At 39.5% G+C, this 144,179-nt stretch overlaps 2 protein-coding genes across 3 annotated transcripts; one reads left to right on the top strand and one right to left on the bottom strand.

Moving 5' to 3' along the window:
* Nucleotides 1-4,326: 4,326 nt before the first annotated feature.
* Nucleotides 4,327-77,125, bottom strand: PRRX1 (paired related homeobox 1). 2 transcript variants are annotated; one of them, XM_055323900.1, is made up of 5 exons: nucleotides 75,629-77,125; nucleotides 21,638-21,813; nucleotides 17,237-17,418; nucleotides 13,406-13,477; nucleotides 7,609-7,730 (listed from the first exon to the last, which is right to left on the bottom strand). In XM_055323900.1, exons 1-4 carry the CDS (start codon nucleotides 75,867-75,869, stop codon nucleotides 13,423-13,425), a joined length of 654 nt encoding a protein of 217 aa, XP_055179875.1. In that variant the 5' UTR covers nucleotides 75,870-77,125; the 3' UTR covers nucleotides 7,609-7,730; nucleotides 13,406-13,422. The 2 variants fall into 2 exon arrangements, with proteins under 2 accessions (XP_055179874.1, XP_055179875.1); XM_055323899.1 differs by lacking the exon at nucleotides 13,406-13,477 and having other exon boundaries at nucleotides 4,327-7,730; nucleotides 75,629-77,120.
* A 43,672-nt stretch (nucleotides 77,126-120,797) lies between these two features.
* LOC129508986 (40S ribosomal protein S3a-like) lies at nucleotides 120,798-121,634 on the top strand. Its single transcript, XM_055324330.1, has one exon. The coding sequence runs from the start codon at nucleotides 120,798-120,800 to the stop codon at nucleotides 121,590-121,592; it is 795 nt and encodes a 264-aa protein (XP_055180305.1). The 3' UTR covers nucleotides 121,593-121,634.
* The last annotated feature ends 22,545 nt before the right edge of the window (nucleotides 121,635-144,179 follow it).

The raw sequence follows: 144,179 nt of genomic DNA on the forward strand, positions 1-144,179 counted from the left end.
TGTACCCCTCTACCTGCAGGACACAGCGTCTGGGTCATGGGCATCAACAAAACAAATCAGGACAATAGAGTCCTCTCCCAGGATTTTTGTAACAGGAGCTTGTTCCTCTGATCTTTTTTTCTAAAGTGAGATGGTGGAGGTATGCATCAGTCAGTAACCACTTTCCCTGCTACCTGGAGAAAACTTGCCTGTAGAGAGGAGAGGCAGACAGAGAGTTCTCGTGATGTCAAGTCTCAGTTCTATGGTTCTAGTGCCTGTGATTTTCAGAACCATTCTAATTCTTCTAGAATTAGAAGAATTCTAATTCTTTTCATTCTTTGACCTACCCCCATCCACATAAAAAATCCCCTAATTAAACCATTTCAGCCTAATTTAAGTTGAGTTTCTGCCACTTGCAACTGAAATGTACCTGACAGTATAGAAACTAATACGTAAACATAAAGCATTGCTTCTTATAGGCCTTGAACTCTAGAACCAGATTACCTGAGGTACTGTGTAGAACAGGGAGGATCTCTACCCAACGCCAAATGTCCAAGACTCCCAGGGGTCAGACAATAACAAACTCTGGAAAATACAAGATTTCCCCCTTTTCAAGTGGTATTCGGAGTTTGAGACACAGTGCTTAAAAGAAGCTAGAGAAATGACCAGGAATCTTTCTCAGCCCCTTCTCAAACTTCTCTGCTTTCCCTTCTCCCCTCAAGCCTGATGCAAAGTTTCCAGGTCCCATCCACTGTAAAGCACCTTATTGAGTTGCTGCTGAGGAGAGGGGGCAGGTTAACTTTGTTCAAAACTCTTCTGTCAGCATGTCCCAAGGGAGAAGACTAACTAAAACCTTTAAACCAAGGCCTTAGGGGTGAGCAGAGCTCTCAGCCCTGTTTCTACAAGAAAAAAAAACAAAAAACAAAGTAGGGCCAGGATGGATCCACATTCAAGAATTATGTCTCAATAAGATTTCTGGCATGGATTTCTGTCTAGTGGGATCTCCAGAAAGACAGCCAAGTCAGATCTTAAAAGAGTTATATGGTGCTCATCCACTGGGCAGTGCCTGGGCAGTACAAATGAAAGTCCACATGTTTATGTCCATACATTTCTGTTATAAATCAAGCTAACTATTCAACAAATTATATTCTACACTCTTATCTTACTGAATGTACTTTCATAATGACCTAGAAATTCAAGTTTACATGTAGAACTCTCAAACTTTTGGAGTTCCTTTCCAGAATATGGCAGTGTGGGAATGGTCAGACCCTGGAACCCCAGCCTGTGGCCTGCCCACTTCCCTTTTCACATCAGCCTATCCTGGCACCAAAAGTAGGTCAACATATGCAAAGGTGGCAACTGCATTGTGTATATCCAAGATCCATCTACACACCCTGATCCCCACAAACAGGTCTCAGGAAGAGAGGCCCATGGGGGCTTTGAAAAATGGGCTCCAGATTATTGGAACAGAGAATTCTAAATCCCAAGTGTCTGAAAGATGGCCTACAATGAGGAGTGCAGGTTCCAGGTGAACACATCCTTTGGCCCTGCAAACTTGTTACCCAGAGGAGGACATAGTCAGAAGAGTGCTAGAGGGCTCCAGGGCAGGGTGTATGGACCTTGTCAGGTCTAGGAGCCTCATTCCAGGGTCTAGCATCCTGGGAGCTGTTCTAACTCCAGCAAAGCAACTTCTTTGGGTTCAGTGGGCAATCCTGGTGGGTTTTAAATAAAAGGGGATCCCTGGGTGGCGCAGCGATTTAGCGCCTGCCTTTGGCCCAGGGCGCGATCCTGGAGACCCGGGATCGAATCCCACGTCGGGCTCCCGGTGCATGGAGCCTGCTTCTCCCTCTGCCTGTGTCTCTGCCTCTCTCTCTCTCTCTCTCTGTGTGACTATCATAAATAAATAAAAATAATAAATAAATAAATAAATAAATAAATAAATAAATAAATAAATAAAAGTCCTTGTGGGATGCCTGGGTGGCTCAATAGCTGAGTGTCTGCCTTCTGCTCAGGATGTGATCCCAGGACCTGGGATTGAGTTCCGCATTGGGCTCCCTGTGGGGAGCAGCCTGCTTCTCCCTCTGCCTATGTCTCTGCCTCTCTGTGTGTGTCTCTCATGAATAAATAAATCTTAAAAAATAAAAAATAAAAGCCCTTGTAATTTGAGCCAGTTGGTAGGTCTCTGTCACCTGCAGCTGAAAGAATCCTCTTTAATAAACTTTCAATGCTGAAGTGTCTCAAACAAGTGGTCTATAAGCCACTGCTTCCATTTCCATTTTTTAAAGCACTCATTCTTATCATGACTTGTCAAAGTGTACCTTCTTCCTCCAGTACTGTAGTAAACTGTACTTGAAAAAAATCACACATCCAATGGCCTCTCCTACACCCCCAATTAAGCTGTCTACTCTACAGCATTGAGTATATTAAAAATTCCCTTCTCCTTGAAAACTCCTCTTCTCTTAACTCTGGGATAATAAACAAGCTGATCTTCCTCCCTGGGCTGAAACTACAGTGGACCCTCTAAACAACATGGAGTTAGACACACCGCCCCCGGTGCAGTCAAAAATCCATGTAAAACTTTCAAATCCCCCAAAACGTGACCAGAGCCTTATCAATGACATAAGAAGTCTACTGAGACAAATTTTGCATGTGTATTATATGCTGTATCTTTACAATAAAGTAAGCTAGAAAAAGGAAAATGTTATTAAGAAAATCATAAGGGGGTGCTTGGGTGGCTTAGTTGATTAAGCATCTGCTTTCAGCTCAGGTCCTGATCTCAGGGGCCTGAGATTGAGCCCTGTGTTGGGCTCCCTGCTCAGCAGGCAGTTTGCGTCTCCTTCTGCCTCTGCCACCCCCTTCCCGCTGCTTGTGCTCTCCCTCTTTCAAATAAATAAAGTATTTTTTTAAAAAAAGAAAGAATAAGGAAGAGAAAATATATTTACAGTACTGTACTGTAAAAAAATCCACATATTAGTAAACCTCCATGGTTCACGGGTCCACTATACTTCCAATGGAAGCACAATGATGCTCTCTCCTCTTGAGGAACTCATTCATCCTTGTTCCTCAAGGTAGGAACACCTTATCACCTCCCTATAGATGAGTCCCAAAGTTCTATGTCTGACCTCAACCTTGGTTTCAAGCTGAGATTTCATATTTTGACTTACATTTCGGTTTTCAAATTCAGTAACGCACCTAAAACTGCAATAACTGTCTTTTGTCACTGGGTCTCCCTGCTTCTGTTTATTTCTGTCAGTTTTGTCTGTGATTCATTCTCCTCGTTCCCAGATTTCAAACCAGGATTATCTAAGACTCATTCTCTTTTTCCTGCCATAAAGTCCTGTTGATTCTTTCTTTATGAGATGTTTCCTATTCAACCTTTGCTTTTTGTCCCTCTTCTAACTGTTCTGCTTCTAGTTCCCGTTCTGCTCTGGCTTACCTTCCTTCTTTTACCACAATAATCCTGCTAAAGTAGTATTTTTTGCATGACCTTTTTTTTTTCTGCTCAATAACTTTCAATGGATTTCTCTGGCCTGAGCAAAATTCCAAACTCCTATGTCCTGACACACCATACTCTGCAAGATGAAGGCTCAATGTCAATTTCCAGTGTTTTCTTCCACATGGCTTCAAAATAAACTCTCCAACCCATCTGGGCCTATATTGCTATGGTCCCTGAACACAAATTCTGCCTTCATCCCTTCTCTGCTCTCTGACTTGAAAGGCCAGCACCTCCTCTTCTCCCAGTCCTAGCTGATGAAACAGTCCAGTTCTTCTGTGAAACCTCTCCCACTTCAGCTCCATGTTTCTTTCTTCCTCTCTGGACTCTCATCTACCCTATTTGTTTGACACATTCATTCATTGTCTTGAGCTGTTGCATACATTGGTTCATCATAGAGTTCTCTTATAAATCAGATCTTAATCTGTATGAAAACAGAATCCATATCTCCCAGTTTGGTTTTCTATTTCCTCCCCCATACACCCAGTGCTAAATACAATAGGTACGTAATTTAACTCTCTTTTTTATTCTAAAATAAAGCTCTGTGCTTTATATTTGGTCTATTTTGCCATATATAGCTGGTATTGTGGATGTTAAAGATGTGGGTAAAAAAATAACTAAATTCTCATAAAAGTTCCACTTCATGTGTACCCGTTATACCAATAAATGCCCCCTCTACCTCCCATTGTCTGCTTTTGAGGCATGGATTACTTTCCTTTTTAGAAAATACTATCCCACTCCAATAAAAGTTCTATTCACAAATCCCTCTTACTTTCACTCTTTTCTGCATGTACTCTTAGGTCCTAGCAGATCTATTTTTGAAGTTCAAAGAGAAAAGAATCAGCAGACTCAAATGTGTATAACAAAAGACCGCATAGTAGTATCCTTCTTTTTATTGAAAAGGAATCATTTCTATTCTAACGCAAACAATGTATATTTTACATCATAAAGCAAGATATAATTTACATATTACATTTCTTATGAGATCTTTATACCCTAAGTGTCATTCCCTTTTTTATTCAATTACCTCTTATGGTTTGACTTAACCTGCAAGTATCCTACAAATCAGCATCTTATTTGGGGAGGGATTGGGGTGACAGACAGTTTGCATGTATTCATCTGCATCTGGGTATAGTGAAGGTGAGGTATAGGGGATATGCCTTGGAACTTTGTTGGCCTGAGGCCCTCTGTTGAGACTTGGCATAGAAGCCAAAAGTCTACTCCTCTAAATCATATATCAAACTTCTACTTTAAAAAAATCAATAATAAATGAACAATACTGAGTGCTTGTCTCATGTGTATATTTGATCAGGTGCTTAGATAATAAATGTTTGTGGTGTTGTTTAGCAATGAAAATTCCTATGGCTGACCAGCGCTGGCTACTCTCTCATTTTCCCAGACATTGCTTCCCATGCATCTGTGGCAAAATTGCCCAGTTTCCTGTAGTGCTTAGGTTTTGGGTTCAGTCTTTTCTGTTCACTACTGAAAACGGATGCCAGGATGAAAGCTTCAAATGATTTTGTTTTATATGACCTTCTATTCCTTTCCTCCATCTCTGAAAATTCCTCCTTCCTAGCAACATCTTGTCATGTATGATTTCTGTTCCCTGCACCATAACCCAAACTCACTTTTAGCTATTCTCCTGGAAGTCCAAACTCCAAAAGTTCACCAATTCCTTAGATTGCACTCATTCATGATGTTCATGAAGAACATTTTAATCTATTAGACTACACTGTTCCTTTGAATCTGGATAATCCACAGCAGCTAGTAGGACAAAAGAATTAGTCAAAGGACTCCTTAGGAAGCAAGTAATATGTGGTGTTCAGCCAGCCTACATGAAACATTGGTAAGAAATATTTTAATAGTATGTTAAAAGAAGAGAGAATCAGTGGATGAAAGCAAAATGCATAAGATGGGCTTTCTTCTTGTTATTAAGAGAAGTACAGATTCAACATTTAAAATACATTTTCAGAATGGTGGCTGTTTGGCTGAAAAAATACCACCGTTAGCTCAACTTGATAGGCCAAGGGGGGGAACACAGGTGTGCTGAAAGTGCATCTTAAACTCAACAGTCCTTGCCTGTCACTCAGAGTTGGCATATTTGGCCAAAATCAATCTAAAGCTTTTTAATTACTGATAGTTAAGTTCTTAGAACCAACCTGGACAGGATAAAAATATGTCAAAAATAGTCTGTTCTGTGTATCTTAAATTATTCTTTGGTCAAGTGATGTGATTTTTGAGAAGTCTGTAAATATAAACCTATTTCTCATTTCCAAATACAAGGCTATAAGTATTTACAGCAAGGTAACATTTCCTTGCTAGAAAACAAGGCCTCCAGGTACCGTATCCTTCCATTAATGTTGTATTCTTTTATAGTCCCTTTCCTCCCATGGCTACAAAGTGCTGCACAAACAGAGAATACAGGTAAAGAATGAAGAAGCAAATGAATAGAGCCTCACAACACCCCTGTGAGGTAGGTAAGTATTGTTAAACCCATTTTACAAAAAGGTAAACTGAGGCACAGCATGGTGGTGTGGTTTGGTCTAGTCCACCTGACAAGTTACAAAAGCACAGCTGGAGACAAAAAGAAAGAAACAAAGACAGGTCAGTCCTGGCTCACAGCCCTAGGTACTACACTTTATTTCAAAATATTAGAAGAATAGCCCACAGTTGCCTTTTAAATTTTTGGAATTTAGACAAGACTTTAAGTATTCCATTTAAACACGTGTCTTTCAGATTTCTGTTAAGTGGAGAAGGGGCAGATGACGACATGGTTTTCCCTCCTCTAAGTGTAATTCCTATAATGTGTCACGATATATTCCCATTCCACCAGAGCTCAGTCTCCAAACTCAAGAACATTTTTACAGCCTCAGATAGGTTCCAATTTATTTAAAGTCCAAATGTGAAAATGAGACCTGTTCTCAAATAGATGCCCTATTAATTGCTCTGTGGCCTTAATGAGAATTTTGTGTTGAGAAAGAAAGGAAACAAAATCCCTAAAAACATCTCATCACTAGAGATTAAGGGCAGTGGTGATGGTGTGAAATTTGCTTTTTGTAGTGTCTGAGAAACTGCAAACTCAAGCTTGCAAGAATATTTTATATATATATATATAAAATATATAAATATATACAGTATATATATAAGTGTGCATCTGACTATCCTTAAGGCACTAAAGAGATGTAGGCCATGCCTTTCACAACTCAGTCTTTGTTTTCCTAAAGAAATTTCTCTCCCTCTCTCAAGTGAAATATATTTCTTCTGTCAAATAGCCCGTGACAGCAAATCATTCAAAAACAACAAATATCTTTAACTTAAGATGGCAGATTGGTTGGATGGGGGTGAGGGGTGGTGGTGATGGTCATATTATCATCTACAGCTTAGAGCTTAAATCTATAGTTTATATGAAGAGCTTAGATCTACAGCTTAGAGTTTAGAATTAGCCAGACACAGCCAATCCCATTGGATTAGACAACCCAGTCACCAGATGTTGTACACAATTGCTTTTTTTAACAGTAGCTGATGGAAAAACCTTACCATGACCAACAGACATGGAGACAGTGAGACAGGAAATCATGTCTGGCACAGATTCTTCAGAAAGACTTTGGCTTTTCAGAAGTTCCTAGAGCTTCTATATGGAGAATTGGGAAGAAGGATTGGGCAAGGCACTGAGGTTCAAACAGGTCACTGAGAGACATTAGACAATTATTCTGAATATATATATATATATATATATATATATATATATATATATATGGTTTCTTTGGCTGCTGTAGGTTTTTTAAAACCCATACGATCATGGGGGTGGGTGGGCTGAACCTAACTGAAGAAGCTTGGAGTACATTAAAGCAAAGCGCATGAATAGAAGAAAAAAACAAAATTAACACACAGAAACAACTGGTGGTGGTATCCCAGAGGGAGGAGAAACATTGGTTAACTAATTTTCATTTTGCTCCTCTCCTGCTTTTCTCTGCCATGGTCCCAATATTTTTAGTTCAGGTTTTTTGTTTGTTTGTTTTTGTTTATTTATTTTTTTCCAGCAGATGAAGAAATGACAGAGCAGGATAGGTGTCTTATGGTTTTTGATTTCTTCTTAGGCCTGTTTAATTATTTTTTTCCTCAGTTGACTGTTGGCACCTGGTTCCTCTGTAAACTATATTCCTTGGCCTTCAGTCTCAGGTTGGCAATGCTGTTGGCCATGTTGATGCCCTGTGCAGGGCTATTGTTGGCACATGTGGCAGAATAAGTAGCCATGGCGCTGTAGGGACAAAGGAGAAAGCAGGGAGAATAACAGGCATTAGTTTCACAAAGCTGCAAGTCTGTGCCCCAGATGGATGCAACTCTCAGCACGGGGCAGGTAGGGGCAGGTGGGTTGGATGGATGACCTCTGAGGTCCCTTTTAGCCCCAGATCTCCACTGGTCTAAGGCACTTGGGAAAAGATGGCAGTGCTTGGAAGGACAGGGGAAAGCACGGGAGAGTGATACAGGGCGGGCAGAGGTGTTTGCTGTGTTGGACACAGTGAATAATAATTTATTTCTAGGGTGAGAGAAGAAAGCTGCTTATGTTGAATAGCAGGATGTTTCATCAGCCGACCAACTGAAACACTATTTAATCTCTCTTCCTGCCTCCATCACCAGCCTGTGGGAGCAGTGAGCAAGAGAAGCAGGAATTTGAAAAGGAAACGGCATTTTGCCCTCTTCACACTAAATAGCTGACTTTAAGTCTAACACATTTTAGGTGATCAATGGATACCATACTAAATAGGGTACTTGAGAACCAGTTGAGCAACTCATTCTTGATTCAATGGTTGGTAGCACTAAGTACTGCCAAATCCAGAGCTTCCTATCCCGACTGGCCTTGAGTTTATAGATTCTTCTCAAAAGTACTTGAGCAGCTCAAGATGCCTTTTGGGTTCACTTATTTGGGAAATGTTTAAATCCCTTAGATAAACTAACAAACGCTCCAGCCAGTTTCAGGATTTTAGACCTCAGAGGTAACCGTTTCTTTTTGTCCTTACTCCTGAGAAAAAATCTAAAGTTGTTTTTCATTGTCAGAGATTGTAATTAAGACCTAGAAATGCGGCCAGACAGAAATGGGCATTTGGGGATTTTCTGTTAATCAAATCCATGAATTTCTTTTAAAGGAAAAAGTAATAGTCTCTTAGACTTGGATGCAAATTATTCATTACTGTCTACTAAACAGTTAAAAGGGAACTCATTTTAATTAAATGAAAATGTTTCTAGTTGTTTCTAAGATTAGCAAAATCCCTTTCAACTGAGGCCTGAAATGAGATAGACTTCTAAATGGAATGACATGTGCTCCGCTGTTGCCTGCATTCCAGTGCAATTTTACCAGCCACACAGGAGTTTGTGGTTCTGGGGATCAAGTGACAGACTAGAAAGAGAGAAAACTAAAGCTATTCTACAAATAGAGAGCCTGTGTCATGAATCCTTATTTGGGAGACCACAGAGTGGAGACTTATAGTCAAGACTCACAATAGCCTATTTCAGCTCAGTTACTAGCAATTAACCCAGGAAAATTAGGTTAATGAAATGTAATTAGTCCCAGATCACTAGGTCTTTCCAGAAATACACATCCTTAATTTAAAACCTTATAGCACTGGTGTGAGTGTGCGTGTGTGTGTCTTAAGGCAGAAGGAGGAAGAAGGGTTCCAAGAGAATCCTATGTTCTTCCATTTTATTTTTGCCCGCTTCACTCTTACCCATTTCTGGATAGATGTTCTTAACCATCTATGCAAAGTTAGGTTCTCATAGAGCACCCTGTGATTTTCCATTTAGAACTTATTTCAATTCCTCGACTAAAGGTCATAGATCAGACACCACACCTGACCCTGTTCACCACCATATCCACAGGTAGAGCTAACATCGTATCTGGCACGTATTTGACATTCAAGAAAGCATTTATTGAATAGATAACTGAGAAATATCTAGTATGATTAAATGGGTTCCTGCTCAGTGTCATTGATCTCTGTCATCCTGTTGTGAGTAATGATTTTTTAAAAAATGTTTTATCAATATGCTTTCATCCTTAGGAAGTAGTCCTTTGTATTAATTTTGGTCTCTTAACAGAATGAGCAAAATCAAAGGGCTAGGACAAAAGCAGGGGCTGATGACTACATATTCTTGACCCATCAAAATATCTTTTGGTAGTAAAAAATGAACAAATATTAGTGCAAATTAGATTTATACAACGCACTAATCACTTCTACCACTGTCTACCAAAAGAGGAAGAAAAAGAGTCCCCAGTTAAGGTAAGTTTTAATTAGGAGTGAGATAAAGGATCAGAACAATCTTTTAAAATGGGACAAGGTTTTTGTCCGTTTGTTTTGTTCTGCTTTTGGTAATATATATAAAAAAGTCATTTATTTTCAAAACCCATATACATATCATCATTTAATTCCTATATGAATTACTTGCTTCCATTCAAGAAGCTATCAGAAATATATGCAAACCTATAAATCCTACACTGAAGAAATTGCTAGGATATACTGAAATCTAAGATCTCAATAAAATCAAAGATGTAAATAGTTAAGAAAAGAGACATTTGGATTTAGGAAATGTTCCTAAGTTATAGATTATGAAATAAACCAAATCAGCTTTTCTCAACCAGTTTTCATGAGAGAATTAAGTTCTGAATATGGTACATAGTACCATTTAAAATGCGTAAGAGAGAAGCTGAAATGGTGAGTTCTCTGTATTATTTGTTAAACACTGGGAGTAAAATTGAATAGCTTCTGGAAACAGAAGGCTAAAACTTTATGAGAGAGCATAAAGAAAAAAAATTATCTGACGGTAAACTAGAGTGTCATGGAGTACTCTTTTAAGTACTTGACCTAATTTTCCAAGGGGTCAAGTCTTTGAGACTTTAAACAAGCCAAATCTACTTAATAGAGATTCCTCGTTTTTTTGATAGTCAAAAATGTAGTCCATTTTAGTCCATAGTAGACAAAGGGGAATGTAACCTTGGGGTATTATTTTCATTTACTGAAGACAGTATCGCTGTTTTCTAGAAATGTCTACTCTAATTGTGACTTCAATATTATCTATTATACAGACTTTTTTTGCTATAGTTACCTCATAGTTTACTAACTTCATCTGATATTCTAGTCTGAAGACTTCATATGGTAACACGTCTCTTGGAGATCCTGAGATTCTCCCTTTAGTGCAGAACAGATATCTCTTCCCAAATGAGATAAATGTTGATCCATTTTCCATCTCAAACCCAAATCAATGTAAATTAGTTATATACTGCACAGAAAATTGGATTTTCACTGGGACACTCTCCCTTAAATCGTAGCCTGAGTTTCTAGAGTTGAGAAAGAATCCTTGTCCAATTGTACTGTGGTGCCATCATAAGAACACCACTGCATTAGCGACACTGTGACAATGCCTTATAGGTAGCACTCAAGTTAATGGGATATAAAGATCAAAAAAGCAGCTGATCTTAATGAGTGAGTTTTGCAATTCCCTAGGAGCTTATTAAATGATAACATTTTCACCTGATAAATGTTTAAGAAAGTTATACATTTCCAAAAATGGATCTAACTTACTCCAGCACATTGCACAGCGATAAGAAGTAGGATAAAAGAACAGAGCCAGTCTTACTTCATAGCCTCTTAACCAATGTTTACAATATATAACCCTGCAAGTAGAGACCATAGGGATATTTTGTGCACATACTAAAGAATTATGAGTCTGTGCTCCTTCTGGTAGTTGGACACGGTTCTAGTTTCTCAGCTTGCACTAAAAAAGCCATAGAGGCATGCAGTGAGCAGTCCTTTGACATACCAGTGACAAGCAAGACTTGTGACAGGTCAGAGAAGGCAGAATTAATGAGTGGGTACTCTAGAGCAGCTTAGTCATGCTTTAAAAACAGCATGAAAAGTTGGAGAGGACCCATTTCCTAAAGTGACAACAGATGCAAGAGAGCCTTGACTGGCTGCCAATGCGAAAGATTGTTTGTGACCACCTGTTTTCCATGGCACCAAAGCGTAGGAAGGTCTGTGTTAGGAAAAGAGAGAGAACCTTGAAACATTTTCTCACAAGATGAAACCAAGGAGGATTGATTAGCTGTTTTCGGCCAATTTTCTAGGGCCATTCAGAATGCAAAATGACCACTCATTCCTACACAGGATTAAGCTTACCAAGATCAGAAAGTGAAATAGAAACTAAGTGATTTGTATCAATTAAGCACAGGATAACGCCAAGAGCCTGCTTACCAACACTAAGAGATCCTGCCCATTGGTCATGCCTTCTGAGAACCACCTGCTCCTCTAACAGGAGGCAGACACGAGATGAGTTCAGGGACTGGGTTTATTGGATTTGGCAAAAGCATCATTTCTCTTGAGTTTTTAAGAATGTCTGTGTCCGAGAAACTGCACTGCCAAATAAAGTGCATTGAGGAATTGGAGATGGAAAAGAAAAGCTTGTATCCCATCTGTTGATTCAGCAGCTCTGCACGGGGACTTGTACAGAGCTGACACATTTAAGTAAGCTTGAAATTTTTCCATCTTCCTTATTTGGAGATTCTTAACAGATGGAGCTTAGCCACAGACAGCAGAATGTTAACCACCGGCAGGGTTCGAGTTCCATTTGCACTGGGGACAAATCATTTTTGATCATTTCAACCTACCCGGAAGGTTGTCGGGAGGAGGACATGTTCAGATGACTGCCAAACACCAAGGAAGCATGGAAAATTCTATATACGGTATGAATTTAAAGCCAAGAAACTTACGGGCATCTGCCGCTCTGTTTTCGAATCACCCGTGGTGTATGTCCCACAAATCACAAAACAATCGAGGAACACTCGGGAAAAATAATGCCTGCCTCAGTTTTCAACTCTAACTTTGTTTTCTCTTTGGCCCTCTTGGACAAATGATGACAAGCTGTTGAAAATTTCCCCCCAAAGACAAATCTGTCAGCCCGAGAGTCTGTGTCATCCTGAGATCCTACGGTTTCACCAGCTTGGGATTTTTCCAAAGGCTGTTAAGGCTTTTGCGACTCTGTCTGTGATATGTAGAGGTTGGAGACCATCTTTCTGGCTTGTTCTTTTGTCCCTGTGAGAACAGAGGTATATCTGCTTCATCTAAGACAACCCCATCTCAGTTTTCCTCTGCACATTTACTTGTAAAGAGAGACTCCATAAATCCTTTTGGAAGTGATCTTTCATGAAGTAAATAAGTATTTCTGACTACTGTTTTTCAAATGCAGAAGTCGATTTTCCAAATGCAGTTTGGCTTTTAAAGTAGATCCACTTGGACCACATTCCAGTTTACACTGTGATCCTTCTGCTATATTTAACTTTTCTTTCTAGAAATGTTTTTATACATGGAGACTTGCATCTTTCTTTTTTCTCTAGGACTTTTCTTTCTTTCTTTTTTTTTTTTTTGAAATGCACATTGACTGCCTGGAATCAAATGCCCCTGTGAGATATGTAGTAGGGGAACATTGCTAATTCAACCTTAGATGCAAGACTACATAAGAGATTGATGATCCAACCGGCCTGGGGAGCAGCAGGAGCCAGGACAAGAACACAGTTCTTCTGACCCCTGCCCTATGTCCTACAGTCATGTAATCCTGAGTGTCAGTAGCGTCAGCATCACAGGGAAGCAACTTAAAAATGCAGACCCCAAGTCCTGCTCCAGACTTACAGAATGAGTCTGCATTGCAACACAATCCCAAGTGATTCACATGCTCAGTAATCTCTGAGGAGTCCCGCTCTACCTAGGCTATCATACTACCCTTAACTTTATGGGCACATATGCTTGTAGATCCGATTTCCCAGAGTATTCCCCACTTGAGGATTTCACTACTGGCATCACTAAAACTGCAAGACCCTCTTTCTTGAACACACTTCATTCCCACTTAAACCCTACCCCCAGCAGCCACCCTCTTCCCCCTCTGACAAGTTACCTTTTCAGTGTCTTCCGTTAGAATCCGTTATGAAGCCCCTCGTGTAAACAACATCTTGGGAGGGACGAGGATCTATTTTTGAAAGCGTGAAAGGGAGAAATGAGCCAAATGCGTTCAGTGGATGTCAGGCAGAACCGTGACCACGATCAAATGGGGGAGGAGGAGAAGGATGGGGAGGGGAGCTGTGGACAAAGACAGCTGGCCGCTCTTTTGCCTGTCACTAGTTTTCTTTGAGGCCCAGTCCTCCCTCTGGAATTGGCACTGCAGACCAACAGTGCAGATCCAGGCCATTTCCTAGCTCCCATAGGAAAGGATGTCTCTAGGGAGAGGCTTCTTAACTACTTCATCTAGAATAACAGTTAAAAGCCTGGGATTTGGTTGATCACCACTCCCCAAGAGGCAAAGCACCACAAGATCCGTGAGTCTTAATACCTCTGGTGCTGTGCATGTTCTCCTTTGTCTATGGAAAACAGTTGAGCTAAGCAATGGGCATATGTGCCAGAAACGAGCTTCCCTCAACTGGCTATGGGTAGATGAAGAGGGTACCTGCCAGGACAGTAGTGTCTGTGAGAGAATGTTTACTCCTCCTGGTGACTCAGTTGCCTGCCTGACGTCATCACCTACAAGATGCTCAAGGGAACAGACGAGGCCATGTCATGCTATAAACAGGATGAACCATATGTCCTCAGTTACGCCTGTTGTTCTGGTGTCATTATTAATAGCACCCCCCTTTCACTCTTAAACGTGTTCCAGCTTGAATGATAAATTATACAGCCACCACTCTGGATATAAAAGACACCCAGCAAAAAATGTGTTGGCTAATATCCCATCTCATAATTCTGACCATATGCAAACAATTGCTTTGAGTCTTGGTTTCCTCCTCTCCTCTTCCAGGGGAGAGCTGTGGAAGTCAGCAAACTGTCCTCTCTGGCAAAACTGTTTGCTCACTGTCCCTGGGCTGTATGACCAAGCCACATCAGTCATCCCAGGGGGTGAAACACCCCAGAAGGTGACTCTTAGCCACAGGCGTGCTTCACTGATCTGAGATAGACAATGAATCCAAAGGGCATGTTTACATAGGTTCCAAGTCTTACACTTTTTACTATGTTCAATGGAATGCAAGTTTAATTTGAATGAAAATATGGTGATGTGGCCTAATTGCTCAACAGAAACAAGGATCACGAGCACTGGGTCTTATTCTGCTTGCTGAAGGCTTAGTGTTCAGTTTCTTCTTTGAAACCAGAGCAAGGACAGAGCTAGCACACAGGAGCGTTCCAAGGATTAACCAAAAGAAATGCCTTTTAATGAATGTCACATGTGAGATAACTAACTTGACATCAATGTACCAAAAGAAATAGCCAATTATTTTTTTTTTATAACACAGAAGGTCTATCATTTCCTTTGCTTTTCATCACTTGTTTCTCTTTTATGTTTCCTAAACAAGACATGTTTCCTACCAAGCTTCAAAATGTGAAACCGTAATGTATTCTGGTTCTAAACATAGCAGAAAAATCTCCGGGTAACAGAAGAGCTTGCCACTTTTAGAAATTAACCAAAATATAAACACTTCAGTAAACATTGGGTCAAAAACATTGATATTGATTAAATTACTGCTTTAAACCATCATTCTTCTACTTCTATCTGGAGATTAATTTATTCCTCATACAGAATATGAACAATCAGATTCTATGAGACTTTTAATTATTTTTTTTACAAACTCTGTATCTAAGAGAAAAAATTATATAAAAGTATACCATGAAATGCATAAAAAGCACTAGTTTATATGACTTTTAAATGAAAACAGCAGAATACAAAATATGTACACTAAAGCTACACTATATAAAATACTGAACTCTAATTGCAAAAATAAACAAACTAGTTATGTCAAGATGGTGGCATTATGAATTTTTTTAAAAGTATCTAGTATTTCTACATAATCTTTCAAAATAAAATAGAACATTTCCAAAAAAGGCACACATAAACTGCATGTTAATAATTACAGTTAGATGCACACATACAAAATATGTGTGATGCAGGCACCAGGGCTTCACCTTTCGCTGAGATGCAGGCAGTCTGATCCAATATTAATTCAGGGAGGATTTCAGCCCTACACACACTGTACTGCCACACACTGTACTGCCCTCAGGCTCCCACTGGTAAGGACTATGTGGCAGCCATCTGGATGGTTTAGAGCTGGTGTGAAAAGTTCCTAATTGGGACCCAGGCAGGAAAAGGTGCAATACTTCCTGGTCATGACCAAATTCAAACCAGAGACCTTGAAACATCAAGCTTTGAACCACATCCATTTCCCAAGCCATTTAGTGAGTCTGTGAGCTACCAATATTTATCGAGAAACAGAGCAGTCTTCTACGTATTGAAAATATTAAAGAATATGTGATTTCACAATGGTCTCCAAAATGTGTTTTTGGAAAGTCCTATGGGAAAAGAGTCTAAATTTTAAATTAGATATTTAGATAGGACTGATCTTTTGAAATCAGCGAGGCTTACTATATCTGAGAGCTATAGAAATTTCCAATTTCTCAGGCATGGGGTCTCTAAGTACCAAAACCAATGTAATTCAGGCTAATTTCACAATGGGGGATTTAAAAGAAAAAATCCAAGTACATTCATGGCATTTCTTTCAAGGAATTGATTTGGAACAGAAAGAACATTTAGGTGAGGCCTTATCTTTGATTAAAACCATCAATTTCTGTAAAATATTTGCATTTCACAAATGTGGTATTTCACATTAGGAGTTCAGCTTTAGCTGGAAGATAATCTCCTATAATTAGTTTTAGACCTTTCCTTGAAGCATTAATTAACTTTAGCAATAAAAAAGGCAAATAAAAGCATAATAAATGAATCTGTGAATACTTCCTCCACTGTGATTGGTCAGAGAGAGCAACCAGCCTTGACCTGGTTTCTAAGAGTAATCAGGTTTAGGTTCAAAGAAAGGCACTTTTGAACAATGAGGATGCTTTAGGCACTTGGGTCTCAGCTTCCCCTGGACATTAACTTGTATTATCTGAACATCATAATAAATGGAGATTAAAAGCCTCTCCAAGATATTGAAATAGTACTCTGTTATTTGCTTCTTTAAAATTCTTCACCTTTTAATATAAAAATTTTGTGTAAATTATACATTGCTTTTATATTTTAAATGCCCCGCACAAACTGACCCCAAAGAACTTCAGATGCATAGGTAAGAATTTACAATAGAACAGGAAGGTATTTTTGGATCATAAGACATCCCCACCTGCTAATAATGGACTGTGGCCATGAGCGTGATCAGAATAGTCGTGGATTTCCCTTCCTTCCCTCTCTGTCTCTGTCTTTCTCCTTCCCTCTTCCCTTCCTTTATCTCTCCTTCCTTTTCTTCTTTTAATTCAAAATCAGTTTTACTGTAAAGTTTGCCTTCAAGCCTACACTTGGAGCCTTACAAGTTAAATTTCTACTTGAGCATGACGAAACACACCTATTTTAAATTTGGAAATGGAGTCAAGTTTTGTTCCTGAATAGTTGCAAGAGGGACTTGGGACATAGCTTAATGATCTTTTCTTTTAGATTCTTCCTCATCTTTGAAACCTTTGCAAGAGTTCCTGAGTCCAAGAGAAGATTGCTGATGGCCTGCCCTCTATCTTCTGCCCCAAACCCTGCTCCTGGGGCAACTAGTGATCTCCTGTGAAAATCTGGGGGTGTCAGCAAGTTGAATGTCTCTGAAGAGGTTAACCCAGTAAGAAATGTCAGCCAGCCGCACCAGCAGCTTTGAATGTGACCGACCGCTGAGAAACGTGTGGAAGTGGAGCAAGGGGGGGTGGGCCAGTCATTCACCTGTACGGAGAGGCCGTCCCCCAGGAGAGATAATCGGTGGGTCGTGGAGCAGGACGAGGTACGATGGGCTGCTCCACAGCAGTCACGTCCCCTGAGTAGGATTTGAGGAGGGAAGCGTTTTTATTGGCCAGCATGGCTCTCTCATTCCTGCGGAATTTGGCTCTTCGGTTCTGAAACCACACCTGGAAGAGTGTCAGGAGGGCAGCAGGGCACAAGGAGGAAGAGGAAGACAAAGATGAAGAGGTTACACAAATAAGGAACAATGCCCTGGCCAACGTTACCGTATAACCCCTCCCCAAGGAAGATGCAGGTACAGAATTCTTCCCACAACAATACAAAGATGCCACAGTCCTTCCCTGCTGGGCCACAGTAGTGAGTTATTCTATCAGCAAAGAAGACTATGAAACAGAACCCAGAGGGACTTCCATAATCATGCCTCCAGAGATGAGATCCACCACTAACCCAAAGAGCAGCAAAATATGGGTTATGATCCTGTTGTTTTGTCATCAAGGAAAAGAGAGAAACCTTATTAGACTTCTGCCATGGATACCATGACTTAAAATTTTTTTGTTTGTTTGTTTTTCAAAATTCTTCAAAAGGTGAAAATATCATCTACTTTCAAAAAACTTATCACACATTGAAATTGAAAATTCCTCATCTCACAAATGGTGCCTGCAGCAAGAACTGACAAAGCAAGTGGCTCATTTGAAAGGTGCAAGGAGCACCAGGGGAAGAGCAAAGAGATAACAGGGAAGAGCAGCTAGAGACCGTGTCAGCTATAGCTCATAACACATACAGCATTTATCAAGTGCTACTAGGGCCAGGAACTCCCATAAGCACATTGCATACATTATTACTTCTACTTGTCATGGCCATTCCATACATTAGGTTTTATTTGTTCTATTTCAGAGTTGAAGAAACAAGGTTTGATGAGATTAAGTAATCTCATGGAAGTTCACTCAAATAATAAATGGCTGAGTTTCTGTGCTCAAGGATATCTGACTCATGGTCATACAAGTCTTCCAAAATGCCATGGAATTTTATACAATCGTTTACTCATTCAAGAAATCTTTATGGGGTCCCTGTCCTGTTCCAGACTGTGCTAATTGCCAGGAATAGAGAGATGAGACTTAGTCTTTCTTCATAAGCAGCTCACAGTCTATTAAAAGAAGACAGACATGTAAGTTTGAAAAACTACAGAACAAGTCTTTTAGGTACAATTACAGAAATTCATAACAAGGCATGGGAGAAAGGAATTGTATGGTTTGGAGTTGGGGATAGTTGAAGGACTCCTGGGAGCAACATTGGTATAAAACACCATGAGGCTGGTACCCCTTGGAGTTGAGTCCATGGAAGGGCCCAGGCAGAAAACAGGAAAGGAGAGTTTGGACCTCGATTTCACGCTTCACACATGCCCAGCTCTTTTGTTTCTCACATGTCCCTGGCATTACTATTACATTTATCATATTAAATGCAAAGGGATCATGTTCACACCTGCTGTATATCATCCACTGGCTCTCCATCATTTACAGGATAAAGTCAAAACTTCTTACCATAGAACACAGGCTGTTCAGGAATTAGTTCTGGTCCACCAACCCAGCCACATTCTGCATCACTTGGACCTCATGCACTGGCCCTCCATCACTTCAGCTCCTCCCGTGGGCTCGAGACTACCAGATGTATTCAGTTATTCCCCCCTTTCGTACTCACACCGAATGTTCCCTCTGCCTGTGGTAGTCTCCCACTCCCCCCGCTCTTCGCTCAGGTGTTCAAAGACTTGCTTGTCAATATTGGACTTTAATATTGCCTTCTCTGTAAAGAGTTGTAGTGGAAAGAATGTGACTTTAAAGTCTAACAGAGTTGGATTGAAATACTGGCCCCACTACTCAAAAAATTTGTCATTGAATAGTTATTTAATGCCTCTGATCCTTTGTCTCCTAACCACATGGAGAAAATAATACTCACAGGGCTGTCATGAGAGTTGGCACAGAATGGGTGCTTAATATATGTGTATTTTCTCCCCTTTTCCCTGGGCATATTCCTGCCTCTGGTCTATCGCCAATTCTCATATATTCCTTTAGTGTAGGAATCATCTTACTATATCATAACAGTATGGCAGGCGCATCCATCTTCTCTGCCTCCAGTCTACAATACCCTTAAGGAGAGGGCCAGTGTCTTACTCACCCCCAGTAAATCAGAACAGTTCCAAGAGTCTAATAGATGCTTGATAGATGTTTGGGGGTGAGGGGCAAGAAAGGAGAGGAAAAAGAAAGAGAGGGAAAAAAGTGAACTTTGCAAAAATGGTAAGATATGGCCTCCATCCAAGAGGATTCTAGTTGGGGAAGTTGGCTCAGATACAACTCAATATAATAGGTGTCCTGTTGTGATAAATGCTATAAAGAAGGACAGGGCCAGAAGAGAGCAGTGCAGAATAGGGGAAGGTGAACTTCATGGAGGAGGAATAGAGTTGTGGAGGGAGAACTCTGTCCTGCCCACATACAAAATGTCCACAGGTCCGAGGGATTAGAACATAGCAGGGTGAGAAACGAGGAGAAAGTAGTTTCCACATATAAGAAAGCATTTGTTTATTTTTGTAATGTAGGGTAAGATCAGCTCACAAACTGCTCTTTCACATTAAAAAAAAAAAAATTCCAGCACTGCCTAGTCCAGGTATCTGTATTTACAATTCAAATCATCAGGGTAAAAGTGGTGCTTCTAGGTACTGTGGGTTATTGGTCTAAAATTACTCATTGCACTGCAGCAGGCCAGACTTGGGGCATAGAAGATATGGGGGGTTTGAAGGGAGAGGAAGGGATTTAAGAGTGGAAATCCAGAGCATGTTTGGAGAGCTGTGGTTAGCAGCATGGGAGAAGAGGATGTGGGAAGGCAAACCTCAGGGTTTTGCTTTGGATGGCGGAATCCAGACAGCAAAACTGAGTCTTGTCCCTGCAGATCCTGTGGGTCATTCTCACCTGAGCCGTGAGGGATTGCCAAACAGTGCTGAGTGCCTCACGCTTTCTCCTAACCCATGTGGGTTAGGAGTCTAGGCAACTTTCCTTTTTGTTGCTGACCTCTTGTTTTCCCCTACAGAGCACTTCTAGGTGAAGTCATTGCTTCCCTATGGGCAGAACTCCCACAGACTTTCTCAACAGGCTGAAGGGATCTTCAGGCCCCTCTCCATCAACTCAACAAGTGTCCCTTATTGTATGCCCCATCTCATGGCACAGACATGGTTCCCACCCCAATGCCCATGGGGTCTAGCGTAGGTCCCTGTTGGCCAAGAGATTTGTCAGTTGCAGAAAGAAGTCCCTCAAGTCCAGACTGAGCACAAATATACAAAAAAATAATTTCATCAAGAAGACAAGACAGATTGGCCTAATCCACCCCTCCCCTATCAGAATGGCAGCCTACCACCAGCTCTATAGAAGACAATGAATCTCTCTCTCTACTTTCAGCAGGGAAAGGAAGGCACTTCTTGAGGAAGTACTGAGCCAAGAGACTCTTACTTATCCAAAGTCTCTCTAGTGCTTAAAAGGGTGAACTTTGCATATCTGCAATCAAATCCCAGCTGAGCTGCTTGCTGGCTATGTGACACTGGGCAGAACACTGGAAACTCATTGGGCCTCAGTTTCCACATCTGCAAGATGAAGAATACCATCCACTTCACTGAACTGGCATGATGATTAAACAGACTACCTCATGTAGAGCTCTTGGCATATAAGGGTTCAAGTAGCGCTAGTTAATTCTATGATTATCATCATTATAACTCATCCCAGGTTTTATTGTTTCTAGATGTCTGTATTGAAGTTGATGTGTCATGGCATGAATGTTGGAAAGAAAGGCTGTTCTCTTTCTTCTCTGTCCTATATGCCCTTGCCCTTCTTCACTTCACAGAAACACAAAACCATCTACTGGAAGGAGGTCTTCACGCAGTTGCCAAATGTGAGGTCTTTGATGTACTCATTTCCATTCCCACCCGCGTCCACAATTATATGCATTTATAATAAATTTCTTGCAGGTTTGTACACTCCCAAAGTCAGGGAAGGAAAACTGAGGTGGGAGCAGAGAATTCATCTCTGTGGCCATCCTAAAGGTCAAATCGAAAGCTGGGGTGGAAGATGCAGAGTCAAATGCTCAGAAGGACAATGTCTGCACCAGGAATCTGCAAGGGCAGGTAGCTATGACGGGGGAGACTCGTAGCAGGGCCTATTCTGCCCACCTAAGGGCTTAGAGTTGATTTTTAAAAATACTATGCTGTCCAAAGAAACCCAGTTAGGGTCTGATTCTGTCCTCATGCTCCCTCTTTGTCATCTTTCTTAGTAGGAGCACCTGCCTGAAACCAATGATTGGTGGTTGTGAGCAGTCTGCAGAGACACACCCCTGATATGGTACTTGGGTTACCTGCACTCTGGCCTCGGTGAGGTTCACCCGGCGGGCAAGGTCCTCTCGCACGAAGGCGTCTGGGTAGTGTGTTCGCTCAAAGACGCGCTCCAGAGCCTGCAGCTGGCTGCTGTTGAAGGTTGTCCTATTCCTCCGCTGCTTTCTCTTCTTCTTCTCCTCAGAGTTCAGCTGATCATCTGGAGCAAGAGAAATTGATGCTAAGGAGTGAAAGTCATGTCAGGGGTCCCCGTTTACACTCATTTGCTGAACATCTACAGTAAGAGGTCGTTTCTTTTGCTCACATTCTTAATAAAGTGTTAGAGCAAATGTCACTTTCAGTGTTCAGATGGGGGCATTGGTGCTTTTTGACATCACAGGCCAAGGACCCCCCCATCTCCGGCTGCTGCTTCTAAATCTGGGAGCAGGTCTGAGTTGATAGAGAGACATTTCTTGCATGCCTCTTGAGGCTTTTTGCAAAGATGGCTAAAGGAAATTTTTACTCCTAACCACGTTCTCTGGAAGAAGAAGGGGAAGATGAGTAAATTGCTTTGGACCTTATTTGTTTTATGTTATATTATGTTCATTTGTAGTTTCATAAGCAAAGAAACCAACTATTTCCTGGTTCCTTCTCCTCAACATACCCACATAAACACAAAGGCAGAGTTAGAGAGGAAAAAATGTGTTCAAACTGATTAGAGGGACTCCTATTTTATCACGCATTTCCCTGGAAACACCAAGTCATTCCTAGCTACATTTGCTCAAGGCTCCATGCTCTTGCTAAAGCATGCTTCAGAGGCCCCAGCCTAGATCAGGGATGGTGCTCCGACACCATCAGCCCAAGCCAGCACTGGCCTGGGACTTGCCCTGTGAGAACACAAGTACAGGGAACAGTACTGAAAGGTCTCTGAAACACTTTTACCCAGAACCTTTGGAGAATCATGAACCCAAGTTTTCACCTGTGAAGTTCCCCCCCTTGCTTTCCTCTCAGTTCCCCCAAAGACACCTTGGCAAGCTGCTCATCCAGCCTGCCCACAGAAGTAAGAGGGTAGCATGCTCTAGTCCTGCTGCCCGTGTCAGTGTTGGTAGGAATGATGGTGGTGTGAAGCTGAGAAGAACACCAACTGTGCTACCACCCACATCAAACCATCCCCATGAGGTCTCAGCCACTACAGAGACCATGCAGTGCCCAGAGATTTAGAGCAGGGAGGTGCCGAGGCCCAAGACACATGCTCTACCTGATGAACTGAACTTCTACTTCCGATGGCCCTCCCTTCAGACTCTATGCTCAAAGCAAAACAGGGGAAATGAGAGTGAGGATGGGGGAAAGCAGGGCTTGGTCTCTTGCTCCACATTCAATAGAGAGTAGGTCTCAGCCATTTTTTTCAAACACGTGAGGCATTCTGATCCTCTCTAACTATAAATGCAAAACACACTCAAGAAAGCAACTGGGGGTGCCTTGGTGCTCAGTTGGTTAAGCATCCGACTCTTGATTTCAGCTTGGGTCTTGATCTTAGTTCAAGCCCCACATTGGGCTCCATGCAAGGCGTAGAGCCTACTTAAAAAAAAAAGCAACTAGCATGAATGATGATGTCCTAAGGAAAAGTAATACCTACCTGAGCTGTAATATTATTCTTATCACAAATTGAGGGCATGTTCCAAATTTGGGTGGGGATTCAAAGTGTAGCTTAAATCCAGGAGCTCATGGCCCAGATCTCTTAGTGCCTGACAATGAGGCCTCTAAGTGGTTTTGATCAGAGACTCCTTCTTTATGAGTACTGCCTTTCCAGAATAGAAGCTTAGAATGGACATTTCCTCTGGATATTTAAAATACCCAGATATAGTAAGTGCTTGTTGAATGTGAAACTTTTCTTGTCATTTTTGTTGAAAAATCCCATATGATTCCAATTCCATTCCTCCAGCTAAGAAAGTGCTGACACTCATTCTTTCAGTTTTAGAGTTGTGTTCACAGTTGATCATCTCAACCAGGATCATTGCTTTGAAGAAGTCACTATGACACTTTTAGTAAGAATGTCAGGTCTGTGGCATCCTGAGAATGGAGCCAATTTAATTATCATGATTTCTGGGATCTATCAAAGCCTGGAATATTCCAGCCAATACCCTGGTTATTCCACTATTCACCTATCAGCAAAATTCATTTACAATTACATCCACACTAGAATTCAAACACCTGGGGTCAAACAACACTCAGCAGTTGCCTTACGTCTGAGTTCTCCTTCCAATTTAAATATTTGGAGGCTTTCATGTTGTTCTCACTCCCTTTCCCAAATCTTTTTGTCTAGGGTTCTATCCGCCTTGTACCTGAGGTCTCTCTAGGTCATCCAGGCCTTTTTGATAGCACTACAACCTGCATTTTATGCACCTATTAAACAGAGAAGGACTCTGGAAAAAAATCCGTAGATTCCATACCTGCCCAGGACTGAGACCAATTAGAACCTAGGCTATTATGTTTATTCATATAAAGGAAACACTTTATTAAACCAATCCTATGATTTGTTTTCTTCCCTCAAGAAAAGTCTTTCTCAGGTATAACCACAAATTCCAAAGCCTTTATGCTGTTTTATGAGCCTTTTCTTATTGTACGGCCAAACTGTGATCAAGAACAAGAGTGTTTTATGTTTTGTTCTCAGTACTACAACCTGCTACACAGTCTCTTGGTTCTTTGAAATCTTCCACCGTTCACTCAGATCCCACCAACTGTCCACTATAAACCACCAGCTCCCCTGACGTGGGAGTAAGGGAAATGGAGAATTATAGTTTATGACACAGAATAAATAGCTATGATGACCTGAAACGAGGCCAGCAAAAGTTTCCCAGTGACTGTTCTTGTTGTTTTTAAGAAATGAAAACACCAGTCCAGATCATGTTGAAGGTGAGAAAAGACACACAAATAACAGGGGTTCAAGGAGTCTGGATCTGGCAAATGTCCTCCAAAGTGCAAGTATAATGGAAGGAGACAATGAGCGGGCAACCGAGACAGTTTGAGCGGCAGCCCTTGGGCTCGGCTGTCTTTGCTTGCTAACCACAAATTGTGCACTCTCTGTTTTCCTCCAAGAACACAGAAGACGGGACCCAACACAGTCTCCTGGGCTGCATGAGAGGAGACATAAACATTGCAGAGGTTTACAAATGTGGGGCATATGAAGGGCCTGTGATAAGCACTTTTAGCAGATTCTAGAGTCTGGTTGAATAGAGGGGAGAGAATTCAGTGTGTTTTTATTATTGCAGGCGGGTCATCTTTTTTGTAAAATCAGTTACGGAGAAGGCTGATTTTAACACATGCTGTCCAAGAATACTGATATCCAATTGGACATCAGGAAGCATCTCCTACTTTGGAATTCTGAAGTGGGTAGGAGTCACCAAGCTGCAAAATAACCAGAAGATGTGGATGTATTTTTATCAAAATTGTAATATTTCTAATCCAAGGTGTTTATGGATTTTATGAATGATTATGTATCTTTATGTAGTCATGGATGATTGAGTAAATTGCAAGTATATAGTTACGGCCATGATTTCTAATAAAAACCAGCAAAATGGCCTTGTGAACACAGGTGTATTTTCACTTGGAATCATGAGTCATAAAACACTGGCATCAAATGAAGCCAGAGAAATTGTCTAATTCCACCCTCTTGTTTTATAGATGAGGTAAATTAAACCTCAAAGAATGAAGTGACTTCTCCCCAAATCACAATACCAGCTATGCCTGAGCCAGAGCTAGAAGCCAGCACTCCTAATTCCACTCCAGTCTCAAGTGCAAATGACAATAGTCATGCTGTATGAAGCATCAGAGATACAAATAAAAAACAACTACCCCAGGGCAATTTTATGGGAAATACAAGTTTTTCCAAACGAGCTATATAAAGAGGGTCTAAGATGGAGGGTCTGTGTTTATCACATGCTGTCATTCCTACCAGTATAGTCTTTTAAAAAATGTAAACATTCTCATCTAGAATAGCTACTTTGATCCAGATGTTCTTGAATTTTCTTTTTCAGTGGCCTCCATAAGTCTCTGCTTCATCAATTAAATATGTGCAGGGTGATTTTTGCACAGTAGCAAACCCCATCTTCCATCTTTTCTCCACATCACCATATTAGTCCTTCGCTTTCTTTCATTTTAGGACACAGTTCATAATCTCTGTTTTCTGTGACACATCCCAACTGTTACCTCCTCTAAGACTTTGCTAATAACTTCTATCCATATTGATCTTTTAGTCTCTTGATCCCCACATATGTTTTAGTGTATAATCAAATACTTTAAAAAATTATGGTTCAGTTCTATCTGTGCAAATGTTTGTCACCTCAGTGGACTCATCTATTCCTATAGAAAAGATTTAGTTCTTTGAAATCTTCCACCGTTCACTCAGATCCCACCAACTGTCCACTACAAACCACCAGCTCCCCTGATGGGTCTCTTGATATATTACATGACAATAAAATCTTGAAAGAGTCATGGTAGTACTGTGGCATAGGAGCAGTCCTAGAAAATTAGAACTTTGGTGATTCATCTGAAGTTTTAAGGGGCTGAATAATTTCTGAATTCCAATTATTCTTTCTAATAGTCCACAGTAAATAATTAGGTTAACAGTATCTTTTGTGTCTGGAAAACTTTACTTGTAGAAGAAAGAACTTTCACCGTTTCTTTTTCAAATATGTTAGTACTCAGATTTACAGATGGGAGGAGCTGTGTGGTTCTGATTCCCTTGTAAATGCAGGAATTGGTCCTTCATTTTTATTCCTCAGTAGAAAAGCAGCTCCAAGATGAAGGAATAGTTTAAACAAGCAGAAACACAGGTGAGAAAGAGATGCTACAGAGAATGGTGTCTGTGATGGATTGGGATATTAGGACACATGTGAGCACTGCTCCAGGAAAAGAAGCCTAAATCCTAGGTGGGATGACCCTTGCGCATTCAAATACAAGTTAAGGGGAACAATAGCTCTGTCCTTGGCTCTGGGCTGGAATTCACTATGGACTCCACATCTGGCTGCCAAAACTGCACTGAAGGGTGGGTGGAGAAGACAATATGAGGAGGGCCATTCTCAAATGGCAGGACCAGGCAGCACACGAGACCCCCTACTCACTGCAGCTTTGCACTCGCCAGACAGGCTCCAGTTAACTCCCAAAGACCCCAACCCTCTTCTGCTCTGCATCTGGTGGGAGAAGCCTTGGAGATTCCAAATAGGTCAGCCAAATATAATTTAAAGGTACAGAAGAACATATTTTAGGAATAAAATCTGAAGAAAAATGTGTTTCGTATGCCTGAGTCACATCAATTTGGAAAGAAATCTGATGCAAGAAGATAAAACGCCAGCTTCAGTAGCAGAGACCAACCACCACATCAAAGCTTGCCTTCTTCCTTTTGGTTGAAAACATGGCAGGCAAGCGGATCTAAAGAGCAGCCCGCTGATCATTTTATGGGCATTGAAGAATGTTTTCAAAGGGACTTACATTGCACAACAACTACTTACTTTAATGGGATTTGTGTGGTTCGGGCCCTGCAACCTTTGGAAAATTGAAGGGAAGTATAATTGCAAAAGCCACTAAAAACTGTTTAGCTTTTACTGCAAGGCCTATGAAAAGCAGCAAGATACAACTGTGGCATGCATTTGAGTTTCTTTGGTTACACTAAGCTCCAATTGCAATTAGGACAGCATCCTTTTAATATGTTCCCTGATAAATGGCACATGGGTCATTTCACTGGCAACACTGTTGCCATGTAGACTGAGCCTAGCGCATCACAATGATGAAAGCCAAGTTTAACAGCACATCCGCACCTTCTCAACAGCATACCTGGGATCCTCCAGCACTGAAGCCCAGCAACTGTCAAGACTGACCAGGTCTCTGCCAAACAGACGCCCGGCTATGCAGCTACATCCACCTCCAGGTACATCGGCACACTGCAGCTGCCAGACCTTCAACTTCACACGATGGTTCTTGATGTGCATATTTTTTCTTTACTGTCAACTTGGCAAGTAACACTACTTATTCTTAGTTGAGTATCAGACCTAAACCTTAGAAAAAGCATGAAAATACCTCAAATGTAATTTTAGGGACATACATCTTTTGGAGAATGAAATGCTCTTATGAGGTATTATTATTTGTAATAGTTTTGACCCAAAAGCTGAGCCGGTAGAGGCTACAGCAGCTACAGCAGCTTTCTGTAGAGGTAGTTCAGTGTTGACCTCTCTCATGATAGCTGACTCTTCATTGAAAGACAGAACACCGAAGAGCCTGAGGTTTCCTCATGGGACTTGTACTACTTTTGACTCTTCGTCTGGCATAGTTCCTTGCACCTCTCTAGGACAGATACTTTCCCAGAGAGCCAAAACTCTGAATCACCTTATCTTAACTTTAACTCTCTTGAGACATATTTTTGAAAAGATTCCTAATCAGAACCCCCATGGAGACCCAATATAAAGTGAGCATCTTCATGCAGTTCCATGCTGGAACCCTCACTCTCTTTTGGAACTATATGCATAATTTCCCCCATGCTGGTATCTTCCAGGTGACTCTGAGTCTATTTTCGACTATAACCTTGGGGTACAAAGTTTATGTGTGCATTTGATGCTCAATAATACAAATTAGTGATCAGATGTAAAATATTCATATATTGGAATTATTATTATAGGAATTCAATTGCTGAACAAATACCTTCTCTTTGATGAAAAATAAAATAAAATTTTGGCTTCAAATATGTAACCTACTCCCAATTTCCCTGTGGATGAATCACTTATTTACCTATTTTTCAATTCATTTCTAGATGTAAAAAAAAAAAAAAAAAAAAAAAACAGAAAATGAGAATGTTCCCATCAGACCCAACTGAACTGCCACTGGGAAGTAGGCATAGTGGAGGAGGGAGTAGAAGATGAAATGGCTTGGAAATCACGATGACCTGTGCTCTCCCACAGGCCCTGCTACCTACTGGCTGTGTGGCCCTAGATAAGGCGCCTTCCTTCTCTGAGACTCCGTTTACAAAACAGTAAGACAGAAGTAAGATTACTTATTTCCTAGGGTCATTTGACAATGTAATGAACACATCGTAGGCATATAGTCTGGCACATAGTAGGCATTTGGTAAGTGTTGGATTTCACACCCACCACTGCTTTCAGTTTCTCTTCAGAGACAGACTGCTCAAAACCACTGCTGTTATTTCTTTTTTTTTCCTGCTGTTTTGCTGTTTGTTGGTATTTAATCAGTAAGATTTCTATCACAGTATAACTATAGAGAAAGTGAGAGAACCACTCTCATGTGTGATATGACTTCATTAGTACTATGGAGTGCAGGATTGAAACCTCAGGAGCTTGACAAATGAATAAAAGCTTTAAAAGTCAAGATCTGAGACACGGTGGTTGATCCAAAATTGTGCCATGAAAGTCAGGCACAGATGTTTGTCTGAAAAGTCCCATTTGGGACATTTTTTGCTCCTAGTCAACCCCTGGCTTTCTAACAAGACAATTTTCCTTTCTCAATTCACATTTTGAGGAAACATTCAGAAAGCAGGCAGATTCTACACTCACAGACAGGTAAAGACGCTGGCACCTTTAACAAGTAACCTCACTAGAAATGAATTAAAAAAAAAAAAAAGGACAAGAAAAAGGAAGAAGGCCAAGGGCTAAAGTCAGGCTATGAAAATTCAGTGATTTCCCAGTCTGTGTGCCTTGGGTTGACTAATTCAGTTGCCACATGTCTAAAAACACAAAACTTAGGTCATGTTACTCAATATTTATTCAGTGACTTTTTTTTCTAAATGTCTGAGCACGTTGGTAAATGCCAAAGGGATAAAAAGAAAACCAAGAAAGGCAAAGTTCTGGGAAAAGAGTGAGTTCTGACTGAGATTTTAAAAGCTTTCTAAATTTGCCATATTCCAGGTGTGTGGTCCCTGTGAAAGTACTGGTATTTGAGTAGGATTACAAACAGAGCTCTAGATGAGCCATAAGCTCCTGCCTTCTGCTGGTGGCATTTTTCCTTTGTAGTGGGACTGTTGTCATTTTGTAAGAGACACAACATCAATCTTGACATTAGCAGCAGAAATTGGTATCTTCATGGGAGGTATGCACTCTAAATTGTCTTTTTAAAAAAAATTTTTTTTGTAATAAACTTTAATGTTCTAAAGAAAAATCTGGGGGAAAAAAAGGTTTTAAAAAAAAGCACAACTGAAAGCAGAGAGCAATGAAAGAGATGTACATCATTAATGAGGAAGCTCAGCTCCTGGAAGGACAGCAATGAAGAACATGACTCTTAGTTGGGTAAAAGACAAAAGAGGCTATCCTGAGGCATTTAAGTACTCAAGAAGAGAGGCATGACCTCACTTCCTTACCTTTTTCATCTCAAGTTATTTTTTCTCTTTTTTTTTTTCATTTTTTTTTTCATCTCAAGTTTTAGCTGTAGGACAGGAAGCTTACAACACAGAAAGCCACAAGGAACAGAATTTTCATTGCAATAAGAGGCAGAGTCAAGATAATTCTGTAACAACACCATATAGAGTAAAAGAGGGGGCCTGAAGAGAAAGGTAAAGCCCCTCTGAGATGTTGCTCTAGTCATTGACAACAGACCTATACAAAGACTCAAATATGTTAAAATAGTCAACATAAGAAGCTTGATATTTTTAAATGATGTTTAAGTGAAAGGAAATTAAAATTCTCTCTTTTTTAAGGTTTATATATTTATTTCAGAGACGGCACACACATCAATGGGAGGAGGGACAGAGGGAGAGAGAGAGAGAGAGAGAGAATCTCAAGCAGACTCCCCATTGAGTGTGGATTCCAATGCTGGGTTCAATCCCAGGACCATAAGATCAAGACTTGAGCTAAAACCAAGAGTTGGACACTTACCCGACTGTGCTACCCAGGCACCCATAAAATTCTTCTTTAGGAGTAAGAAAAGCCAAATGTAAACAGTGATCTAAAGCTTAATATGTTTTGGAAGAATATGCCACACTATAACATCTTTTCATTTCAATCCTGTCAAAGATGTAAGATATAAACAATACATCCTTTAAAAATCGCAACAATTATGCATACACATTTCCTTCTATTGTGTTTTAAATTCTTTTTTTTTAAATTTTTATTTATTTATGATAGTCACACAGAGAGAGAGAGAGAGAGGCAGAGACACAGGCAGAGGGAGAAGCAGGCTCCATGCACCGGGAGCCCGACGTGGGATTCAATCCTGGGTCTCCACGATCGCGCCCTGGGCCAAAGGCAGGTGCTAAACTGCTGCGCCACCCAGGGATCCCTGTGTTTTAAATTCTATTATAGAACAATTATATAAAGGGCTTTGGATCAACTATCAGGAGGCCTAGATTCTAACTCAGCATGATTGCTGGTCACATCTATGATGTTAAGGCCTCAGTGTCCTCACTGGCAAAATTACAGGTTGGACTAGGTGACTAAGATCTCTTTCAAATCCAGCATTGTGGACTTTTAGGATTGTTTTATTTGTTTATTTATTTTTTGTATGTAGCCCAATAGAAAACTTTCAATAATTGCTTAAGGCAATATCTGAGTCTTGTCCTTTTGTTATTATTGTTGTGTTTTTTGTTTTGTTTTGTCTTTTAGAACACCTTTGGCTAGATGATATATTGGATGAGAACTATACTGTAATTACCCATGCCTGGAGAAAACCCAGGTGACTGACTTCTTCCACCATACTCAGAGCACTCTACAGAGATCAGTCTCAAGTTGCAATATGACTCTTTAGTTTAAAGAAATTAGTTCACCTGTCAGCACAAATGAGAGAAAGAGGAAACCTGAATGTTTCTAAGAGACTTTAAATTTAGCAAACAGAAATGAGATTGCTATTTCTTTTCTTTCTTCTAATAGTTTTGACTCCCTAACCTTGGGTTAGCTGACAGTAGCCATACTGAAAATAGTGTTTTTATCAACCAGCTTAGGCTACTCCCCAAAGGGTCATCACTAACAATGATCACACTCCTGACCTATCACCTTATTCATTCATTTGAATAAATATTTATTGAGCATATGCTACATACATGCCGGGCAAACACTCTGAGATATACAGGGAAATATTATGTAGTCTGACTTCAAGAACTCTATAACCAGTTTGAGGAAAGCAGTCACACAAAGTAAAGTTACAGCAATAAAAAGATATTCCAGTAGGGGGGCAGACATCAGAGCCTGTAACAGGCAAGGGGGGAGGGCAGAGATCACAGAATGGGTGGTAGGTCAAAACACAGTCTGCAGAGGCTTTCTCTGTCCTATTGAAGTCCAGCATCCCTCTCTCAGCCACATTGTGACATGTCACTCCATTCACCCAACTCTGGTTGCATTACAGATGGTGGTGACATTTTCCTTGTCCTTTGTTTTGCTCTTTGGCTTTGATTTTTTGTAAAAATGCCTAGGCCTTTACTGTTTCCATGGACTCTTTTTTTTTTAAAGGTGTTTATTTTTTTTTATTTTTAAGATTTTATTTATTTATTCATGAGACACAGAGAGAGAGTGAGAGAGAGAGAGAGAGAGAGAGAGAGGCAGAGAGAGAAAGAGAGAATCAGGCTCCATTCAGGGAGCCTGATATGGGACTTGATCCTGGAACTCTGGGATCACACCCTGAGCTGAACGCAGATGCTCAACTGCTGAGTCACCCAGGTGTCCCTCCACTGACTCTTTATATCAATGGCTTCTTGTCCTCCTCCAAGCCTCAGTTTACTTGTCAGCAGTTTACAGGACCTTCTCTGATCACCAACTGGAAGCAGCCTTGCCCTCATTATTCTCTTCCAGCATCTGAACCATTTGCCTTCTAACAGCATTTCTGACCAAATGTAATTATTCCTGCTGTTTGCCTCACTAGAATATGAGCTCCATAAGGAATCTTATGTGACTTGTTAACTATATGTCTCAGCACCCAGCATTAGTGCCTAGTACATTTTAGGTACTTTTCTTGGAATGACAGAAAATTTGTTAATGGTGCTTGGTGAAAATGCCTATTTAAGGGTCACCTGGGCAGCTCAGTTGGTTAAGAATCTGCTTTCAACTCAGGTCATGATCCTGAGATCCTGTGATTGAGCCCTGCACCAAGCTCTTTGATTGATAGGAAGCCTGTTTTTCCCACTCTCTGCCCTTCCCCCTGTTCATGCTTGCTTTCTCTCAAATAAATAAATAAAATCTAAAGCAAAAGAAAAAAGAAAATGCCTATTTGGCATAACCTGGTCAACTCACATTCAGCCACCAAACCTGACAGCCTTTTCTAGGATGAGTTTCTGGAAAATCTTGGCACACAAATTTTCCTGAAATGAAGGTTTACTGCATTGTTTACAATGCATGTAAATTCCAGGAGATGTGTTATCAGGCTTTTCATTCACTTTCTCTGTAGAGGACTTTTCATCAGTAATTATCTCCCCAAATAAGAAGGCAAGCCTCGAAGGCAGTTGAGCCAATCCTGTAAGGCAGAGTCCCTACATCTCAGCAGCACCAATAAATGTTGGGCTTTGATAATGATGACACATATGGAATTACTGACCACTTTAGACATGCCCTGGTGTGGTCATTTCTTTGTGCCAAAAATTATGTTTAGCTTCAGGTTATATTTTCTTCTAATTCGTCATTTCTAGTCACTGTGTTTTCTGTTCCCTTTCATTGGCAAAAGAGCTGGGGCAAAAACCTAGCTGCTTCATTCTCCACCGTACAGCAACATGACCACTTGCCAACCACACCTAAACCTTAATTATATGGTGATTTCCTCTCCAAGGATGTGTGACTGTTTTAACGAGTAAGGAAGCCGATGCACTAAGGTCACATGAGCAGAAAAAAAAAGGTTTTGGGCAAAATACTCAAAGACCCAAGTGGAATAATCTTATTCCACTGAATCGTGTCCCTTGTTGTTGAACAGCCCTAAAGAACTCCTTGTCAATAGGTGATTCTGTCCGCCTGGAGTGGAAACCTATGAGTAATCTATGTGTCACTATGACTCATGTCATGGCCACCACTTCCAATTCCCCATCATCTGAAAGTTGGCAGGAAGAGTTCATACTGCTCAACAGGCAGAAGCCAGGATGCAGGAAAGACCTAATAACAAATTTTATTGATTAAAAGGAAAGATAACCAAGGGTGCCTTGGTGGCTCAGTCCCTTGAGCTTCTGACTCTTGATCTCAGCTCAGGTCTAATCTCAAAGATGTTGTTCAACCCCCTAGTTGGGCTCCACACTAGACTTGGAGCCTACTTAAAAAAAAAAAAAAAAAAAAAAAAAAAAAACAGAAAAGGAGGATAACCAAGGTTAAGGACAATGGTTTCCTAGTCACTACCCAAATTATTCTAGTCCTTGGCATCTGTTTCTAATGTACTTTCAGAGCCAGTGCAGACATTCTTCCTTCTACCTCCTGGAGTCTTTTTATTTATTTATTAATTTTCAGATTTCCCTCATTTTTAAATTTTTTCCAAATTTGTAAAATATTTTCATTAAAGGACTTTGATAGCAATATGCTGAAGCAAGAGGAAGGACACACAGGAGCAGGCTGGTGTGTCATTCCAGGACAGAGCCACTCCCCAAACACTGATAGAACTTCCGTTTGCCTGCTTTCTTAGTCTCTATTCCTCTGCAATTCCAATTCAAATGGTATAGAGTTCAGTGACCTGATTAACTTACTGGGAAGCTAACACTTTTAAAATAAAGTATCTTGGGCAGCCCCGGTAGCTCAGTGGTTTAGCGCCACCTTCAGCCCAGGGTGTGATCATGGAGACCCGGGATTGAGTCCCACATCCGGCTCCCTGCATGGAGCCTGCTTCTTGCTCTGCCTGTGTCTCTGCCTCTCTCTCTCTCTGTGTGTCTCTCATGAATAAATAAATAAAATCTTTAAAAAAAATAAATAAAAGAAAGTATCTTAGGAATAAACCGGAAGATTTTATGAACTCAGGGGACCCCTATAAAAACATAAACTGATCAGGTGGGAGAAGAGATTTTGGAAAATCAGATTTTATAAATAAAATGTTTGCCATAAATTGGTTAAAGGAAATTAAATGTGTGATAGTGGATTTAGGCAGAAGTGGGGAGGGACATCCTAAACTACAGATTACATTTTTTTTATCTAATCAAAGGAGTTATTTACAAGGAAATCTGCCCCTTTTTGGCTACTCAGCATGTTTTGCAGACTCTTGTTGGGTTCCTTCTTCACTTTATCCATTTGGTTATTTCTAAAATCTTCCAGGGATAGTGATCACACCTCCTTTGATAGTAATTTTCTTCCTCTATTACAGATCTGTTAGTTGGTGGGTGATATATTAGGATTATGATTTTCCCTCCTGGAGACTTCAGCTTTAGAACCAGTCCCAGCTCTTCCCAAGGCCCAGGGACCCTAGCTTTGTCAGCCACTGCAGATGAGTGGTCATGTAATATTAGATAGTTAACTTCTTGATTGGAGACAGCCCTCCCCCTTTTTTAAATAGCAAATCTTTTCTCTAATTAGTCATAGCCCCAGACCAGATTTATACAATAGTGACTTTATACTTTCCCCACATGTTCCACAATTCAATATTTTAAGAAGTTTTTTCATAGAATTGTATCATTAAGACAACTTTATATAATGGGGGGTAGCTCCAGTGGATTAGAAATCAGACAATGTGGGTTTTCATCCTGTCTGTCCCTAAAAAGTCACATGATCTGCCCCCCTCCAGTCATGTAATCTTAAGAATGTAACTTTGCCTGGGGTGCCTGGGTATGCATTCTGTTAAACATGAGACTCTTGGTTTCAGCTCAGGTCATGATCTCAGGGTTGGGAGATTGAGCCCTGAGTTGAACCCTGAATCAGGCTCTACACTCAGCATGGAGTCTGCCTGAAATTCTCTCTCCCTCTCCCATTCTTGCTCATGTGCTCTCTCTCTCTCTCTCTCTCTCTCTCAAATAAATAAATAAACCTTAAAAAAAAGGTAACTCTGCCAAACGGGTTTCCATTTCTATTGCTGTCAAATAGGGCATTGCATTAGACTTAAATATCTCTTCTTACAAAGTCCTCTTCAAATACTTGATGAATGGATAAATCTGTACTCTTGTAGAGTAAATAACAATATATTTATTTATGAATTATCTCCATTTTTATAATCTATTAATTTAACAATGGATTGACTAGAGTTTATATAACTCCATGAATACAGATTTCTATAGTCAAATGTGTAATTTTCTTAATGTTTTAAGTTACATTACTGATTATTTTTGTGAATATCAGAGTTATTTGAACATCATATGGATGCTTATTTTTATTTTCAGTAATTTTTAAAGAAAATGATCCGATTTGGCAGTTATATAAACAACTGAGAAGACAGCAAGATTGAAAAACAGTTTTGCCAAGTTGTAGAATTTTAAAATAATTTTATACCTAAAGATGGAGGACATATTTCTCATAAAATGTATGTGTGCGTGTGTGTGTACATGGTATGTGTGGGTGTCTGCATGGGTGTATGTGTGACTCAGCTCAGAGAATCCTGGGTTGAACTATAACAGTGCTATAAACATGAGAACTAGAAGCAGATCCAATTGCTCACAGTGTAAAGGACAAACCTGTGGCATTGTGAAAGATCTTACTCATTTGGGCTTTCTGTAGAGCCCACTAAAACTGCTGAGAGCTATCACCATTACCTAGTCTCATGCCAACTATATCTGGTAACTCGCTTTGACATATCAGTTTCTAGGTAGAAGCTCCAAGACAATGGCTCATGTGATATCAGTGCCAGCTGGAGCCAGCTGCAAGCAAAAATCTCCACAGTATTTTAAATAGATATTTCAGATGTTTAAAATTTAAATAAAACAAGGCAGAGTGTGTAACGTTCCAAGTGAAGTCAATTGCCAAGTTGTGTTGGTTGGTACAACCACGTACTGTATCAATGGAGTCATAAATTGCTGCATAATGCAGACACGTAGGAGGAGGGAAAGGTGACAAAAAAATAAAAAGAGTGGGAGTGCATTAAAGGTGAATCCCCAAGGATACTCTTCCATTAAACTCTGAGAGCTTACAAAGTGACACCATCCCACTCCAACCCAAGTAGTATGTGAGCCTTTGGAGCCATATGCAATATATGTTTCAAAGTCTAGACCAAAGCTACTAGGTAAGTTTTATTGGTCCCTCTAGAAAGCAGTTTTTTTGACAGGACTGGAAAAATAATGTTACAAAGGATCCAGTAACAACAGAATCTAGGCCTGTTAGTTAGATTCCAAGTTGATGCCTCTTCCAAAAGGAAAGCATCCAGAAAAACAATATATTCCCTAGACTAGGTGAGCAAGTCCAATGTTTAGAATTAGGAAAAGTTTGGTATATAACTCAATTATATCAGGGTTAAGATCTGTTGATGCAAATCTGTTTACCATTTTATTTGCTTCAACAAATACAACCATAAAGGTAAGTTTCTCCAAGATCATCCCTTGTGGGAGCTTAAAACAAAAAATAGGAAGATATATGTCCCTGGCTTTCCAAAGCCTATGCTGCCTCTAAAGGTTCATTTAAGAATACAGTACAGCTGAAAAGGCAAGTTTGCATACATCCAGTCCCTGTACAATGACCGTGGTGACCGATGACCAATGAATCAATTACATCTTGTGCACCCTACATAACCTTTGGAGATGATGAATATTTGGAGTGTGTTTTTGTGGTCTCAAGCCAAAAGTTAACCGCAGCCTAGAGATCATTGAACCTCAGGAAAATAACTAGAAATCTATGTTCCCCACTCTATTTTCAATGTATTTGGAGAGAACAGAATTCCATTAGAGAGAGACAATGTAATTGTGTTCATAACTTCTGAGTTGAAAGGTTGCATTTATATGATTCCTTTCTTCCAAAGATCATAAAATACCTCACAGATGCTATTTCATTTATATTTCAAATCTCTTTATGGTATAAGAAAAGAATGCAATACAGTTTTAACAAAAAAAAAAAACACTAACAATTTAATAGTGGTTAGGAAAACTAAGCAAAGTAACCTTTATCTAATTTCATATATAGGGGAAACCAAATCTAATAACATTTAAAATAAGTGTGTCTTAAAGGATTGTAAGTGAGGTTCAGATAAGATGACTTTTCTAAAAATACTAGACATATATGAAAGGCATTATCGTTGTAAACTTTGTGAAGGCAGAGACAATATTTTGTACCTCTTTCACATACTTTCTAGGATCTAACACTGGATGAATACTAAGTGCTTAATAAACATTCCTTGATAACAATTAGAGTACTTATTGTTTGCCAGGAACCATTGTTAGGTGCATTACATGTAATATTTCATATTTCATTCCCCTAAGAGGTCATGTTATAGCTATCCTCATGCTACAGATGAAGAGGCTGAGGTTGAGAGAGGATGAGCAACCTGACCAAAGACATGTAGCAAAGGCTCCCTGACTCCTGGCATTTTGACTACAAAGCCCAACTTCTGAAACTCTTTACTCCTCTTGCTTTTCATAGAACCAGAGATCCCAAAAGGATGTAGAGGTTATTAAATCTGTTTCTTAAACTATTAAAAAGTGGAAGAACTTTTAATGAGTGGATAGGAATTTGAGAGTGTGTGTTGGGTATCATTTTAATCCAGAAATTGAAATAGATAAAGAGACCAATTTCTTGACATGATTGGGTTGCAATTGTATGATTTTTATAAGAGGTGTTTCATTCAGAGAAATGCTTCTAAGCATTTGATTTGGCAACAAATTGAGAATTGAAGTTACAGTCCGCAAACTATTTCTATTCTTCTGCTGATCATCTAGTTACAGATCCCTACCCGAATCGTGGGAGCATAAATCCGATTATGCACGAGGCCAATGGGAACAAGATAATTGCATAGATCTAGTACCCATCCATTACATGCGGCATCATAAATCACTGAACTGCCACAACCTCAGCTTTCTGGAATCCCCAAGTTGTTTGAATCACTCTACGACTGCCATTTATGGAAGAACCATATTATACTGTCTTTGCCTTAAGGGCTATCGAAATAAAATGTAAAATTTGAGTGTTTACCCTTCAGAGGGTGCTCATGTGATAGAATACTGGCAACATGAGAAAACAAATCAAAATTTGGTATCTTTTGATGTGAACATGGGCAAGCACCTCAATCTAAGGATCTGGTTAAGAAATTAGGAAACTAAGTGGGTAATTCTCTTTTTAGTCCTTTTGTGATGAACATTACATTTGTTAGCAGAAATGTGGGTCTGCTTTTCCCTCACACACACCTCACACACATGCCAACTCCGTAGGGGGGAGTCTGACAAATGTGTAATTCTTGAACAAAGTAAGCAAAGCATTTGGCCTGAGTAGAGACAGAATGATCAGATGGCCACAGATTAAAAGTTCATGCCCAAGGCTTATTTGAGCCTTTAAACCCTGGAATTGAAATTAAATTGCATTGATGAATCCATTCAGATTCCTTATCTAGTGTTTTCTTTCTATTCAACACAATGTATGTTTACTGCTCCCCTACTGGCTGGTGGGTATGAAAGGTCAGTGGCCTCCACCTCCATAAGGAGCTCGCGGTTTAGTGAGAAAAACAGATATATAAACAAATAAGTTCTTTAAATGGACTAACTAAAATAATGGAGGCATATATTGTCAAGTTGTGGCACAATGGATGGCTCAACTGTATCTTACTATGTGAGAAAAGAGTCACAGAAAAGAAGAAGCATTTGCACTGAGTTTTGAAGGAAAAATACACATTTTGACCAAGGGGGAAAGTCTGGAATGGATGGAGCAGAGCGATAAAAGCAGTATGACTCATTCCTAATAGTGGATTGTCACCTCATTCATTCCTCACTACAGCACCATGTAGAAGGATGTCATTGTCCTAATTTTAGAGGTTCACAGAAGTTGATGTCTCAAGAATGTAGGGCTGGTAAGTGATATGATCTTGACTGTCCCGTGTTGCCACAGCTGAGCATTTGGGAGCTCTGGGGAGAGAGGAGACAGCCGAAGCTGCTGGGGAAGCAGGGCCAGATGGTGGCGGGCCTCTTACATTGTGCCTTTGGACTTCATTTTTTAGTGCAAGGGAGTCAGTAATGGATTTTTCAGCAGGGGAGTGGGTGACAGGAATCTTTTTGCCTTTCAGACAGCATCCTGGTAATTGCATGAAGCTTGGTTTTGACTGGGTATGAGACAAACTTCAGCATTGTATAGATTTGGAAGGTCAGCACAAATAATGTGGACCATCCTGTTATTTTTTGTGGTCAGGATGCTTGATGCTTCTCTGATTCTTAAGCTTCCACCATCATATTTGTCCATGATCTTCCACTATCTCCCCGACCTGGGCCTGTTTTTAACTCTTCTGCTCAACTTTCTTTCTACCTATGAAGTACCTATGTATGTAATTACTAAGGATACAAAGTACAAATTCAAGACATGAAGAAGTATAACTTTGTAGCACATGGGAGTGCTCTAAAGGTCTTTCCAAATAGTCCAAATATATATCTGAAAATTCCATGCACCTCTATGTCAGAAACCTGCAGAACACAACCCACTAAAGACTCTATCCCTGGTGGAAGTGTCTCCTACCTTCCAACCTTCCACCTGAGACCTGGTGAACTTTCCAGGATCCTGAGGAGCCTCACTTGAAGCCACTGATTCATCAAAAAGGAGTATTTCCAAAACCACAGTATCAGATACTACAAAAATTGGCCTTAGGGTATTTTTAAATTGCTAACTCCACTGGTGCATTTAAAATATAATTGCATATATATGAAAGCTCTAGAAACACATCCATTTGTACTTTGAGGCAAACTGGTATTTTTCATTGTATTTTTGTGCTGCTTTGCTTCATTTTTAAACATAGTAATCCCCATTCAAATCTAAGCAAGGCTGTCTCCTTTAGAGCCCACAGGAACCTTCTTTCTCTCTTCTTTGCCACTCTGAAGCCCCTTTTACTATAATTTTCCTTCCGGTCTTGTGATGAACAGACTCCCTGAGATTCCCTTCCCCATGGCCATGCTCATAATAACAGTTTTCTGCAAACTGACCATAGTCTCCTCCTTGCCATTTATCTGGAGGAGCTGTGTGCAAGCCAGAGCTCCAGAAATGGAACAGAGAAAGAAGCAGGATACACTGAAGAACTCAAAGAATCTTTCTCATTTCAAGGAACCAAACATTTACCTCTCTGTAAGAGTTTTGTGGAAGAATAAAAATTAAAAGTGAAAAAAAAAAAACACAAAACCTTATTAATGTTTGCCGGGGGAACAGAAAAGCTTTCTCCACAAGAAAAGTCCTTTCTGTACTGAAATTGGCAGCCAGACGGCCTGAACATTTATCTCCTGCACAGAAAGTGCTCTGTCAGGCAAGCTGTGACTAACAATACGCTGAAAAACACGCCACAGACTTCCACTGTATTTTATTTGGCAGAGAGGAATTATTCCTCGGCACAAAGTATTTGCAACTGGCATTGGTTAAACAAGAAATTACAACCTTTAAAAGCCCTATTTATCATTAGCTGCAAAAGTGCAGACTTCACCGTCAATTACTCTGACAAAAGATTACAGACCATCAACACCGCACACAGGAGAACAACAGTCTTGGGGGCCAGTGGGCCTCTCAGAAGGGATGATTAGAAAGTTAACGGCCAGGAGCCCCTTCTCCAGGGACCCCCGCTCCCCAACCCTTCCTTGCCCACCCTGCTCCCCTCTGCAGGCTAACTCTCCTGCCTCTAGCACTCACTCTCCCTTCACATCTGCCAGCAGAAGCTGGTAGACCAGCAAGCTTTCCCCAGAAAGATGCCATAGTTACAGAAGTTGGTGCTTAAGAATCATTGGCCAAGTCAGGTCGGCAGCGACTTTGCTCCAATTCTGTTCTGAATGTGTTCTGTTGATAAAAATGGAAATTACAAGTTTGATTTTTGAAAGCTAAAGCAATAATATGGTGTTATTCCTCTCAGCTGCTTCATTTGGAGGCTCAATGGACGGAAAAATAGTGGATTTTAATAAGCCAAAGGCCTCCAATGTGACGCTAAAAAAACCCTCCTAAACACTGAATGGTGCTATGTATTCTTGGAAGAAGGTTTTTTTGCATTTCACTGAGGCATCAGCCCATCTTTAAATGATTTCATCCCCTAGGAACAGAAAAACAAAGAGAAGCTTTGTTCTCCAGACCTTAAAATTAAAGAAAAAATTATTCTCAAGTACTTATATAAGTGGCAAGAGATCTTTCCTTTTTAAAAAGATTTTATTTATTTATTTTAGCGGTGGGGGGGAGTGGGGCAGAAGGGGAGAGAGGATCTCACACAGATTCTGTGCTGAGCACAGAGCCCAATGGCTCAATGGAGGACTCAATCCCAGGACCCTGACATGACTTGAGTCGTAATCAAGAGTCGGTCACTTAATCAACTGAATCATCCAGGTGCCCCTAAGTGGCAGGAAATACATGTTTATATCCTTACTTGGCTTTAACTTTCCAAAGTGTGAGGGCATTACCAGCGTTACTATCATCGTGCTGCCAGTTGAATTAGTTTAAATCATCCTGGAGTTTTTCTCAGAGGCTTACAGCTTAATATTATTATTCTCTTCCATATCTTGTCTTTATTGGCTATATCAATATTTCATGAGTATGAAATAAAATAACAATATACGTAAACGACTTACAGTTTGGTACAGAGTGCTCAATAAATGATGTTGGAGATGTTTATACAGATGAGGAGGGGAGAATATGCTGTATGAAAAGTTGTTTATAAAGGCTTTTAATGATATTAAAGAACACTTGTGAATATACGTATAATGTATACATGTATCCATATACATGAATACAAGTTACAGATATGTCATATTCTTAACTATATAAAACCAGAATCAAAAAAAAAAAAAAAAACAGAAGGAAATAAAACCAAAGGTGAAGAGTATTCACTTCTGAGCAATGCAATCATGGAAAGTAACTGAGAGTCTAAGAGAGTAAATGATTTGCCCAGTGCCACAGCCAAACCTGAGACCTAGCTTAGCTTATTTTACTTCTGGGCCTGTGTGCTTTTTTCTCCTTGCTGCTTGCTGCCTCCTGGACTGATGAGTGTGTGTGTGTGTGTTTGTGTGTGCGTGCACTAACACGTGTGCACTCACACACACTTGCCTGTTCACATTCCATATCTTTTCCAGTTGATGTGTGTTTAAGGAGTGGGTCTATTCATATATGAAGCTCCTCATCTCTCCAATAAGAGCATGTTCCTCCACATTTGGTGTGCTCTGTGCATAAAAACTATCACAAGGCTATTGCTTGTGGGTGACCTCCTTTAAAAATCACAGGAGTTTGGATAGCTTTATTTAGTTCTATTAGGTTCAAAGAATGTGCCAGGCAGATTCTCAGTCCAAAAATAATCTCCTTTTATTGGTGCTCTAAATTAACTCATGGAGGAGTGGGCTGAGCTAAATTAAAGCTTTCATACGGGGGAAACCCAGGGATTTTTACTGAGTGGTAAAAGTTTTCTCTCTCTGTGAGAACTTTACTGTTTCCTTCCTCTAAGAGAGGCTGTGCTTAGATGCAAAGAAAGTAGCTCAAAGCAGATCTTGGAGAATTCATTTTATTTGACAAAGACTCTTAGTTTAAGCCCCTGGTGTGGGACATTTAAAATTTTATAGGTTTTCCTAGCTTTTAAAGTAATTTGCATGTAAATAAAGATAGTAATCTCTTGCACAAATGGCAAAATGTGTTCTTTGCCCTTTTTAAACTGGAAAATTGGATTCGTAAGAGTCATTAGGGGCAGTATTTTTACTTATAAAGAATTTCAAATGGCTTGACAAATCTTAACCACATCCCTTCTGGACTGCCAGCTGCACCTTGTGTTATCTTTTCATAACTAGGAATACCGTGGTTCATTCCTCTCTGGGAACTGCACACTAGGGGACGGGCAACCAAAGGCTTAAAATATGATATTGAGATTCAAGGTCGCCTCTTTTCTCTAATATGGACATGTCACTGCTGGTCATGGCTAATGATGCATTTACCCCCACTTCTCCATTGTGGAACTAACACCCACTGAGTTTCTAAATAGCCACAGACAGGCATGCCAGGCTTGTCTTACTGCCATATGGCCCTGGGACTTTTCATGTGTCACTCTCTCCTCTGCTTCTGCCTACCTTGTACTGTGAATGAGTGACCAGTCCAGGTGTGAGGTGTTGATCTTCTCTGTCTTTCTTTTGCACTGGATTTTGGACATGCACACCACTGCCAACGAAGCAAACTAAAATGCCAAAGCCTTCTATGCTAAAGTCTAGAGGACAGTATGTCTACATTTTGTCCTCCATGCTGCACATCTAGAAGGTCCCAGAAAAATTATCCTAAGCGAGTCTAAGCCTGTGCTGGGTTCAGCTGAGGTTTGTGACAGTCCTAGAGAATAGAGAGTAAAAGAGTATACCCAGAGAAAGAAGTGAGAAGGGAAGATGGGGTCAGGATAGTTGAGGGGAAAGATGCAAGTTCATACCTCTGATGGATGTCTTGGGTGTTTTGTTTGGTTGGATTTTTTATGGAATTCTTGTTGACCAGAGAAACGAGTTTGAGGTGATGTGAACTAACAGAAACTACCATTGGTTGGGAGCTGATATGTCCAAGTGAAAAGAACTCAGGCACAACTGGCAGCTTCTGGTCCTGACTCAGAAACACTCTCCTCTACCTAACTGTGGCTGTGACTCTCATGCATTTACACATTCCCAGTATGAAAGAGTGACCTTTCCACTCAAGAACACTATATGTCCATATATGGACAGATGAGACTAGCATCAAATGAGACAGACAGATGAGACTAGCCTATAAAGGCTTTGCCAAAAGAAGGGAGAGGATGGGGGCATGAAAGCATAGGTATGTAATATTGATATAGCATCTCATTCCGAGTGGTTACAACCATTGCTATGGGAAGCCATCAGTGGAACACAGCAGGCATTGAACAGGAGCTCACTTTCCAGTTCCAGTTCTGCAACTAGCTAGCTGATCTTGTGTAAATAACCTCAGTTTCCTTGTTCTGCAAATAAAAGGTTTGGAAGGACACCCTCTCTGGCCCCTTCTCAGCTCTGCCAGTCCATCAGGTGCAATTAATGCAGTTAGCCATTCTAATATCAGAAATCTTATAAATCAGGCCTCCAAAGACATCCCAGTGGGTGAACTAGACCCTTCTATTGCAGGTTCTTATAACCGCATGCCAGGTCAGAGCACTTCAGCCTCTTTCCCAATGCAACGGATTCTCAGGCTCTGCCAGTTTCTTCATTTATTGCATGAAGAGCCTAAAGGACAAATTAGAAGAGCTGATGCCTTTAGCTACCCTTTAATTCCTATACCTGTTGTTACTCCAACCACAAAAAAAATCTTAGATGTTATTCTACTTTAATTTTTATCTATAGAAACACTTGAACCATAGCCATTATTCATTAGACCCCAGTCGCTGAGCATTTTGTTACTACAGGAAAAGGAAAAAAGAAAATCAGTTAAGTTTTATTTATAGTCTGCTCTCATTGTGAAATAGTAGAAGTCCCTGAGTCAATAAAAAGATGTGCTTGTTTCTAAAAGTATAAATATGCTTTCTTAAAACACTGGTGAATATTATGGGCACATTTCCCAGATTTGAAGTACTATTACAATCCTCTTATTTTCCCCATAAATATGCTCACACTTCTTAGCTCATGTGACTGGCTTTTGAAAGAGAAAATGAGTTACATTAAAAATATATCTCTTAGAGGGCATATGCATTATACATGCACACAAGCATATATACACACACAACCTCCATATAAACTTCAAAAAAAATAATTTGTACCCTACAAAGAGAACAGCTGTTCTGTGAGATGATATACTCCCTATCTGTGAAGATCTTTAAGCAAGCCTGGATTATCTGCCAGTAGTACAGAGAAGGAATTTCCAGATCCCAGAACAGATTTGATTTGACAACTTATAAATTCTCTCAGTTTTGAATTCAGAGACTCTCTGAAGTTACTATTTTTTCCCCAATTTCGTTTAAAATCTGATCTAACCTTTCTCCTGTGTCTCATGCATTGGCCTCCACTATAATAAATCCAAGTGAGAAACTGAAACTCTGTGGTACTGAAATTTGGATTTTAGACACTTGCACATGAAAACCACAGTCCTTCACGGTAGTAGCCTTCCTCCAAGAAAACTGCTAAGTGCTTCAGAAAACTAAAATTGTATTTGCCTCATGGAATCTCTGTGTGGTGGATGATACTATTCCCACTTTTCTCAAGCAGAAAACATAAAAATTAAGAATCAAATAAGACTGAATTATAACTCCCAATCATTTTACTTCGTGGGCAAAAACGCACCTGAGTTCTACACTATATAGAAGCATTGCTTTGCCATTACATCTTGCCTTCAGTATGGTCAGATTTCTGAGAGAAAACATTTTCCTTGATCACTCATCTCACCTTGAAATTTAATCCAATTCGAGATTTGAGTTTCTAAACAGTTTAATTCAGTCTCTAAGAAATTGCAAGTAATAAATTGACCCACCAACCTTATTACCTTACCCATCTTCCATCATACTATCCATTCTATTGAACTTCGTACTTCAAAAAGTTTTCCTTTTAAGAGTCTGGCTGAGCAAGTTTTACCCAGCAACAAACATTTTCAGATTATTTATGATGGTGATTGTTGAGTTTAGTGGGTGTGGGGGATGGGAGATGTAGGGGATCGCAGCCCAGCAAGAAAGTCAACTGTTATTCTTTCCTGGTCCCTTCATAAGTAAGGCAGCACTGCCATATCAAATATCCTGTTTCCTGAAAGCCTGCCTCTGAGATTGGTATGTGCAGGAAATTACATCATTGCAGAATTCGGTCACACTGACCCTAAGTGCACCCATATTCCAGCATTTGCCCTCTGACCCCACGTCCTTAATCACATTTGCATGCTGTCTCCACTCTTTATAGTAATATTTAGAACCTTTCTACAGCATATTCTATTTTGCAAGTCATTTATCAATGCTAATTCATCTCTTCTCACCTTCATTCCTCTGAGGCAGAGCCCTGTGATTAGTAATAATAACAAAACCATGGTATTTGGCTTTTCTGTAGCTTCTGTCTCCTGAGAACTCTACATATATTAACAACACGCACATCGGTCTCCCAGAATGGCTCAGGTCACAGGAGGAGTAGGGAAGAATGCTGTGACTAGCCAAAGTGGAATAAATTGAAGGTTGGGTTGGAACTGAATCAAGATGCCGGTGTTAATATGCCCGACTATTTAGGAAAAGTTCCAGGATCAGTTAATGATGAAAAGCAATAAGGCTGTCAAAATTTGCCTGGAATATATATAGGATTAGGCCAGCTCCTAAAATTTCCCAAGGTACCTCAGGGTCAAGGGCTTTGTGCAGAAGGTAAGCCTTCTTGATGATATAAAAATTTCAAAAGCCCCAGATGCAGAAAAATGTAAGAGAGGTAAGTGTATGGGGTGTGTGTGTGTGTGTGTGTGTGTGTGTGTGTGTGTGTGAGAGAGAGAGAGAGAGAGAGAGAGAGGGAGAGAGAGAGAGAGAGAGATAGGGAGAGAGGGAAGGAGGGAGTGGGAATTAAGGGTTTTTTTCACTTATTTCCACAAAAATTCTTTTTTGGACCCACTTCAATCCTCATTACTTGATGTAGATTATCATTTCTTATCTTGAAAAAAATGATTCTACATCTAGGACAAATCTATTAAGTAATAAGAGAATGCTAGTGGTCTGAAATAAAATGTTTTAGTTTTTCATTAAATATATGTAATACAGCAACTTCATAATAAGGTAGGGTTACAATGCTTATTATAATACAAGGTTATACTCAATAATAACGCAAGGTTTTCCTTTAATTACCTTCTAAAGAGTTAGCTATATCCCAAGATACAGTTCAACAGTGACTCCAGGAAGGATATTCCAATGCATTTACTAACCCTCACTTATTAAGATTGTTAAGGCTCATCTCTGGAGTTAAATGCTTCAAAATAGTAATTTAATCAAAAGTGTTAAAACTATGGAAAAATAAGAAATTAATTCTTAACCCATAAGGATTAATGTTAGCTATTGGAAGGATTTTCTGATTATGGACAATTATTAATATAAACACATATTCTTTCCTGGAAATACATAGAAATATTTTTTCTAGAGATGTGCTTCCTGAATTGTTCCTACTCCAATTTTTAACTGCCAAGATAAAGATAACTACTGTATCATATAATCTACTCCTCTCTGCAGTATCTCTTTCCATTTAATACTGCATTTATTTGATTATATAGCTAATCTAGAGTCCAGATTCTAGACCCATCAACCAACTCTTAAATTTCCCGGAGAACAAAGGATTTTAAACCCCTCGAAGTGCTTAACATAGTACCACGTAAACACAGATGTACAATAAACATTTCTTGAATAAATGTTGCAATAAGGTAGGCTCAAGTGTTGTACTGAGGCACTGTGCCCCCCATTGCAACAGAAGGTCCCACAGTCTCTTGAAACCTACTGCTAGAACACTGTGAGTCACCGAGGGCACAAGGGTTAAAGTTTTCCCACTTTATGTTAAACCCTTGGGACTATGCTCCTTTACTTTATTTATTTTCAATACTATACTTGTCATTCACAGGAGAACAGGGGAGGGACAAGAGGGGGAAGGGAGAAGGAGGGAGGGGAAAGTAGGGAGTTGGATGCAGAATGCAGAAGGGGGAGAAATAGAAGAAAGGAGAGGGAAAAGGAAAGGGAGAGAAGGAGGAAAGAGGAAAGCTGAGGAAAATATAATTCAATGTACCTGAAATAAAAACAAAAACATGAAAAAGAAAAAAAGTGAGAGGAAGGACAAGAGGAAGAAAGGAAGGAAAGGAGGGAGGAAATTTCTTCTCAGTGATGTCAGAATCCATTTGAGTGGCAACTCAATAAAAACAAGTTGGTTCTCACTATTTATGTTTGACCTGATTAAATCCATCAGCAATCTCTAAGAGACAGTACTTTATATTTCACTCCTTGATTGATAAACATTTTAACCCAATCTTTGCTTGCTGGCTGACACTCAACCCATCTGCTTAATTTCACTATTCATTCAACAAACACTTTTTGAGCAACAATTTTCCAGGTGTGGATTAGCCCTGAAGAAACAATGGTGAATAAAATATGTCTCTCACTTGAAAGGCTTACCTGCTTTCTCCACAGCCACCCAAAACCCAAATTAGTGCTATTATCCATTCCCAAATTTTGTCAAGCAAACACCTTTTCATCACATTATCTTCACTAGACTCATTTTGTCTACCTAGACAAAAACTTCTCCCTGCAATCAAGCCTTTTCTAAAGGACTTCCTCTGAGCATTTTATGCAGCCCTTTGTTCTGCTGCCAAAGGCACTACTCTACTCACATCAAGTCAACTTACTCTTCTCTCTCCAGGCTCTTATATTTTCTGAAATTTCCATCTGTTTGAATAGTTTCTAAATTTTATTTTATTCGTACTCTTCCTGGAAGCATAATTCTAGGATCTCTTTGGAACATAATCTAGCTAGCTCATGTATATCTATCCTGACTCATAAAAATATTTGAATAGTTAAAGCTCAATTTATATTATAATTACTCTTATCGAACAAATTCTCATATCTGAGGGGTAGTGGGGAAGTCAAGTTTTGCCAAACATGTATTCTCTCCCATTTTCAAAACCAAAAACTAGTCTACTAATAGTAACTACTGATTGTGCTTTCAAATACAATTGTTTTTTAAAAAGATTTTATGTATGTATTTGAGAGAGAGCATGAGAGAGAGACAGAGAGTGCACATGAGTAGGGGGAGCAGCAGAGGGAGAGGGAAAAGGAAACTCCTCCCTGAGCAAAGAGTCCTAAATGGGGCTTGATCCCAGGACCCTGGGATCATGACCTAAGCCAAAGGCAGATGCTTAACCGACTGAGCCACCCAGGCATCCCTCTAATATAATTATGAATAAATACTAAGAACCAACTAACTTTTCTCATACATACCACACACACTTGAACTGTTCATGGTGGCAAAATTGACTATTATAATAATCTCCCTCCCCTGATCTATTCTAAGTGATGGACATCTATTCATCTTTCACTTTCAAGCTCAAAGTTTATATCTTCCATGAAGGTTTTCCTTGGCCATTGGATGACAACTCCATCCTTTTTAATCCTTTTTTATCATGCCCTGATTGTGACTCCACTCTAGAACCCAAAACATACTGCTGACTTAGGATTCACATGTCTGCTTCTTTTAAACTATGAGCTTATAGGGGTCAGGGACCAGACCTTACATGACCCAGTATTTCTAGTGTTGTGAATGGAAAAATTATAGATGCTCTGCAATTGAATGAATGGAAGGGAAGAGAGGAGGGAACATCTTATATATAACGAAACATTTTAAAAAGATGGAGCTAGAGACTTTTTGGTAGCTCCTGAATTTTCCAAGTGGAATATTGTCTGGAATCTCATGAGAAAAGTGTTTCATAACAGATGATGAATGCCAACCTCATCTTTCTCAGTCAAAAGATAACCAAATCCTTAAAAAGTTTTCCTTTTTTGATATAGTTGTCTGTCAAACACACACTCAATCTGTTCTCCAAATCTCCATCCACATGCTTCCCCTTTCATATGACATGATCCAATCTCAGCGCCCCAAGCTCCCCACACTTCACCCCATATCGCCACCTGGTGTCCTAAAGCAAGAAAAATACCTAAGAATTTTTTTTTTTTTTTAATTTAAGCTGATAAATATCAGGACCCTGGACTATATACTGAATGTTAAAAGAAACAAAAACAAAAACAAAACAAAACAAAAAAAACCTTCCATGTCCCTCTTGGCATAGACTTCTGGTCACAAACATAAAGATTAAGTGCACAAACCTCCCTCAAAGTACAGCCTTGTTTCCACTCTTATCTTCATAAAAAAATATAAATGCTGTTCATCTTTTCAGCTCCATGGACTTCCTTCTCCCCATAGATTCCACATTTTACAACTTCTACCAAGTACACTATATTTTGTCATTTGGATTAAGTAAATTCAAAATTGTCTGGCTATGGTACAACTTAGCCTGTGACAGCCAAGAATTATCATCATTCATTCTTGCATTCATTCAGCTCTTTGAGTCCCTACTATATTCTAAGAACTGTACAAGGCTCCACAACATCACTTTAAATTCAAATTGATGGAATAAACAATCTTAAAGTTTTTATTGTTGTTGTTTGTAGAGTACAAACATATTTTATTATTAGGTGCCTTGAAATACTGAAAATTAGTAAAGACTTCCTTTATTGCCCCCAAGGAATTTGGAAATATGAAATTGGATACAAGTTGATTAGGAAAAAATATGTCCTGATGGATTCAGTACAACTCCAAATTAATAATTCATGTCTCAAATGTCTACTTTTAGCTCAGATTATCTTTCATCTCGTTTTAACTGTGCAGTTGGTCGTTAATGTACATTAATGATAATTTTACTGTCATGGAACTAGGAACCAAAAGATGTATAGCTAAAGAATAATACAATTTACTTGAACTTGTGTCACCACAAAATCATCAAATGTGTTTCATTAGTGAAATCAGCAATGAAAGTAAAGTATAGGAAGCAAAAAATGCCTCAATCAGAGATTCCCAGTCAACAATTTTCAGGATTAAGACAAAGTTTTCAAGACTCCAAAATAAAATGGGCAAGAGGAATAAGACCAACATAATGAGTTTCTTCTTGAGTTAAATGCACCCATTTTTTAAAGATTACAGTCATTTTGTTATTTGGGGGCCATAATGTCCTTTCTTTTCTAAAACAATATACACAGAAACTGGTAGGAAGTTTATTTAATATCCTTACTTGGCTAAATAAATAAGGATACCTAGATTTTTTAAAATAAAATTTTACTGGGTAAAAAAATATTTTTAAAGACTGGATAACTCCGAGCATAAATTTGAAATTAATTTTGAAGGGCTAAAAGTTGGAACCCTTGTAACATACCCGACTTTATGTTATTGTTAGATCAAATTTAAAAATCTAATTGCTTTTTCAAAGGGATTGTTAAATAAAAGCAATTTTTAAGAAAAATAGAAAAAATATCAGATATCTTAATTTTGCCACAAGTATAGGCCAATTCCAGAGATACTTAACGCTATGTAACATCACATTTTCCTGATCCACACTGTACCTTGAGTGCTAGTGTTTTCTCAAGTTATTTTATATGGCTTTCTGGTTCAAAGTTAGTAGGGGTTCAAGGTTTTACTTTCCAAGATTTCTTGGTTAATAGGTAAAATAATAATAACAACACAAAGTTTTAGAGAGGTGTGACAACAGACTTAAAAGTCACTCCGCAAATACATGAAGGTATAGCATAGATACTCTGACTTCTGCATGACAGTGAACGCCACATTGCTTCTCAACATGTTGCTTAGCTTTAAGCAAAATCTATTTCTCTCCCACCTCTTCTCTTTCACCCTCTTTCTCTCCCCCTTTCTCTCACCACAAAACTTTCTGGGTTGAGTAAAAGTATTTGGTCACTTGCTCTTTGACCCCAGAGTCTCCTGAGACTATATATTCATTTTAAGAATGAGTCCCTTTAGTTACCTAAAGTGTCCTCAGACTAAATTGTTTCCAGATGTTTGCGAATATTTCAAGGAAATATCCACACAGTTTTTATGGCTGAGTGATAAAGGACTCCACAGTGTCTGTTCAATTGTAAAATAAGAACCAAGTACTTATAAAATAACTTCCATTCGGTAAGTATTTGCTACATCCAGGCACAGTGATAACCATGTTCAATACAATATCCCACTGAATGATCACAGCAACCCCATATAGGAGGCAGTGTGATCCTCATTTCAGAGAAAAGAAAGGTGAGGCTTAAGAGAAACTGCACAGAACAAGCAAGTGAAGGAGATGACTTGCTCCAGAGTCCAGCCCTGGGGGTCTCACTGCTCCCTCAGAGCAAAACTCCAGTAGCTTAGAACAGAAAAGGACAGAAAGAATTCATGAAAGTCATAGGGTATTGCTGAGCATCCAAAGAAATTTCCTGGTGCACCTGGGTGGCTCAGTAGGTTAAGCATCTGCCTTTGGCTCAGGTCAGAATCCCAGGGTTCTAGAACCAAGTCTGTCCTGGGGTCCTGGGATTGAGCTCTGAATTGAGGGGCCTGCTCAGCTCTCCCTCTGCCTCTCCCCCCTCATACTCTCTCTCTCACCCTCGCTCACTCTCTCTCTCAAATAAATAAATAAAATAGTTTTTTTTTTAAAGAAATTTCCTGTAAGACACTGCAGAAGAAAGTTTGTAGGTCAAGAGTTCTTGTTCAGTTGTCAGTACCTCCAACAGAATTGTTCAGCAAATATAACTTCAGTAGATGGCAAATGTATGATGCCAAAAGTTTCTCATTATTTAAGAACCAGCTTTCACATATGGGGTTTAAAAGTTGCCTGTTTAGTGTTTATATTGTTCTTCACTCAATATTTTGAGTTGTAAAAACCAAAGCACAATTTTAAACGGTCAAGGTGACCCTTTTTTAAAAAAAGCCCTTAATAGCATAGAAATCTTGCTTTCTGTTTAATTTTGTGCTACTCTTAAAACAGGCTGTCATTAGTAGGAAAACTTAAATGACTTGGATTTGGGATGGAGACGGGGAAGTGGCCAATCAATTCTTGATTATCCTAATTAATGGAAAGAAGCAAAGTACAACCATTTACAAGGTACCTGATGAATGTTAGCTCCATTTCCCAAAACAAAAGGTGGTGCAAAAGCCTATATTTATGCTTAGAAAATTATATGGTCTCCTTGCTTTCATTTACCTAGGAGTTATACACTTCCAACAAGTTTTACCTAAGTTGAATTTCCAGATGACCTTGGATTCTCCAAGTGTAGCCTCTCTCTCTCTCTCTCTCTCTCTCTCTGATAATGAAGTAACTCGTGAGTCTTAGAAACATCAACTGCAGATTTTAAAGAGAATCCACCAAGTGGGAAATCCATATGCAGGCAATTAAGAGGTGAATCTGTTTGTTCTGGAAATGCCTCCCAAGGCATTGAGTGCACAAGCTGCTGCAGCAGCCTGTCTCCTACCGATGTTAAATGTCATCTATTCATGCCACCTCTTCCTCTGCTCTCATCAAACAGCTACCCCCCTAAGGCTAGAATTTGAATGAGTGTCAGAAATTGCTGACCTTGGCAAATCACATTTTCCTTAGTCCTACTCCCTGAGGCACCACAGAACTCTAAGACTTTTGACCTTGCTGAAAATCATGGGATTATTTGAATGAGGAATTCTTTTCTCCACCTCTGTTCCTTCCCCTTCTGCTTCCCCCAGTCCAAGGCCACCATATATCCTTTTAAAGAAAAACTGGAGTATGAAAAGCCTTAGACTTTTGCTCCCCTAAGCCAGCCTGTTTTCCAAACTGCCATCTTCCACTAGGCAGATGATGATTTTTAAAAAAATCTCTGGAACTCAAACAGCAACTTGTTTTTGGTACTCTTGACTATAAAAATCTATCAGGCTTTTTTTTCTTTCTTTTTTTTTTTTTTTGTAATGTTTCAGATCATTTTTAAATGAGTTTAAAAAAAAAGTAAATGAGTTTAATGCTGGTGAAAGGTATCAGATTGACAGCCTGGAGGCAGAGTTTTTAACTATCACGGAGAGGAGTGTCAACTACTGGCAAGGCAACTCCCAGGCCTCGCCCTTCTGCTGGGAGGGGTTCTTGTGGGATTGAACAGGTATGCACACATCCATTTGAAATGTCCTTGCTTAGTGTTTATATTGTTCTTAACTCACAATACTCTGATTGGCAAAAAAAAAAAAAATCTAATAAACTTAAGTCCTGTTCAATGTCGCATCTTCCGTGAAATCTTTCCTCACGTGTCCCTGCCAGGTGTGAAAAATCTGCCCTCTGAATCCCTAGCAGAGAATCACCCAGTTGATATACTAAAGCGTTAGAGTAGTACTGCTTAGATCCGGGACCATAAGCATTCCTTTTTCCACGCTATACCCCCAAGATTCCATGATAATAAAAATAAGCAGACATTTTATAGACAGGTGATAGAGTCCAAGAGTGTTGCACGTAGGCAGAAATAAAAGCAGACTTGAAATCTAGATTTTTCTGATTCCAAATTCTTTATTCTTCATTGATTGAAACAAATATTTCTGTAAACTTCCTAGTCTGAGTGAAAGTACAGTAATTCTCAAATCATCTTCCCTCTAAATGTGTCTTGCAGATTGCCTTCATAAACCCCCTGGCGGGGAGTCAGGCTTTTGAGGGCTGCTGAGTTGTTCTTAGTCAGCTGCTCATCCAGACTTGAATCATCCTTTGACAGCACTTCCCACGCCTGAGCTGACTCTGACCAGCCTCCCCAGACCACAGGCCTTCCTCACCTCGCACTGTCCTGTGTGTCCCTTGGTATCAGGAGGTGTGCAAGGCTGCTGGTTTCAGCCACATCTGGTGTAAACTGGTCTATCCTGACTCGATTTTCTCTGCTTTAATTTTTTTCCCAGAACATTGATGAAGATATTAGTGGAAGCTCAGAAGAGATAAGCCTAATAAAACCTCAAATAAACCCAATTATAAAGCCAATATTTCAGCCTCAGGAAAAATATTGATTCCATACCCTGTGAGAAGAAACTAAGAAACTGATTGCCTCTGAGTTCTAGTGTGGAAGTCGGGGGGCCTGCTGTCTTATTCCAAGGTCCAGTTTCTATGAAGACCAGTTTTTCTGCTCAAATACTGAGTTTTCCTGCATGGTCTGCTTAATCAATTGCATAATTATAAGTTTATGCTGACTATAACTTGTCATTTGCCAAATTACTTGAAACCGCATGAGAAGTGTTGGCAGACAGAACACTCTGGAAGATAAGCCAGAAGACATTTCTCAATTCTCAGGGTGCTACAAGCTGCAGAATGCTTAAACTACTTGGGATTCAAAATCTTCTTTAAAAGCAAGATGGATCTATTCAAAATTTCTCCTGATAGTTTTCCAACAGTGGTGTCTTACAGGTTTGAAATTTCTCCTCTAGGTCAGAGAAAGTTCCATCTGTGAGGAACGACCAGGAAAAGATCTCATTCAGGCCCCGTGACACAAAATGTCTGCCCTGAGAAACAGGCGTGCGGAATGAAAGATAAGAAGGGGGTGGCACTGCTGTTGAGATTTTGAGCTGGTTCCCCCCACCCCCTTTCCAGCCAGGCTTGAGGTCTATTGAATAATAGGGAAAAGAGGAGGAGCTGTTTGCAAGATTGATGATTTCAGGATTGGACAGGTTAAAATTACATGGAGGTGAGCCATGTGAGAGCCAGTATTAGACTCATCTCACCAATTAGATGACTGGCTCTGTTTCTTTAGTATCCTCAGTGCTTGGCACAGTGTTGAACACCATAAAAATTTGTTAGATGAATGACTGGTGGTAGGTAAAATGCTCTGACTGCAGCTCATTGGAACTGTGATTACTATTCCATTGTTTGGAGTAAAGACCTGACTGATTTCTGACCTTTGGCGGCATTAACGCAGACACGCTAAAGGGGAGGAACTCTGACCTAGGAAATACAAATCACTTCTTGAGGCATTTCAGCTACACAAGCCTTCACATCTCTGAATTGTAGTTGTTAGCAATGTTGCCTTCTGATGTTTTGCTAAATTACAAAGAGGTTGCTTTTGCAGAACTTAAAACAGAACCCTTCCTTTCTGGGAAAATTATAGACAGTACCTGAATTACAGGCTCTAACTTTTCAAATAACAAACTCAAGAAAAAAATTGCTCCCATTTCACACCCCGCTGCACCCAACCACTCCTTCTCCTTGTCAACTGCTTCCAGGGAGCCCATCACGGAAAGGCTTGCAAGTTTGAGAGAAAACCTGGGTATGGAAACGCAGAAAAGACAAGGCTAAGAAAAGTAAGTGCCCTGGGTGAATCTTCTAGGCAAGGCATCTACAAAGCCAGCTGGCTCATCAGCCTACTTAGCCCTATAGCAAGCCCAGTCTGGGTGCCCACCACCACTGCTCAGTGCCTCACCCATAAGGTTATTCAAAATAACATAACCCCTCACCTGGCCCATCACAAGAACCTTTTAACCACATCTCCTTTCTCTTCCAATTTATATATATTCTCAATATAGCAAATCATCCTTTTAACTACATAAGTCAGATCCCCAGTTTAAATCTCTCCCATGGCTACCCACTGCCATCATTCTAGGCTGTAAGCCCAACTCCTCACTATGATCTACAAAGTCCCTATTATCTGACCCCTTCATAGTCTCTGACCTCATCCACCAACTTCCATCACTTGCTATCTTCCAGCCACACTGTACTTCATTCTGTTCCTTGGAGTTCCCAAGTTTGTTATTGCCTAGTGGCCCTCACACTAGTTCACTTCGGCTGCCTGATTTTGCTTGGTAGGTAAAATACTCCAATAGCCGTTACGCTGATGTCCACATCATTAGCACCTCCTTTTCATTCCTATCTCTGCTCAAATAAGCCTGGTTAATTTCCTTTATCAGACTTATCATTATTTATAATTAAATTATTTATGTAGTTGTTTGTTTATTTACTTGTTTATTGCCTCTCTTTCTCTGGAAAAAGTAAGTTTAATGAGAAGGAGCAAGTTGTGTTTTTCACTGCTGGATCCCCAGCACCTAGAATAGTGACTGGGGCACAGCCAGTACTCCATACAGATTTGCTGGATGTATGAGAAAGTGAGTGAGAGAAAGAGTAGAGTGGGAGTTTGTTTTGCAATCATAATGGACTTAAACAAAGCCTCCAACTTCGTTTTATCAGCAAATCCCAGAGGATGGGGCCTTGGAGTGCCCAAGGCTTATTGTGTGTTTGCCCCGATGATGACAATTCAGCACCTTATTTCCCATTCATCTATTGCTCTATGTGTTTATTTTCCTCACTGGGAACTCCAAAGAAGAGGGGTGAATGGGATCACAGAGACACCAAGACCTCAGTGGCATTCTTAAAGAAGCCATGTAATGTGCCTATGCCATGAAGGGTGACATGAAAGCACACAGGAGGAGGACCAAATTCAGACACTGGTAGCCAGGGGTGGGTGTTGCAGAAGGCTGCCCAGAGATTAAATTCATTTGGTTCTAAATTTTGCCCAGCACTGGTCCTACACCAATAAAGAGGCAAGACATCCCACTAAGCCACTTCCTTCCAGAAACAACACACTGGCTGCCTCCATCGTCACTATATTTCAATCTGTCTCATACATTTACCAATCTTTTGGAGGCTTCCAGGGAACCTTTATAACATTGCATCTGGAAAATGAATTTCCAGCCCCAAACAACCAAATCAGACTGTCTGAATCTTTCAAATAAAATCCTATTCTTAACGTAAAAACCAACCAAACACAACTCATTCCCATAGAAGGGGAAATTTACCCAGAAATTTTAGATTTGGGGTTTTTTCCCCTCTCAATATTCTAATCCAGTATTAGAACTGACACAATTTAGAAGCTTTGTACCACCTGTGAGGTAAGGTAAGGAAGATCTGCATATACCTGATTTAATCTTCAACAGACTTGTCAAAAATACATTGCTATTCTTCCAGTTTCTCAGAGAGGCTTGGTGGCATGTTCAAGGTCAAAACCATGATCAAAGTTAATTCTTCACCTTCAGAAAAGCTCTCTGGCTCACCTAGTTTCTTCTTTAGTACTATCTTCCAATTCATTCTTTCATTCAAGTTCACTGAGCCCCGTAATTAATCTCAATTTTGCAGTTCAACTGGTACTAAAGTATCCAGTGCCATCAGGGGGTTTTCTTTACAAAGATATAATTTCCTGATGGATTATTTGCATTTTTCCATTTGCAATCCCAATACCCAGTCCAGGACTATAGTTACTGGAGTTCTGTGTTCCACTGAATAAATGTGGCAGAAAAGCCATTCAGCTCAGCCACCTCCTTCCAATTTTCTAGCCACTGGAAGGTAAATGAGAGGATAATGGAATACAGAGTTCCAGAGGGGTCAAGACTAGTTCTGGTTTCATCAAGACCAACTTTGAGGCTTCAGGCAAGTCGCTAAGCCTCCTTGGAGTCTCAAAGCCCTATTTGTAAATTGAGGGTGACAATATCTACCATTCAACATTATTGCGAGAATTTAAACAACATAAGTAGTATAAATCATCCAGCACATTACCTGGTCATGTTGGGTGCTCAATAAATCTTAATTTTTTTCCTCTAGGTAAGATTGAGGAAAATTTAATTTCCTTCCCTTTCTCCCTTCTCCCATTGAAAGACCCAAAGGCGCTAGATAAAGTAGGGTCATTTCTGAGCAGCAGGGGCCAAACACAAAGAAATATGGAGACTAATCCCCATTCCCTTTGGTAACCCAGAAACCTTCTTTGTTATTTGATTGATTTATTTTATATCCTTATGGGATAATAGAAATAAAACCACATTTTACAGTTACATTATAGAAGTCAATATCACATCCGGGATTATCTTTCTATGGAAGCATTATGCCTGCTACTCAGAAAATTGTATTTACACCCAGAAACCCAGCTGTCTGGTAACTGCTCCTCCAAAAGGAAAACTCATTGAGAAGGTAAGTCAGCCAGGATAACTTTCAGGACAATCACAACCAAGGCCAGCATCTGCAAGTCTGAAATATGGGATGTTATGACACTTGGTGAATTACTTCTGACGTACTTAATTATGCAACAACAAGATTTGCAGGAGCATAACCACATAGTTCCCCTGGGTATGCTGCCAGTGTGCTCCACAAATGATTAAATATAAAATAAACAACAGCTAACTGTGAATTATGAAGTTGTAATTCCACCAAGGGGGTTTCAGTGATGTCATAAACCACTAGAGCAAAGTTCATGTCACCAAAGGATCCCAGATGGGCTTAGAGGCCTGTTACTCAGCAGTGGTCTCTGCTGCAGATACGGTTCCAGAAAAGCCTTCCCCTCTTAGTTTGTGGCCCTTCTCATCTCTGTAAGGGCCTTCCATTTCTATTCTTTGTCTTTGAGCTTTCTAAAGTCACAATAACCCTGCTTTACCAAATGATGTTTAATGAGTTAAATCGTCTGTCATTTAAGATGTTATTTCTATCCCCACCCCATACACACACTCTTTGGACAACAATCTATGAATTTCATATACATCATTACGGGAAAAAAAAACATGATATTTAATAGAAAATCCATTTAGGACAAAAGCCTTGGAGTATACCATAAAAGGAGATATTTCAGATATACCTTGAGTATGTGCCAAGCTTAGTACCCCACTTAAGGAATAAATTTGTCTTTAAACATGGCAAAGTTGGAAAAGTTATGTTGAAATTTCAAATACAACTTTCTGACAGCCAGTATCTGAAAAAGTATATTAAAACTTGGTGTCCCCACCCAAAAGCTCCTGAATTAAAATTCTGGAAGTGGAGTCCAGCAACTTGTGCTTTTACAACCCTCTAGGTGATTCTGATGCATGTTAATGTTTGAGGACCACTGGTCTATAATTAATGCAACCCAAGCTTGAGTCTGAACTTTGCTTCCACTTGGTAATGCAGGACCTTATCCACCTACCCCTTATCCATTCTACCCCATGAGTTTCTGCAGGCCCTGGGGGTGGGGGTGGCCTTCCCGCATGACGATGAATAGTCTATGTGTCACCATGTGACATCCAACAATGTTTTTCCTCTGTAGTATGAGTTTATGAAGTTATGCAGAACCTTATAAACATGTTTCAGTCAGGGTTTTGTTTAGAAAACACTGAGATGCATCCTACTCATTGAATGGTTTTGAATAAAATTCTATATGCTGGCAAAAAAACCCAAACAACTTTGCCTTTTCAAACATGTAGAAAATAAGTAGGCAAAATTGCATAAGTAAAAAAAAAAAACTGTGCTTTACCAACCATTAGACAGTAAGGAAGGACTTAGTAAAAAAAAAGAAATGCAAAATATTGAACTATAACTTCTACATGTGGTATACCTTCATTTGAAAACATTACTTAAAACTAAAGTTAAATTGCAAATATTAGCATCTGTGTGATAGATTGCCCTCTCTTTGGCACATGTTTTTTCTTCCAGAATAAGAGCTAACAGTCACTGAAAATTAGTCATAGTTAGGATTTTTGCAACCTTCAATAATTGTCTTACATTGTTTTTTTCCTTTAAAAAAAAATACAAAGCACTTAAAACAGTGCCAGGCACCTAGTGAGCGCTCCATACATTCTTTACTCAGTAACTGCTTATTAAATCATTTACAATATGAAAAGCATCATCAGTGCTCTGAAGTATAAAATATCTGCCTCTCTGCCCTTGTCTTCAAAACTGTATTCACCTGGTTGCAGAGATCAGACTAATGCTTATTTGGGGGAGAGGGTTTTTTTTTTTTTTTAAGATTTTATTTATTTATTCATGAGAGACACAGAAAGAGAGAGGCAGAGACATAGGCAGAGGCAGAAGAGGCTCTCGGTGGGGAGCCTAATGTGGACTTGATCCCAGGACCCTCAGGATCAAGATGTGAGCCAAAGGCAGATGCTCAACCGCTGAGCCATTCAAGTGCCCCATCAGGGGAGAGTTTAACAACAATGGACCACAAAGGACACAGTGGATGGCACACAAAAATACATCATTCAATGCCAATCACTCTAAAAGAACATGGTCTGCATCTATGTTTGCAAACGACGGTATATGAAAATCGTGTGCAATAAAAATGCACATGTTTGGGAGATTCTGATTCACTAGGTATAAGTGGGGTCCTGGAATCTGTATTTCAAGACATTTCAGTTCATTCTGATGAAGATGAACGAGGCATCACACTTTAAGATATACAGGATTCGACTGTAAGCCCGGTAGAGAAAGAATCAGATGAGTCATTATTTCTCTTTATCTCTTTCCCCTCAGTTGTTAGAAATGAACTGCACATGGGAGACCCGTAGAAGGAGGAAAGGAATAAAGTAAGTAAACAAGAACTAAAGGAACGTTTTCCTACATGAGGAAGGATTCCGTAGTCTCTAAAGGAGAACAGTAATCCAGCCATCTACACCCCCAGAGATTATACAATCCTGTAAAGTACACACAGCATTTTTATCAAACACACAAACACTTTTCCATATGTCAGAACTGAAGTTGCTGACAGATCTGTGTTCCTAATCTCCAACAGCCCCTGAGCATGCTTAGGAGATGTTTTGATTCTCTTTTGCATAAGGCGCATGGTAAACTGCTTCTTTAGACCAGCACAGAATCATGCAACAAATTTGTCCAATTGCCTCACCCACGGTGACCTATTTTCTCCACATGTACCACAGGTGACGCTCATCTGCTATCAAAGAATGCCAAGGAGATTTAATCGTCAATTGCTTGGCAACAAAATAAAGAGTCTCGGATGCTTTATGATATAGAAATGCAGTCTGTATGTCTTCTAGGTTTATCAGATTTCAAAGCAATACATATGAAAGCAGGTCACATATCAAACTGGGAGACAGAATGTTTATCTTACTCAACTGGTTAGGAGACCCAAGTTCACACAAGAATGGCAACTTTATGTATGACCACAGTTAGCATGGTAAGTATTATTCATATATAAAAAATTAAATAGACCTCAAAGAAATCTCAGAGGAGCGGTAAGGCAGTGCTATGTCAGAGACACTACGCTACGTAGAAAATTCAACATGGTTGGTGTCCAGGAAACTTAGTGGCTGTGTGAGGTCTGGGATAAGAAATCTTGACACCTGATGTCCTAAACATATGTCATCTATTCGCCATTAAATTCAGTGTCTAAATTGAAGAAGGGCATTTGTCTTCTTCAGTCATTGCACAGTCCGTAGTAATGGATGGAGCAAGTGGAAATATGAAAGGTTGATGCCATCTCAAAGTTTAAAAAGATTCAGATTATTGGTTCATGCTAACAAGGAGAAGGGTGGCCTGAAGGAGATGACCACAGTCAGGAACTTCTGAGCCAGATTCCCAGCTCTGCCAGGCACTCATGGGGTGACTTATGCACGTCACTAAAAATCATAAGGCATCAGTTCCTGACTGTAGATCAAAAACATCTGTCTACTTAGTCACTTGGTAAATGACATGCTGTAAGAGCGTGACTTTTGGAGTATGGGAATATTCCTAGTTTTAGTGACATTAAATGGCCTCCAACATTGACTGGGAAACCACATTGGATACATAGCCAAGGCTGGCATAAGTGACATTTGTCAGAGATGTTATGGAAGTGGTAGCAGGAAAAGAACAAACATTTCATTTGAGTGTCTTCAATGGGGGCAAGTAGGGTATTAGAGCCTTTGTTCACATTATCTCTTATTCCAAGCAAAAGATATTAATGTGCCAGTTTTTTTTAGGTGAGAAAATGGAGACCCAGAGATTTATCTAAAGTTAACTAGTAAGTTGTAGAATCATAACTTAGCATAGAATTGTCTAAATACACAGCAAATGCTTTGAAACCCCTGATACTCTTAAATCTAAATTAAAGATTTTTGCTTTTTGCAGGCTGGCATAAATTTTTTGAAACATATTCTTAGCTTTAAATTTTTGCTTGATAACATAATTTAGAAAAGTTTCCACTTGATTCCTATGGAATATTAATAAATTTTGCCCCAAATTCCTTAAGTATTTTAAATAAGGCAGTATCTTTTTTGTCCTGCTGTGTTCCCACAAGGAAGACAGGTACAGCAGGTATATGTCCACTTTACAACAAAGACAAAGAGCCAAAGGAAATAAAAAAGATTTGGGCAGCATGGTAATGTGTTGTGAAGTGGCATGCTGGTCTCCCTATTCTTAATTCAGCATTGTTTCATTAGACTATAATGTACTCATAAGAATTTGGTTAACATTAAAGATGATGGGATAGAATGAAAAATAGATAAATAAAATGCAATCAGGAGAGAAATATTCAAGTCACTTAACAGTAGCTCCCTAAAAATCTCTAAGCCTGTTTTCTTCTCTGTAAGATGAAAATATTTATGCTATCCCTACCTATTTCTTCGAACTGGTTTTATAAACTATAATAGCACTGGTATATGTTCTTACAGTTTGTGAAGCAGTTTCATATTTTATGTCACTTTATTCATATTATTAATTCTTTAAGACAAATAAGACATTAATTTATATAAGTAATCAGGGGAAAGAGTTAAATCCACCAGGAGTCTGAGTATATATAGTAATTCAGTTAAAATGATTGACTTTAAGGCCTACCCAGATACAGCTGGAATTTCCTGGCTGTTCAAGGTAGCTCTGATTCTCCAAACCAAAAAAAAAAAAAAAAATCCAACACAGGGCAGAAAAAAAGATATCCTTACCACCTGAGGAAGGAGAATGTTGGGGTAAAGAGGGGTAAAAGGGCATAAATTTAAACAGTGTTTCATATATTCTGAGTCAAAATGATCACACTCAGAAAAATCTCTTCTTCCCTAAGGGCAGCTAAGAACAGATTCCTAACAGTCAAGTGTGCAGTGATATTATGTTCTGTTTCTCTTGTCAGAAGGGATTCAGCCTTTGAAATATGTGTAGCAAAACTGCAGATTTCAGTTTCATGATTAATGAACTAAATTACGTTTTATTTCTTAAATGTGTTGAGGATTCATCCTGTGGTCTTCCCTCAAACTTGAGTAGAGCTGCTGAACAGCACATCTGGTTATAGGCAAAGAGCTCTCTGGGTGGTTCTTCTTTTTTCCCTCAGAAATCGACAATGTGGGGAACTGCAGAAACTTTTATTGGGCAAGTGTGGTTTTTTAATCCTTGAAAATTATGATTACTCTCTCTGTTCCCCCTTTCCCATGAGAGGAAGATTAGTTATTTAGATATATCTAATTCATAAGTCAAAAATTTTGTTCTACATGATTTTACATCATTTGATAATACTTTCCTTAAAGAAAATATTTACATTCATCAGGCAAATATTTTAACATCAGTTTGCCTGGGAATAATTTTTAAATACACTTCATAATAACAATTTATATTTTCTCTGCAATTATCACTTTAAATAGGGCTGTGGTACCATAGATTTTCACATATAGATAAATGCATTACTTTTTTTTTTATAAGTGCTTTTCTTATCAAAATATACTACTGTGTCCCGGAATATGTCACTATCATACCTGATCATTGTTCTACAAGGTACAGAGCAGTACATGTCGCTTTCATCCTCCTTTTTTTTTTTTTTACAAAAGCATTGTATGAGTTTTAAAGCATTTTTTATAAAAGAAAAAACACTTAAAAAACAAAAAGTCAAGGTTGAGAGATCTGTAATAACAGAAAACGTACAGTCCCTTAAGACATTTTCTCCCCAACAGTTTTGTGGAGCTCTTCCCTGCTCAACCATGTAAAAACTAATTTTTTGAGCAGTAGTAGTTCTCCAACTGTGGTCTTGGAATGTCCTTTAAGTATTATGCAGGCTTTTCCAATTTCAAAAAGAGACATGTGCTCATGTCTAGGGAAGGTTACCAGCTAGAACAAGCAGAAAAGAAAAAGAAACTGTTTACTCTGAAGGAGTAGGACCCACTGGAACCTGAGAACTCTGGGAAACGGCTGTGACGTCAAAGCTCCCACAATCCTTGGGGAGCTGTTATTTATTGTTTGTGTGTGTTTCATTTTTCTGATGAAAGCAAATGGGGTACATGTTCACATATTTTCTTAATTTGGGGTGAAACGCAATCTTTGAAAATATGATTAAAAATTCCTCCATTGATTTAAAAATCAGTAACGAAGAATGTTAATATAAAAACTGTGTAAAAAATAAATAAAAAGGAAATATTTTAACACCAAATCATGAACTGTGTCTAGTTCAGGGTGGTGAAATATAGGTGACTTTACTTTCTCATTTATACTTTTTAATGTAAAATAATATGTTTTTTAAAATAAGCATGTATTGTACTTTGGCATTATGCTATTATTTTTTTTAAAAAATTACTCGCAGCTAGAAATTGCAAAAACAGCAGAACCACACTATGCAAAAAGAAAAAAAAATCTATGTAAGTTGCTTACTGCTGCTTTACTATATACTGTGGAATATGCCTCTCCCCTGCTCACCTCCCCCCACCAAATCTCTAATATTAAGAAAATCTTTAAGGTAAATTAACAACCATAATACATTTTAAAAATAATTAAGCAATACTTGTAAAAAGTGCTGATTATTTCATTGTAAGCATCTATTGAAAGGGGTTTGTTTGGTCTAAAATGAAGCTGTCAAGAAAGGTGTCATAAGGGGTGAGATAGGAGCAGAACCATGAAAGGTAGCATAAGTGGGTTTGCAAAAAGAGTTACAGAGCAAGGACATTTCCTATCAGAAGTCAGAAAAGAAGACTAGAGGACATGGGGAAATGTCCTAGCCTAACTAGCATGCTAGGGAAATGTAGGAGAACAGTTCTGATTTGTGTGTGAATGGGCAGGTTACTGGGACATGAATGGAAATATAGACTATAAAAGGTGGTTAAAAACAAACAAAACAAAACAAAACAAAACAAAAAAAACAACCAAACAGGACAAATAATTTGGTCCTTTTGTATAATAAAATAAGACAAAAACAGAGAGAGAGAGAGAGGCAAATCATAAAAGACTCTTAATGGAACAAACTGAGGATTGCTGGAGGGGAGGTGGGTGGGGGATGGGGTAACTGGGTGATGGGCATTAAGGAGGGCACTTGAAGTAATGAGCACTGGGAATTGCAACTGAGGAATTATTAAATTCTACCTCCAAAACTAATAATACTGTACATATTAACTGAATTTAAATTTAAAAAATTTTAAAAAGAATAAAAAGCAATTGTGAGTTCTAATGGAGAGAGCCATGATGTTTTTAAAAATGTGTTTGTCAGGCAGCCCTGGTGGTGCAGCGGTTTAGTGCCGCCTGCAGCCCAGGGTGTGATCCTGGAGACCTGGGATCGAGTCCCACGTCGGGGTCCCTGCATGGAGCCTGCTTCTCCCTCTGCCTCTCTCTCTGTATCTCTCATGAATAAGTAAATTTAAAAAAAATCTTTAAAAAAATGTGTTTGTCAAAGAATGCATTAGCATGCTTTTTATTATTCATTCAGCAAAAATTTCTTTAGGATCTATTACATCCCCCTGTGCACCACCTACAGATAGGAAGACAAGTGTGGATTCAGGGAGACCCAGTTAGTTAGGAGGCTGGTACAGCACTGCAGGTGAGATATCACAGATTTTTAAGGGAAGATGGATTCAGGTGATTGTAGAAGGTAAACTTGTTGAGATTTGAATGTAGACTGGACAGAGGAGGAAAGGAAGGAGTCAGGGTGAGTCTGAAATTTCTGAGTTTTGCATCCCCATGTTGTGATACAGAAAAACAGGAAAAGCTGTAAGAGGATCAGATTGGGGAAAGAGAGCTCATTAGTGCCCTGTTTCACTATTTCTGAGTTTGAAGCATTTAACTGTGACGTTCACATGGGAATGCTGAATAGGTCGCTGCATATATGGACCTGCAGTTCCAAGGGGGGGCCTTGAAGCTGTAACCTGGGAGTCTTCACTATGCAGATGGTTGCTGAAATGGTGAGCCTGGAGGACATCTCCTAGGCAAACGGTAAAAAGTAGGAAGAGGAGTGGAGAGAGAGCCTAGTTGGATTAGAAAGGGGATCCACTAAAGATGGGGAGATCGTTCTATCACTTAAGCATTCACTGAGCCCAGGCAACAGGCTAGCAGTTATCCCAGTGGTACTGGACTACCGTGATCCAGACGGGTGCTTAGGGAAGTCGCCCCGGTGGAAAATGAAGTCACAGTGTACACAATTATGGAGCATCACCTCCCAGGCTGGATTAATGACAACATGTCAACGCCCAGGTATAAAGAATTAGATCCAATGTCTACTTCCACTGGAACTTTCAACTTATAGGTATTTATGAGTTACCTGAAAGAGAAATAGAACAGTTACCAGTTCCCCAAAACCTCTACTCCCAAGGAGTGGGCTAAAATGAATTATCAGAGAGGAAAAAAATACATGAAAATGGTTGGTTATGCTATACACCTTTGAGCTCAACAGCTTTCTCCTTTTCTAGATTCTAGAAAATAGCATTTAGGAGGCTTCCGTGGCATCTAAGTACCAGTTTTCTCTGTAGACACATATCTTGGACAGCCATTGGGGCAAAGAAGACAAGCAAGGCTGACAAGAGCAGGAGGCTGGACACTGATTCCCTGACCACCCACCAGGCCCAGGCCAATTCCTCCAAGCCCCTTGCACACTAGCATGGACGTATGTGGATACATACAATGGAAACTTGAGAAAATGGGGTTGTCTATATATAACTGAAGTGCTGGCCAGGCCTTTCACTTTGCCCCTGAGTCAAGCTGATTAAACTTAGCATATCCTGGCTCCAATTTTGATTGAGTTGGGCCCCTTGGCCTTTATGTTGTATATCTGAATCCTCTTTGAAAAGATTTGGCCTCCCCATATATATTTAGAGTACTGGGAGAGTGCCCATCTGTTTTTATGCTTATTTATAACTACACCACCTTCCAGCACTGTGAGGTCCTTTAAAATATAATGACATGACTGATGATGAGAAATTAAGTGAATGGGGTGAATGTTCTTACGCTCAGACAAACGTTTGTGGGAATGCAATTTCCCTTGCAGCGCAGGCCTGGCACTTCTGTTTCTCATGAACACCCCGAGCTCAGATTATCTTGGAAGGTGTGTATTAACCATCATTTCTACTGAGAAGACAGAGTATTCATTCTGCCAGTTTGTTGCTCCCACTGTTGCCTTGCCTTGTGGACCTCGAAATTCAGGGTGTGGGTAGGGAGAGAAGCAGAAAATCCTAAGATTTACAGAAGGGGGTTAAGAATCTGCCTCATATAAATCTTCCTCATGTAAATCACTTGAAACTCTTGCCCAAAAAGCAGGAGACGAGTGGAAGCCAGGAGTTAGATCTGGGGACACACACAAGACTTGGGGCAGTTATTGTCCTGCTTTGAGGGAAAGAAGGGATTCCCCTAGCCCCTGGGCCTAACTCTGGGACGGCCAGTGCTTGCCCTCTTCGAAGACTGGGAAAGTGGGGGGTCTGTGGCAGCTTTGCAGCAGCTCCCCAACACGCCAGCGACCCAGGGTCATCTAGTTCCACTTGGGAGCCCTGGGAGAGCGCCCCTCTCCCCTCCTGCTCACCTTGGAATCCTGACCACCTTCATTTCAAAGGCAAGAAGGGCGGGACGCCTACCAGCTCTCTCCGTGTTTCTGCGAAAATGCATGTCTATAGCATATACTTCTGCAGTCCCTGGGGTGTCTTCATGACATTGATATGTCCTATCTTTTGCTACCTGTGTAGAAGGGTCTTCCAGCGTGTCCCTCTCCTGCTGAGTCCAAGGTTTTCTGAAGGCAGAGCAGGTCCCGCCCCGGCTTAGAAAGAACGCGCCCCCTTTCGGCAGGAGAAGGCAAGGCTCGAGGGTACATTGCACCCCGCGAAGAGCTGCGCCTCACGGGCCTGGGACCTGCGAGCACCGGAGCGGAGCCGAGGTGCGGTGGGGCTGTTTGCATCTCTGCTCCAGCCGGGATGGAGGACGCTAAAATCTAAGATACTGCCGAGCTCTGTTTTAAAAGTTAACGTTGTATTTGTCACTCAACTTCTGTATTACCACTCCCCTGCTCCATCTCCTCCCTCCCTCCCCTATCCCCCCAAAGTGGTGCGATTCCACAAAAGCCAGCTCCCCAGGCCGGGTGAGATCTCCATTTCTGCATAGAAGTTTCCGTAGTCTCTTCTCTCCCGTCCGCCTGCCCGTTAAGAAAACTTCCAATCGCTTGCAAAAAGCTCCAAGCAGACAAAATAGGAACCAGAGGACCTGTCCTTGTTCTTTCTAATAACTCGAATCTTGGGGATCCGAATTAATACACATTTTTCAAATTCATTCCTCATTTATAATGGCAAAAATAAGCCTCAAAGTGCTTGGGAATTAGAGCTCTGTCATTACTGGGGCAGCAAAGGGACTGGCACATCCATTACCCGAGGACTGAATTCTGGTCATGACTTTGTTCCTATATTTGAGAACTGCAGGAGCAGCAGAATCGTTAAGATTCTGATTGTCCTTAGACTCTTCTGAGACGTCACTTGTGTGTGCGATTGATTTGTTTTGACGACTTTTCTTTATTTTCTTTCATAAAATTTCCTCCACCAACCACTGTTTGTGCCTTTCGTCCCCATCCAGCCCTTAAATTGACTACTACCCCTGTACTCAGCTTCACAGATATTTTTTCAAGAAAAGTGGTTCCAGGACAAGTAAAATGTGATTTTTTTTTCAGTCAAAACCTAAAATCCATAGTTCATAATTTTCTGTACAACTACTTCCTTAAGGCTGCCTCACTAAATTGACAAAATACCACACCAAGAATCTACTAATATTCGGACCAAGGTGAAGACATCTTACTCAAAAACTTCTCCAGGTAGAAAACAAACGCTCTGACCCCAAACACCAATGACTGTCTCTCCTCAGAATTCTTGACAACGTATCTCCGCATTTATTGATTTAATTAAAAAAAAAAAAACAGCACTTAGAGAAAAAGAGGTGGTGGCAGTTTGTCAATATTGTTATTACTGTTTGAAATTTGTTTTAACTGAGTGTTGTTAGCCTGTTCATCAAACTATTTGAATTTATAAGAATCAAAATTCTTGTGGATGAATATTAATGCTGTTGACACACATATCCTCTTTGTATTGTTGCAAAGGGAGTTAAAGGACACCAACCTATGGGGGTGGGGTGGTACTGGGCCCTGCATCAAATTAAAACAGAAGTCCAAGCAGAGCACCTAATCAGATTACAATGGGGTGGACTTACAGGTAGTTCTGTAAATGTTTGGACATGAAGTGGACACAGGAAGTTAGCCTCTTATCCAAGTATTTCCTGTAAATGTCTAATCTGTAGCTCAGAGAAATACTCAAAGCATCCTCTTGATTGACCTTACAAATTGACTTAAATAGAGGTTGCTGAGCCCCCAAGTTTACTCTCTCTTCCGGGTGAAGTTCTTCCCCACAAAACTCTTCCACCTTCTGCAAAAAAAAAAAAAAAAAAAAAAAAAAAAAGAAAAAGAAAGAAAGAAAGAAAAGCAAAATGCAAGCCTTATCTCCTTCTCTATAAGTACTACTTCCCCTCTCCCCATTAAAAAAGAAAAGAAAAGAAAACTTCCTTTGGCTTCTACTAACTCCATCTCTCAAAGAATAAAAAGCAAATACCTATTCTCAGAACTATTGAAAGCTGGCACCACCAGGAACAGGAGGCACGCAGGAATCGCCCGCACACACAGGCGCACACAGACTTGCAACATCCCTGTACTGGAGTCCTCTGGGTGCCCCTATGGAGGAGCAGAGATCTCCTTGAGCGAGGGGCCTGCGTGGGTACTGAAGGAGGGAGTAGGCAAACAGGGTATTATAGGAGAGGAATTGTAAAAGAAACACATCTTCCAAAAAAAATCAAATGGACCTCTAATTGAAAATCCACAGATACCATTTAAAAGTGAAAAAGGGTCTCGGAGGTGGTTGCTGGATGGAAGCGGGGTTCAAAACTCCGATCAGAGTGGATCAGAGCCAGTGGGGTAGGAAGGTATCCTTGGTTCTGAAGTCGCTGGGGTTTTTTCACAGGGGAGGGGTGTGGGTGACATCTTGTTGGTTTGGAGATGACTTATTCACTCCTTATTCACTCCTGCTGTAAAATCTAAAATGACGCCCCTGGGAAGATGAAGGAAGTGCAGCGTCCTGGGTGATCCACGGCTGCCCGCTTGGCGCTCCTACATTCTGACCTAAGCATGTGGAGGGACCGCCAAAGTCATTGTGCCAAAATGCACGGCTGCAAGACACCTAAGGTGCGGCAGAGGTACCAGAATCTTGGAAAGAGCTCCATCAGGGAAATGAACGGTGGAGGCAGGGGCTCACCGTCTTACGGAGTTGGGGGATCTGGAGCCCCAGCGAGGATTGGCTGCCTGGGGCCTCGGACTACACAGGCCCAGATCCCTGACCTTCACACTCCAAGCTGCCCTACTCTCTCAGGCGGTGGGGGGAGTTACCAGACTGTCAGTTTTTCCAAAATATTAAGAGGAGGCCATCCAGTGCCCTGCTCCTGCTTGTAGGATAAACAAGATTTACCACCTCTTCTCTGAACTTGACTTGCGACCGTGGGGACTCAGTGACCTACCTTGATCCTGGATTTCACTGCCTCCTATAAAGAGAAAAAATTTCCAGGCTACCCTTAAAATGATATATTTCATTGGCTCCCCTTTGAATCAAGATAATTGAGGCCCAAAATCAGAGTACCGGCTCCAGGGCCCCCAGGGTGGTGCCGGCAAAAGTTTCTGGAGCCCTAGATGTTACAAATGCTGAAACTCCAGGGAAATTTATATTCTGAGGCATGTTCCAACTAGGGAGCACCCTAGAGAATGCTCCCGCTCCCCCTGGGCTTACCACTGGTGGGGGGGCAGGGGGGTTGGGGGAGGTGGGGGATTTGGTGGAGCTGGGCTGGGGGAGTGTGGCAGGAGGATTGGGCAGGCGTTTCTATCCCGCCGCGTTTACACCTCTCCCTTTGTGACAAATCGATTTCCCGCGCCGCTGTTCTGCATTTGCATCCCGCCGAGGCCCGGGGCCCAGCTGCGCCAAGCGCACACTTACCACCGGCTTCGGAGTGTGTGCGTGTGTGCACGCGTGTCTAATTGACTTTCCGTCTACCTTTTTATGACTACATGTGTTTCCAACAAAAGGTCTTATTAGGACAATCTGGTTTCACTAATTTAGAGGTTGGGAACGTGGAAGGCAGGCGCTTTTTTTTTTTTAAGAGTTTGCAGAAGTTCGGATTAAGAAATGACAGCGGGATGCACCGTCCTCCTAAGAGTAGGTCTGCCTATTTTTATGACCTGTTCCTCTTTCCTCTCCCTGGCTTCCCCTGTTCTACCCCCCTTTGCACTCCACACTCCTCCATTAGCCACCGGATTCCTTACTGTTAAAGAACCGTTTCTTTAAACACTTAAGACATCTGAACCCAGAAGTCTGAGACATTTGCTGGGCTGGGAAAATCAGAAAAAGGGAAAAGAAATCATTCTACAGAGAGGAAAGTGCAATGAACATCAACCAAGGGGGAATAGTATTGTGGCACGGAGTGAGGGAGATAAGAGAGAAGCTCTCACTTTGGACTCAACTTAGTTCCTCCATGCTAAGGTCAGCCCAGGTGGTAAGTGAAAATTTGCAATATTAGTGCAAACGGAACCTGTTTTACTAATTTCAGATGAAAAGAAAATTTAGGAAGGACATGTTTCTATAGAGCTGGAAGAGTAAACCCTGTCTTTTACATGTTTCCATGCCTCTGAAGGAGATTATGCTTTCCCACTCTGTGGTAGACTTCCCGAAGGCTGCGAAGGGCACTTGATTCTCATGTGGTTTTCTGTCTTTTAGGCTCAGAGCCTTGCTTTGACTCCTCTCTTCCCTGATTCAGTCTGAGCCTCACTATCCACTGCACACTGGAAGCCCAGCAGGGCCCACCGGTCCTGACTCAACGAGTTCACAACAGCGTCCTCGGCAACTCCTGATGGGGGACCCGAGGACTAAGGACACGGGTCCTCCTAGACAGTATCGCCCCACTTACCAGACCTTCCTATTCTCATCTCAGAGATGAGTGAGGGGGTTGAGGAAACTTTGCTTCTAAAAGCAACAACTATTTGTTAGAAGAATAGGCCGCAGCCATCTCAAGAAAGCAAGGCCTTATCCTGTTTCTCTGCTACTTTCAGAAACCCCAGTGTCAGTCACTTTGTCCCCATCAGCTGGGTCTGCATTTCTGCTACCTCCCTCTGAACTGTCTGTGGACCATCCCTCCTTAAGCATCCATTTCCTGGCTGGCATCCTAACCTCAATTTCCTTCCGGGGCCCACTCCCCATTAGGCCTCCTTGCTCCTGGAAACTCGGAGGTGTGTGTCCTCAAGAATATAGTGGCAGGTTCCTGGAGGTTTCACCCCCTTCCCTCAGGATGCACAGTTCCCAACATCGCTGCTGCCCTTTTTATGTCCTCGGCAGACCCCAGGCGGGGTGCGCAGCGCGATCTTGGCCATGCCAGGCCTGGTCTCACAGGAGCCAACCTGGACAGCTTCCCCACCACCGCAGACCACCTCCGCCTCAGCTTTGAGGGGCTTCCCAGCTGGCCTCCAAGCCCAGTCTTCTTGTTCCCACTAGAAACCCACCAAGAACCCGAGCTCCCTTCTCAGAGGCATCTCCTCAGAGCCAAAGGGCAGGAACGGTGGGCATCCCTCCAGCCTCGGACTATCCCGCGCCCGGCGTGGCCAGCACAGCCCCGGGCTTGCTGAGGCCACCGGCCCTGGGCCTGCTTTTCACCTCCCTCTGCTTGTTTTAGGGGTAAAGCACCAGTGGCTGGTCTCTCTTGCCCGACCCTCATCTTTTACGTGATCCTGTTTTCTGTTGTGAGTTCATCCTCCCGCTCCGAATAGTGATAAATGTTGGGGTGAATAACTAACCGTGGCGAAAGAAGACCAGCAGAAGGTGCAGAATCAGTGAAGCTGGGTGATAGGCACTTGGAGATTCGGGATACTATGCTCCCTATGCTTTGCATATTTAAACTGTCCCTAGTTGAACGTTGAAAAACAATCGTTATTTCACCGTGCAGTTTCTTGGAGTTCAAAGTATCTACACAAGCAATTAACTCACACTGGGGACAGTGCAGCAAGAGCAACCCTCCTCTCTCCCTCCCTCCCTCTCCAGGCACCGATATCTTCAACAAGGAAGCCTCTGCATCCTTGCCCACCCGTTACCCAGGACTTGGGGACATCGGGTCTTCATTCCTCAGAGCTGGCCACCTCTCTCTAGAGACAGACCAGGCCGGATTATATTCAGTCTAAATTCCCTATAGCCCTCCGCCACTGAGAATACTAGAGGGGATCGAGCCCAGTTCGATTTTAGCTAAAAAACACTGAGGGGATTCTAGGCTTGGACTAAGGAAGCTGGGCAAGGGGCAGGCGGCCTGCCAAAGAGAGGGGGGCTGTCCTTGCCCCCTGCTTCACTGTGGCATGCGGGACTCCTACCACTTTGCCAGGCCTTGCTTCCAGCTGTTTTGGGTCCTGTTTGCTTTGTCTATTTCCTGAGAGTCTGATACTGGCAGGGTTTATTTATTTATTTATTTCAATGATGGCATGGCAGTGGGTCTCTTGTTTTCACAGATTCCAAATTCGGGGACAAAATAAGTCAACAAATAATGAAATGTGAAAGAATTTGCCTCGTTTAAAAAAACTTCCAGCCAAGTTCAGACTCTTGAAATCTCAGGGAGGAAACATCACGCCCCAGTGTCACCTGTGGTGATTCAGGTGACAGGTCTGTTCCAGACTCCAGAACGGACAGATACACTTGGAGTCACATTTTAAGGCACGGTTAATAACACCAGGCCAGATTTCCATGGGGGCGCGATTGGCCATCGGGAAGGACGGCAAAGGGAGACTGCGTGGACTTTTCTGGAGGTGTTAGGGCCGATAGGGAGAGCTCCTTGAATGTGACACCAGGCTCGGCTGGCTCTGGGGCCCGCGCTGCTCCTGCGCATCTCTCCTGTGCGGGACCGAGCGGGGCGGGAGCTCGGGTTTCACCCCAAAGGACACTCCCTTTGCTTCGCCCCCGAGTCTCCCCGAAGCAGAGGCCTTTGATTCTGCCGGGGGGGGGGGGTGTCTCAAAGCCTTGTGCAGGCGAAGGGCGGCAAGAGCAGAGAACAGAGCGCAGCGCGGCCCTGGGAACCCACGCGGGGTACGGAGCCCAAGCCGCGCGGGTCTCGAGGCTGCGCGCTGCGCCCTCCGCCGCTCCGCCCCGCCTACCCCCGAACCCACGCTCGAGGCCCGGGAGAAGCCCTCCCGGCCCACCTCGGCATCTAATCCGCTGCCTTCCCAACGGGGCAGGCTCCCCGACTGTGCACCCCTCGGGGACCCCTTCCCAGCCAGCCCGCTTGCCCCGCGTGCTGGAAGACCTAGCAGCCGTGCTCGCTCGGGACCGAAGGGCAGCCCGGTCGGCTTCAGCGAGGTTCCGCGGCGGGCAGTCCCCAGCCGCCACCTCCGGGCCTCCGGGCCTCCCTGCAGCGCCCGCCCGGGCTGCCCCCTCGGCAGATCCCTCCTTGCATCATCCAGCCTCTCTGTCTGTGACTGGCCCTTCCCCGGGCTACTGCCACCACCTCTCCTCGCCCCCGACTGTCTCCCCTGGACTGGGTGGGACCCCGGTCCCGGACACACACTCCCGCGGGGATGAGTCCCTCACTCACTGTCTTGCTGGGGGGTGTCGCTGCCGCTGGTGAGTCCCGGCGACTCCAGGAGGCTTCGGCCGGCCTCGCCCACGCTCTCGTCCGCCTGCGCCGCCACCATGTCCCCGGCTTCCTCCAGGTCTAGCAGGTGACTGACGGAGAAGTTCTTTTTCGCCTGCAGGGTGTCGAGGTTGCCGGGGCTGTCCAAGCGGCCGCCCAGCGCCGGTTGCCGCTCCAGAACGTGCCCGTAGCTGGAGGTCATGGTCTCCCCCTCCGATCCCACCCACCCCCCTCTTCCCGCTCGAATCAACACCAAACGCTGTGGGCGCGAGGGGGGAGAGGAGCCGAGTGGGGAAGAGAGAGGGGGGAGTGGAGAGAGAGAGAGGGAGAGAGAGAGGGAGAGGGAGAGAGGGAGAGAGGGAGAGAGAGAGAGAGAGAGAGAGAGAGAGAGAGAGAGACAGAAGGAGGGGAAGGACAAAAAAATTGGAAAGGGGGGGACCCCCTTCTGCAGAGCAGAGCGTTCTACACCAACAGCCTTCGACAGCCTCGGCTGCTTTCCTGAGGCCAAGTCCGGCGCGATCCAAGGAGATAATCCACACCAAAAAATAAAATTAAAAAGTCACCCTATGTTCAAGTCAGGAGAAAAAAAATTCCTTCCAGCTATCCAAAAGCGTCCACACGCACACACTAAAAATAATAATAAGGGGGAGAAAGGAAAGGGGAGGCCAGCAGGGCGGGGGAGTTAGACACACAGAAGAAGAGAGAAGAAGGGGTGGGAGAGAAGAATCAAAGTGGTTTTTTTTTTTCAAGGTTAAAAAAGTTATTCCCAGGCAAGAGTTCAAGCACCAACAGAAGAAGGCTTGTTCCAGCTTTAAAACATCTTCAAGAAAACGTGTTCCCCCTCTCTGCACTCCTGTGGATTCTCAGGAGTGACTAAAGTTTCAGGAGGAGAGGGTGATGTCTTGCAGATGTATTGGAGAGCAGGATTCTCACTTTACTTTTCGTAAGAAGAAGAAGAAGAAGAAGAAGAAAAAAAAAGGGCTTCAAGAGTCCGAAAGAGGGTGGTGGTGGGTTTCCCCCCTTTCCCTTCTCTCTCTCCCCCTCTTCTTGCTGAGCTCCTTTTTCCTTCTCAGTTGGATCAAGAAGCTCTCTGGCACTTCAAAAGGCACAAACTGGCATGCAGAGGAGGCTTTGTAGGGAATACAAGAAAATTGGAGACCCCTGGGAGGGCAGATCTCGACTTAATAGGAGCCTGTAATTACGTGGCAAAGCCTTTGTGCGGTGCCTGACGTTTTACAGACCCCCTTTCTCCATCACAATCTCCTTCTTCCTCCTTTCCCTCGGACCAAAAAACAGTCTGATTAAGAAAACCCCCTTTGCCAACATCTGAGCCAAAGAGAAAGAGAGAGGGAGGGAGCGAGTGAGGGAGGAGGGAGCAAAAAGGGAGGGAAGAGAAAGGGAGAGAGCCCCTTTGGATTTTTTAAGTAAAGGTCTAATTATCATTCCCCTGCAATAGTATCACGGGGAGAAAAGACAAACTGAAACCCACAGTCACTTCAAACGGGCGATTATTTTGCTTGGGCATTAACTCCTCCAGATTTGTTTAAGATCCTGTTGGAAAATCTCATTTGCATGTTTTGGTAACAGCTGTGGGGAAACTTGTTGGAAAAAATCCACAACTATCTCAATCAAATTTTCTTCTCTTTCGGCTTTTTTTTTTTTTTTTCTTCTCCCAAGCGTTTCCTGCAGTTCTAACAGTTTTGGGGGGTGGGGGTGGGGGAGTGTCTGAGAGAGAACGAAGGAGAGAGCAAGCAAATTAAGGCTACATTTGGCTCCGTAGAGACAGCCTATTAAATAATGTAATAAAATAACAGGAGCGATAATAATGAGAGGCTCTCCCACGCTTCTTCCGCGAACCAAAGGCAGGTTAGGGGAGATCTAGAAGGCGCAGAATCGATTCGAGTCTCTCGCGCCGCTAGGAATCCCGGGGCCAGGGCAGTGGGAAATTTACATATTTATTTAGCTGGAGGAAAGGACTCTAGGAGTGTAGCATAATTGCTCCCTCCTCCCCCCCCCCCCACCCTGGCCAATTTCGTAACCTCTTTGGAGCGGCCAAGGTCGCTTCCCCAGGCGACAACGCTAAACCAGAGGGTCGCGTTGCCCAGATGCGCAGGAGGCAGGGGCATTCCTGGGGCGAGTGGCCGGGCTAGGGTCCTGCGCAGTTCAGGGTCCTACCCGGGTGCCTGGGCGGGAGGGGGAGGGCGCGTAGGAGGAAAGACAGGAAGGAATAGAGGAACCCCTAAGTCTACGGATAATGCTCTGCCATCCGTCTGCTGAGTCCTAACTTGACAAGGAACAGAGAGGTGCTGAGGGATTTTTTCATGACCTGTTGGAATTTGGTAACAGCTTTAATAGTCTCATTAGAAATGAGTTACTATATGACGAGTAAGTAAAATATTAAGTGCTTATTTGTGGCATTTTATGGTCTCCAAACATAAATACACACACATATACATACTTTCCCACTGGCTTGATTACTAGACTTTTTTTTCCTTTTTTTTTTTCCTTTTTTTTTTTTTTTCCGTCCTGTAGCCGAGAGGCTCGACTGGAGAGAAAGAAGGGTCCGAATGTGTGTAAATGGTTTCTGGGCTCCAAACGGCCATAGTTAGCCCAGAACTCCCAGCCCTGATCTGGGAAAAGAACATTTGATGCCATCAAAGGGCTGCAGATTGAAACCAGATGTGCTCGCCTCGGTTCTTTCCATGCATTTAATTAAGGAGCCGGGATGGAGGAGACTTTTTCATCATTAGTCCACCCACTCCCCCCTTCCTATTTCCATCCCCTCGCCCTCCACCCCCCACCCCCCGCAGCCCCCCTCCCGTCCTCTCGCACCCCTGACCGGGAGCCCAAAGCCCCGCCAGCGCCGCGCGGTGCGCCGCGCCCGTAGCTCCGTCTCCGCAGCGGTCGGGGCTCTAAGCAGCTAACATCTGTCCGCGTCTGGGCCGGTGCAAGCCGCGCTGCAGGGCTAGCGGGACGCTGGTGGGAGGCGGACGCGCACCCGGGTGGGCCCGCACCGCGTGCGAGCGCCAGGGCGGATGCCTTCCGCGGGGATTGCCGACGCCGCAGCCTCCGCTAGCCTCCGCTGGGTGCCACACGTGGCAGTGCCACCAGCTCGCTCGAATGGACGCGACTGACAGAGAGGTCTTCCCCCAGACGTCCTGCTGGATGAGCCTGGGTGAGAGGGCCGCGGGGCCCTCCCGTCCGCGCTCACCTAGCGAGGCACTGCTGGGTTTGTCCCCGCAGCCCCGGTCAGCCTCCTCCAGCCTCCCGGAGCCGCTCAGACCTGGAACAGGCCCTAGCCTCTCGCTTCTTCTCCGTCCCCATCTACAGTTGAATTTAACGTTTCTTCTCGACACTGACCGAACTGCCCTTTGTGACAAAGGTCTGGTGGGTAAGAGGCCGGGGTCTGACACGCCCGGGGGCATGGAGACCCAGCGATCTCCGTCAGCGGAGGAAGACCGTCCTTGGGAGAGAAAGTTGCCTTGCCCCTGATGCGCCGTCAGTCTGGTTAGTGACCCAGAGGGAGCGACAGGGAAGAGAGATCAGAGATGGGCCCTTGGAAACATAGTCGGACGTCTCCACTTACATTCCGCCGTGTTCTCGGGAGGAATCAGGCACTCCCTTAACATCACCCACTTGTCATTCGTGTAATAATATCGACCAATCCTACCAATACCAACAAGGATGCTAACGGTTTCAACAAAAACATCAGACACATTTGCTTAACATTTGTCGACCAAATATGTATATGTGTGTATATATATTATATAAAATTTTCTACGCACGCTTCCCCAAAATATCTCCGGGACCGAGAGCTCGGATACCGCCAACTGTGTGGGGCTAGTTCAGCCCCTGGCAGCGCAGCTCCCGCGGCTGCTCCAGAGGCCCGAGCCTGGGAGTCCTGCTCCAGCAGTTGGGGTGGCTGTTGAGGACCTTGGGGAGGGAGCGGCGGGCAGATGCCTTGCAAGCCCAGGAGCTGGAACTTAGGGTCAGCTAATAGAGTGTCCAGGGCAAGAGATTGGCCCCTGGTGGGACAATCATGAGGCAGGCGGCAGGGCCCCCTTCTGCGGACCCGGAGCGCTTTTTCTGGAATCCTACGGAGGCTGCAGGAGAGCGAGAGGCTCGCCGGGTCCTTCAGCGCTCCGCAAGGCGTCCCCGTAAGCCTCTGCTGCTTCGGCCAAGGCCCAGAGCACCCCCAGCCTCAGCCCCAAAGCACCGCTTGGGGGTGGGGGTGGGCGTGGGGGCGGCGGGGTGGACTGGAGGAACGCGCTGGGAGGGTCCTCAAGCAAATCCCAAAGACATAGGCCCTGCAGGGTTTTTTTTTTTTTTTCTTGCTTAGACCTTTTTAGATTTTTTTTCTTGTCCTTTTTTTCTTCCCTCTATTAACAATTAGTAGTGGATTGGATCCACACTTGATTATGTTTACACAACATTTGTAATTTTCTGAGATTCTGGATTTGCTGGATTGTAATTAAAAGCCATCGGGATAACCCTACAGGGAGACTCAAGACCGATTGGAGAGCGGGATTCATCCAGTAAATGGTGAAAAGGATAGTTTCTTGCTGCCAGCTGGCCAGGCGGAAAAAGGCTCTCTGGGGCCCTCTGAGCCAGCGCGGTGCTCTACTTGGGGCGCACAGAGGCGGGCGGGAGAGGCCTTCTCAGAGCACCCTACGTCTTCAGGGCCTGGCCTCTCCTTGCTGTCGGGGCGCCAGGTCTCTCTCGCTAGAAGGGTGGAGGGGAGGGGATCAAAGTTCTCTCGGCTCAGGTTGCAGGAACCAGGAGGGCCAAGCACCTCTAGAATTCAAGAAGGACCATCTGGCAGAAAGATGTCAAGAGAAGGGAAGCTGTGGCTGGGAGCATATGCTCATCTCCGCAAGCAGGCAGCAGGCCTGGCCTGGGAACTTAGAAGGCCCCAGAGAACAGAACGCTGTGGCCTGTTTAGTTCCTTAATCACTACTTTGCTTTCCCCATGTGATTTCCTTTTGGGAAGAGTTGGAAGGAGAGCATTTCTAACTCAAAATCTCTGAACATGTGTAGATCTTTCCTTGGCTTTCACTTTGACTTCCATCCATCAATCAATATTTATTAAAAATCTGAAGCTCTGGGTGATGTAACACAACCAGAACTCTCTTCCTCATGATCCTTCCAGCATCTGAGAGTGCCTTTCCAACCCTTCTTTCTGCCCTACCCTTTTAAAAAATAATTCCTGTTTTTGGATTCCTCCAGGAGTAAGTGGGAGCAAAGCTGGGACTCGAAAGGAAACTTGCCAAGAGATCAGACCAAGGTAGGAAGGAGGTTTGGTTTCCAGCCATGTGCCCTTGGGTGGTCCTATTCATAGTTAGGTTTGGTATTGATTACTGTCCAGGGTTTCCCTGGCACTGGAAGCTGGCAAAACTCTGCCCCATCTGGCTAGCAGAATGTCCCCCACCCTAAGCAGCTTCCCCTCTGAGGTGGAAACCAGGAGTTGTACTCCCTGACATGTTAATAAGCTGACATGATAATCACATGTGACAGGTCACAGGTTCCATGACACATAAACAAGACAATACCACCCTCAGGCAAATAATATGCGTTGGGGGTAGAAATGCTTTTCTGCTCATGGTTGACAATCTAATATATATTCACTAATGATGAAACAGGGGAAAAGAGAGAGGAATGCAAGATAGTTTCTGCAGGGTTGCCACATTTTAATGTTTCTGAGGAGACTCTATGCCAGACCTGAAAGAAACCCTCCTTTGCCCTTCCAATTCCAGTTCTTGTAATCATAAGTGGCATTTTAGGAACATTCCTCCCATGCATGGGTGAATGTTCTCCATTGACCCCCACCTCCATCCAATAGCCCTATTGAGTTATTTTGAAATTTTGCAACAATGAAAGAGAGTAGGACTATAAAAACACATTTCCAAGTAGTACGCTGGTAATGTGCCCATCCTATGATAGGCTGGGAGGCCCAATGTACTCGGTTGGGAACTAGTGCAGTTTCACAGGGGCAATCTGCTCCTCAAACCACTGGACACTAACTATGCATACACCACTGCGCCAGCTTTAGCAAAAGACATCTGTAATCTGCACATTGGCAAATGCAATGAATACTCTTAGACCTTATTTTGCTAAATGCTTCAGCTGTTATTGAAAGTATCAAACATTCTCTTTTTGAAATTTCTTCTCCTGGTCCTCTATTGCTCTGAGCACTTCTTGGTCTTCATAGAATATTCTTTTTCTTCACTTTTTTATATATTGGTATTCTCCAGAGTTCTTTCATTCTCCCTATCCTTTCCAATAAACAGGTATTACTCTAAGATCGCATAGATTTTCATGTGTTAACCACCACTTGTTTGGCAACGAGTCTAGTATCTAAATCTTAAGCTTTGTCACCTACTGACAAAGCGAGCAAGGCAGTTACCTCTCTAAGCCTCAGTTTGCTCATCTTTCCAATGGGGCTCATCATGGCCCCTGACAACATATATTTGTGAGAATTAAATGAGAATGTATGTAAGCTGTTTAACACAGGGTTCAGCATATAGTAAGCTGTGAAAGAGAAAATAGCTTTCTTCTTGCTGACATTCATTCATTCATCAAAGACCCTTAAACTCAACGTGTCCAAAGCTGAACTCATCTAATCTCTCCATGCTTCTCTTCTTTCCCCAGTAGGAAATCTATGAGTCACTCCAAATTCCTCCCTCTCTGACACTGACCAACTGTAGCATATCCACATTATCACTAAGGTCTGCCTATTTTATCTCGCTGGCATCAAATCTGTCACTACATAGTCAGTAAGGGACTGTTGCATTAGAATTGAAGGCTAAGTAATACCAGAGTGACTGAACAGGTGACATGATGTGAATGCATAGCTATGATGTTACCGTATGTTCACATTATATAAAACATAACAATTAGTCAAGATGTCTTGCCAAATGCCCTCGGAGGAAATATGAATGTGCAGGACTACACCTTCTTTCTCTTGAGGCACTTAAGCCTTCCGCACCAGGAAAATTCAGATGCAGCACAAATGGCTGTTGGAAGGATTAAGAAAACAAAAGAAAGACGCCTTACCATAGTCCTTACTCAACAAATGTTCATTTCCTTCTTCTGCTCTTTCCCTTAGGATCGATGGCCCAGACTCAGGTTCCTCTGGGCACCACAGAGACACAGGAGGCTAAATTCTTGCTATCTTTCTATTTTAGAAAAATCCTTCAAGGGTAGGCATATGCGTGTTACTAAGAAGCTTAAAACTGGGAATGGTTCTAGGCAAGCGGCAGCACACGGAGCTGCCAGGGAAACCATTGCTGACCCTTCACTCCTGAGCCAGAACAATTAAAGTCTGGTGGTTTTTTGTATCACACTCTGAGAATTAGAGAACCCGCATGCTCACTGGATTCTTGGCCCCACACAGCACATTTGAGCTGAGGTTTTAGGCTGGCTTTCTGCCTCTGCAAGCCCCCCAACTTTTGGGCTCTGGAACTTTGTTTCTAAGCCAAGCAAAAGTGGGTGGAATCTTCCAGGATAGGTACAAAATGCTTTGGGCCTGTGTACCTTTGGCTTATTTGAAACCCATAAGGTCCTTCAGCTGACTTTAGTGCTTATTTATAGCATACCCAGTGGGTGTGTCACTTTGGATAACCTTCTTTGGCTTGCTGCTTTCATAAATCTGGAGCCAAGCATAGCCCATTCTCCACCTGCTTTTTTCTCTGAAGTCCCTACACAAATCTCTAATTCCAAACAGGGCTCACTCTTCTCCCAGTTCTCCTCTTTTCCTTTAAAAGCAGCTCACAGGTAAACAAACAGGCTGACTGCATCTTCTTATAGGCCAGTTATAATTGTAGTTTGGGTATATAGATACTATTCCCCCTTTTTCCTATTTTTATAATGTTAAACCCATCCAGATCTGCCTTATTTTAAGTTTTTCTCCACAAGAAATAGTAGTAACAAATTTCAGCAACATTTTTTTCTTGCTCACCTCAAAAGGATGCTGTGAGATAATATGTATAAGGAACTTAGTATAAAAGGCATGACTGCATATAAGACCAGTTCTTTTCTTGCTTTTCACCACTACAGAAGAAAGAAGAATTGATATAATGGGATCTATGCATTTTTAAATTTTTAAAGTCTGAAATAATGTATTATTTCAACACTTTGCAGCTCATGAACTACTAACTTCAACACTTTAAGTCACCATTGACCTCTTTTATATAATATATACCTTTGCTTTTCATGAACCTAGTATCCAGCTTCACATTTCAAACACCATCTCTTGCAACATGCATGTTTGTGTTTTTTAAACTTCCTTTTGCCACTCACCTTTTGATTCTTTCCTCTTTCTGGAATTTTTCTTTTGAGTATCTTCTGCTCCTTTAAGCCAGAAGTCTGAGTTATTTCCTTCAGAATTTGAAGGATGTGATTTATTGATCTCTCTAATTTGTCTGGTGTCTCAGTTTATCCATTAAAAATTATTATACAGGATCTCAGATATCCAGTTTTATGTTATTTTGGACCAAATTACCATTAATCTTTAACTATTACCAGACAAGCTATTATGTCTATTCCTTGATTCTCTCTTAAAAATTTCAATCTTTACTTATACTGCGGAAAAAATGTAAAATAACATAGGTAAGGATCCATCAGAGTGCCTGCCAAATAGTAAATACTTAATAATGGTTCAGAATCTCCTCTTTGGGCTATGATGCAGAGGCTTGTAGCAGACCAATAATATTCCTTCTGAGAGCAACTGGAAAAATCTGAAATATTTATATCCTCCTCACCCCAGATATCAGTGGGCTTCTAAGGCAACCAGGATTCAAATAATCATGTTTCAGAGAGGAATGCTTTTTGAGTAAACCAAATTGTGTTCATTATCCCTTTATCCTTGGGTTATCTGCCACATTTTGGCATAGAACAACAACAAGAATAAAGTACCTGCTATGAAGCAGAAAATCCAGCAGACTCTTATCAATGGTACAGCCTTGAAGGAAGATAAATTTGAGTTTGAGACTGCTGAGATTTCATAAAGGAGGGAGGCTGAGACAAATAAAGCCAATATTCACAAGTTTTTCCCCTCAAGGTATTTACCAATTAAGCTGAACAAGGCAAAAGGCTAAAAGGCACAGCCAAATGTAAATAAAAAGCAGATTGGAGATTTTGGTAACCTGACAAGGGGCAGGAAGATCAAAATTGTAGTTCATGGCATCCTGAGGAGGAGAATCCACAAGAAACACTTCGGGGTCTCTGTTAGGAGATCTAGCAAACTATACCCTAAGAATGAAAACAAATTAGATGTAGACTGAATCATACCAAGATTGAGTTCAGTGCCAGGTTGAATTGAGCTGATTTGCTTCTGTTGCCTTCAAAGACGGATTGAATCCTCTACAAAGGAATATAACATCCAGAGTCACTATAATTTTCATACAAAATGTCCAGTGTTTTATTCGTCCAAAAAGAAAAGACATATTAAGGAACAAGACCAAGAGAAACAATACACAACACAGGTAGGTAGCCCAGATATTAGGGAAAGCAGACATGGAATTAAAAAATTAATAATTAATATAACCAAAGTAATGTATCATAAGATGAGAATTTCACCATTAGAATTTTAAAAATCAAATTGAATTTCTAGAACTGAGATACAACAGAACTTGACAATCCAATAGATAGATTTAAATGGTTATTTGACACAATTAGAAAGAGAATTAGTGAGTCAAAAAATAGACCAGAAGAAAATATCCAGACTGAAGCACAGAGGGAAATAAATAGTGGGAAGCAGAGAGGATTCTGGGAAGCTGGAGGAGTAGGAAGCACCAGAAATGGTCTTCCTGCTAGGCAACAATTAAGCAGGTATAATCTGTTTAACATAATTAATGTAAAACCCCGGACACTATTGAAAGCTTGCAACTTCCAGGGGGAAGGCTTGCATGGTAAATTGAGGTGAATTTCAGTTACTCAGCCCCCTGGCAGGCAGCTATGCACATGTTTCTGGAGCAGCTATGAGCAGCTTATTAGACCCAGGATGGGCAAAAAGGACCCTATTCGAGCAGCCCCTTTGGCTCAGCGGTTTAGTGCTGCCTTCGGCCTGGGGTGTGATCCTGGAGACCTAGGAATCGAGCCTCACGTCGGGCTCCCTGCATGGAGCCTGCTTCTGCCTCTGCCTGTGTCTCTGCCTCTCTCTCTCTGTGTCTCTCATGAATAAATGAATAAAATCTTTTTTTTTTTTTTAAAAAAGGATCCTATTCTCCAACATCGGGATCTGTGCTCTAATTATTGGTTGCTGCTTCTGAGCACAGAGGTGCAAACAGGAGGGGGACAATTATTTATACTTTTCCTTTTGCTGCAAGCTCCTCTCTTCAAGCTAAAGTGATTTCTAGGAGTTTCAAGTGGCCAGTGCCTTTCCTTCTCCTTCATTTTTCTCTTTTTCTCCATTTGGGAGATAGACATTAAAGATTATGACATTCAGGGAGCCTGGGTGGCTCATCTGGTTAAGTATCTGGCTCTTGATTTCAGCTGAGGTCATGATCTCAGGGTCATGAGATCAAGCTCCACAGCAGGTTCAATGTTGGGTGTGGAGGCTGCTTAAGATTCTCTCTTTCCCTTTCCCCCTGCCCTCTTTCCTACCTACCCCTGACCCACTCATGCTCTCTTTCGCTCTCAAAAACAACAACAATAAAATAAAGAAAAAAAGAGTGGAACATCCAAAAGCAACTGCATATGTGAGGAAAATTAGAAAGTGCCTATGCATGCCCAAGTAAAGGTGCAGGCTCAGGAAATAGCTGAGAAGATCTTAAATTTGCACCTCAGGCTGATGTTTGGAACAGAGATAGTCTGCAACAATAATAAACAAACAAACAAACAAATAAATAAATACAATAATTGAAACTTTGAGGAAGGGAAAAAATATCTGATTTCCAGGTTACCACATTATTATTAGATTCAAATGTCTGGCTTTCAACAACAAATCCTAAGGCATACAAAGAAACAAGAAAGTAAAGCCTATTCAAAGTAAAAAATAAATAAACAAAACATTCCTGAAAAAGATCTGATAGAAGATCTATTAGAAAAGGCATTAAAACCGTCATTGTCTTATGGATGTTCAAAGAACTACAGGAAGATGTGGAGAAAAAAATATGATGTATGAATACAGTGGAAATATCAGCAAAGAGTTAGAAAATACAAAAAGGAACCAAAAATAAATTCTGGAGTTGAAAAGTACAGTAACTAAAATGACAAATTCACTAGATAAATTCCAAGGGAGACTTGTGCAGATGAAAGAAACCACACACTTGAAGGTAGGATGGTAGAAATCATACAATGTAAAGAAGACACAAAAAAAAAGATCAAAGGAAACTGAACACAGCCTAAGTGACCTGTGGGTTACTATCAAGTGTGCCATTTACATGTTGTGAGAGTTCTAGGAGAAGAGAAAAAGGGAGAGAGAATATCTGAAGAAATAATGGCTGGAAAACTCACTCAAATTTGAGGAAAGACATGAATATATATATATATCTAAGAAGTTCAACATTCTCCAAATAGGATGAACTCAAAGAGACTTACACTGGGACATATTATAATCAAACTTTGAAAAGTCAAAGCTAAAACGATAATCTTGAAGCAGCACAAGAGAAGCAACTAATCACATACAAAGGATCCTCAATACAAGGATTAGTAAATTTTTTCATCAGAAATTTTGGAGGTCAGAGGGCAGTGAGTCAGCATATTCAAAGTGCTCAAAGGGGAAAGCAAAAACACTGTCAACCATGGATCCTACACCTAGCAAAACTATCCTTCAAAAGTGAGGGAGAAATTAAGACATTTCCAAATAAGTTAAAGCTGAGGGAGTTCACTAGAACTGCCTTATAAGAAATGCTCCCAGGAATCCTGCAGGGTGAAATGAAAAGAAACTGGACAGTAAATTGAAGCCATTTGCAGAAATAAATATCTTTATAAAGTTAAATACAAAGGCAGTTATAAAACTAGTATTATTGTAATGGTGGTTTTCAATTTCACTTTTCCTGTTCCACATTATTTGAAAGACTAATGTATTTTTAAAGATTATTGTCTAAAAGCTAGTATCACTGTAACTTTAGTTTGTAACTCCACATGCTGTTTTATATATAATTTATGAGACTAATGCATTTAAAATAATTGTCAGTTTAACTTTTGGGGCACACAATGTAAATGATGTAATTTTGTGACATCCACCACCAGGAGAGGTAGTGACAGAATTGTAAAGGAACAATGTTTGTCTATGTTACTGAAGTTAAGCTGGTATAAATTCAGATTAAAGTGTGATAACTTTTGGATGTCAGATGTGATCCCTATGGTCACCACAAAGAAAACAGCTACAGAATATATACAAAAAGAAATGAGAAGTAAACTTAAATGTTTCACTACAAAAAAAAATCAATTAAACACAAAAGAAGATAGTAATGGAAGAAATGAGAGATGAAAAGCTGTGGAGCCTATAGAAAAAAACAATAGTAAAATGACAGAAGTAAGTCCCTCCCTATCAGTAAACAGATTACACTCTCCAATCAAAAAGATGGAATTTGGAGCAAAGGATGTAAACATGTTCAAACCATATGCTGTCTACAAGAGACTCACTTTAAATCCAAAGACATAGGGCATCCCTGGGTGGCTCAGTGGTTTGGTGCCTGCCTTTGGCCCAGGGTATGATCCTGGAGTCCCAGGATCGAGTCCCACATTGGGCTTCCTGCGTGAAGCCTGCTTCTCCCTCTGCCTGTGTCTCTGCCTCTCTCTCTCTGTGTGTCTCTCATGAATAAATAAATAAAATATTAAAAATAAATAAATCCAAAGACACAGACTGAAAGCAAAAGGACCGAAGAAGATATTCCAGCAATTAGTAAAAAGAGAGCAAAGTGGCTATAGGAATATTAGACTAAATAGGCTTTATATCAATGTAGGTTAAAAGAGATGAAGAAGGGCACTGTACATTAATAAGAGTTTCAACACAGCAAGAATATATAACAATTATAAATATTTATATACCTACTGACAGACCAGCAAAATACAGGAAGCAACAATTGACAGTTACAGAGAGACAGACAGCCCTACAATAGTAGGAGACTTTAATACTTAACTCTCAATAACAGATAGAATAAGGAGACAGAGATAACAGAGGTCTTAAACAATATCATAGAGCAGCTAGATCTAACAAACATCACAGAACACTCTACTTGACCACAACAGCACTCACATGCTTCTCAAGTGCACACAGGGCATTTTCCAGGTTAGATCATGTGTTAACCACAAATTCAGTCTCAGTAGATTGAAAAGACAGATATCATACAAATAATTTTCTCTGACCACAACAGGATGAAATTAGCAATCAATAAAGGAAGTAAAACAAAAATACACAAATTAAACAGACTCTTTATAGATCTTGGAAACCAGCCCTTTATCTGATACGTCATTTGCAAATATCTTCTCCCATTCTGTAGGTTGTCTTTTAGTTTTGTTGACTGTATCCTTTGCTGTGCAAAAGCTTCTTATCTTGATGAAGTCCCAATAGTTCATTTTTGCTTTTGTTTCTTTTGCCTTCACGGATGTATCTTGCAAGAAGTTACTGTGGCCGAGTTCAAAAAGGGTGTTGCCTGTGTTCTCCTCTAGGATTTTGATGGAATCTTGTCTCACATTTAGAGGGGTGGTGGAAGGGGAGGAGGGTGGGGGGTGGGGGTGAATGGGTGACGGGCACTGAGGGGGGCACTTGACGGGATGAGCACTGGGTGTTATTCTGTATGTTGGCAAATTGAACACCAATAAAAAATAAATTTATTATTAAAAAAATAAACAGATTCTTAAATAAGCAATACTATTTGTAACAAAATTACAGTGCAAATAACTCAACTATCCAACAATATTCTGAATAAATGGTGTTATGTTGATATAATTGAATATTACTTGCTGATACTTGCAATAATATAATTGAGTCTCACAGAGATACTCTTGATATAAAAATGTCAGACACAAAGAACACATTTTCTTTCTTTGATTTAAAAAAAAATGGTTCCCTTCATATTCCACTTCCCACACTGAAGACATCTCATAATATGATTCTTTTTTTTTAGATTTTTATTTATTTATTCATGAGACACACACACACACACCACACACACACAGAGGCAGAGACATAGGCAGAGGGAGAAACAGGCTCCATGCAGGTAGCCTGATGTGGGACTTGATCCTGGAACTCCAGGATCATGCCATGAGCTAAAGGCAGATGTTCAATTGCTGAGCCACCCAGGCGTCCCCTCATAATATATTTCTTATAGAAACTATAATTGAAGCAAGATATTGGAGGCTCAGTTCTTGCCATTTGTCTTCCACAGAGAATTTATGTGAGGATGAATAGCAGCATGTTAAAAAAATACTTAGAATGTTACTTGCTTTAACAAGTATCAAATATTTTTACAAATTGCCTTCTGCTATGTAGCAGGATCTTAACTATACTTTTGTGTGTTCAGTTAAGTTTTATACTAAGTATATAGCACTGAACACAGATGTCTGAAATATACAGGCCATGAAATTTTCTCCTAGCTATATAGTTATTCACATCAACCTCAAATGTCGTAACTTTGGAACTGCAATAATAGTAATAATTGCTATCATTTGATGAGTATTTATATGTGTCAAATACTTTTAAGGGTTTTGTATCCATTGCCTCATTTAATCTTCACAGTAATTCCAGAAAGTAGGTTTTATTAACCCCTTTTGTTAATAAGGTTAAGTGATTTCCCCAGGGTAGGAGAGGGCACTCAGTCATGATTAGAATCTGATTCTCTTTGACCACAATTAGGCATGTGCTGTCAGTGACCTTGTTAGATAGTGTATCATGCTGGTGTGCATCAGTGACAGAAATGCCAATTCAATAGTCTGAAGCTGTAAATGTAAGTTTTAGTACAAATTTAGCCCCAAGAGCCCCTGTTTACCTTCCCTTAGCCTCTACGTTACCCTTTTGTGTATTCTATAAGCAGCAATTACAAAACAGAACATTGTGAGGAAGAAGAGAACATTAATCCCTTTGCTTATCTCACCAAAGGGTCCATATCCCAAAATAGAGTTGCTATTAAGTATTTTGAACTCTGTCTTTCCTTTCTTCACCTGGGAATGGAGTAAAGAGAAGAATTGTACAGTAGCATTCAGACTTACTATTTGTCTTAGTGGAACAATGGAAAAGAATTATAAGGCATATGCTTAGATATCCTATAAACCAAGGCACACCTGTACTTAGATTTTTTCTTTTTATTTTTTATTTATTTTTTTTAATAAATTAATTTTTATTGGTGTTCAATTTACCAACATACAGAATAACACCCAGTGCTCATCCCGTCAAGTGTCCCCCTCCGTGCCCGTCACCAATTCACCCCCACCCCCCGCCCTCCTCCCCTTCCACCACCCCTAGTTCATTTCCCAGAGTTAGAAGTCTTTATGTTCTGTGTCCCTTTCTGATATCTCCCACACATTTCTTCTCCCTTCCCTTATATTCCCCTTCACTATTATTCATATTATTCTTTTTATTTTTTTACCCAGATCTTGTTTGAAAGGCTCCAATTTTTTTTTGTATGTAATGAAAGATTCCTTTGCCATGTCACATTGGCATAAATGTTATCAGAAGCATGATCCCCAGTCACTACGAGTCAGACTCCTCTTCTTAGACCATAGGAAACACTTGTTATCATGACCTTGGACTATGACGGTGAAATATGTTCTTCCTGAAGATAACAGTTTCATTGAAAAATGAATCTATACTTCCACAGGTTGAAGAAGAATTTCAGCTACTGCACCCTGCTGTAGCAAGAGGACTAATAAAAACCTTGAACCCATTACTCATATATGAGAACAAAGAGAGCTTTATTGAAGATCAAATAAAAAGCATGAATAGTGAGTCAGACAGCACATTAAGTGAAGATTCCAGCATTCTTTTTTGCTCATATTGCTTTTAATGGTATTTGAGATTAAAGGTTCAATAGAATTCAACACAGTGACCTTGCAAGGCTTGATTTTCTGTATTTGCAGATTCTAACTATTTTCCTCTCCATTCAGAACTTCACCTCTCAACAAGGCGTCTGTCTTCATTGTACTTTTCATGCCTGTCTTTCTCAGTCTTAACCAGCAAAATATGCACTTTTTATCTCTTAGGGCTTTCTGCATCGGATACTCATTCATTCACTTACTCACTCAACATGTATGGAGTGCCTACTGACCTTGATTAAAACAAACAAGCAAGCAAGCATGCAGGCAAACAATAAAACAGGTCTTCCCATGGTGTGCTCACTGTCTAAGAGAGGAGATAAACAAACTGAAATTTAGAAAATGATTTTGCAGAGTCAATGATTGAAACATTTTTCAAATAAAAAAGGTAATTTCTTTAATTTCTAAAACCAATCTGTTCCCCAGCCCTTCACCCAGCACGGCAAAGAAAAACTCAGATTAATATTTAATGGTATCCCAGACTCCTGCTGAACAAATAGTCTCTCCAAGATGACTCAGTCTCTTTGGGAATGTTGGTGCTCCTCTTTCCACTTGCTTTCCATCCCCCTGGCTTCCCTCTAGGATAGCATCTGAGCACATCAGGGAGGGGTCTCAAGTCTCAAAGAAACTGGAGAGAGAGATTCTAAGACCGACAAATAAGATCCACAATCCATAAATAGGTCCTGTTTTGATTTCTAGGTCCTCTGTGATAAGGCTTCTGGTTGGGACCAATTTCTGGTCTCCCTTTGGCAAGTATTACTGGTGAAGGTATGCTTTCTTTCTATTAGATGGTTAGGCCAATGTTCACCCTGGTTCCCCAAGCCCCACTTTGACTCTATCCAGTATACCCCTCTCAGTTTCAGCCCCCTGGGTTCAGCTCTCCAGTACTGGGATCCTTTTTACAAGTCTCCTCATCCCTTGCCATAGCAATACCATACAGGTCCAATGGTTCAACTCAATTACTTTCTTTACCTCCTACTCTCCACACCATGGAGCATGTGAATTTCTGGAGCTCTTCTACACACTAAAGGAGAAGAAGGAGTCCTCAGAGGGCTCACTCAGGCCTCATAAGCAAACCAAGCCTTTCCATCTTGCGGCTATTTGTTTTCTTTTTATTAAGATTTATTTATTTATTTATGTATTTGAGAGAGAATGAGAGAGAGAGAGAGAGAGAGAGAGAGAGAGGAGTGTGTGTGTGTATGGGAGCAGAAAGAGAGGAGAGAGAGAATTTCAAACAGATTCCTCACTGAGTGTGGAGCCTGACACGGCTCAATCCCACAACCATGAGATTATGACTTGAACCTAAATCAAGAGTTGGACTCCCAACTGACTAAGCCACCCAAATGCTCTTGTTTTCTTTTTGATATAGGATAAAACTCTGTGAGGTCAACTCCTTCTGGAGTTCTAGGGCGCTCTATGGGAGAATGCCTGAGAAACTGATTCTGACCATTTACCTTTCCCAGTCTCTTTTGTTTTCCTTTTCTTCCCACAGTCTCTTACTTCAAAAGGTTGACTTTTTCACTTCCCTATATGGAAAGGACATATGTCTTCTGAATTTTCTCTATCCATGGGAATTTGATGCCCAGATCAGCCTGTCCTGACTCTTGATCTTTTTAAAAGAGTAGAAAAAGTTAGAGATTTATTTTGCTCTCTCCACAATGGCTGGCTTCTAAGAATATTAGCATAAAAGTCACTCAAAAATCCCATTTTTGGTGACCAGTGGTTGAATGTCATCTACTTTCTTTTCCATTCCCATTTGCCATCTGTCAGATGGATATTTCTAAATAACAAGAAAGTCACATTTATAGAAATGTATAAGAAAGGTTTACATTTTTATAATTATTATATATTATGTGTATTTATTATATATCCTGACATCTGAAATAGATTACATATTTGTAGTTTTATAATATATTACATGCTATTATGTAACATTTTAAATATTTTATCTCCATTTTAAATCCATAAGCAACAATGGAAATACCAAGAAGGAACACATAACTGTATAGATGATTAGGGTGAAAGAAGCAGAAAGAGCATTAATTAAATTGTTAGAATTGATTCTTTTGGGAAACTAGAACAAGAGATACAATTAAGTTTCTTGCTATTATTATTTCTCAGGATTTTCACTGACAGAACACAGGTTTTCCACAGAAAATGTCTAGAGTGTATTCTAATAAACCATTCAAACTGAAGGAAAACCAGATGGGGACGTAAATGCAATTTAATTTAATTAGCGAAGAGCCTTTAGTGGCTATGGGACAAAGTTTTCATCATCCATAAAGTCAACACAAATCAAATAGTATTATTAACATTGAATATTTTGGAATATATTTAGAAGCATATTTGTGTTTGCATGTGCATGCACACATGTATGCACACACATTCATAAAGGGCCTAGGGAAGGATTACAGACTGGTATTCCAGGTAGGGCCTAGTGGCCCATTCAGTCTTTGATTCCCTGTACACCTCATCCTATGCCCAGCTGACAATGTTCTCCCTTTTGGTGCAAGAAGCAATTCAACCATACTGCCCTGAAAGAAGTTTGACTAATAAAGTTAGATGGTTAAACATTGTTGCATGAATGGATTTTCAATTTTCAATTCTCTTTGATGCTATCTCTTTGATAAAACAAGTTGAGTATCCAAAAGGTAGACAATATTTCTGAAACTTATGGATACTGTAGACAGACACAATGTTGCCTATTTTTCTTTTAGTTTAGCTGCCTCTGTATTTCAGGCAGGAGTGAACTAGTTAATAAGCCTATAGTATTCTGTTAACAAAAGACAGATGAGTCTTAGATAGTCAAAGACTATTCCATTGGCTTCTCTCATTGGTTGAACAAACAAAAGTTTGGACTAGTCGTGGTTATTACAATCAGGAATTATTTATTACATAGTTTATGCAAAACAGAAAGTCACAGAAAAGCAGAAGAAAACAAATCTTTTCTGACAATAAGACAGCACAGGTAAAAATTACCTTTTTTAAAAGTATGAAAATAAACTACAACTATTAGAAAATTAATATTTTAAATTTATAAGTATATATGACCCTAAGCATAATTAAAACTAGAATTACAAAATATTTAGAAATTTATAGAGACTTGTGGCAAATGTGGCAGTCTGAGCAGGGAAACCCCACACCAAGAAAAAGGAATGCCTGAGCCAGAAAGGAGGTCCTAAGGAGTCCCATGAAAAATAACTTGCACTGAGTTTTCCTCTGGAGCTTTGATCCTCTCTGCTGTAAATTTTCTTAATTTCACTATGGTTTGAGTAAGTGTGCCCTTATTTTTTGCACCTGCTAAGAATTTGATATGTTCCTTTTCATATCTTTGTCAGCTCTGAAAAGTTTTTAGTTATTATCTCTACCATTGTCTTTCTCCCATTCTTAATGTGATCTCTGTCTGGAATTTTTTTAAACAACATATATTGGAATTGGTGATTCTATCCTTCATGTTTCTAACTTCTCTATCCTATATTGTATCTATCTCCATGTATTGTGTTTTTGGGTGACTTGACTTCCTCAGATCTATTTTCCACTTTGTGAGTTCTTTCTTCAGCAAGATCTGGTCTGTTGTCCAACCTATCTACTGAGTGATTTCATTTCAATGACTACCTATGCTAACTGATTCTTTCTCACTGTCTCTTGTCCTTGTCTAATGATTTCTATCACCTCTTTTATTTTTTTTAAATACTCTGAACATATTTATTTAATCTCCCTTAGATTGCTTTATTATCTTTCTTTATGGCAAAAAAACTTGCCCATTTTGTACCCAATGCCTTCTGTAAAGTTAGTTTGCTCATTTTTGATGTTTGCGATGTTATTATGAATAAATACAAAAATAATCACTAAATTGTAATTAAAAATCAAGCCTTGACCAAAAATCTAGACAAAAATTACCTGGAAAATCAGAGTGTGGAGTTCAATCATCCAATGTTTTTGCACTGTTTGGTAGGATGATATAGTTAATGATTAATTTTAAACTGCTAAATTGAGTTTACATGTTACAAATTTGAGGTTAACCATTAAAATAGATGTATAATTCCAAAACCACTAGAGGAAAATAAAGAATTAAGAAAATTCAATAACATAATAGAAAGCAAAAACAAAAACAAAAACAAAACCCAAGAAAATGTAGAGATGCATGGTAAATAAAAACACAAAACCAAGTATATAGTACTCCAAATATTACAAACAGATTTAAATTAATTATTAAAAGTCAGAATTGGTCAGACAATATTTAAAGGAAAACTCCAGAAATACAATAACAACAAAAGATACACTTTTTATTTTTTGGTTTAGATTTACTTTTATTTATTTTTTATTTTTTATTTTTTAAATTAATTAATTATTTATTTATTTTTGTAATAATAAATTTATTTTTTATTGGTGTTCAATTTGCCAGCATACAGAATAACACCAAGTGCTCATCCCGTCAAGTGCCCCCCTCATTGCCTGCCACCCACTTAAAGCAAACTATACCAACAAGATAAATAAGTCCTGAGGACAGAACGTAGCAAGATGACTATAGCTAATTTTATTATATGTTGTTTTTGAAAGTTGCTGAAAGAGTAAATTTCAAAAGTTCCCATCAGAAGAAAAAAATTGTAACTGAAGTATGGTAATGAATGTTAATTAAATTTAGTTTGATCATTCACAGTATATACCTATATCAAATCATTATGTTTTATTTCTAAAATGAATACAGTGTTATGTGTCAATTGTATCTCAGCTTAACAAAGAGTAAATTATAACTAAAGACTAAAAATCAAGAGGATGGAAATATTACTATAGGAAGGGATTTAATAAAATCTGGCTAGTCACATGATGAAATACCACACAGCTGCTAAAAACAAATGCATATCAAGATGTATATCCATCTATCTATAGGTCCATTAGCATAGTTTTTGAAAATTGAGTATAAAAACTTTTCAGTTTTTGTAAGAGACTTGTGGCAAACGTGGCAGTCTGAGCAGGGTATCAGTAAGTGCTTCAATAAGTGCTTTAAAAACATAAAATAATACTGTATATTGTTCATTAGCTTGTAGATTTGTAAGATTTAAAAATGTAGAATTGACAGAGCCACATCAGATTCACAATAATGGTTGCCCCAATGAAAGGAAGGAGATACAGTATCATGGAACAAGAAACAAAGATAACTTCAACTTTGTGTTTTATTTTTTGTCAAAAAATAAGAAAATGTAAAAAATATAATTAGAAAAACACCATTTAATAAATAGTAATAATAATAGGTATGTTATTATTAAATAATACATTCTATGTGCCAGACATATATAATATCAATTATATAATTTATTTAAGAAAAAGAACAATAAAAGGAACTTATAGTAATTGATAAGAAAAATGTATAAAAGAATTGTAAGATAATTCATCCTATAATTCTACACAAATAACTAGAAAGTAAACAATGTTTCAGGAAAATAAAAATAAAATATATCAATCCTAGAAGAGGTAGAAATATTTACTAGATCAAAATTCATGCAATAAACAAAAAATTTATTAAATAGTTGTCCCAAACATGCAGAACATAAAAATGAGAGAATATTTCCAATTTCTTTTTTTATATTGATAGCTAACTGTGTCACCAAAATTTTACAAAGAGAGCACAAAAACCAAAGGACTAATCAATTTCCTAAATAAATATTAACTAAACAATCTAAAATATTTCTTAAAAGACTAAGCTATAAAAAAAAAAAAAGACTAAGCTATAATGACTAAGCAAGATTTGTTCTAAGAAAGGAGGGGTTTGATACCAGGATATGCATTACTATTATTCTTCAAAATAAAAGCATCAGAAGAGATAATGAAGATATATTTAATAAAATTTAGCATCTATTCTTAATAAAGCTTTAAAAATAGGATTAAAGAGTAACTTTTTCACATGATAATATGCACAGCTTAAAATATTTGAACAATATTATTTCATGCCTCATGATGTAACACCACAGAAATCCCCATCAAAGTCAGGAATAATGAAAAGAGCCTATGATCACAAAGATTGTGTAAGACAGTCCAGGAAATGCCAGCTAACACAACTAAATAAGAAAACTATGTAATGATTTAATCATATTGGAAAGAGGAAGCAAATTTATCAAATGTTATAAAATGATATGATTGTCCACCTGAATAGCCTGTGAAAATCAACAGAAAAAAACCCCTTAGAATTAATGAGTTCAATAATATAGCCAGTTAGAAATTAAATATTAAAAGTTCCATAGTTTTCTTACATTTCAAATATAGTCAAGGGTGCTTGGCTGGTATCAGGGTGATACTGGCCTCCTAGAATGAATTTGGAATTTTTCCTTCTTCTGTTTTTTGGAATAGTTTGAGTAGAATAGGTATCATCTTTTTTACAAATATTTGGTAGAATTTGCCAGTGAGCCACCTGGTCTTGGATTTTTGTTTTTTGGGAAGTTTTTTGATTACTGATTGAATTTCACTGCTGAAAACTGGTCTGTTCAAATTCTTTCTGCTTCAGTTTTGGTAGATTATATAGATTTCTAGGAATTTATAGTCATTTCTTCTAGGTTGTCCAATTTGTTGATATATAATTTTTTTAAAAGATTTTATTTATTTATGCATGAGAGACACACACAGAGAGAGGCAGATATAGGCAGAGGGAGAAGCAGGCTCCTTCCAGGGAGCCTGACGTGGGACTCAATCCCGGGTCTCCAGGATCAGGCCCTGGACTAAAAGTGGCGCTAAACTGCTGAGCCACCTGGGCTGCCCCATTGATATATATTTTTTAATAATATTCTCTTGCAATACTTTGTATTACTGTGGTGTTGGTTATTTCTCCTCTTTCATTGGTGATTTTGTTTGAGTCATCTCTCTCTCTATGAGTCTGGCTAGAGGTTTATCAATTTTGTGATCTTTTCAAAAAACCAGCTCTTGGTTTCATTAATCTGTTCTGTTGGTTTTTTTACTTTCTGTATCATTTATTTCTGCTCTACTCTTCCTTCTGCTTGTTTGGGGTTTGTTTATTGTTCCTTTTTAGCTCTTACATGTGTAAAGTTAGGTTGTTTGAGATTTTTCTTGCTTCCTGCGTTAGGGCTGTATTACTATAAACTTCCCTCCTAGAACTGCTTTTGCTATGTTCCAAAGGTTTTGGACCATTGCATTTTCATTTTCATTTGTTTCCATGTACTTTTTTGATTTCTTTGATTTCATCCTGGCTCATCCATTTATTGTTTAGTAGCATGTTATTTAATCCCCATGTATATGTGGCCTTTCCAGATTTTTTCTTGTGGGTGATTACTAATTCCATAATGTGGTCAGGAAAGATGCATGGTATGACTTTAATCTTTTTGAATTTGTTAAAGCTTGCTTTGTGGCCTAACATGTGATCTATTCTGGAGAATGTTCCATGTGCACCTGAAAATAATGTGTATTCTGCTGTTTTAGGATGGAATGTTCTGAATATATCTGTTAAATCCATATGGTCCAGCATATCATTCAAAGACACCATTTCCTTGTTGATTCTCTGTTTGGATGAACTGTCCCTTGATGTAAGTGGGGTATAATGTCCTCTACTACTATTGTATTATTATTGATTAGTTCTGTTATTTTTGTTAGTAACTATTTTATGTATTTAGGTGCTCCCGTGTTGGGTGCATATATATTTACCATTATTATCTTCTTGTTGGATTATCCCCTTTATTATTATGTAGTGTCCTTCTTTGTCTCTTTTTATGGCCATTGTCTTAAAGTCTGTTTTGTTCGATATAAGTACTGCTACTCCAGCTTTCTTCTGACATCCAATTGCATGATGGATGTTTCTTCATCCTCTCCTTTTCAATCTGCAGATGTCTTTAGGTATGAAATTAGTCTCTTGTAGGCATCATGTAGGTCTATCTTGTTTTTTAATCCACTATCACCCTATGTTTTTTGATTGGAGCATTTAGTCCATTTATATTCAAAGTAATTATTGATAGATATATATTATTGCCACTTTGTTATTTGTTTTGTGGCTGTTTTATTATCTGTCTTGTGGCTATTATTTGTTTTGTGGCTGTTTTCTCTGATCCTTTAATATCTTTTTCTCTTTCATGGTTTGCTAGTTTTATTTAATGATATGCTTGGATTCCTTACTCTTTTTTTTGTGCATATCTGTTATTGATTTTTGATTTGTGGTTATCATTCAGTTTATATATAACATCAAAAGTATATGATGCATATAACTGCATTTAGCAGTCTATAGTAAGCTGATGGTGGCTTAATTTTGAACTCATTCTTTACTCTTCTACCCTCCACACTTCAGATATTCAGGTATCATATTTTATATTCTTTTATTTTATGCTTCTCTTGACATGTTTTTACAGATATACTTATTGTATTGTTACTTTTGAAAATATTTTATTTTTCATTTATTTGAGAGTGAGAGAGAAAGATAACGGGGTGGAGGGAGGGACAAGCAGACTCTACTGAGCAGGAAGCCACAGGCAGGGCTTATCTCAGGACCTGGGTGTCATGACCTGAGCCGAAGGCAGATGCTTACTTAGCTGACTGACCCATCCAGGCACCCATATTATTACTTTTGTGCTTCCTATTTTTCTCTTACTTATGGTTTGTTTTCTACTCACAAAGTCCCCATTAACATTTCTTGTAGGGTTGGTTTAGTTGTCATTAATTATTTTGTTTTGTCTGGGAAATCTTTATCTTTCCTTCTAGTCTGAATGATAGCCTTGCTGGATAAAATATTCTTGGTTGCTGATATTTTCCTTTCTGTACTTTGAATACATCATACCACTCTCCTCTGGTCTACAAAGTTTCTGCTGAAAAATCAGCTGATAGCCTTATGGAGTTTCCCTTTTATGTAACTATCTTCTTTTCTCTTATAACCTTCCAAATCCTTTATCACTAATTTTTTCCCATTTAATTACTCTATGTCTTGGTGTGGACCTTCTTGGGTTGTATTTGTTTGTAGATCTTTGTGCTTCCTGAATCTAGATCTGTTTCTCTCCCTAGATTTGGGAAGTTTTCAGCTAGTATTCCTTCAAATACATTTTTCCTCCCTTTCTCTCTCTTCATCTTTCGGGATCTATATAACACAAATGTTATTACCATTCATAGAGTCACTGAGTTCTCTGTGTCTATTATCATTATGCAATATTTCTTTGTCTCTCATCTGTTCAGCTTGCTTTCCACTACTCCATCTTCCAGGTCACTGATACGTTCCTCTGCTTCTTGTAGCTCACAATGTATTCCACCTATTGTACCTTTAATTTCATTTATTGAGTTCTTCATCTCTTATATGATTTTTTTTATCACTTTGTCAAGGATATCAGTGAAGTCCTCCACCCTTTTCTGAAGTCCAGTGGGTATCTTTATGATCATTACTTTAAATTCTGTGTCAGACATATTACTTATTTCTGTTTTGCTTAGATCTCCTGGTATTACTTTGTCCTGTTCTTTCATTTGGAACATATTTGTCCATCTCCTCATTTTGTCTACTTCTCTGTATCTATTTCTCTGTGTTAGGAAATTCAGCTATGTCTTTTGCTCTTGAAAGTAGTGGCTTCATAAAGAAGAGTCCCTGTAGTGCCCTGCAGTGCAGTGTTCCCTGTTCATCAGAAACTGGCATGTCAGGGGCGTCTCATATGTGTGTTACTCATGTCCACTCTGAGTCACTTTTCCTTTCAGTCCAGACATCTGCCTATTGTGGGATGTGCTTGCTTTCTGTGTTGTGAAGCCCAGGCAGACTGGCTCGGGGGGGGGGGGGGTTGGGAGGTGTGGTGTGACACCAGAAGGGCCCAGGGGCAGGGTAGCAGTGTAACAAAAACTGCACTGAGCCCCTAGTCCTAGGTCAGTACCTCACAGGCTGGTGGTTTCCAGGGGCTCAGTATGCAGCAGCAATGTTGGCAGTCAGGGCCACTGGTGCTGGGATATGTGTAGTATCTGTCTGTGCACCCAGTGGCTGAGCAGAGTACATGTAGTGAACTAGCAAAATTTGCACTTAGCCACTAGTTCTAGGCTGGATTCCCTGAAGGAAGGTGGCCACCACAGGCATGATGTGGAGGCAGCAGCTTGGCAGGGCATATACAACATTAACAAAATTTGTGTTGAGCCCAGGGCCAAGGCAAATAAGCTTGGAGTGGGCAAGTCCTCGGGAGAACTCACAAATGGGGTGCACTGTTAGCAGGTTACTAGTGTTTATGTAACATGACCTCCCACAGATAGCTCTGTGTTTATGTTGGGGGTGGGGGGAGAAACTGACACGTGCCAGCTCCTTTGTTCCTGGAGAAGTTCCCTAAGTCAGTCCAAAATCAGTATAAACAGATCTTTCTCATATTGTGCAAACTGTGGCTTCCATGTTGCTTCTCCTCAAACTGTTGCCTCTTTATGGGCAGGACCCAGTTATCACCCTCCTGGCTCAACCAGGGCTAGGTCAGCTGACTTATAGAAGCTCCAGGCTCCAAGTCCCATTGGATATACAAACTCACCAAATTCAACCCCTCTGGTTGTCAAGGCCAAATGTTATAGGGATCATTCTCTGCATTTGGGCTCCCTGGTGCTTCCCTCTCTCCACACCTGTGGCTCCCTTCCTCTTGCAGGTAACTCCCAACTACCACTTCTGTCTTTCTTAAACTCTTTGATGCAACTTCTTCTCTACATTTAGTTGTGGCATTTGTTCTGCCAGTCTTCAGATCACTCTCTGGTCTATCTATTCAGATGTGAGTGGTATCTAATTCACATCATGGTAAGAAATGAGGTTAGGGCCCTCCCACTCTGCTATCTTCCCAAGCCTCTCTCCATCATGTAGTAGTTTTAGAAAAAATTAGGCAAAAATATTTATAAACTATATATTTTCTTGCATAAAAATGAGACCAGAAGAAAGCACACAAAATATTGAATCACCATCTTTAAATTTTGGTATCTTTTAGCAATTTTAATTGTCTTATTTTTTTGTTTGGTTGTTGTTTATTTCTTCAAAATTACATATATTTCTTGTATTATAAACTATAAATAAAAGTCAAATAAAGTAAATAAAAAGAAATAATTCTATAGCAATAAGAAACTAAGTAGTGTCAGTTTTCCTTTCTTGCCTTAATATCACTTGCCTCCATTCTTTCTCTACTCCCTGGACCCCTGCAGCAATTTCCAAACTGGTTATTTTGTGACCAATACCTCTCTATTCTGCCAAGAAAGTGGATTTCCTAAATTGCAAATATGATCATATTTGCCCTTTTTAACATTATCAGTGGTTCTTTATTGCCTACGAGAGAGGATAAACACCTTAGTAAAGTGATAGCATGTACTTTGTTTCATGAACTAGATTAACCTTACCTCCCACATTCTGCTTCACATATCAGGACCTATGCCATTTACTTGCCTAAAATGGTGATAGCATCTACTTTGCTTAAGATTAGCTTTTACTCATTCTTCAGGTATCAGTTTCAAAGTCACCTCTCACAAGAGCACTTCATGAAATTTAAAAATATTTCTGTTCTTCATCTCCTTTTCTCTACTCTCCATCTAGCCCTCACTCTTTTTCTTTATAAGCACTTATAATTAGTAATTACTTTATATATTGGTTTACCCAGTACTTTGTTTTTTGTTTTTTTTTTTTTATAAATTAATTTTTATTGGTGTTCAATTTACCAACATACAGAATAACACCCAGTGCTCATCCCATCAAGTGTCCCCCTCAGTGCCCGTCACCCATTCACCCCCACCCCCCGCCCTCCTCCCCCTCCACCACCCCTAGTTCATTTCCCAGAGTTAGAAGTCTTTATGTTCTGTCTCCCTTTCTGATATTTCTCACACATTTCTTCTCCCTTCCCTTATATTCCCTTTCGCTATTATTCCTATTCCCCAAATGAATGAGAACATACGCTGTTTGTCCTTCTCCGGTTACTGTGGCCAAGTTCAAAAAGTTACCCAGTACTTTGAAAATCTGTCTCCATCACTATAAAGTAGTCTTTGGGCAAGTATGCACTGAACATACTTCATTCACTATTCTAAGGAGTTTGTTTAATAAATTAATATATGAATGTACCCTTATTCCAAATGGTATTAGCTTGAGCTTTCTGAATGTACCAAGAAATTTCACTCTCTACCTTCACATGTTTGACTTCCTCTCTCTGGAGCATTCATGTTCTTCTCTGGAAATGTGGTGAATATGCTATTTCATGACTCAGTTCAAGTTTACTTATTTTAGAAAACCTGGTAGAGTTGACTGTACATATCTTTGTGCCCTGCTGAGTCAGAGTTCACACTCTTATCAGAATCTGTTATTTGATTGCTTTTAGTAGCTCACATGTCTATTGCCCTACTAGAATGTACATTTCTATTGAGTGGGGGTTGGCTCTTACTCACTTCTATTTTCCCAGTGTTTAGAACAACATATAGTTGGCCCTTGGAAATTGATTGGAGCTGAATAGATGAATGCATAAATTATTTTCTCTGAAATGCTTCGTAGAACTTGTGATTCACACTTTCATTTTATGTGAAATGATTCTTATTAAAAATGACTGCAAGATTATTTAGTTTATAGTAGGAAAAAAACACAAGAGCTTTCCAAAGGAATCTTTAGAGGACATTTCATTTCTCCAAATCAATGGGATTTGTTAAAATAACATCCATGGTCTTTGGCCAATATCACCAAAAATGACAATTAGAAAGAACAGTTAATTTATTGACATCACCAACCTCAGGCAAGTACCATACTATATTGTAGTTGTATGACCCTTTAAAAGTATTTAAATTGGGCATAGTCTGGAATTCCCAAATCTTTGGCTTATATTTATTTTTTTAAAAGCTGTACTTATTTAATCTCTGCCCACTACCACTGAACTGTAGACACTCTTGGCACACCTTTTTCTTTTAGTTTTGGGATCATCATTGTGCTATGCTCCAGGCCCACAGGAGTGATGTTATTTCCTCAGCATCAAGCTCACACAGTTATGCAAGGATAGCTTCTGCTGCACAAATGAACATGAAACAGCCATCACTGCAGGTGCAGAGATTCTTTTATAATGAATTACTGCCTCCTTACTGGGAACCAGGAGAGACCTGCTGTTTTTGTCACTTTTTAGTTATTAGGCAATGTCTGCAGGCACTCAAGATTTCTATTCCACATTTACCCTTTTCTGGAGCAGAAAGCAAGTGCTATAACAGCTGTGTGTGTATTTGTTTTCTTTGGGGCAGACAGAGGCCAAAGAAACCACAAAACAGTCTAAATCACAGCTCTTCCCTCACTTATGTAAGGATTACAGAAGCAGGTGCATACTATTTGTTTGTTCTGGGTGTTTAATAAGGCTTCTGAGTTTTCATATTAATAATTCATAAGAAGCCTATCATTACTGTCATATGTATGGGTGAGTGTTGTCTTAGTTACACTATAAAACTATTTTAAAACTTACACCTGATGGGTGTCTGGGCCTTGGATAGTTGATTCCTATCAGCAACATCATCCTTCCTCTCATGTTTGAGGATCCACAAAGTGAAGGGTCACAGCCTCATGGTATGGGTGTTCCAGTCTTCTCCTTGGCTCATGGCATCTTCTCCCTGTATCTTCTCCTTGTATCTCTTAGCATCTTCCCACTGTACACTTCTCTCTGTGTCCGTTTCCCCTTTTCACAGGAACCCTAGTCATATTCAACCCCAGTCATTTTGACTTGATTACCTCTCTAAAGACTTTCTTTCCAAGTAAAGTCATTGTCTGAGGTACTGGGAGATAAGATTCCAATCTAACTTTGGGAGGGGGCAACATTGAGACACAATTCAACCCATAACAGTCAGAATGGTTTGAGGTTGGATCACCAACAGACCAGAAATCCAAGATCCAAAGGGAGGGGAGATTTGAGACTTAAGATGACCAATTTGTGAGGGGGCTCAAGGATTTCAGAATGATCAAGAATTTGGAATAATTCCTAAGTTGAAATGTCAGATTACAACAACTTCTAATGTGATTCACATAGCAGCTATAATGTCTGAATCAAGAGCATTTGAAAGGGCAGAGAGAGACACTAGACAGGAGGAGGAAATGCGATAATAGTGATATAAGCAAGGCCAAGTTGTGGTGCTATTCATAGTTAGGAGACCACAATACTGTTCAGTATTAGCATGTTTGCCCCTTCTCAGTTCCTTATTTGTTATAATTTTATCATTTTTTTCTCTTGTTCCTTTTGAGTTCCTATAGTTTCATACTGAGTTAATTTAGGGTGAGTTAAATCCAAAGGGGATTTTGCAGCAAGAAGGTCTATTTGGCTGAAGGCTTCTGTGCTCCATATTTATTACTACTCTGAAAATGGTGAATCCTATTCAAAGAAAGTTAGAGAAACAATTTTCTGAAATCACTTGCAACATGCTAGATGGGTACCTTATATTTTAAAGAAGAGCATAAGGACATAATAAAAGTATGAATATGTCTATAAATTCGGGTCAGAAATAAATGTTGCAATTTCCTTCTCTCCCCAACATAAATCAGTTTAATTAATGTTTTAAACTTCTAATCCATGAAGCAGAAAACACAAGCCCCTGTCCTTCCTAGACTTCTCCATCCTTGGTTATATTAGTTCTTAAATTTTATATAGAGTGGAGGGGTATCTGGTCTTCAATCTTTCTGCCTCACTGATAGCCACTGAAAAATGTCTGCATGACCTTTTCAGAAAGTACCAACATATTTCTACTGTGTCCACACATATTTGAGGCATACCCTTTCTTGGTGAGATTGGCTGTGCTTTTGTCATCCATGATTTGTTCTTTCACTCAGCCATTTCCTCTTGGTGATATCAGCAAATTCCCTGTACTGCTACTGAGAAGCAGGATGTAGGTCTCTTCTCTGTGAGCTCATACATCTCTATCTTCTTTTCAATCCCCTAGCTTACAGGGGGTGGGCTGGGTGGAAGATAATTTTCCATTTGGTGAAAATCATATTCATTGTTCCATGATGTTCCATGCCATTGAATTTCCTTCTTTCAATCTCTTCAGCAAACTCCACAACCAATTAATTCTGCTGAAGTGTAGGCTTTTAGAAAACAATAGGCAAAATGCCTTTTGGTTTATTTTTGGTTCGTTCCCTGCCCTGTGTCATCTCCCCTAAACTAATATGAACAGGACTAGCAACATTGAATGTAGGAAAGGAATGTTGGAAAATGGAAAGAGAAAAAAACTTAGTTAATACCACAAAATATTATTCTAGGTACACAATTAAGGCATAGGTTATTTGATCCAGTTATGTTGTCACATGCATTGACAACCAAGACTAATACTAAAGCTAACATCATGCAAGGAGACCACATTCAAAGTTAGCCAACAAGTTCTTTATTGTCTTGCTGGGGTAAGAACCAATGAACTCTGACCTGATTAAAACCTACCAATAGCTATTTTCATCTTCTAAGACTAGTGTGAGCAAACCCCCTTCAGTTTAGAATCTTGTGCCTCCAGAATTTCCCAATGCTTTTTAGAATCCATGAATATCTATGAGTAGCTTGTATATCACTGAAATCCTGGTCATAGCATCTGCAAAGGATGGGGCAATGGAATACTCTCCATTCTATCAAAGCATTGGATTTTCCAGTAAGAAGAGAAGTAAATTGGAAACTACAGTTGCTTTCCAGGGACCTGCATGTCTCAGTATGTATTGTAGTCACTCTGTGAAAGGTGTGCCTGTTCAAAAATATTATCTTTTTAAGGAAAGAATGCCAGCATTATAAGGACACTCATTTCTTCCATACTTTTCCCCATAAAAGCCACACCTTCTTTAGCTGCTTCATTACCTACCAGAAAGTCATCCCATGGCATTTGGCTCACCAGAATGAAAACCATTTTTAGATTGTTAAGAAGTTACTGACTTTAGAATCTCTGTTACAACATCACAATGAATATAAGCATGGATGCTATAAGACAATGCTCATCTGACATAGTAAATTGATATTAAGCAAGAAATTGCAGATAACATTAGACTATTATCTATTCACATCTCAGAAACAATGTCATCTAGCCACAGATGGACAAATAAGTGCTCACTTTTATCTTAGGGGACAGTTAGCCAGCTGCAACAAGCATGTATTTACACTTTTATGTATCACAAATTAGACTTCCAGTTTCTGGTGCAACATGTAAGAAGCTTGGAGATCATGATTCCCATCCTCTCAGCAAGAAGAAAACTGAGCAAACTAGAAAACAACTCTTTTTAGGTCCATCAGAAAACTGACATCACAGGGCAAACCACTGTACCCCACATTGGAAAAACAGGTATATACAGAGAATCACAGCTTACCAGAACAGAAGCCCAGGAACATAAAATCTCTGTGAGAACAAGTAGGGTAAGAAGATTTAAGTTGTAATTGACAAACTGCTGAAGGCTCAGTGTTAGGAGGACAAGTCTGAGCATTAAAAACTCCAGCGGACTTGATCTTAGGAGATTCCCCATACTTCATGAGTTTTTACCTCCAGGAGCCCCACCAGGTTTCCACAGTGAAGATCCAGTAAAAATGTCTTTGTTTTTTTAGGAGGGGGAGCAGAAAATTGACCATTTTGAAATTTACCCAGAGTACTCTATACTTCTCAAAAAGGCTTGCTCTCAAAATAAACCATTTTTACCAGAACCTAATTGCGGTTTTATCAGAGCCTAAATGACCTGGGAGAAAGGAAATAGCCTAACCCCAGTCCACTTTTATTTCCTGACTTACCTAAGTAGAGTGAGGGTTTGACTAAGAAACACTTATGAAGGTAACAGCCCAAGGGCATAGCCTCACTAAAAGGCTGAGACCTAATCACAGGACTACAAGACCCTTCCACTCTCCCCACAACTTACTACCACATCAGTAGGTTCATGCATAATAACTGGGGAATACAACTGAAAGAAAGCATTCCTCAGACCTTATTTAAGAAAAAATCTATAAGGAAAACCCAAGGTCAGCAGCAGAGACCAACACAAGGATGCCAGAGGAAATTTTAGCTTCTGACAACTAACAGATACAGCAAACACAACCTAACTCTAGTAAGGTAAATGTAAAACCTCACATAAAAGGCCTATTTACTTCAGTTACTTTTACCCACTATATTGTCTTGCATTCAGTAAAAAAATTTCGAGGCATATTGAAAGACAAAAAACACAGTTTGAAGAGATGGAGCAAGCATCACAATCAGAGTCAGACACGGCAAGGATATTAGAATTCATCAGACTGAAAATTCAAAACTATGGTTACTATGTAAAGAGCTCTATAGTAAAAGGTAGACAACATGCAAGAACAGCTGGGTGATGTAGCCAGGGAAATGGGAATTCTATTGGGAAGAAAGGAAGAATGGGAAGAAAGAATCAAAAGAAAATACTAGAAGGCAAACACACTATACCAGGAATGAATAATGTCTTCGATGGTCTCTTTAATATACTGTACATAACCAAGGAAAGAATCAATGAGATTGAAGAAATGTCAAAAGAAATTTCTAAAACTGAAATGCAAAGAGAAAAAAGAATGAAAACCACAACAGAATACCCAAGAACAATGGGGCAACTGTAAAAGATATAATATATGATAATGGGAATACCAGAAGGAAAATAAAGACAGAAAGGAATACAGAAACTTTTGAAGTGATGGTGACTGATAATTTCTTAAAATTAAAAATAGACATCGAACTTAGATCCGGAAAGCTCAGAGAACACCAAACAAGATAAAAAACAAGAATTTATACAGGAGCACTTAATACAAACTGTAGAAAATCATAGACAAAGATAAAATCTTGAAAGAAACCAGAGGAGAAAAAACCCACCTTACCTACAGAGGAGCAATGGTAGGAATTAAATCAAATTTCTCTTCAGAAGTCATGCAAGCAAGAAGAAAGTAGAGTGGAAGTGGATATTTAATGTGTTGAAAGAAAAGATCTATGAATCTTACTCAGTAAAATTATCCTTCAAAAGTGAAAGAGAAATAAAGATTTTCTGATATAAACAAAAAATTGAGGGAATTTGTTGCCAGGAGACTTGCCTTTTAAGAAGTATTAAAATAAATTCTTCAGAAAAAAAAGAAAATAATGTAGGTCAGAAACAGACATAAAGAAAAATGTTAGAGAAGAAATATACAGAGGTAAACTACATCATAAATATGGGATTCTTCAAAGGGTGCAGATATATTCTTAACTCACTAAATGTGCAGAACTGGAGTTTGTTTCAACAGAGAATCATGAATAATTATAGTAGATTTTTCCCTTTGTTTAAAATATTATTTCCTATCAATACTATAGGTCATTCCTGGAGATTTATTTGTTTCTTCAACAAATAATTATTGAACATATACTAAATGTTATACCCTAGTACTAGAGAAAAGGAAAAAAGATCAAAAGAACTATTTCTGCCTGAAAGAAGTATACAATTTAATGAAGATAGAGAAATACTACTTAAAATTTAATAATACAGTAAGATAATAACTATAAGTGGCATATGCACAAAGTTAAGTGGTACTTTCTGGGAAGCGCTTGACTTTATCTAGAGTTGTCCAGCAAGGTTCATGAGAGGACACAGCAATAAAGCTGAAACTTTAATGGTAAGAGGATTTTGCAAAGGGATGACAATAGTGTGTGCAGTTACAAAGATTGCACTAAATGTATAGAGAAAGTAAAGTGATTTGGTATTACTAGAATTCAAAATGAGGAGAAAAATGGGAAATGAGGCTAGACCAGAGGGCAGTGTCAGATAGGAAAGGTCTTGCCTGCCTGGCAAAGGGGTTTTATGTTGTTTTGTTTTTGTTTTTCTACAGGTAATGCAAGTTCATTACAGAATACTGAATTATAATAACCAAAATACTAGGTAACATTTACTGACTATTATAGTATTTGATGCTCAGTTCTAAATGATTTATACCTATTAATTCATTTAAGCCCCACAACATCCCACCATAAGGCACAATGTGGTAAATGACTTGCCCATGGTCATGTAGCTCAGTGTCAGAGCTGGGTAGAAGTGTGACACAGTAACACTTATGTTTAGAATTACCAGTCTGACAGCCATGCAGAAGATGAAGGGGGTGGCAATGTAATGGAGATGGGAAGGAAGGGCAGATATTCATATTCAGAAAACAGAATTGATCATCAATTGGGTATTGTAGGACAAGGAGAAGAGGATGATTTAGAATACTCTTAGGTTCTTGGCTTGGGAAAATTGAATGAGATGATGACTCCATTCTGAAAACAGGGAAAATTGGGACAGAGACTGTTTTGAGAATATTTCATTCATTCAATTGTTCAGTCAATATTGACAATCTACCCTGGATCAGAGATTCTACTGAGTGCTGCATATACAATGCTGAGCAAATTAGACAAAGTTTTCATACACCTTATAGTCTAAAAGCAAATTCAGTTTTTGAAAGTTTTGAAGTACTCATAGATCATGAATATAAATGTTTCCAGGAAGAAACTTTGTACATAGGTTTTTTTTTTCCCTGCTGATTCTCCCAAAATTTATTGGAGGATTATCCTCTTTTTAGATGCCCAGTCAAGTCCCGAATTGAGCGCTGAAATAAGCCTCATACTCCATTCACCATCCCTACGGTCTAGGCAAGTTCATACACAGAGCCAGATGTTGGCTAGAACTTGGACTCTGGTCTCTGACCAGTAACCATGCAGCAAGTCACTCCTAGGGTGGAGATTCTATCCTTAGGAGAATAGGCCCAGAATTGGATTATGTATCTGACTTAAAGAGGAATCTGAATTGGATGTGTAGAAAAGTGAAGTCCATCAGCATAAAGGAGGTAAATTAAGCTACTCATGTGAATGACCTTATGAAAAACAGAAGGCTGAGAATAGTGCTTGGAGTAGACATTGGAGGCTTGGAGTAGGAAGGGGTTTCCCATAGAAGACTTAAAATAACCCAGATAGGTAGCAGGAAAACCTGAATATTGGTTCACATATACTGACTCTTCATTCATTTATATATTAAGGAACTTTTCTGGGAATTTTTAATGTCGATAAACAGTGAGTTTCTATCATTATAATGAGTTCTTATCCCTAAATTATGTAAGCTTTAGTGTGCTTTTGGACTGGAGGGTATAGTCAGGTCGATCAAATTGATGAGGTATTATTCCAGGGTGATTTGTTTAAATCAGAAATCTTAGAAGCAGACCTAGATCTCCTGGAGTCTTCTGAGTTTTTTTGTTTTAAAATATTTTTTCCTTTTATACCTCCTGAAGTAGGATAATAGAAAAAAAAAGTATTGAATGCAATATTTCTTCTTTGGATGATTGATCTATTAGGGTGGAGTTTTTATTTGTGGTAAATTGACATGATCATCAACTTGGTTAGAAATCTTCATTTAAGATGTTGTTTATCTGGTCTATCCACTTTAAAAACAGAATGTTGACCTCAAGAACTAATTTGGTATCACTCTTATCCAGGTATCTTTTGACATTGAGGCAGAGCACAGTGGATATGACTTGTCTCTGCTCCATAGTATATGTGGCTTCAACTGAAGACATTCAAAATGACTGGGAATGACTTGAATGGCAGGGGACATAATCATGTAGAGGCTTCTTACATGTCTGGCAACTCATCTGGGATAATTCAAAGGCTGCACTCAGTTGAGGCTGTCAACTAGAACTCCTCTAGGTGACCATATGGCCTGGGTTTCCTCACAGCATGGGTAGCAGGGCTTCTTGATGTTTCAGGATTCCATGAGCAAGTGTTCCATCAAGCAAGTTAGGAATTTCATACCTAGCCTGAGAAGTCATGTACATCATGAGTTCACTCAAATCAAGGGGAGGAAACATAGACTCCTTACGGGAGAAGTACCGAAGACTTTACAGCCATGTTTTCAAAAGTGTCATACTTATTAAAGGTGTTGTGAGAATAAAATAATAAAAATGATTAACTAACATTGCCTACCTATATGTTATGGTGTAAGAATGATATAAAGCTTTAATTAGAAAGACTGATGGCTTTCCAAAATTCAGAAGTAGGGCAAAGAACATCTGGATTCATTTATTCATTCCACAAATAATGAGAATATGGTTGTGAAAAGACTAAATCCTTGATATGGTGGTAGAAGAATGGAGAGTAATACAACGTAATAAAGAAGCAAAATAATACACAGACAAGATGATTTAGGATAGTGATACATCTCTAAAGAAAACAAACCAGGTTGATAAACATTTAGCATTTTCTAGAAGTTCAATGCTAGACCAAAGGATTTGGCTTACCACAATCATGAGAGCATGGTACACGGGTTACAGAAGATCCAGAAAGTTTGTAATGGGGAAAAGAATTGAGATGACAGGAACCCCTGGGTGGCTCAGTGGTTGAGCATCTGCCTTCAGCTCAGGGCATGATCCTGGAGTCCCTGGATTGAGTCCCACATTGGACTCCCTGCATGGAGCCTGCTTCTTCTCCATCTCCCTATACCTCTGCTTCTCTGCGTCCCTTATGAATAAATAAATAAAATCTTAAAAAAAAAAAAGAATTGAGATGACAAAGTTTAAGTGCTGGACAACATTTTTAGGGGGTATAGAATATCAAAACATTTTTCTAATGTCAAACAAAAGATCAGATTGAGGCTCAGAGAAAGTAAATGGAGCCAAGAGTCAAAAGCAAGATGTAACTGGAATTGAACAAGAATGGAGTTGACAGGAAAGCAAAGTGAAATTGCTACATTTCTTTTTGGTGGATGGGGCTGTCTTAAGGAATAGAGGTGGGGCATGCCAATATGTAAACATTATGTACAGAAAAAGGCATAGTAGAAGGAAATTTTTCTCAAGGCACATAATTGTTAAAGAACTGATACCTAGAATATATTAAGAACTCCTAAGAATTGATTTCAAAGAATCAAACAATCTAGTGGAAAAATGGACAAAGGATATGAACAGAAAAATCACAGAAAGCAGCATAATTATGACCAGGGAAACACGAAGTAAAAGAGAAAAATAAAATGTACAATACAGATGAAAAGTAACAATAGCTAATCATTAAATGGTATCTCCCTGCCCCCATCCCTACGCATACATAAGTAGACCAGTTGTAATGGCTGTAATGGTTAAACTGGATATATATATCCCAACTTGGATAAATGTTAAAAAAAATGGGGAAAGGTAAAAAAAGAAAAGTAGGAAAGAACATAAACATTATAGTATTTAGTATATAGTATAGTAAAGTTAAAAATGTGCAAATGAAAAAAGTGCAAATGATACTGTATAATAATTTTTGATGCATCCAAATAAAGTATGAGAACAACCACAAAAATACACACCAATTTCAGGTTACTGCTAAGTAGAGAGAAGAATAAATTGAGTTGTAGGGTGGTGTGAGGAGAGTGGTATTCCATGGGCTCAAATGTATCTTCTATGTCCTCTTCCTTATAAAAAAATTACATCTAAAGCAAAAGTGTCAAGATGCTAAGGTTTGTAAAAGGCAGCTGGTGACAGTGTACCATTTTCTATATACTATTTGAAATATTTAATAGGCAATTTGTAAAAATAATAGAAACACAAACTGTATGGAATATTAACATTTGGACAAGACAAGACAACTGGAGACAGCTGCTTGTCAGATATGGTCAAGAAAGAGGAGTTTATCATCCAATTTGAGTCATATCTTCCTGTAGTAGACTTTTTCTGTATCCAGTGAAGTTCTTGTCCTGTTCCTTATAATTTAAATGTTTATTTCCATACATCAGAATTTTAATATTAATAGAAAATTTTTGTTTTCCCACTTTAAACATTTAGTTCATATAGAAAGTGCAGTTTTTATATCAACTATATTTATAAAGAGATTTACTTACCTGACAACAGTTTCTTTTAGGCACTTTCCAAACAATAATGACTATAAGGCTCTTTATGTTTCTCTTATTTGGATTTGCAATCTTATTCTATTCTATGTTGTGTGGGAGATTTGGGAGGTTTTTGTTTGTTTTTGTTGTTGTTTTCCTGGGGATTTTTTTTTTAATTTAAGGTTTTTGCTAGGAAAATAACAGCTATGAGTTTTGGTAAGATTTGAAAAAAAGGCTCATTCACCATTCAGCAATTATGAACTTCACATTTCCCTTCTAAAACTAAACATCTAGTCCCTACTGTTAAGGGGCATTTTAAGAGTGAAGTGTTGGTTTATCCTATAGTCATGTGGACTACACAAGTAGCCCATTGGAGAGTCTCAGAAAAGAGATCCCACCCTTACAAGAGTTAATGTAACAATTTTGCAGAGGGTAGTTGTTAGATAAGAGTAGATTTTGTAGCAATTTAAATGCCAGATCAAATGCCCCAATTTTAAAGGGCAGTTATCCTTTCCCTGTCTTATTTCTGATGCTTCACAATGGTAATTTTGGAAATTGTTCCCAATGAGATTTTGCTCGAGTTATTACTACTAAAATATGATTTCTTCTTCTTGGTGACATCACATCCATATCAAGCAGTCATGTTTCTGAGTAAACTCAAAGCTTTGGCTGGGGCAACCTGAGCATTGCTTTCTGCCAGGGACCCTGGACTGTACAATTCACAATGGTTTCCAGATATATCAGTTCCCTTCCTGTCTAGGACATTGCATTGCCACGTGACCTTTGCCAAGTCACTTCTTTCTGCTCTCCCATAAGGTTGTAATTATGATGATCTCCCTCATAGAAATGTGATGAGAAGCTACTCATAACAAAGACTGTAAAAATTGTGAACATGATGAGAGATGCAGATATTAAAGGTATGAAAAAGTTCTTAATTGAATATCCATTTCCTCCCTGGCTCCATGTGTCCTTAAAATTTATTTGTAAGGACAACAGTAGCAAGAGAGTCTCATTAGGCTCTTCTGATAATGCTATCCATTAAATATGTGTTTTTCGGGATGCCTGGGTGGCTCAACAGTTGAGCATCTGCCTTCAGCTCAGGGCACGATCCCGAGTCTCGAGATCAAGTCCCACATCAGGCTCTCTGCAAGGAGCCCGCTTCTCCCTCTGTTGATGTCTCTGCCTCTGTCTCTCATGAATAAATAAATAAAATCTTTAAAATGAATAAATAAATATTTTTCAACCACAGATATGGCCTTGATTTTTCAGATAAATAATCTTTGTATGTGTTTAAGATATCTTTTCATTATTCTCTCATCAGCCACATGTTCTTTTTCTTTCCCAAGAAAACTGAGGTCATTTAGGTTGGTTTTAAATTGGTAATGTGATCTTATTCAGTGCCAGACACATGACATGTTCTAGTAGCTGTCTGGACTTGGGTCTGGGATCATATTCCCTTCCATTCCCAATATATGTTCCAAACACTTGTGAGCACACTGGAGGGCAGAAGGCTTAAAGAGGTGAGATCAGGCCAGGCTGGCATCCACTCTCTAGGATTCAGGGACAGAGTCGTACTTCAAAGTGGAGCAAAGGAGTGATTGACAATGCACCGGGCTGCTCATGGTAGGTGGAAGGACAACGGGAGAAAAATAAGCTGCCTTAGTACATTTTTTCAAGTTTCTGTTTATCTTCCATCTGTAGACTCTTTAAACTGCCTTCATATTTGGATGTGGACATTGAAGTATTGCTGACCAATGCCAGAGTCACAGGAATATCCTGCTGTGCTTTTGATCTTCCCATATGACTGGATTTCCTGAATCATCATGTTACTGTGTGTGCACATATGTGCACACGTGAATCTTCTGGCACATCTCCCAGAAGCGTTAGTCCTGGGACAAAGGGTCCATTGGTGCTTTCAGAATGTAATATTGATCACTTTGGCTTTCCTTGGCTCAGGGCCAGATACTTTGTCTTTCACTGCACAAGATGGCTGCCAACCCCATAAGCTTGTGTCTCATCACGACAGGGCTCAGCAGAGCTTCATGAAGAGTAGGGTAAGTTTTTAGAAGCTTTGAAAAAAGTTGTTTAAAAATGGAACTTTGTGTTTTACCAACTATGGGCAGTGCTCAGAATTTGTCTCTTGTCTTTTAACCCTTACGGCCTGTGGTACATTCTATGTTTAGTTACATTGTACTCAAAGTTCAGTTGAGTAGGGAAGTCAGTGAGACAAAATAAGTTACTGTAGTTTTACATAATTTGCTATGTAGTACCTGTCTTAGTCAAATTCATAATTTGTGCTTCAAACTTAATGACAGTTCAAAGGTCAAATTCACAAGGCTGAGGAGAAAAAACTTCAGTTTTCACAGTGTACCTTTATGTACAGGATTATAAAAATTATAAAGGCAAATAATTCAGAAAAAAATCTAGATGCCAGTGTTTGACCTTTAAAATGATGCAAATCATCAGTGAATACTAGAATAGAATAAAAATTATGATTATCTTCCAGCAGGCTTCCTTAAAATAAAGGACATAGCTAAACATTTCAAACCCATTACAAGTTTTTAGATCACCCAAAGAAAAATACACCAGAATCTTATTTTCTCCTTTTCCCCAAGTACTCTGAGATTTGACCTCAGCAGGAGATAAAATGGTGTTCTCTCATTTCAGGATTCCCATTCTTCTTTTCTGCCCCTACTGCCTTCTACATACCAAATATGTTGACTGAATTTTCTTCTCCTTTCACAGAAGGCATATTTGACACCTGAGAGCAAACACCAGAACGTGAATTTATTTCATGTATAAGCCTTTCCTGTTTTTCAGAGAAATACTGAGATTGTGTGTGTGTGTGTGTGTGTGTGTGTGTGTGTGTGTTAAAGAGGGCATAAGGAAGGAACACTCACAGTGGACATTTAGGTATCATGGCTTCTATGGAAGGGATAGCTGAGAGAGTTTTCATTCCTGCCATAATTTTATGTCAGTGGTGAGACCCTGTCCCTTGCTACTGTGGTGTGTTATGCTTTGCTGGGAGATGAATCAGCTATTTTCATTAGCTTCTATTTTATTCAGTTCCTGAGAGATGCCACAGAGCAGGTCTTTAATTCAGGCCCAAACAGAATTTAATTTGAATTCCAAGCATTCCAATTGTAATGGGAAGAGCACATGCTTTGGAATCAGGTAGACATGGGTAAGCTTCCTCACTCTGTCACTTACCGGCTGTGTGATCTTGGAGAAGGTATTTAACCTCTTCAAACCTCCAGTTGCTCATGTATAGAATAAGGATAATAATGTACTTAGTTAATAGGGTTATGATGAGGCTAAATGAGATCATGGATTTGAAAAGAATCCACACAGAATTTGACACAGCAGATTTTTTAATAAAGTAAATTCCCTTCATTGTATATCCTTGAATGTCAGTAGTCTCTATACGGAGCTCACTTCTTAATGACAATTTATGAAACCTAAAAACTGAGCTGTAATATTTTTAAAAAATTATTTTCTGTGCTTATGATATCATCAGTGTCAAATTTAAACTTGTGATGACAGCACAGCTGTGAACTCTTTGGGTATCACAGTCTTTGGAAGTTCAGCAGTGTGACAGTCCTGGAAAAAACTGCCATGTTTGTCATTCTTTGGGTACACTCAGATTCTCAAATTCCCAGACAGAAAGGGCTGATTGAATCTCTTTCATTCACTCTGAATAGCACACCTCAAGTACTTTCTTTGAAAGTAGATAGGTTATAAATCAATGTGTAGTAGTATTATGATACATTCTACATTCCTTATCATGTATAAGTGGACCCAATACTCTCTGAGGTTAATAATAATATGTTTTGAAACTCATGTTTCAAACTTGGAGAGAAAATTAACAAAGAAATTTAAAATTAAAGAGTAAAATGAGATGAGTTTAATGATAAGTCCGGGACAAGTTTACTAACTCAATAGAATGACACTTTTTTTTTTCCAGAACAGTAACAGCAGCCTTGAAAGTCTAGACATTAATATTTTGACCTCTCTCCCTACTCTTAGGGGAAATGGTATTTTGTCACAAATGTTACTCAGCATTCATGGTACTCTCTATTAATCCCATACATTTTGATGTTGTCTAAGAACACCAAAAGCAGGTTATAACTAGGAATAAGGCTCAGGTTATTATAGACAGCCCTGTGGTGAAGAGATGGATCATCAGAGCCCAATTAGGGGTTAAGTAGGATTGAAATTCAAAACTTGATTTTTGGCCTTCCTCCCTTAAATTTTGAAATCATGTTTGAGTCCTCATCTCAGACAATAATTTTTTTAGCATTATAAGAGATTCCTCACAATGACTTCATTGTTTTTCTTTCCCTTAGAGAAGTATAGCAGATATACAAAAATAAAAATCTACTGTTCTGAGTTCATCCCTCAGACTCTATCTTTCAGGCAAGACTTCACATTTAGGTGGTCATGGACTATGAAATCTTCAAATTCACATGGCTGGAACAAAACTTCCTGTCTTTTTCATTAAGTAGTGTTCACTGTCCAGCTAACTCTTTGCCACAGAAAAATTGAACAGTTGAGATTTAAAAAAACATCAAGTCTAGACAATTTATAAGCGTATGTTCTACTTACCTCCACTAAAAGCAATTTCAGAGAATTTTTTTTCATGACCCATGTCTCAACTCTCTTTCATTTCAAATGCCAACATTAGCAGCTTCTTTTACTGTATATTGCTTGCATTCACAAAAGCCAGACCAATGATTCACTAGTTCCTGACAGTGACATCATGATTGTCTTTCTTCATTCCATAAATATATATTGTGTCTCCTGTATACCTTATGCTGTACTTGGAACCTTGGGGAATACAATACAAAACTAAGCAGAGGACATGGCTCTGCCTGCAAGAAGCTTGCCTAAAGAGAAGGCATGATTGTTAACCTCATGAGCAGAACTTCAAAGTTCGAGATGGCCATCTATCATCCAGAGATCTACCATCTGCTCCAGAAAATCCTAAACTAGGAGCCTACAGGCTAAATTCAACCTAAAGACATAGTTGATCTGTCTCATAAAATATTTATCAAAAAATTAACAAATCATCAATATTTTTAAATGGAAAGATGATACATAAAATTCTGGATTTATGATTTCTCTTTTAAAAATAAGATGTCACAACACAGGGCCTTCCTTCTTACTTGGCAATAATTGGATGGAGTGCCCAGTTTTTCAGAATCTGCATCATTCTGTTATTGTGTTCTTCCAGTTGCAACAATTTTTTCAGAAAATGATAGGAAGTTTCTAGGAAGGTGGTAACCTGAATGTATTCTGTTTCCCTTTTATTTTAACCTCAGTCTGTTCTGCTTTCAGTCTTCAGACCCCTGAAGCTGATGGATGTACACTCATGTGCTAATGAAACCCAAGTTTCGTGGGACACCTAGAAGAGAAATCTCACACAGGGTTTTTTGGTTTTTTGTTTTGTTTTGTTTTCTGCATCATAGTCTCTCAACAGAACTCAACCTCTTATTTGTAAAGTCTGCTTCACCTTCTACAATTCAAGTGCCTATAGTCACTTGACATACTCCAATAACTAGGTAATGAGTTCATAATGAAAAATAATCAGTTGAGAACCCAACTATTCACAAGAACATGATAGATTGTAATACATAGTATACTCCACACAGGTGTTGATGGAGAGATAACAAGCCATAAAGATTTAGGTAGCCCTCAAATACCTCCTGTGTGTAAAATCGTAATTTCTCAACTAGGCAATTTAGTAAATGAGTTGATGGAATGGTTCGTTACCATTGAGATGCAAATTAGGCCTGAAAAATCAAGTAAAGATAATATCTCAAAGCACAAAATAGTATCTCCAAAATATGGAAAGTGCACACACACACATACACACACACAAGAGTCTTGGAGGATAGAGCAGGAGCCCCACATGTGAATGATAGAAGTTCTGGAAGAAGAAGGCACAAAAAGAGGAGATGCAATAAAAACAAAATAATAGAAGATTTCCCTCAAGTTCAAGTAAAGGTCTATTTTGCAAAATAAAAAGACTGATAAGAAAAGTCATAAAGTCAATAGATTTTTTAAAAAGAAAAATAATAGTGATATGACTATATCATAGGGGATCGAGCCTCCACATCAGGATCCATACTCAGTGGGGAGTCTGCTTCTGCTTATCCCTCTCTCTCCCTCTGCTCCTCCCCTGATTGTTCTCTCTCACTCTCTCAAATAAAGAAATAAAATATTTTTTTAAAAAACCATATAATTTTATCTCTAGATGTTCAGAAGTCATTTAATAAATTTGGCAGTATTTCCCAATTTTGAAAAAGTGTATTTATCCAAACCCGGCAGCTAAGGTTATCCTAAATGACAAAGCACTAGAGCAATTTCAATAAAATCAAGAAAAATATAGTGGTGGGTACAAACTTGGTTAACAATGGAATATTAGAGAGCAGCGCCATGGCGGTCGGCAAGAACAAGTGCCTTAGGAAAGGTGGCAAAAAGGGAGCCAAGAAGAAAGTGGTTGATCCATTTTCTAAGAAAGATTGGTATGATGGGAAAGTGCCAGCTGTGTTCAATATAAGAAATATTGGAAAAACACTAGTCACAAGAACTCAAGGAACCAAAATTGCATCTAATGGTCTCAAGGGTCGCGTTTTTGAAGTTAGCCTTGCTGATCTGCAGAATGATGAAGTTGCATTTAGGAAATTCAAGCTAATCACTGAGGATGTGCAGGGCAAAAACTGCCTGACTAATTTCCATGGCATGGATCTTATCTGTGACAAAATGTGCTCCATGGTCAAAAAATGGCAGACCGTGATTGAAGCTCATGTTGATGTAAAGACTACCGATGGTTATTTGCTTCATCTATTTTGTGTTGGTTTTACTAAAAAACGCAATAATCAGATTCGGAAGACCTCTTACGCTCAGCACCAACAGATCCGCCAAATCCGGAAAAAGATGATGGAAATCATGACCCGAGAGGTGCAGACAAATAACTTGAAAAAAGTGGTAAATAAATTGATTCCAGGCAGCATCAGAGAAGATATAGAAAAAGCTTGTCAGTCTATTTATCCACTCCATGATGTATTTGTTAGAAAAGTAAAAATGCTGAAGAAGCCCAAGTTTGAATTGGGAAAACTCATGGAGCTTCATGGTGAAGGTAGTAGTTCTGGAAAAGCTACAGGGGATGAGACCGGTGCTAAAGTTGAACGAGCTGATGGATATGAACCACCAGTCCAAGAATCTGTTTAAAATTCAGACATTTAATGGTGACAAATAAGAACATATTTGTAATGTTTAAAAAAATGGAATATTATTGTAGACATAGGCTTTAGTAAGTAAATCAGTTAGAAAAAACTATTAAATATGTATAGATAATATTTTAAAGGAACAGAACCTACATGAAGAAAACAAAATCAATTGAAAGAAAATAAAATTTTCACAAATGAAGTCTTTCATTTTATGATTAAAGATTTTATGATTAAAAGATCTGATATAATAAAAATGTCAATTTGCCAAAAATTATTGCTTACATTCAATATAATATCAGTTTTAACATTTAGAAATTTTGGGGAAGTGAACAGAAAAATTTTAAACTTTGCAAGGAAGCAAACATTTTAGAGAATAGACAAGCAAGTTTTGACAAAGATGAATCATGAATAGGGACTTGCCTTATCAGAACATACTATTAAAACAGTTGAAATTGAATTAGTATGGATATAGATGGGAAGAAACAAATAAACCAATAGAACAGAATAGATAATCCCAGAAAATACACAATTTGATATATGAAAAGGGAGAAAACTAATGAATTATTTCATAAATAGTGCTGGCACAAAAAACTACCCATCTGAAAAAAATGAAACAACTTTATACAAAAATTAAGTCCATATGGATTAAAACCCTTAAGTATACAAAAAATAATAACATAAAGAAGAAAATCTAGTATATAACAAGAACAATCCAGGGGCAGGAGAGATTCTGCAGCATAAAAATCATTTTGACAATACAAAAATTAAACTTTTTGAATGACAAAATATTATCTATCATCTATTATATATTATAATATTAAATATTTACACATAAATATATCCAACACATTTATAGAATTTATTTGGGAAAAACTTGCAATTCAGAAGGTCACCAGAAATTTACTAACTACAATAATAGAAAGCTCTTACTTATTGACAAAAATGAGACATGAATCCCAATAGCATAGGAAAAGTCAACAAAATGTCCAACCATCATATGAAGATATTCTTACTTTAATTTATATTTCCTAACTCTCTTTATTTCTCATTTAATTTATATTTCTTAAATCTCTTTATTTCTCATTAAAATTAAAAAGCGTCAAAATATTTATTGTTGTCAGGTTCATGGAGACATAGGTTCTCCTACATTGCTGGTGGAAATGTGAATACTTTCAGCTTTTTGGACATTAATCTGGCAAAATCTTAAAATTAACAAGAAATGTATACTTTAGTCTAGTAAATCCCATTCCTGGATATCTATCCCACAGAAGAAAAAAAAAGGTCAATTTTTAAAAGTGGATTTTATATGATTGGATATATATTGAAGCACAATTGATACAAATAAAAATAAAAAATTAAATAAATATACCTGACCAAATAAACAGTAAATTATGGTATAAATATACCATGGGATATAATGGAGGGAGTCACTAAAAAGAATGAATTAGGGGTGCCTGGGTGTCTCAGTCCTTTAAGTGTCTGCCTCTTGACTCAGGTCATGATCTCAGGGTTGCAGGACTGAGTCCTGTGTAGGGCTCTGAGCTCAGTGGGGAGTCTTCTTGAGATTCTCTCTCTCCTTACCTTTCCCTCTGCTCCTCCCTCTACTCACAAGCTCTCCCCCACTCTCAATAAATAATTTTCTTAAAGAATGAATTAGAGGTCTAGAATTTAATTTGGAGAGATATCCAGTAGATATTTTGAATGTTTTTTGATGTTTTGAATAAAAGGAAAGATAAAGAAAAGTATATGATTCCATTTATAAAGCAAACAATGATAAGATGCTATATATATGGATATCTATGAATACGTACACTTATATATAGGAAGACATGACCATAGGGAAGATGCAAATGATACTGTACTAAGTTATTAGAATGGTATGGCAGAGTTAGTAAATAATTGTTTCTCTGTTGTTTCTCCCAATTTCTTCCTTGTGTCTCCCAAAATTTCCCAGATATCTTTGCACTTAAGTTGGGGCCATATGACAAGTTCTGGCCAATGGATTGTGAGTAAAAATGAAGCAGTTAAGAAATGATGTACCTCCTGCATTTCTCTCTTCCCTTGCCTTGGAAAACTTGGAGGCCACATGTTCCAGATGGCATAGATACAAGTTTGAGGAAGACTGCCAATCTACATTAAGATTTGTATGAGAAAATTAAACTCATTTCACTAAGCCTTTGAGATTTTGGCATTTCTCCCTTATGGCAGTTATATTAATTATCCTAATCCAGAGATTAATATTTTGAAATGAGGTATTGCTGAAATGAAAAATCTAAAATATGTGCCTTCTGTTAGTATGAAGCAAGCAGTAAGAAAACTGACATCAAGGGAAAGAAAGAGAAATGGATATTATGCAGTGGGAAAGAAAAGAAAGAAAGAGAAAGAAAGAAAGAAAGAAAGAAAGAAAGAAAGAAAGAAAGAAGAAAGAAAGAAAGAAAGAAAGAAAGAAAGAAAGAAAGAAAGAAAGAAGAAAGAAAGAAAGAAAGAAAGAAAGAAAGAAGAAGAAAGAAGAAAGAAAGAAAGAAAGAAAGAAAGAAAGAGAAGACTATCATCTGTGATAACTTGAGCATTAGACCAGACCACATGCATAGCTGAAGAGATTAGAGAACATAATAATTAGAAATGAATATTGCTATTGCTAATTGCTTTTGTCAAAAAAGCAAGAAAGTGATGAACTCAGAAAAAAATTGGCCAATTTGAAAGCATAAATTAAAAGAATTACAGAGAGAAGAGAGATTTTAGATCATGCAGGGTTGGAAAACTGACTTTTTATCAACTCAAAGAGTAGTAACTCAATGAGATAGTAAAAAAAAAAAAAAATTTAAGAGTAAATCTCCCATAAAACCTCCCTGTTGGCAAAAGTGATCACATTTTAGCATCTCACCTTCAAGCCTGAAAGGCTCCAGGTGGCTACTGTTAATCTGAAAAAGACAAGTGTAGAGATAAGAAAGCAAAACATAAAGCAGATCTGAAAACTATGCCTAAAAAGATTTAGAATATGGTTATTGGCTGTAACCAATCTATTGGCTGTAACCAATCTAACCAATCAACCATCTATAGCTGTGCAAGTAGATGAGAACCCCACTACATTTTTAAAATGTTAACCCTAACAAGATATTAAGGAACTACATTGCCAAAGAAACTAGCAGCTTTAGACCACTGCAATATTTTGCTCAAGATAAGGAGATTTCTACTTCTTATCAAAATGGATTACCATCCCACATAAAATAACTAAGTAACCAAAGAAAATATATGAAAATTGCTTTTCAAGACATCAGGCATGAGGCAATGAAGGAAAACTATTCTTGAAAGATGGCAGACAAACACGGTTAGTCCTACAATTGTCCTTCCAGCCAGGGCACAGATGGAGCAATTTGGGTGGATAGTGGCAGTCTCCCTAAGCTGAGGAAGCAGAACCGGGATCCTGGGAGTACAGTATGGCTAGATTTTACAGGCAGAGTACCACAGAAATGATACCTGCACAGAGAAAATTCTGGACATCTAGGGGTGCCTGGGTGGCTCCAGTGGTTGAGCGTCCGACTTGGTTTCAGCTCGGGTCATGATCTCAGGGTCATGAGATGGAGGCCCCAACTGGACACTCTGCTCAGGGTGAAGTCTACTTGAGAGTCCCTCTATCTCTCTCTCCCCCTCTGCCCCTCTTCCTGCTTTTTCTCTTTCTAATAAATAAGTAAAATCTTTAAAAAAAAAAAAGAAAATTCTAGACACCCATGAACGTTCTTCTCAAGAATGTAGCTAAATACTGATAAGCACATCCATTTAATGAAATACCCAAGACAGAGAGGGGGAAAAAAAACCTGAAAAGATCAGAGAAAACAATCCCACCAATCAGAATGGAAAGCTTTATAATGCATGGAGCTTTAATTACTCTGAAGGGTTTTGTCTCAAGGTAAGGAAAAATCAGTCCTTGACTCAATGTTGCCAGGTTCTAGAATAATGAAACTTAAAAGCAAGATCCTCAGAGAAGGACAAACTTTCTATGGTCTCATTCATTTGGGGAATATAAAAAATAGTAAAAGGGAATAAAGGGGAAAGGAGAAAAATGAGTGGGAAATATCAGAAAGGGAGACAGAACATGAAAGACTCCTAACTCTGGAAAATGAACTAGGGGCGGTGGAAGGGGAGGTGGGTGGGGAGTGGGGGTCACTGGGTGATGGGCACTGAGGTGGGCACTTGACGGGATGAGCACTGGGTTTTAATCTATATGTTGGCAAATTGAACACCAATAAAAAATAAATTTATAAGAAAAAAAGAAAAGCAAGATCCAAAAGATCAATTTCCAAATAACTTAATAATGTCCCAGAATAAAGCTCAAGATTATTTATAGAAGTAAAAAACAATCAAAGGAAACAAACAAAAAACTCTTGAGCCACTAACAATGTAAAATTCACAACATCTGTCATCTAATCGAAAATTATCAAGCAGGCAACTACTATGATTGATAATATGGAAAAAATTAATAAGAGCAAATCATAAATGATACATGATAGAATTAATAGATGAGGACATTAAAACAATTATAACTACATTATATATGTTCAAGAAGTTAAAGGAAAGATTGAATATGTTAAGTAGAGACATGAAAGATGTGAAAGAGAACCAAACTGCACTTATAAAAATGAAAAGTACAATGTCAAAAATGAAAAATACACTGGACAGGATTAAGTGCAGATTAGATGTCACATAGGAAAGAAGTAGTGAACTTGAAGACAGCAATAGAAACTATCCACAATTCATCACAGAGAGGAAAAAAGGGTACTGAGGAAAGAACAAACAGATCTTCAGGAAGTTGTGGCGTAACTTTAAGCAATTTAATTGATACATAATCCTAGTACCCAAAGAAGAGAAAGGAAGAGACAGAAAAACATTTTGAAGAAATAATTCTGAAATAATGGTCAAAACATTTCAAGTTTGATGAACACTGTAAATCCATAGATCCAAGAGATCAAAGAATCCAAAACAAGAACAAAACTATGAAGATCATGACACCAATGAACATCATGATAAAATTTTCTTAAAATTAATAAAGAGAAAATTCTTACAAGCAGTCAAAGAAAACACATTTTAAACAGAGGGACAGGGGATCCCTGGGTGGCGCAACGGTTTAGCGCCTGCCTTTGGCCCAGGGCGCAATCCTGGAGACCCGGGATGGAATCTCACATCGGGCTCCCGGTGCATGGAGCCTGCTTCTCCCTCTGCCTGTGTCTCTGCGCCTCTCTCTCTCTCTCTCTCTCTCTGTGACTATCATAAGCAAATAAAAAAAAATAAACAGAGGGACAAAGATAAGAATGATAGTATATTTTTATTTAGAAATAATAAAAGAAGGTTGACTACTGTTTTTGACCTATCGACCCTCTTTTTCTCTGCTTCAACTTGAACTCCAAAACATATCTAGTACTTGGTACTTCTGGAATCCACTTTTCTATCTTAAAGCCTCAATCTGAAGGCATTGAACAAGTTTTGTTTTTTTTTTTTTTAACTACTAAACTCTCCACTGTTTTTTTTAAGATTTTTTTTAAATTTATTCATGAGAGACACACACAGATATATATATAATCCAACGTGGGACTTGATCCCAGTACTCCAGGATCACGCCCTGGGCCAAAGGCAAGTGCCAAACTGCTGAGCCATCCAGGGATTCCCCCCTAAACTCTCCACTGTTTAAAGAAAAACATATCACTTCCTTAAAGAAGACATACTATATGCCATCAGCTAAAAGATACTTTAAAAGAAATTTATATTCTACCAAGAAAAGAAGGGATAAGAAATAGATTTTTCAGCTGGAGAATAAGCGAGTTTACTGAAGAAGTCTTCCTGAAGCACATAACCTTGATCTATATTATACATCCTGGCCCTAACACATTGAGAAGAATAGGATAAACAACCAGATGCATCTAAGGTCTTTTCTTTCCATGTACTCTGCTTGGCACTTGCCAAGTTAAGAGATGCTGGTTAATGAGTGAATTGGAACAGAATGGCAGGGCAGAGGGTCAGATTGTTCAAGTTTACGTTCCTGACTGTCACTTACTAGCTTGGGAACTTGGACCATTGCCTAAGCACTAGTTCCTCATCTACAAACCAGGAATAATGAAATGAACTTCATATGGTTATAGTAAGAAGTAAAGAGTTTACATCTGTAAATCACCGTGCTCATAGTCAACAGCAAGGATGGCAGCATATCAAAGTCCTACTCCCAGTGTAACACAGACTGCATATGGGAGGAAGAAATGCTTGTTGAATATCAGTAGTTTATCAGATTTATCATCCATTATGAGGAATCGCTGAATGAATTAAATTAGGTCAAGACTGAAATAAATGGAGCTTAACTCATCAGTTTGTCAAAGATATTGACAAAGTCACCAGCCTCCACTAACAGTTTTTAAGGGAATGCTAGACTTTATCTTAGTGGCTACATGAAAAGAATACACAGTTATCAGAGGCCATTTGTGAACTGTAGTGGAGTTGAATTCATGGTTATTTTGTATTTCTTTGTTTTAACAAAAGGGAGGAAAATGCAGCAAATTTTCCAAGGGTTAAAAAAAAAAAAAACACAGGCACAAAGGAAATTATTTCAAGAGTAACTATCACAAATCACTTTTTAACCACCAGATGCCAACTGCATAGTCATTAATGATGCACTTTGGGCCTCTGATTTTACCTTTGTAAGGATTGTGGCTTGGTATGAAAATGACCAAGGCTGTGGACCACTGCAGCACTAAAAAAAACCACTCAGCAGTTTGGAAGTTTGTCATTTGGACATTAGGAATGTCAAGAGCTCTGAGCAGACTCTGAATCTGATCCAGCTTGAGGGTCACTGACATGAGGACCTGACCAGAGAAAAACTGTCCTTCTCTGGTCTCCGTGGATCTCTACTGTGGTTAGTTGGACAGCCACCAGGGGCTAATGGTGCATCAGATCTTCATCCTGTTGCCTGTCAGGCAACAAGTAGCAACTTACTTTCCTCATCTGCACACTGAAGATGGACTTCTCAGCAAACTTGCAGACTGGATCCTTCTCTGGCTTAAGGATCAGAACCAACCCTGCCAATTTATTTTCAGACTTTGCAAATGGGAATGGAATTTAAAACATTTTTTAAAAATTTCCAAATGCTAAATTGGATTTCACACACACATACATATGTACATTTAGTTTATCATCAGAGAAAGTCTAGGGCTTCGTGGCTTTTGATTCCCAGAAGCCACCATTCTCCCTTCACCTGCCGACTTCCCTACCTCTCCCACCAGCATTGCCATGCCTTATCACTGCCACAGAAGTGCCAACCAAGCAGGATTGTGAATGTTATAGATTTTGTCTATCTTCACCTCCTGGCAGCCCATAAAAACAAATAGCTAACCTGAGCCTAACTCTAGGTTAGTTCTTCCTAAGCCAATAATACATATTTTTACCTGGATATAGGAGGTACATAAATATATAAAGCTTTCTAGCCACTTCATGTTGCTTTCCAAAAGCTGCCTAAGTGTTTTCCTGGGATTCATTTTAGGAGGGTTATGTTTTCAGATGTGCCATATGCTAACCTATGTTACTTATGCTTTGCTTTCACCTTGTAAACTCTTTCAGTGCTGTACCTCATTTTAGGAAAGGAACAAAACACCGAAGGGTTTTAATTTTCCTCTCTTTCCATGTTTCGACTTTTCCATGCCCCATCCATACTAGTATTAAGCGGATTTCCTCCAGAAGCCTTGAAAGTGTCTGTCTTCTTCCCAAGTTTCTCCTTTCCCTCTGCTGGGTGGCTCCCTGGTATTGACAGAGTCTGTGTTCTAGCCTTCTCTGCCCTTCCTCAGTGTGCTTGTTTGTATTTTCCCTGAGGTTGGGCTGACTGTGGGGCTTTCCACAGAAGAGGCAGGAGTTTGGATAAGCCAGCAGTTTAAGCAGGTTTTATGACCAGCCAGTGTAATAAAATGCATTCAGGGGTCACCCAAGAAACTTTAATCAGCACCAGGGGTCACTGGATAGCACTTCTAGACAGGAGAGACAGAAATGAGGAACAGAGATTCAAAAGAGAGGAAGAAGAGTTGGGGGAAGGGGTTAGGGATCGAAGGTTCTCAAGTTATCAGAAATAACTTTAAAAACATCAATGTGTCTTGCAATCAGAAATGGCAAAAAGCGCTATAATTGCCCAGCGGAAATGAGAGATCTGCTGCAAATTTAGATGAGAATTTTACCCAAAGACTTAATTTTTTCCCCTTGTGCAGTTTTGCATGAAAGTTTAGCCTTATGATTGGTCTCGAGATGGATATCAGATATCTCACCCCGAAGGGAGAAACATTCCCACCAAATCCTTCTCCCCTGAAAGAAAAAAAAAAATTTCTGCATCCAATAATCAGAGCCTGGGCAGACAAATTGGCACCACTTTTTTGCTTTCCAGCCTCCTTTTTATTTTCTGCTAGAAATAAGACTGCAGACTTGAGTCACAACTCACAAATATTTGGTAGTATTATGTTGCAAGGAACTGGCGGGGAGGGACCTAGAAGAAGGTAATTCTTAAAAGCTTTGCCTTCACTCATGCAAACAAACTTTATGCTTCTCAATAAATCTCCTGTTTTGTAAGTGGCCATTAAAATAACAGATCATTTGATTAAAATTCTGTTTTCTTTTCACAACGGTCATTTGGAGTTTTGGGGAACCTCCAAATGTGGTCTTGGCCATGATGTCATTAGCATTTTATTAATGCATTCAAAAGGTTAAAAGCTCTTACTTTTTATAGGGCTTTTAAAAGCAAACATTTGATTGTCTCTTGCATAAACTGACTCTGAACCCATTAAAATGTGACAACAACTTCAGAACTGACCCTGTTTAAGGGTAAGAAAATTGATCAAGGATTTGCCACATTTTTAATTGCTTTGGATGAAATGGAAACTGAACTGAGGCCAATATTTGGGAATGGAAAGAATTAAATCCAGTCCAACACCTTTCAATATAATAATGATATTTTTTAAATTAGGGTTTTTCCTTTTTAGAGTTGAATGATTCTTTATGGCACAAAAAATAGTTTATAGTTTGAAAGATTTATTTTTTTCCTTTAGTCCAGTCACAATGTAGTCAGTTTGTCATTAAAAATAAGATGGAAATTTAAAAAAAAAATATGTTTCAGGTATCCTAGCCTAAAAAGAAATGCTCAGGGCGGCAACTGTAAATGTGTCTTTGCTGTTTATTTGGATGGAAAAGCATGTGTGGCTGCGTAGATTTGAAATGTTATCAAACTTTTATTTTTAAGTTAGGCACTTTTGGGAATTATGTGATAAATCCACAGTAAAACAATAAAACCAGTGGTGCTTAGGTCTAGGCAGCCATTTATTGTTACTTTCCATTTTGTCTCATTCTCATCACTAATTTTAGGTTGGAAGGCTCCATTTCAATGAATATTTTGTATATAAAGAGAAAACTCCTGCCCCCTCTCCCTGGCTTCTACTCTAAATGAAAATATACACCCCCATTCTACGTTTTTCTATTCTTACATCACTGGTCATGAAGAGTTTTCAATCACGTTTATCGTTTTATTCCTTTAGTTTTTAGTGACTGATCACATTTCTCACTCTAGTATATTCTGGGTTTTTTTGGAGCACATTAAACCTTTATTTTTTTTATCCTTCACAAATGAACTACTGAAAAACCATCTCCCTGAGCCTTTCTTTTTTAATTGCTTCTGTGTTCTGAGGCATTGGGGGAGCTACATAACTAGCAGGAGCCGATCAGCAGATAAGCTTGCATAACACACACTTAATTATACAAACAAGTCTTTCTGGAGAAAGTCTTCTGACAATTACCTCCCGAAATAAATATACGTTGGTGACTGTCAATAGTAATAAAACCTGCACAATCATTTCTTAAAGCTTTTATTGTTTGCCTGTAATTAGCATGTTGATGTGATTAAAGCTACATTTGACTTCTGATAAACCCCAGACTCCTATAGATAACATTTCCAGCAGTTCAAAGCTGCTTTCATTAGAAGCGATATTTATCTGATTTGTAACCAATCAATTGGAAATAAAACTTTCCTGTGGCATGCCGTTAAAACAGCCAGCAGCAGCCCTGGTTTCCTCAGACCCCTCTTCTCGTCTATGTCCTTGGATGAGATGGATTCCATATGGTCAGGCGCAGGAGACCAGGCAGGGAACTGAAAAGGTAGAGACCGCAGCTCTACGGAGGCCCCTCCACACTTACTGCCTTATTTCTACTTGCTGCTCTTAGAAGGCACGGTCACTGCTGTAACCAATTTTCCTGAAAAATACACTTTTGTGTGGCAGTATAAAAGCCTGCAGAACTGGGGTTTGCTAAGGGCATATTTGCGATGTTTACTGTGCTTCCATATTTTTTAAGTTTATGTTTGATTCTTTTACCAGACCTTTTCAATTCTGTTTTTAACTTTATCCTTTTTGCCTTTCCCCAAAGTTCTTTCCTCCCTTTATTTCCATACTATTATTCTAATTTTATATCTCCTTTCTTTCTTCCTTTCTTTGTTTTTTATGTGTCTGTTTTCTGTGATAGTATTTGCTTTGCAACTAGTTTAAATTTCCTTGTTCAAAAAATCACAAAGCTCTAAATTTTGAAATTTTGACAAACAGACAAATAATGATTTTCAAAAGTTTATCTGACCCAGCAAATATACTGAGAACATTCTAAATGTCCGTGAGCATTTGGGGAGCACGGAGCTAATAGTATCTCTTCATTATTACTGTAGTGACACTGCATCCTACACCTCAATTTCTGTGTAATTTCGCCTCTGCACAAATTTATTTATTTTTGTTCTCAGTAGGAAGAAAGAAGGAAAGAAAGCCAGCCCACTTTTAGAATCAGCATGTATTTATTCAGAGCATTTCTCCCCTCTTATCCTCCACACTCTCCAAACATTTCATATTTTTAGAAATGAAATAGAGAAAGGAAAACTATTTTCTACAATGGAACCAGTGTTGACATGCAAACCTTTATGGATTTCCAGCCATGGCTCATTAAAATCTGCCTTTAAATATATAGTAAACATGTGCATAAATGCCATATATGCCATGCTTTTTAAGTAGAGTTTTAAAAGTGAATGTACATAAACAGAATATTTTATTGCTGTTAAAATGAAAACATGAAATCTGTGTCTGTAAAGCCATTTATACTAATCTGGACATGTTCAAAGGTTTTCAATTTTTATTTAATTATATGGTTTCTCAGTGTCCAGGTCAAATGTTTTCTCAGGCACTGTAATTTATAACTTTACAGGTAATCCTATACATTCCCAAACTTATTTAAGCACACGTATGTCTTTTGCACAGATTCAAGTACATTATCTTGAAGACATTGATTCTTTCTAATTCTGAAATGACCTCAGTAAGGACATTTCATATCTTGGAAACAAATGTTATTTCATGTATTTATCACCTAGAAGCAGTTGCATTTAGAAATTTGAGGAAATAGGAGGAGGAATTATTTCTGGAAAGTGAACAACTAAGAAGATAGCGAGATTGGTTATGATGAGTATGTCTTTCCTGGTCTGTTATTTATGAATATGCCTTATAGCCAGGAGAATTTCTGAAGAACTACAAGCTCAGGGAAAAGGTTAGTAGTATACTATATGCCTCTTGAAAGCAGCTATTATCAAAGAGTTTAAACATTTTTCTTTCCATTTTTTAAAGAAAATATTTTAGAAATCATTAAAAATCCATTTTAAGTAAGTCAACTGTAAAGTAGGTCTTCACTTCAAATGCATCCCCTCATTTATCCATCTCCTAATTATTATACACTAAGGTAAGTTTGTTGACAAATATTTTATGCTATTAAAACACAAAATATAAAAAAACACAAAATATTTATTCTCATAATCTTGAATTTGGATTCCTTAATTTAAGATTATAAATTGTGTTCTTGGATAAAATTTTCATTTCTGCTGAAAATATGTTAGATATATTTTAGAAACTAAAGTTGGAAATTTTTTCCACATAAATTATCTTATATTTCAGCAACCATACAATCACTAAAATAACAGACAAGTTCAGAGCATTCTGGACTTGAGCAGTGCTTTTAAAATATACTCTGCACATAACTGAAACCACAGTGACAATATTTCAAGTAATAGAAGGAAAAATGGTTTGCAGATTTACAAAGAGAAATAACTTACTGCTGCAAAGTTTTACTCTCGTAGGAGTTGTCAGGTTTACAGACGAGTAAGATTAAGATAATATCACATCAAATAACTAAAGATAGAGGGGGAAATCTGGTTTAACTGGATTTTTTTTTAAATTGATGCTTGAGTGTGTGTTTACATGTGTGTGTTTATGTTTTGTGTATAAATACAGGCACATAGGTGACCATGGTCACCATGATTGAGCTGTTTATTTTGTCTCTAAGATTTACTTCTCTTGAATTACCTTTCATAGAATTTTTAAACCTTGTTTCTTCCCTGATGGAGAAAACATATACTTATTTAGCCATTGATTATAGCTACACAATGACAAATATCAGAATGAAAACTGGAAAATCTGAATTGTTTCCCTTTACAGTGCCAAAGAGCTGAGTGTCTGAAAATCATCAAGGCACTGAACTAAAGTTTCAGTTTTTACCCAAGTGTTTGGCATCATGTAGACATGGCCACAGGCTCTGTTCCCTCCTGGCTGTGGGTTCTTATCACCTGTAGATACAGGATGTTTCTAAAGTACTCAGCAGAGCAATTGCAGAAGTGATTGAAATGACAATCCCCAGGCTACATACTTAAAGAGGGGAAGGTCTGACCACTCTTTTTTGCAGTTAGCCAAGCCAAATCATTCCAATTCACATGTCTCATCTGATATATCAGGTGATTTTTCTCCCACATTAGTCTTTGCACTTGTGTGTGTTAATTCCTTTATTTTTGTTTTCTAAAATTAACATGACTATTTTTAATAATCCTACACCAAATGGAGATTTAAATTTTGTTCATAAATTCTATGCATATCATCAACAAGCAGTTCTGTTTCTGTGTCTTTTTGAGAAAAGCTCCTGATAGAGTAAAAGCAAAAGAATCTTATTTTAAATTTTACCTGAAGACATAGTGAGCTTCATTCTTCACAGGTGTAAGTCTTTCAAAAATACAGAAGTTCCATTAACTTGGGCAGGGTCTAAACAGGAAAAGATACTCTGATTCCACTGCCCCATTAAACTACAGAGTTGATTCAAATTTAAGTAACTCAATTTGTTAAAAGGAATTGATTTGTCCCTTTATTTATTTATTTATTTTAGCATTCTTGGTCTGAAGCACACTTAGGAGTATGTTTTGATGTTAAATGCCCTTTCCAGTCTGATCACACATTGATAGAAACGATAACATGAGCCAAATCCACTCCAGCTTCCCAAACAATCTTTAAATAAATTAACATAGTAACTTCTACTCTCTGGGTGTTAAAAAAATAGTTATTCAAAGCAGCTTGGAAGATCCTTCTGAAGGAAGTCTTCCACACAAAATGGTGGTGTTGGGCAAGTCTGCTCACAAGGGAAGTTTTGGGGGAGCTACAAACCTTCGCAGAGAAGTGGGTCACAGGCAACATGCATTTGCATTTGTGAACATGTCTCTGCCACTCCTCAAGCCTGCTCTTTACATGTTGTATGAAGGCCTGATGGAGGTGGACAGAGTGGGCTCCAGAGGCACGCCTTGCATTTGCTCTCATTTTGGCAATTTTTGCAGAGTCACTGCAGAGCCCCAAAGAAAGAACAATAAAAAAGAAAACTGAAAACACTAAAAAAGTTTTAAAAGGAAAGAAAAGAAAAAGAAAGGGTGGGGGAGAAGAAAGAACAGGCCCTCTCAGCTCCAACGGAAGCTATGCCAAGAAGCAACTAACTAAAAACAGACTGAACAGAGAGGAGAAATGAGGAAAGAATAAAATGGCTTGGAATCAGGCTGACAAATGCACGAGAGAAAAATTCACATGGTTTTAGAGCAGTACTTGGCATCTATCTCAGAATTTCGTGTGTGTGTGCATGTGTGTGCGTGTGTATATATGTACAGTTTTTCATTTTTATTTCTGGAAGAATAGTTTGCAGTTTCCTTTTACTGAGAAAGATGAGTTATTTTCCTTCTTTAGGAATAGTGCAGAAGGCACCCCCAACTCCCCTCAAAAGTCTACCTCCTCTAACTTCATACAGTTTTTAAGTATGTTTTCTTGTGCTGAATCACTAGATTGCTTCCTACTATCTCTAACCGAATAGAGTCCTAAGACCGAAATGCCTGGGCCTACTGTCTTTCAACTAGTTTCCTAACACCCCCTTATGAGGAAATAGAGGACCACTGGCTTGTTTCAAAAGAAGGCAGGGTGCAGCATGGGCCAATTTTGATTCTGCATTACTTTGGATAGTCTAAGCAGCCCCAGGGCTGCGGTCTGCAAGTATTTGGCTTATTAGATCTAATCCACTGATGGCTTGTGTGGTAACGAATGTCTGAAATGCTTGTCTATGATTAGAAATTTTTAATTCTGTCCTCATGGGCTCTGCTGGGCTCTCCTGCTTATAAATGGAGGCTTAACACACTCAAATCATCTGTGGAACTGTGCGAGGGAGCTGGCAACACCTAGGGAAAAACCTTGCCATTGTGATGCTAATTTCCCTCTCACCTTTGACCAGAAGGGGTAATTATATATAATTTGCAGAAACAGTTCTTCTGGAATGAGAAAACCTAAGGGAAACATGGAAGTTTGTTTAAACTAAATTGAATGCCTTTTAGATATAAATGCAGTTTGAACTGGATTATTCCTCTCTGTCCCATGATCAAAGTACTGGGGAATTCTGACAGCTCTGAAAGCCAGGAAACAGTGTGGACATTCTTATGTGGACCTCTCTCTGCAAGGCTGTAAAGACTAGACTTAATGAAGCCAAGATCCTGCAAACAGATGCCAGGGACTTTTGTTTTCTTTATGACTGACATGTTCTAAAGGCACTGATAATGACTAATCATAAATGACTGTCCAAAGCAGTAGTGTTCAAGCAGCCTTCTTCTGTGCTTCTCCCTTGCCACTTCACTCCCCCTCTCCTGCCTACCAGCCTTAACCAAGTTGTGTCGGTATAGACACACCTGGAAAGTCACTCGGGAGAAGTGTGTAGATGACTCCCACCTCAGGTGGCCACCATTGTTGCCCTGAGGCCATTTGTATAACATGTAAGTTTCCCGTGCCTCTTCAAGGAGTCTCTTGAAATATTTGCTCTATCTTATGTGTTCTAATTTCCAGCATTTTTTACATCAGAAGTGAGCTCATCCGAGTGGTAAACCTTTCAGTAGTGCAGAAGAAGGAGTCCAAGCAAACTGATGAGGATGATGGTCATGATTCCCAGGTACAGCAATAACTCCCTTTTCTGGGGTAGATGGTAGTAGCTGAGGCACATGTATCTTAACCACAGTCAGACAAGGATCCAGGAGGCTGGTATTTTAGTATTAACTGAAATATTATTTCTATCAATTTCTACTATTGATTGAAAGTTTCAAATAAGTGAAAGTCAAATCTGGCTACTCCCATGTCTTGGAAATAGCATGAGGTTTAAAGTCAGACAGGTCTGGATTTACACATTAACTACACTACATATTAACTGCATGACCCTTGACTTCTCTGATCCTCAATATCTTCAATCCTAAAATGAACACCACCTCATGGGATTTTTAAGATAAGATACAGAAAATGCTTGGTATGTTAAAACAAACAAACAAAAATGAGAAAAAAACTCTCAACACTCAGTGAAAGTTAGTTCTTTCTTCTCCCTAAAAATAAGAAAACAATTTTGAAGGGAACCATTTTGTTGCAAATCATTCTAAAGCCTAGTAATCATTTCTTCTAAAATAACTGATATCCTTGCTCTACCATGATAGATTAGCATGGCTGTAGAAATTAAAGAAGATATGATGACCAATGTCCTAAATGCTGAGTCTGCTCTGTAATCTGCCTTTGTACTAAATTTCTATAGAGTTTTCTTATGCTATTATAATCATAATCATATCTTTTTGAAGATTGTAGTGAGAGCTATAAATTTTTTTCATTTATGTCACATAACAAGTCTACAAAGTAGTTATTCCTATTTTACAAATGAGAGAATTGAAGCTCAAAGTGGTAAAAATGTTTGCCACCACACAAATAGTGGAGATGGATTCAAATCCAGTTCTATTTGGCTCTAAATCCTAAGGTCTTGAGTGCTGTGGATACTGCTTTATGTTATTGGAGAACACACAGAACCTCACCATGCAAACAGCGCAGATAATCATTTAGACTCTACTCCAATACTCTGATGACACAAAATTCACTGTGCCATCTAGGCAACTCATTCCACTTTTGGATAGTTCTGTTTTCCTACAGTTCTTTACTTTGAATCTGATGATAATTGCTGTGAAGCTGGGAGGGACACTTGAACAACTGTCTGAAAAGAAATATGCTGTAATAGGGAGTAAACAAGAGAAGAAGCTATTGAATTCTCTACAGGTCCCCTGGCCATTATCCAGTTTCTAGAAATATTCCCCAAGGTCAATAAGTGTTATTTTTCTTTTTTCTTTTTGGAACATTTTCATGGCCAATATTTTAGAATTGTCCTTGCTACATTTGGCTATTAAGAACTTGAAATGTGGCTATCCAAATTGAGATGAAAATGCAATGTATACACTTGATTTCAAAGACTTCACACCAAAAAACAGAATAATAAGTTTTTAAAATAACATAAAATTCTTTATTAATTGATTACATATTGAAATGATAGTACCTTGGATATGAATAAATACATTATTAAAATTGTTTTCACCTGTTTTTTACTTTTTAGAATGTGTCTACTAGAAAATGTTAGAGTATGTATAGATTTACATTTGCAGCTAACATTTCTACTGCACAACATTGTTCTGTACCAGATGTTTGAAATGTATCAAATCCACACCTTGCCTCATACAGTCTCAGAGAACAATAAAAAGCAAAACTTTATTTTCCTTCCAACCTAGGCTGCTTTAGTGCTTTGAGTATAAGTTAGTTTGTATGCACAGAGAGACTTTATATTTTGGGGTGTGGCTATTGCTAAAATGACTCCCTTATCCACCCTTGTTTATGGTTGACAGAATCTATTTACACCAGAAATATTACTCTTTGTGTTACAGGGGAATGCATGGCCTTCACCCTTCAAATCCATGGAGTTAGCACTGGAAAAATCCAGGCATGCGTCCCCAGTTTTGCGGGGTGGGAGTAGATGAGTACAGAGGGGTGATGTGGAGCAGAGGACAAAGGGAGGGAGCTATAGTAAACAGACCCCAGGTATAAGGATGCTCACCTGAGCATCTATAATGAACACAACGTCCTGAGTTCTCCTTCTAAACAACAGAACATTATCCAGGGTAATCAACCATGTTAAGGACCTTCATCGGCTCTTATAACTGTTCCCTGAGAAACCAAATGGTGTTTCCAGCCACCCCACCTAGAAATAGTCTGTTCAGGTCACAGAGAAGAGGCTACAGCTGATTTCCATCTTGGAGGAAGGAATTGTTCCCGTCAGCCTGCCTGCCTGCCGCCTGCCTGCCTGAGATTGCAGCTGAGCCATATTTAGCCTCTAAAGCTAGATGTTTTAGTGCCTGGCTCTTTTTAACTGGCATATGTTAAGAGCTTTGAATTAACAGGTGCATAAAAACTGTCAAAAAACACTTAAATCTCAAGACAGACTGTCAGTTGTATTAAAAAATATGGTGTTACATAACCGTGCACTCTCAACACGTCCAGCATGTAACAGCTTGGAAAGTCCTTTCTCCCTGCTAGCAGCCTAGCGATGCTAATCCATCCCATGAAACAAAAGGCCATGGTCCTTTTACCTCTTGATGGAGGATGCAGGTTGTGTGTGTGCATGTGCTCACACACGCGTGTGGATAGGGGAGTGGGTCAGAAGCACTGAGGGGAAACTTTTCCCTTCCGCAATGGGATGTTCTTTCAGTTTCCAAAACTCCCATTTATAAACTAAGCTGGTTGAAGGAAAAAAGAACTCCCATAGTCCTGAAAGGCACACTTGAAGTTCTTCTTTTTAAGGAAAATAAACAATTTATCATGTAATAGGGTGAAATTTAAGTTAAAATTAGCACAGGATGGCAGAAAGAGAGGGAAAATGTGTTGCTTAAAGCTGTGTGAATGACAGTTTCAAGGGAATGTATAAAAGTCACTATGTGGTTAAAATAAGTAGAATCAAGTATGATCCAGTTAAAGCAGAGCATAATGTTTGCTTCCATGATATTAAGAGCTGCTTTATTATATTTTTAAAGACTATATATATATATATATATATATATATATATATATCATTAACTCTAGAATTGGGATGAGAGAACCAACCATTTCTGAATTAAGTACTTTCTTAGTACTATAGAATAATTTTAACTTAATCAAATTAAAGTTAAGTATGACCTTGGCTGTACTTTATAGAGTGATGTCTTAGATTTAATCTACCAAAATAGCTGGCTGACCATGGCCAAGTCTGTTACTTCAGCCTCATCACTTTTTAAAAATTCTGATATGAAGGTAGAGGGGGTGGGATGGGAAAGAAAGATTCCTTAACATTCATTTTGATTCTAAAAAGAGTAAAATCGGTGGGCACTTGATGGGATGAGCACTGGGTGTTATTCTATATGTTGGCAAATTGAACACCAATAAAAAATAAATTTATAAAAATAAAAAAATACAGAAAAAAATAAATAAAAAGAGTAAAATCCTATGATTTATGAAATTCTACCTGGAATGAAAGTGTCACTTATGGATATCCCTATGTAGAATACTATAACAACTATATTGAAATGAGGAGGCAGGTTTTTGTTTATCTTTTTGTTTCTTCTGTGTCCTGGTGTTACAGTTGTTTTTTTCTTTTGTTTTGTTTTCATTTTAATGTGCATTCCAGAAGGCCATCATAAGTCAGACTTCCCAGAAAACAGACGCTGGGAGGGAGATGTATATGCAGAAGTTGATAGGAAAGTATGCTTGGGGACAACAGTAAAGGGGATAAAGGAAGCAGCACTGGGCAGAGAGAGGTCGTTCTGTGATGCATTAAGACACAGATCTTAGCCGGTCAAGGAGTTCTGGCTCCGGGTTCTTCCAACTGACACAAGGAGGGGCCAGTCCTTTCTGTCCCCTCAACTATTAGTCTTTGATTGCAGGCTACCTCAAAGAAAGGGGGCACAGCCTTTAGCAAGGCCACTCTTGTTAGCCTAGGCCAACTCCTGGAAAGAGCATGATCAGTGAGCTGTGAGAGTATGACCAGTAAGCCATTGTGGCTGACACTTCCCACAGCTGGGGGACTAGATGTCTCAGTTCCAAAGGGGTCATCTGGCAAGTGCACCACAGTACCCACTATAAAGACAAATGTACGATCTGTGCTCATGGTTATTGTTGGTGTTTTCTTTTACTAGATATATGATCTTAGACAAGGTAATTAATTTTTGTCTTCTTAACCCATACTTTGCTCATTTCCAAATTGGGGGTAATAAAAGAACCAGGCCAAGTTATAATAAAGACTAAAGGAAATAATACTTGTAAAGCAGCTAGTGGAGTGCCTGACACATAGTGGGCTCTCTTTAAATGTGTGTTGTGCCTTCTGCTCTTATTAAACAATAGCCCTTCTTCATGTCTAGGGATAGTTTCAAAAAAGGAAGAGTTAACAAACATTAGGTTCTCCTTGAGGTTAGTCCACAGATGAAAATATTTTCCTGTTGTAAACTGCCTTCCTTTTTAAGGAGTGCTGATGTTTTGGATCTGCGTTACACTCTGCCTCCTGAAGGCTGTCACTCTTGTCAGAAAAAAACATATTGGAAATGATGTAATCTGCCCCCCTCCACCCCCCCACGAACCACCTCATCTCAACAGCATCCCAGGCTCTAGCATTACTGAGCATTAGCTGTTAATATGTTATGACCTGTGGTAGGATGTGTCTTCCAGAAAGGCCTTTTCTGCCCTACATACATATTAATTTGAGAGGCCATCACTAAGCACTCTGCCAGATTCCTCTGACATGAGTTTATTAAGATGCACAGGGTTTGGAAGGGATAGAGGGAAGGTAGACAGAAGCCCTTAGTTATTTTGCCAAATCCCATTTTAAATATGAAACCAAGCCAAAAACAGATAGTACACTGTTCCCAACACTGTTTTCCCATTGGAAGGTGTTAACATTATTGTTATTGTTTTATCCTTATTGATTGGCAACGACAAGTTACTTTCTGTAATGGGTATGGAGGAGAAAGAGTTTTTGCCAAAAGGAATTACATTCTAGAAAGATCAAAGTGCGGGTGTTTCATTTGATACACATTTCCTTTCTGCTTGGATACTAGGCCTTATGGCCTGTTTTGAAATTCCAGTGTGCGTGTCAGATAGTGTTTGCTCCTCACTCTTGCTTACTCTCCCCTTCCCTTCCTCTGCCCACAGACAGAGGTTTCCTTATGTATTCTCCCTTGCTCAGTGTCAGCTAGTCTGATTTAACTAGCAGGCCAAAGAAGGACATGCCATGTCATAGAACCAAACTCTGTGGGTAAATATTTTGATTTCAGAAAAGCAAAAACAAACAAAAAAACAAAAAAAAAATAAAACAAAACAAAACAAACAACAAAAAAACACAATTGTTATTTCAGAAGCTGAAGTGCCAAGTCCTGGAAGGAAATTCCTGAAAGGGGACCTGGCCCTGGCATTGACCATCTCTTTAGCTGGGAGATATTTTTATCTCTGAATATGGAACAGGAAGATCATTTTCTTCAAACATTAGAATGAAACTGAATCTTTACCAGCCCGCTAGCAATTTATAACAGAATAGAAGAAAATTACTTGAGCCCTAACCATGGAGAAGTTAAAACCATATCAATAAAACAAACTAAAAAGACCCAAACAAACAAAAACCACTTTTCATTCCACTGTGTGAGCTAAACAATCCCATCCCTCAGGGTGTATTGGTTTTTATTTTAGCTTATTTACATTTAGGCATCCATTTTGCCTCTCTTTAAAGAAGTCTGAGGTGTCTTAAGGATGGGAATTTAGCTTTTCTAGGTTATTTATATTAGCAGTTTTCATCATGCCGTCTTGATGATTCTCTAACACATCAGATACCCTTTTTCAATCTTAAAATAAGTATGTAAGAAGTCTCTGAGAAATATTATTCAATTAAAACTATTCATTTTAGGCCTTGAGTTTTGCTAAAAAGAGATACTCAATGGCCTCATAACTGATTTATACCTAACACTTTGTCAAAATTTAATGGACTATGTTTCTGTAGCACATACATCAAAGTACACCAAATCTTGAATTGAATTAGAGTTCCAGGGGAGGCTTTGAATGCCCACAAGACTTTGGAGAAAGAACAGGATAGAGGAGGGAAGTAGGGACTTGGACATGAACTGACACACTCAAAGCATCTCTCAAGATCACCTGAGAGCCTCTCATTTTCCAGACCCTCACCTTTTATTTGCCTTGCTTTGCTACAGCCCACCAACTCAGCTGGACCTGCTAGCTCATCTTTTGGAGTCAGTGGTCCGCTGCCTTGTGAATGCTAAGTCCTCCCCCTCAGCTGTCTCTCATAGGTCCAGAGTTTCAGTCTCTATCCATAACCTCCGGACTTGGATAAAACATGTACCACAGGCACATGGCACGCATGATACTTATTACGTATTCGACATACCAGAAGCCCCTAAGATGGTGTCAACTAGACGCAGGGGAGCCCTACCCCATGAGGCAAACTTCAACCAACAAGAAAGGGAAACAGGATAGCAGCCAGCAGGATGAATTCCCTCTTCTTCATACCCATACTACTCTGAGCATCATTTCTTATACAGCCTATCTGCAGAAGTTCCTACTGGATATGCCTGCTGTGTGACCAACTCTGTCCCTTTACCATTGTGGATTGAGTATCTAAAGCAATGGCCAGTTCAGTATTGCTTTCTATCTCTCTCTCTGATTCCCAAGCAAAGGCTCACCAGTTGGTAAACACTCACCTCAAGATCTGCCTGCTAGGGAAGCAGAACTAAGACAGGAGCACAGCATGAAGTCTGAGAAACTAGTCTTTTCAACAACTCTCATGGACTATTGTCTGAATCTTAGAAAAAGGGCATGCAAGAAAGAATTCTCTGAGGATCTGGGAATATTAGACAGCCCCTTGAATATCCTGGTAGCAGAGGGTGGCACAAATACATGGCTCTAAGGGTAAGGGGAAAAGAGGTCTCTCTACTTCCTCACAACAGCAATTCTACAGGACAGTGTGGGAACCACTGGGGACTAAGGAACCAATGGGTGGCAAGACCAGTAGTAGGAACTAGCCCAACCCTAGTGGCATGAAGAATCTTCATAGGAAGAATCACTAATGAGAAATAGAGAGGGAGAGAGTATGGTGGGTGGTACATGGTGGTTTAAGATAACTTATTCAGAAGAACTTGTGAAGCCCCTCTTAGAAGTTTTAGAACTATCTGGAAATTTGGGAAAGGAGATGATTAAGGGAAGGGGTAAAGGTTCCACAATACAAGTTGGACCAAATCCAACTTTTATAATACAGTTGTGAGGTTAAAACAATGAATGGCATTCTACATGAGCTAGCCACACTGTGACAACAATGTGCTGTATACCTTTGTCATATTTCTGTA

Source organism: Nyctereutes procyonoides, unplaced genomic scaffold, assembly GCF_905146905.1.
Source record: "Nyctereutes procyonoides isolate TBG_1078 unplaced genomic scaffold, NYPRO_anot_genome, whole genome shotgun sequence".
Classification (NCBI taxonomy): domain Eukaryota; kingdom Metazoa; phylum Chordata; class Mammalia; order Carnivora; family Canidae; genus Nyctereutes; species Nyctereutes procyonoides.

What these genes read in the sequence shown, in the direction of transcription:
- LOC129508986 (XM_055324330.1), top strand. Translation starts at nt 120,798, where the DNA reads ATGGCGGTCGGCAAGAACAAGTGCCTTAGGAAAGGTGGCAAAAAGGGA.
- PRRX1 (XM_055323899.1), bottom strand. Translation starts at nt 75,869, where the DNA reads ATGACCTCCAGCTACGGGCACGTTCTGGAGCGGCAACCGGCGCTGGGC. An exon ending in CGACACCCCCCAGCAAGACA is followed by an intron (nt 21,814 to 75,628) that starts GTGAGTGAGGGA and finishes CTCTTGCTCCAG; the next exon opens with ATGATCAGCTGAACTCTGAG. An exon ending in GGGACGGCCTCTCCGTACAG is followed by an intron (nt 7,731 to 17,236) that starts GTGAATGACTGG and finishes TTGTCCCTACAG; the next exon opens with CGCCATGGCTACTTATTCTG.